The sequence below is a fragment of the Megalops cyprinoides genome, chromosome 15 (assembly GCF_013368585.1).
Source record: "Megalops cyprinoides isolate fMegCyp1 chromosome 15, fMegCyp1.pri, whole genome shotgun sequence".
NCBI classification, from domain to species: domain Eukaryota; kingdom Metazoa; phylum Chordata; class Actinopteri; order Elopiformes; family Megalopidae; genus Megalops; species Megalops cyprinoides.
Window position 1 is genome coordinate 7,143,721 of NC_050597.1, and position 120,029 is coordinate 7,263,749.

At 43.4% G+C, this 120,029-nt stretch overlaps 8 protein-coding genes and 1 long non-coding RNA gene across 9 annotated transcripts; 5 read left to right on the forward strand and 4 right to left on the reverse strand.

Annotated features, from left to right (window-relative positions):
* The first annotated feature begins 8,393 nt into the window (after positions 1-8,393).
* LOC118789764 lies at positions 8,394-9,562 on the forward strand. The gene is made up of 3 exons (XR_005005478.1): positions 8,394-8,433; positions 8,605-8,674; positions 9,489-9,562. It is a non-coding gene; the product is annotated as an uncharacterized LOC118789764 (long non-coding RNA).
* Positions 9,563-9,681: 119 nt separating this feature from the next.
* LOC118790284 (G-protein coupled receptor 4-like) lies at positions 9,682-10,470 on the forward strand (the record flags this gene model as incomplete). The annotated part of the gene is made up of 1 exon (XM_036547189.1): positions 9,682-10,470. A coding segment is annotated over one exon (789 nt), but the record flags the coding sequence as incomplete, so codon positions are not given.
* A 7,885-nt stretch (positions 10,471-18,355) lies between these two features.
* LOC118790446 (G-protein coupled receptor 4-like) lies at positions 18,356-21,305 on the forward strand. The gene is made up of 2 exons (XM_036547358.1): positions 18,356-18,473; positions 19,846-21,305. Exon 2 carries the CDS (start codon positions 19,913-19,915, stop codon positions 20,801-20,803), a length of 891 nt encoding a protein of 296 aa, XP_036403251.1. The 5' UTR covers positions 18,356-18,473; positions 19,846-19,912; the 3' UTR covers positions 20,804-21,305.
* A 9,555-nt stretch (positions 21,306-30,860) lies between these two features.
* lhb (luteinizing hormone subunit beta) lies at positions 30,861-32,147 on the reverse strand. The gene is made up of 2 exons (XM_036546486.1): positions 31,962-32,147; positions 30,861-31,100 (listed from the first exon to the last, which is right to left on the reverse strand). Exons 1-2 carry the CDS (start codon positions 32,145-32,147, stop codon positions 30,861-30,863), a joined length of 426 nt encoding a protein of 141 aa, XP_036402379.1.
* A 3,844-nt stretch (positions 32,148-35,991) lies between these two features.
* LOC118790433 (cytochrome c oxidase assembly protein COX20, mitochondrial) lies at positions 35,992-37,367 on the forward strand. Its single transcript, XM_036547344.1, has 4 exons — positions 35,992-36,130; positions 36,571-36,685; positions 36,858-36,921; positions 37,148-37,367. Exons 1-4 carry the CDS (start codon positions 36,098-36,100, stop codon positions 37,287-37,289), a joined length of 354 nt encoding a protein of 117 aa, XP_036403237.1. The 5' UTR covers positions 35,992-36,097; the 3' UTR covers positions 37,290-37,367.
* Positions 37,368-45,341: 7,974 nt separating this feature from the next.
* On the reverse strand, positions 45,342-46,250 carry LOC118790287 (ovarian cancer G-protein coupled receptor 1-like). Its single transcript, XM_036547191.1, has 2 exons — positions 46,001-46,250; positions 45,342-45,961 (listed from the first exon to the last, which is right to left on the reverse strand). The coding sequence occupies exons 1-2, from the start codon at positions 46,248-46,250 to the stop codon at positions 45,342-45,344; spliced, it is 870 nt and encodes a 289-aa protein (XP_036403084.1).
* Positions 46,251-49,366: 3,116 nt separating this feature from the next.
* Positions 49,367-52,445, reverse strand: LOC118790288 (psychosine receptor-like). Its single transcript, XM_036547192.1, has 3 exons — positions 52,389-52,445; positions 49,987-50,608; positions 49,367-49,374 (listed from the first exon to the last, which is right to left on the reverse strand). The coding sequence occupies exons 1-3, from the start codon at positions 52,443-52,445 to the stop codon at positions 49,367-49,369; spliced, it is 687 nt and encodes a 228-aa protein (XP_036403085.1).
* A 4,016-nt stretch (positions 52,446-56,461) lies between these two features.
* On the reverse strand, positions 56,462-98,228 carry arfgef3 (ARFGEF family member 3). The gene is made up of 34 exons (XM_036547195.1): positions 97,606-98,228; positions 94,549-94,600; positions 89,162-89,243; positions 88,575-88,706; positions 87,111-87,179; positions 84,217-84,339; positions 83,591-83,636; positions 83,210-83,294; positions 82,484-82,588; positions 81,960-82,287; positions 80,796-80,908; positions 78,976-79,898; positions 76,667-76,833; positions 75,476-75,641; positions 74,851-74,958; positions 74,160-74,375; positions 73,051-73,158; positions 72,407-72,557; positions 71,404-71,697; positions 69,933-70,066; positions 69,194-69,339; positions 68,359-68,538; positions 67,558-67,699; positions 67,007-67,129; positions 66,641-66,744; positions 66,303-66,447; positions 64,910-65,038; positions 63,905-64,081; positions 63,434-63,548; positions 61,522-61,624; positions 60,855-60,986; positions 60,266-60,396; positions 57,200-58,421; positions 56,462-56,802 (listed from the first exon to the last, which is right to left on the reverse strand). Exons 1-34 carry the CDS (start codon positions 97,688-97,690, stop codon positions 56,611-56,613), a joined length of 6,528 nt encoding a protein of 2,175 aa, XP_036403088.1. The 5' UTR covers positions 97,691-98,228; the 3' UTR covers positions 56,462-56,610.
* A 2,567-nt stretch (positions 98,229-100,795) lies between these two features.
* Positions 100,796-112,837, forward strand: LOC118789861 (p53 apoptosis effector related to pmp22). Its single transcript, XM_036546552.1, has 3 exons — positions 100,796-101,191; positions 109,286-109,426; positions 110,758-112,837. The coding sequence occupies exons 1-3, from the start codon at positions 100,987-100,989 to the stop codon at positions 110,967-110,969; spliced, it is 558 nt and encodes a 185-aa protein (XP_036402445.1). The 5' UTR covers positions 100,796-100,986; the 3' UTR covers positions 110,970-112,837.
* The last annotated feature ends 7,192 nt before the right edge of the window (positions 112,838-120,029 follow it).

Here is a 120,029-nt window from a genome sequence, read left to right on the forward strand (position 1 = left end):
GAGAATAGCTGCAGGGTGGAAATCCATGGCTTTGCTCCGAGTCAGGTGTTCCGGGCCATTTCTCTTCTGCTCCGTTTTGGTTCTGTTGTTACCTGCGATTTGAGAGGGCCCCTGCTGTGTACCCACAGCTCAATAAAACATTTTGCAGCCAGTTTCTCTCATACTTTATGTGTGACGTTTAGATGCACGTTACGCCGCCCAACTTGTCATGTGGATTGGAGTGAGTCGTGAATAATCAAAAACAGAAATATTCAAACACTACAAAACACTTGTTTTCTAAACACATTATTATAAACAAGGCATCTTTTTTTTAAAAAAAATCTGTCAATCTGCAGAGGTATTGATCTAGAATCTCTGCTATTTTGAGCCAAAAAAACTCGGTTTCTTACATGATTGGAATAAGTCTAAAATTCGTTCTGTGAAAATATAGGAAACTATGCCAGTTAACTTGAATACAGATTTTGAACACCCTGTTCAACACATGTTCTAAAATGATGTAAAAGTACACGAAAGATATGTAAAATGACAGTAGACACGTAGTTATTAAAATAAGCCATAACCAACAGCAAAACAAGAAATTATTTATTTTCAATCGTTTGTGTTTACATCGCACTATATCCATTGAGATGTTTCAGTTAAGAATTCCAGTTAAAAGTCGAGTCTACGCATGGATTTAATTTAACAGCAAAATATTAGAAAGCCTGTGCCGTCAGTTCGACGTTAATAGTTTTCTCGAAACAAAAACTAGAAATACTTGCAAAAATTAGTCTACATATTCGCTTTGGCATCGAGGGCACCTTCACAGTACTTTCCACTACACTCGATACAGCCACAAACTCACAACCATTAGCCGTCAAGACTGCAGCGCGAAACAACAGTGACGTCAGAAGTGACATCATAGTACATACTATTCCAAAGCTTCTCAAAATTGTATAAATGAAGAGAAACACGTCGGGAAAAACGACTGAAAATCTGAGAGCCTATTTTGTCTTCGGAATTCTTGGAAGGAGTTGGATATGGATATTCAAACAAAGTTCACTACGTCCATTCAGGCGAAAGTCTTAAAGGTATGTATGTATGTTTACATTAATTTATATACGAAAAGTAGCGCACTCCAAATTAAACCTATTTAAATAAATTGAATTTAACAACCACATTTTGGTGCCGCATTCCTAAAACCTACAGAAAATTTACAAAAACCACTTCTGAAAGAAAAAAATAAGTGGAGATATATTTAAACTTTAAGATCAGAAAATGTGAACATAATGTCATTTATTTACGTTTCATTAAGTGCTGTTCATTTTTGGATATTCTAATCTAATGTACCTCCGAGTTTAAATAATCTAAATTAATCTTAATGTAAACATCCATACTTTTTGCACTTAATAGCCTACTAATAACACATCATTCGCATTAGTTAAAACCTTAAGTATTTTGGTAGAGGATTTGTATGGTTCTTTAAGTAGTTTCTTAGTATATACGTAAGTATATATTTCTGAGTAGATACACAAAGATAATGATCTACAATATTTGCAACTTAAATTTTTGAAATTCTGTTCGCTCACAACGGTATTCTTACTATTCCTTTTTTCTTTTTACTAAAGGATTACAACGCATTGAACACGTGCGTGGAGTACATGTCTACCGTGGTACTGTGCTGGGGAAAACAGCAGTCTGGGGAACAAGTATGACCCTTTCCCTCGTCCGTTTCATCTGATCGTCTGTTTCATGACTGCATGTAATGTAATGTGCTTGGTTACTGACTTCACAGATAATTCTGTTTTGCAGAAAAAAACCCTGAAACACTTCCTGTGTCTCCGTAAGAAGGGGGAAGTTCCATCTTATGTGAGTGTGGAGGCCATGAAGGCCTGGATTATCGGCCAGGCAAGAAACAGATTCTGGGAGAGGTGTGTATAGTTACCAGCTGTCTGCGTTACTTACCATTAGCATTAGGGTGTCTATCAGAGAGCGATGGTTCTAAGCACTGCTTTACTTCTCAAAATCTTGGAATGAAGCAAGTCTGTGTAGATACGATATTAATCATTTTGCAATACATAAAGATGGATATGTATAGCTGCATGTGGGATGAAGATACTTGTTTGGTCCAATAAATGTCCCGATATATGTAACTATAGTGTAGGATACTGCATGACAGGTGATCTCGATGGTGTGGTCATTAGTGTCCAGTTAGCACAACTTTTTCATAACACATTGTCAGATGCACTTTGTACTCACACCTTGTAAGTCAGTCTGGTTGAGAGCATCTGCTAAGTGACAATGATGGAATGTTATCTTGGATTTCACGACTGCAGTGTTTGGGTGGAGCAGAGACGAGGGAGATGGAAGAATGGAAGATAATAACAATGTTCTGTTGTTTATGTGCAGATTGCAGAGAGAAAACGCAGCGGAAGACGACCTGATTAACATGGTAAGGAAGCAGTATGTAGTCCTATTAAAGGACAGCAGAGACAGTTAGCAGGCTCCCTTTTCAAAATTCAAAAACCATCAGCCTCAGTTTTCTGCTGCACAGAGGTGTCTGAGGTAAAATGAGGAATGTAGTTCTTGCCAGTAAATCTCTTACACTCTTTATCTTAAAGTGGCACGATCAGCGATTGGCCACCAGTCTTAGTGAATGAGTTCTCTTCTGCTGTCTCTGTTCTGGTGGCTGATCACGCTGCTGTTTTTTCCTATTCTCAGACGTGGGAGGTCAACATGAGGCTGAAGCTGCAGGACATGGAGCGCGAGGCCTGCAGGGAGCTGGGGCTGACGGTCAGCAGTCTGAATCCGCTGACCGGCGATGACCCTCGGCAGGCAGCGCTCTCAGACCCGTAAGCCCTGCTCTTTCAGTGCTTCCACACACATTACAGAGGAGCGAGGAGCAGTGTCTGTATCCAAAACACACTGCTGCTGTCTTCTCTCAGGGGTTGAATTTGACATACTTTTAGAAAAGCATGTGTTTATCTGAGGGATTTCAGAACCTGATGAAACCTTCTCTCTGTAGACGATCCTCAGCAGTGGCAGAGGTCTCAGCTCCTGGTATTTTTGCCCGGTACCAGTTTGATCCCGACTTTGTTGTCCGGAGAGCTGTGAAAGAGATCGTGGGTGACCTGTTGCACCTGGCTGTGCCTCGTCCACCCTGCCTTTCTGAGGTGGTGGTGGACGTGGTCACCGGCCTGCTCCAGGCCATAAAGTGTGACCAGGAGGACCGGAGCAGCGTGTCGGCATCCAGCAGGCAGCTGAGCGTGGTGGCGGTGGGCACGGTGATGAGTGTGCTGCAGGAGGTCTCCGCCCCACTGACGAGCGAAGTGCAGCCGCAGTACTGCCCTTCCACCAGGGCCGAGGTGGTGGCCGAGCTGCACAGGGAGCTGGTGGGACAGACGGGCTCCACTGAAGCTCTGAGGAGAGCCCTGAGGATGAACGATACAGGCCTGAGCAGCGTCATCACCGTGAACGTCACCACAGCGGTGAAGAAACTGTATGAGCCGATGGATGCTGCAGAACTGGCCTTAAATGTTCTGGAACCAGCGACAGCCATCATGGATGTTCCAGAACCTGCCGTGGATGATGCGGACGCTGTCCTTCAAGTTCCAGAACCAGGACTGGATGGTGCACAGCTGGACCAAAATATTCTGGAACCAGTGAAATCCACCATGGACGTTATGGAACCTGCACTGGATGATGTGGACGCTGTCCTTCATGTTCCAGAACCAGGACTGGATGTTGCACAGCTGAACCCAAATATTCTGGAACCAGTGAAATCCACTGTGGATGTTCTGGAACCTGCACTGGATGATGGGGACGCTGTCCTTCATGTTCCAGAACCAGGACTGGATGTGCAGGATGCTGTTCTCAGTGTTCCAAAATCAGTCCTGGATGTTGCACAGCTGGACCCAAATATTCTGGAACCAGTGAAATCCACCGTGGATGTTCTGGAACCTGCTGTGGATGTTCCAGAACCAGCTGTGGATGTTCCAGAGCCAGCGAAACCCACCGTGGATGAACATGGGCTGGATGCGCACGATCCCATCTTGGGTGTGCAGGATAGCGTGTTGGCTGAAGTGAAACCAGTCCTAAAGGACTTTCTGCCGTATGGCCCAGTGCCTCGTGGAACGCAGACTGGAGTAAGTTCTGTACAAAACACCCTTGACCTGGTAAAAACCCTGTGAAATGATCTTTGCAAAATCTAGCTCTTTCTGAGAGACATTAGACTGTACAAGTCCTGTGTAAGAGTCTGTAATTGTGGGAAATGCAGGAGACTTGTGGCCACTGGGGTACTGAGGACACTGTTTGCAGCGGTGCAGTAATTCTCACACCCTTATGCTACTGTGTGTCTGTTTGTAGTGCACTATGGACGGGCCCTACGCGCTCCCATCGGACAGAACAGAGGGAGGCAAAGAGCAGTCGAAGGGCGTCTCACAGAGTGAGTCTCACTGATAACACATGGAGGGTGCTGAGGGATCGGTGACGTGTTCTCAGCTCTTCCTTTTCTTTCTGTATTTACATTCCTTAAAGAGAAGATTAAGAATCAGATCGTAGCTCCCAGCACAAACATATCCACATGGTTAAAAGGCTGCTCTTCCCCATCTATTTCAGAGACGAAAAAACCCAAGAAGGGGATCCGCCGGCTGCTAAGCTACATGTGGAAAGCACTGAGACGCAACATTTTCTGCTGCTGCAGCTGTGTCTCTGCGGAGACAGATTAAGAGGCTGTCGCCGCGTCCGTCTGAGCCGTCTCCCACCATTCAGGTAAGCCACTGGCCATACATTTGCCACCAGTGCAGCAGACCTGATGGAGAATATGCATCATGTTCCCTCTTAATGATGTGAAGTGATACTCTGTTCAAACATATTCATCCTGGACAGCCAGACAAGTGTTACCGTGAAAGTTTCCATCGTCTACAGAGACTGAATCAGCTGCAGTGCAGCACCTTCCCCTTACAGCACAAACACACTTCATGAGACGACTACTGTAGCTCTGGGTCCCAGCTGGCAAAATGAACACACATAATGTAGCACATAGCTAGCTTGCTAGTGTAGAGGTGTCTCTCAAAATCATTAATTTTGGATATATTCTCAGATGACGGCAGCTGTCCATTTATATGTAGTGTTGTGTTCTCTGTTGTTCCACAGTCAGGGGACACAGCTGGGTTTCACACTGAGGAGCTGACTCATCTTCCGGAAACTTCTGCACCACTCAGAGTAAATCTGGACACAGTTTACAGAGGGCCAGAACTCTAAATTGTTACCCACAGGTAAGAATATTGTAGAGCCAACTCACTGTTTACTTATGCAGCTAGCAAGCTAATATTTATTGGTCATGAGGAAAAGTGGTTAGCTAGCTCTGTACAACAGCTGAATGATGCATGTATTGAACGTTGTATTCAGTTTTTATTTTCCAACATGTGGTGCAAGCTTTTGCAATCAACAATAATACTGCTGAGCATTCTTGGCAACACAGCAGTTCTGACCAACTTAGAGAGAAGTGCAGACATAATACTAGGAAAATTAAATGAACAAATTAAATAGGAAATAATGGTTCAGCATGAAATGAGTGGAAGTATTCCTGTTTCATAGGGACGTCCGTCTCATTACTAAATTTTACAAATTTCGGCTTGGAAACAACACCAACGGCAATATTGCAAAGAAAACCTGTCAAGTTCCATGGAGAGCAGCTGAAGGTAAAACAAAATGGACGTAAAGTGTCACATTAGTCAAAAGATGTCATCGTGCAGCACATTGATGACGTTTGGCTTTTCCTCCATTGAAGCAGATCAGTGGTGCTTGTGCTTCCATGGTTTCCTGTTGGAAGGGGCGTCTGCACCCTTTGCACCCTCTGGCTGTGGACGAGAGCCACCGTGTAACCCCTGGAACCCGGCGATCAGAGCCCGAGCTCCTCAGTGTGAAACCCACCTGTACAGAACGGCATCCTGACCACCTGCAGCTGGCAGAGGAGTCCGGCACTATCAGATGCTTCATATCGATCAAATTGGTTGTAATAATAATACTATGGTCCAGTATCCATTTATATGACATAAGATTAATAATATTTTCTTTATTCATTCTCTCAATTAACATCTACTAACATGAATTAATTAAAAAAGGCCACACACTTCCCACCAGCATGGAGGACCAACTCTTCCCAGCATCCTTCACAAGGCAAAGACCAGTGTCCAGCAGTTAATATTACAAACAGGATGCAATGCGCTCAGCTAAGATGACTGAGCCTAATGCTACTGTAACATCTACAAGGCGTGTAGATGCCAGTATATCACTGGGGTTATTAAGTGGGTACCTCCCTTCATTCGTGATTCATTGTGTTAGGCCCACAACACCTCGGGAAGGCTTAACCGTTAGTTCTGTTGTCCCAGAACCACCACCCTCCATACCAGCTCTCACCACCTATGCTACCCACGAACTCTACTAAACCGCTAACTATGTTATCAAAAACAACCGATTACCTAATTGGCTCGTCACGTACTCGTCTCTGATCAACACTGAAATACACACCGCTAATGGAACACTAAACTACGCTGACTTTGACAACCCGCTTACAGACCAAAACCAATATCCTCCTCTCTGTAGGACTAGGACTTATTCCACAGTGGTTTGCCTGTGCTAAGGCATAGACCCCCCTCTCCCTTGCTGCACCCTACCCACAATATCTATATGGCTCAGAGCTGCCGGTGCCTCTTGTACTGCCTGCTTCGAGTTCCACTTCCTCCCTGTAGCTACATTTGACACCAGATTACTAACTAAAGTATCTTTACTTCCTGACAATTGCAACTCTAACCTTACCTTCACACACTTAAACTCTTCCACTAGGCTAGATACAGGTAACTGAAGAATACTTCTCCCATACAAAGCCACATTACTCAAGCACCGAGGAACACCAAACCACTTAATACACAAGCTATCTACTCTCACAAGCTTTTCTACCATACAAGTTGGCACCTCATACACTGTTAATGGCCACATGCATCTAGGAATAGGTAAAATTGCAAACAGCACAACTTCAGCTTGCCTGGAAGCCCTGACTTCTCTATCCTTTCTAACCCTTCAATAACATCTGTTTTAAGTCCCTGAACCTGTTCAGTGTCATTTAATTCCCTGTTATACCATCCACCTACGCTTTTAACTGGCTTCTCCATCACAGACAGGATTTCTTCCTCATCTACAGTATGTAAAACCTTGTCTTTATAACCATCCCTCTAGCCAAAGAAATACTCTTGAGATTTACTTGTCTTAATCTTCATTCCACCCGACTTGAGATTATGATTCAGTTTCTCCAGTAACCTTCTTGTACAAGCTCCTGTCGTGGTCACCAAAGTCATATCATCCATATAAGATCTAACTGGAGGGAGGCGCAGCCCATCCTGCCACCTCTCTCTGCCCACAACCCAGCGCGATGCTCTAATTACTACCTCCATTGCCATTGTAAATGCTAATGAGGGAACAGTACACCCTGCCATAATCCCTCCCTCTAGTTCCTACCATGCTAGTGTGAAGTCTACTGCACTAAAACACATTCTAACATCCTGGAAATATGCTTTCACCAACACCACAGCCTTGCCAAACATGCTATTCCTGCTTTCTGCACTGTGGTATCTATTAACCTGTTCCTTTCTAAATAACCTGCCAACTTAACTGTGTCATTGTCTTCAGTATAGTGTCACTATACTGAAGACAATCTTGCCTTCTACATTTAGAAGACATATAGGCCTAAACTGACTTAAACATGATGATCCCCCCTGCTCTACGCCAAGCCCCTGGTATTACCTGCTTCTCCTACACTATTCTAAAGAGCCTCCACAAAAATCTAAGCACATCAGGTACACTTTTATACACCTGGTAGGGGCTGCCCTGGGGCTGAAAAAGCCTCTGCGTGCCTTACTACTACTACATTAACCCACTTTATCTATTTAGAGATGTGTGCAGCTGGATAACTCTCTGCATTGAGTTGCCTATCATCTGCTGGGCCAGAAGACTACATTTAAATTGACCGTCTGGCATAGCAACAGCACATAGCACACAACAACCTTAAATGGAATTGGTTGGGTTATATAGCTTTTAGTATATAGTCTATCTTAGTATTTAAGATTTTGTTTGATATCAGTGTAGTGTTGTGCAATATACTGCAGTGTTGTGTAATAAGAAGCAAACAAATATTTGATTGCAGTATGCATCATTAAACTGTGAGCATCTCTTGACAAAACAAGGTGTGGTATTTTCTTGCCTTCCAATAACCTGAGGCAGCACTTCCTCTAACCTGCAGAGTCATATACCATTCTGTATAATAACACCCACCTCCCAACAGCTGAGACTCACTCCAAGTCTAACCTAGAGAGTGGTAGATTATCAAGAGCGATGATACTGATCTCCAAACACCTGAGAGACTCACTCGGAAAAGGAGCTCTGTCCTAACACCTGCTCCAGGTAAGTCCAGAGCTGCTTGGTCTACAAGGGTTTGGGCTACAGCTGTGGGGTATATCAGTGTTACTGTTCAGTACTAGAGATCAAATATAGTAAAAGTTAACACTAAGGGTGCTATTCTTAGTAATAATTACATTGTGATTTCTTGTATTTTTTTGTTTGTTATCTTTTAAGTTATAAGAGCTCTATAGAAGCTCATCCGTCACCATTCTGGACGCGTTCTCCGGCTTTGGTAACATCCCAGGTTAGTTTTTCTGAGAAAGTGATCAGTGAAATGGTGGTGCAAACAGTAATGACAACAGCAAACTCCCTCCTTATTTTCACTCTGCTTCTACAGCCACAGAGCGAAAAACACACATTTCCAAGAGTCTCACTTAATATTAAAATAATTTATATACATTTGTATTTTTGAATATGGAATACAAAAAGTATTAAAACACTTTCACATGGCACTAAACATCCATTGAGGAAATAATACCAATGAAAAGCATGAACTATTTTGTGAGAGCAACAACTTACTTTCGTTTGCGAATCGTTACTCCCTGAATTCTCAGAACCTGTATTTTCATATAAGCCTGTTGAGTCATTTTAGACATGAATGGCGCCTGAAGGTACTACACAGGCACATGTCAGAATCATCATCGTCTCATCATTTGCTCTGTCAAACACAGCAAAAACCAGCCATAGTGAGATCTTTCCTGGCTTGACGTTATCCAGCTAGCACACACCATTCTCACAGCTTTGCTGAGGTAGAGTAGGAACACAACATTTGTGACCTCAGTTATATAAAATATCCAGACTCTGTGTTCCTCAGTAAAGATGAGGCTTAAAATATTTCAAAATGACATTATTTCAGTATACTGCCATCTTCAGTGAAAAGGTATATATAAACAGAAATTCATGAATGCCCTGTAATTTGATAGACACATTTGATGACAAAAGAAACAATCATCAGAACGCCACCATTTCACTGAAGAGGCAGTCTGCTTAAGTCTTCAAATTTTATTTTTTATATGTTTTTCATATATATAATTTTTAATATTTTGTTCTCATTTTAGAGTGGCCACCACAGAGCTGGAAAGATGTAAAGAATCACAAACATCAAACCCACCATCTGACCAGGACACCATGAATTACACAGACAACTTGACTTACCCGTCCTATGGTGAACTTGATGACTTTTTCAGAAATTCCACTGACGTTACCCCACCTGATCTATTTATATATGTGTTCGGCTGGATAACTCTCTGCATTGAGTTTCCTGTTATCTGCTGGGCCATTTTTGCCCTGTATCATCTGGTTAAGAATGACCGAGTTGCACCTGTTTATGTCATAAACCTCCTCATTTCAGATATTATCCAGCTCATTGGTAGACTAGGCCTTTTGATTGATCCAATAATAGTGATTTTTTCAGCTGTTATAATGTTTGGTATATTAACCAGTGTTGTGTTCATGGTGTGCATCGCTCTGGAGAGATACCTTGTGATCGTCCATCCTCTGTGGTACCGTTGTCGCCGCACTGTCAGAATCTCAGTCCTGATCTCTCTGGTTGCCTGGGTGTCTCCTTTCATACTGGCTCTGCTGGGTGGAATTGCCAGTTATTGTTCTGGACATACAGAAAACATATATTTGACATTATTTATCTTCCTTATCTCTCCATTCCCTCTTCTTGTGTTTTTCTTGGTGGCCACATGGAGAGCTCTCTCCCGCTCCACCTCAGTGCCCGTCACAGAGAGGAAAAGGATTCTGTGGATACTGTTACTCATCCTGGGCAACTATGCAGTGCTGTTCTTTCCCATCATACTATATACTTTGATTGAATCAGTGCTGAGTAATCATAAATTTAACCTGCTTCTCTTGAACAATATAGGTTCTGCATTACTGTTCATCAGCCCACTGATGGACCCTCTGCTCTACATCTTCATGAGGAAGGATGCCAATGATACTCTGAAGGTCCTACCCTGCTGTCAGAGACTGATTGGTCACCAGGAACCCAGAGTGGTCACCAGCACTGAAAGTGAAAATTTGACCAGTGTTTAGAACAGGCATTTATACATATTTGACATATTGATCTTAGCCAGTGAACTTCTGAACTTTCATGACATGCTCGTCTGTGACCCTTTAGTGTTAACAATTTTATTATGATGAATTTTTCTAACATTTTGTGCAGTGGGCAAGTACTGCTTTACAAAGCGCTGGTCTAAAAGCCCACATACAGTAGCACCAACAAATTGAGTGAATGGCCTAACCAGTGATTGCCTGGTTTTAGTCAAATCAGTCTGTCCTGTAGCAGCTGTCAGAGCACTCACTGACCGTAACCACGATACTGCATTCAACGGATTAATCTCTTCTGTGTTACCTTCTTTTATGCCGCATTGGAAAAGGAAGCCCTTACATGTCTCTGTATAGTTCCAGATGCTTCCACTGAATTTCCAATAAGGAGATTGTTAGTGTAGATTTGTTTAATCAGATTTTGCATTAATTATGACTTATTGGTGTGAATAAATATTACTGGGAAAATCCTCTGTTTGTAAAGTCAGATTGGCTTCTTACAAAACCAGCACAAATGAGATTTTGTTTACATCCTAAACTGAGGCCAGGTGCATCCATCACACTAATAGAAAAGCATAAACCCCAAAATAATAAAAGGAGTTTTATTTGCTTTAGAAACTTTCAAAGGCTTTTGAATCAGCCTGGAATCAGGGATTGCTCTACAAATCTATTAAAGGGTGATGTAGAGGATAAACTATACAATATAAATGAAATCAATGTAGACATTACATAAATCCAGCATTAATGTTGACAACAAAAGAACTGTTCTTCACATATGGGCATGGTGTGAGTCAGGGCTGTAGTTGGAGTGTTCAGCATTGAACTGAATTGCAGTCAGACTCCAAGGCACTGTGATCGACACTACAGAACAAAGTTCTCTGTACAGAGGACCTTCAGCATGAATTTGGGTCTACTGGAAAAAATACTGCCAGACTTGGGTCTCAGAGTAAATATGAAAACAAATGCTAATCTAAAAATTATTCAGGTGTCAGGAAAACAGGTGTAACAGCAGAGAAGAACAGATTGTTTTCTCACTATGCCAAGAGCACACAGAAGGACATACAAAGTCAAGCACATCAAAAAGCACATCAAAAAAGAATCCAAATTCTTCAAAAATTCAAAAAGATTCAAAAATCCCAGTGGTACAACACTTTTCCAGCACCCCACAACATTGCAATCCTTATACTAACATGCAAGGTTAACAAAAAACCCACCACACCACGCAAAAACACAAGTGCGCTAAAGCAAATTATGTGTTCACGCACATACAGTGAAACAATATAAACACCGCACAGAAATGCCGCTACTGCCAACACCACGGTCGAAAGACCTGCAACTCCGAGAATCCTTAAAAACGCAAATAAAAATACACCACATTAAAATACATCACCAATCGGCGCCGCGGGGAAGAGCACGAGCTGGGGGCAGCTATGCAGCCAGTTATAAGGAAAAAAAGACTGAGAACCACTACTTACATACAGCCACCTGTTGCACAGCGGCGAAAAGCAATAAAACCAGTTAAAATCAAGACGGCAGCACCGTGTCCCATTTCGCAGACTCCTTACAAATTTAAACCGCCGGTCGGCCAGCCAAAGCAAACACTTTCCCGCATCCATTTCAAAAGACGTGACGCAAGTCAAGTCGCCGTCCGATTGGTTTAACTGTCACGGCTACTTCCCCATCGTCTTGACAACGCCAGTCAATCATTCATGTCAGTTAGCGTTGGCCATGTCTACGAGAGAGCGAGAGCACAGAGCATCATGTCTAAGAAATATAAGCACCAATAAAAACCACGCAATCAAAAATAGTACAGCAGATTCACTAGGCTTCCCGTTATCGCTCGCATCACGTTCAAAACCTTGGTGCTGGCATACAGGACAAGATATGGGGCAGCCGCTCATACCTACAACCAGCCTTCAAACCGAAATCAAAACTATGTTCCGCAAGACAAGTGACTGTCCAATCCTGACGGGGTCGCTGCACAGTCCCTGTCTGCACTGGTCCCTTAGTGGTAGAATGAACCTCCCATGGAGGTCAGACAGTGGAATCAGTGGCCGTCTTAGACGTAGACTAAAGACCCACCTCCTCAGACTGCATCTTGGTTCCACCTGACTCACCACCCTTAACACCCGCTACTTGTATTATTTACTGGTTATTTTACGTGTTTGTGTATCGCAATGCGTTTTGGATTCTGTGATCTAGTAACTCATGTAGTATACTTGGCTTCAATTGTGTAGTCAGGTTGCATAAATTAACTTGTGGTAGGGCTTAAATAGTGCTACGCTTACGCTCTAGGAGTGTTGTTAGCCTGGTCTGGCACTGTTGCTCATTCAACTTGAATGGATACATTTCTGAAGTTCCCAAGCCATTTCCAGGTCAGACAGCACTAAGTCTCTGGCAACTGCCAAACCAGTTCCATAAGGATATTTCAAGGGATAATTACTAGGTCTCTCAATTTACCCGCAACAACCAACCTAAGATAAAGTTGTGAATTGTATTGAAGTCATCAAACAAATGTTCACAATTCCAGTGCTGGAAACCAGAAATGATGTTTTTTTTTTTTTTTTTTTTTTAATTGGTCTGCATTGCTAAACATTGGCATCAACATGCTTCCTTTTACAAAAAAAAAAAAAAAAAAACAATTTCAAATATGTGTAGTTCTTTATAAGAAAATGATTAAGATGTGCACTTTAAAAGGACATATGGAATTATTTTCCTCTGTATCTTGTAGGATCCTGTAGGATGTCAGCGTTTCTCCATAGTCTTGCACATATGCTCACCATATTCTTCAGGGTGTATGATTTTGGGAAGGGGGGAATGAACCCAATTGCAAGCGACAGCAAGTACTGACTTAGTTGAGCAGGTGGATAGACCAGCAAGAGTGCACATGCAGGAGAGTACAATAATCTTGGGCATGTTTTCATATTATGTTTCTAAATGTAAACACTCAAATAATTATTGAGTGAATTTACTTTATTAGAGCTGAAGAATTTTGTTCAGTGGTGCTGTGGCTCAGTGGGATTAAGCACTTCACTGAATCATTGTTACCTGTGATTCATGGAACCTTAAAAGAAAGCACATTGGAAGTGTAAAGATTTCTCATTATTCATCTTTTATTGAAAGTGTGAAGTTGGCTATTCAGTGATGTCATGTAACACAGCATTAAACAATGTAATGGTTTCCAGTCACCAAGGCAGTCAATACACACTTTGTGCACATACTTGCACGGGGAGGTTGATTCTCCAAATCCAGTGACAGTCAATGAAAGAGAACATTAGCGACAAAATCTGCTCGCAATGCAATGTGACATATCTGCGTTTTGTGTAATTACTGGGGTTTGAATAGCTGCTTCTGTGACACTTCTGATTTATTAAGACGTTAAACAAGGTGTCTGTGATTAATGCATCTACCTATCAACATTCAGTAGTATACAGTGACACTAAAAATGTAGAAGAAATTAACAGTAGGTTCTACACTACAGTATATTGAGGTTGACAGGCACTTTAAGCATTCTATCAAAAATTGGCAATTGTTTACCTTCCAGTAATCACTGCACATCTGATCTTTCCCTATATAGAGATTCAGAAGAAGACTGTGAGTATTCAAAAATCAATTAATTAATTAAATTTACCAGGGAAAGCGTTTAATTGCACTCTGTAGTAATGTCCCTTACCAGGCAGGTTTATAAATTTTGATCAGTTACTGCAGTGTGAGCTTTAACATGTGGAGAAGTACTCAGTGGGTATCACTGTAGCACATTCACTAGGAAACATTCTGGCTTTCCTGTGAAAGAAAGTATTCATTAGCGATTACTGGGAGTAGAAATAGAAGCTTCTTCAAACGTAACTGGGTAAAAATATTCCCTTAGTAATCTCTTCAGTTAATTGACTGAAATAACTCCCTCCTCTTAATAATACCCTCTCACAGGTCAACATTGCAAAAGAGAACTGGTTCTCAATTTACCATACTTGGTAAAATGAAGGTTAAATAAAAATTATATATTAAAGTATGAGGAAAATTGTAAATCTCAATAAACATCCACTTTTAGTGTCAATTATTGTAAAATCTATTTGTTGACAGAATGACAGAATCTTAATAGAATTAAAATGTAGTGAAAATACAGTTCTAAGTGTTATTTTTGTACAGGGTCACTCACATGATTGTGATTATCTTCACAGCCTCTGAATTTCCTCTTGGTATGTCCTTCCTTTGTGAGAGAAAATAAGTTTTACTTGAAGAAATTTTAAAACCAATGTGGATGACAATACAATTAGCTCTTTGTTATTAAGCTATGTTTCCATTCTTATATAAGACTGTCTGTAACTTTCTCTGACTTTCTTAGGGGAAAGTTTTGTTGACTTTTTATGAACAATCAACTTTACAGAAACAGCTTTTACATAATTTCTCAACAACATTCGTTGCAATATTTTTGTATTCTGTCATATGAGTGGTTTTGTGTTGTGGCTAATGACATCCTCTCACTCGGCTACAGGAGACACCAGTAGATGCAAAAGGCCTCATACATGACACTGGAGCCCCCCCCCCCCCCAACAAATTCAGAGATGCTTACCTCGGATCCAGTGTTCTGATTGTGTCATCACAGACAGCGTCATTACTGATGTCATCATCAATAAAGCCTCAAATAAGAATGAAACATTGATGAATGCATGAAACACAGTCATTATTACCACAAGTGCCAGACATTCCTACCACAGACCCTGTACATTAAAGCATGAATGACGGTCACTCCCATCACAAGCACTGTTCTATTGGCATCGGGCCATAGGTGGAAGGTACACTTAACCATAAAAAAATTACAAAGGTATGTATCCCTTAATGCTGCAATTTTGGTCCTCCAAACAGGCATGGTTTAAGATGGGTTAAGAAAAGACCAGTGTGATAACCACTGGGCAAGTATACGTGAGAAAGTTACTGGGTGACATGAGATGCTATCCTTTATGTGAACTCTGTATTGTTGTATATTCAAATGTTGTAAGCCCAACAGCTGAAGAGGAATTTCTATTTTATGATCTGGTTACTGGACCAATAGGGTTGTTCTATTTTATGTAGGGATCTTAAACCTCTGCCATTTTAAGAGAACTCTCTATGGGGAAATATAGCTAGGGTGACCTAGCAATTTGAGAAAGTTATTGAAGAAAGTGCTGAATATCGCTGCCCTTAAATCCTTATCAGCTCTGGGCTGTGTGGATAGCCTGTCATGCTGTCAGGCCCTAAATAAACCCAGTTTCGATGCAGTGAGTTTGGTTATGGAGACGGCTGAATGCTGGAACACATTACGGGCTTTGCTCTCTGTACACATCCCTCCCCACAGCCGTTCTGCTTCAGGTGTTCCATGGCTGTTGCATGGCTGTTACCCTGCGGTGCAGCCCGTCTTTGCTCGTATGAAGCTTGTGCAGTGACTTACTGCTGCAGTCCATGTTGCAGACATTGATGCTGGGGGTGGAGCCATCACTGCAGGTCACACGGTTGCTGAGCTGAAAGACGCCAAACAGCCCCCCTATGTCGATGCCTTTGCCGCTGCAGTCCGGCTGGGCCTGGTGGCTCCTGGGGACTGCGGACATTTGTCCTCTCGGAGACCTGAGATTCCCTCGTTTGCCTGAGTTGTCGAACTTGACAGGACCGGGGTGAGTGACAATGCTGGTGTTGAAGCCGGACGTCAGCTCCACCTTGCAGACGACTGGGATAGACAGGGAGGGGCGGGATGAAGGGGAGACCGTGGTCCTGCATTGCTTTACCCTGACAGCTGCTCCCTCTCAGAGAAGGAGGGCCTTTACTCTAAACATGTGCCTCATGTCAGTTGGCCATGGCTTTGTGCACTTCTTATATTAATGTTTTCAGATCCGTTTTGTTTCATTCCCCCAGTCCTTTTCAGTAGGCTATCATTCCCATGCTTTACATAGTGTGCACCACCCTTCACTTTGCATGCTACAGCAATGACCTGATATCCATGGTGGATTCTGTATGCTAGAGCAATCAACCGGCAATCACTGTGGGTTCTTCATTAAAGCTGTAGTTAGTACTCACTCTGTGCAACCAGCTCCTCGGCCGTGGGCCTCCCTTCCTCCAGGCTCAGAGACGCTGCTTCCAGAGTGTTCTTCACGTCACACCTGGTGAGCAGCAACCCCTCGGCATTGTGGGCCATGAGGACCACCACAGCCAGCAGGACCTGCATCTCTCCTGCCAAGACAGTCATCCTGTTACCTTCTTAATGCCTCCCTGTTGATCAACGCTGTGTCAAATGTCTGGCCCCTTAATATACTCTCTAACCCTCTGCTCTCCCCGCCCCTGCAACAGCCCACAATATTTCTCCCTTTTCACACCATTCAAATGGTAATTACAGTGGTAATTGGTACAATGGTGCTCACAGCTGTGTTTAACACAAGAAAAAGCAAAATGACACAGACAAAAGACAAGAAACAAAAAGTCATAGGTCTAAACTGCCTGCTTCACTGGGAAATATGATACGATCACAACAGAGTGCGTGTATGCTATTGGTCTTTTATACACTGCAAAGTAGGCAAGGTAATATTCCTTACATAAGCCTATTGAGCTCAAGAGATTGAAGTATCAAACTACCTATAGCGCATATATTCACAGTCGTCTTGTCAGGTTTCACTGTGTGGTATTAGTACAATTGCCCTTGCCAGCACAAGGTTTCACAGTACAAAACGTTCAATGGACTGCCGAATCTCCAGTGCTGAAGCTTTCAAATGGAGAGCATGAGACGTCGAAGCAGATGGACTCTGTGTTCCTGCAATGACGGGAAAACGGGAAGCATAAAATTCTTATGTCATGATAAAATCTCAGTGAGTTGGTAACAGTTCAATGCAGTTTAAGTCATATGAAGTGTACCAATATGGTTAGCACAAACTTCCATATTATTAAAATCAGTACTTATGTAAATTATATTATCATTATTATTTACCATCTTGTAATCTTGTGACAAGCACCCAAATAAAATGTTCTTCTTCCAATGATTTTTGAATGCAATCTATGGTTATCTAGGATATTATCATAAAACACTGCTGTCATAGAAACTTGGACTTTTCCAATGGTAGCTTATAGATGGAATGGAATGTTTTATGAAAAAAAAAAAACACTCAGTTTTATTGCCCAAAAAAAAAAAAAAAAAATTCAAGAAACCCAGCATTATAATTCAGGAGATTGCAGCACAATCTATAACTCCAGCAAAGGACAGCAGATAATACACATCACATACTCTGCAACATCGCAAAGCTTCCTTTTAAAAGTAATCCTTTTTAATATATTTGTCGATTTTCCAACAAGAGATATGACTGCAGTTAAATTAACTGTCTGGCATAGCAACAATAGCACATAACACTCTTAAATGGCATTTGTTGAACTATAGAGTCAGTATGTTTTTTATGATTTAAGATTTAATGATGATTTAACATTAGGATATCAACAAATTCGTAAAAAAAAAAACAACAAAAAAAAAACCTCAATTAAACTTGGTGCTATAATTCATGAAAAAAAAATGAACGACCTGTAACTCTAGCAAAGGACTGTAAACAAAATTTACCATGTTTTTTCAATGTGGCAGTTTTCATTCTCAAGTACCTCATACCAATGAATGTGTTATTTATCGGAAAAAAAAGATATGTCTGCAATTAAATTAACTGTCTGTTATAGCAACAGCATATTGCACATAAAAATCTTGAGCTGTCTTAGTTTGACTGTGTAGCCTTTAGCATATAGTCCATCTTAGCATGTAAGATTTTGCTCAATGTCAGTGTAGGGTTGTGTAATAGGAAGTCTACACGCTGGGATTAAAGTATGCTCCGTGAGCCTTTCTAGAAAAGAGGCATGTTATAGCTTGCATTCTAATAACCAGCATCAGTGCTTTCTCACAACTGCAGAGTGATACATTACTCTGAGGGATGGTAGTGATTTCCAGTCGGCAGTGAGACTCTCTCTGAAGAGGAGCTCTGTTCTAACACCTGCTCCAGGTAAGTCCAGAGCTACTCTGTCTACAATGGTTTGGGCTACAGCTGTGGGGTATATCAGTGTTACTGTTCAGTATTGTACATCAGACACAATCAAAGTTAAATGCTAGTAATTAAGTGTAGTCACAGTGTGGTTCCTTGTCCTTGAAAGTGTATAGTTCCAGTTTAACGTTTGACGCAGTGAGCCATAATACTTGGAGTTATCAAATCTGTATTTTTTGTATCATTCAACAACGATTTGGGAGCTTATACATCAAGTCTTCTAGAGATGGTGAAATAGTGACGTAAACAACAAAGATGGAAACAAATCTTCTCCCTGCTTACGCACTGTCTCTAGAACCATGGAGCAAAAACATTTTCAGGGGGCTCATTTAATATTACAACCTTAAAAACACTTACACGTTTCACTGAGTACACCTCGAACAAACAGTTGCTGTAAAAAAAAAAAAAGCACTATACGTTTCCAAAGAGCAACAACTTACATTCTTTAACAAATCATTCCTCCCTGAATTCATCTACCCTGTGCTCCAGCATAAGCCTGATGGGCTCTTTTAGGAGCTACTGCACAAGCACAGACATGCTAAAGAATGTTTGCGTATGTGTTACACCTTATATTGCGTGATTGCCTACATAGTACATATTGTGTTTCTGCAATACATGTGGAAGAATGGTTTCACAACCCTCCAATGCAGTTCCAGATGCTTGTAGAATCTATGTCAAGGTGTACTGAAGTTGTTCTGTTGGCTCGCGGTGGCCCAAGACACTTTATGTTTCCTTTATTATGTACATCATGGTTTTATTTCACACAGCTTAAAAAGAAATATGCAGATGACTGAATATGCGTGGATGAAATATTGAAAATTAAATTAAAGCACATTAAAAATAGGACATCATTCCGTGTCACAAACAGCAGAAATATGCCATAAAGACATCTCCCCTAAATTTAAAGTAACATTACATAAATCATTCTCACAGCCTTTGTGCTCTGGGTTATGAACAACAGAGTTGGTCACATTGTGGCAACATTATAAAAACACCCAGTCAGCAGGGTGGAACCCTACATATTAGCTTGGTATCTTTGCATACAGCTGTATGAAACAGACATGATGACTTTTAAAAACTAGACAGGGTCATAAAGAAGAAAATGGTACATATTTCTGGCCAGCCTGGATGAGCAGCTTTTCCCAGCATCCTTCACAGGGTGAAGAACAGCTCCCAAAATGCTTTGCTCAGTGCATCTAAGGCCTTTCATTGGCAGCCAGATATTAGCGTCTTTTACCTCACAAATCACTTTGCAATATTTTGATACACAGTATTTACAGTTTCAACAGTAAAAGGCAACTCAATGTTTCTTTAAATCTTGCTCTCATTTTAGAGTGGCCACCAAAGAGAGGGATGTGAAAAAACCACAAACATCTAACCCAGCATCTGACCAGGACACAATGGATGACAGGAATTCAACACATTATGGCAGAAACTCCACATGGCCTGTCAACAGCGGTGTAATTGTGTTCGGCTGGATAACTCTCTGCATTGAGTTTCCTGTCATCTGCTGGGCCATTTTTGCCCTGTATCATCTGGTTAAGAATGACCGAGTTGCCCCTGTTTATGTCATAAACCTCCTCATTTCAGATATTATCCAACTTATTGGTAGACTAGGCTTTTTGATTGATTTCAAAAAACAACCAATGTGTGAGATTTTTGCAGCAGTTTCTGCATTTGGTATATTAGCCAGTGTTGTGTTCATGGTGTGCATCGCTCTGGAGAGATACCTTGTGATCGTCCATCCTCTGTGGTACCGTTATCGCCGCACCGTCAGACACTCAGTTCTGATGTCTCTGATTGCCTGGGTGTCTCCTTTCATTCTGTATTTGCTGGCTGCAATTTCCATTCATTATTCTGGACATAAAGACAAGGCATATTTGCCATTGTTAATATTCTTCATCCTTCCATTCCCTCTTCTTGTGTTTTTCTTGGTGGCCACATGGAGAGCTCTCTCCCGCTCCACTTCAGTGCCCGTCACAGAGAGGAAAAGGATTTTGTGGATATTGTTCCTTGTCCTGGGCAACTATGCACTGTTGTTCTTCCCTGTCATAATATATGATTTGATTGTATTAATTCATGAAGGCCACGAATTTAATGTGAATCTCTTAATCAAAATAGGCATTACATTACTGTTCATGAGCCCACTGATGGACCCTCTGCTCTACATCTTCATGAGGAAGGATGCCAATGACACTCTGAAGGTCCTACCCTGCTGTCAGAGACTGATTGGTCGCCAGGAACCCAGACAGGTTGCCAGGGCTGAAAGTGAAAATTTGACCAGTGTTTAGAACAGGCATTTATACATATTTAGCATATTTATCTTAGCCAGTGAACATCTTAACTTTTGTAAGTTTCAGTTGTACAAAGTACTCTTTTGTGACCCTTTTGTGTTAATAATTTTATTATGATGAATTTTTCTAACAAGGTTGTACCAGGCAATATAATTATTATTTCATGCTTTTACAAAGCACTGTTCTAAAAGCCCACATAGCACCAACAGACAGTGAATGGCCAAGCCAGTGATTGCCTGGGTTTAGTCAAATCAGCCTGCCATCTTCTGTCCTGTACCAGCAGTCTTCAGAGTGCTCTCTGACTGTAACCATGACAACCATCCAACTGAATAATCTCTTCTGTGTTACCTTCTTTTATGCTGTATGGAAAAAGGAAGCCCTTAGATGTGTCTGTATAGTTCCAGAAGCTTCCACTGAATTTCTAGTAAGGAGATTGTTGGTGTAGATTTGTTTCATCTGATTTTGCTTTAAATATGACTGCATGGTGTGAATAAATGTTACTGGAAAAAAATCCTCTATTTGTCAACAATTTGACTTTAGTCTATGGAAGTCTATTAGTCTATTGAAATTAAAATATAACATTTAAAAGAAAACTTCTTTAGAAGTAAAAGTGATTTTTTTTTCTTTTCTAACAGGTTTTATTTCCTATGAAGTCAAGTGTATGAGTAAATATGTAGAGCACTGTACACAGAACATACATTGTATAAGATAGTTCGACTATGAGTATGCAATGCATGGAAATATATTAAGACATGTATGAGTATGAATATATCAAACTATTAAGAAGTCTTTGAAATCTCAGTATTTCAAATGTAATAAACATTGTTTATTTGTCAGTTTCTCATTATTGCTGCCACACAGAATCAATTCAAACAGCTGTCTCATGTTCAGTTTTCATATTTAATTGCTCTTGTGGAGGATTAGGAATCAAAGTCAAGGTAGTGTGCAGTGTAATATTCCTTCAATAAGCCTATCGTGCTAAGCAGATTTTATCATCATGCAACTTACGGGCTATGCTTACATGTAAAATATGATCCTGTGTCTGTGCCATGTCTGTAATGCTTCCAGGATGGCGGCGCTGGGAATCCTTACGCAGCAGAGCAGAGTGGTCTGGCAGGAGTGCAGGATGTGACAACAGATCGGAAGTACACTGTATGGGGTGCAGACCCAGAGCTTTGAGTTTTATCCTGAACACAGTCCATGAGCATTTGTATTTACTATTGGAACGGTTTGCAAAGGGAGAATACTTGTGCATTGGTGCAGGGGCAGGGAGAGGTCAGAGTTAGAGAGTATACTAAGGGTCCAGACTTTTGCCACTGAGTTTTTTTTAATAATCCATCTCTTTTGAAAAGACACAAAAATGTATTTTTTGCAGCAACATGCTGTATTATCCTTCTCTTTTTCATCAGTCCTGTCAAGGCTATCCAGTGAGTGGTCCTCCCATGACTTCCTGATGGCCTTTTTATGATTGAAAAACCAAATGTGATAAATAAGATTTATTCATATGTATTAATTTATATGTACATGATTGCTATTTGTACATTTATTCATTTGTAAATCAATCACCTGTAAGTCGCTTTGGACAAAAGCGTCTGCAAAACGAATAAGTGAATGTAGATTTCACTTTTTTCCCTGTTCATTCTGACTTTGGCATCAGCAGCTGTGCAGTAGGCTGGCCTCGCCACCCCATCCTCTACACTTGCACAAGCAAACTGAAACATGACACATGTAATCCTCTAATATACTTGCACGCCTTCTTGTCGTCTTTCCCATTGCTTGACGTTGTGATAAATGTCTGGGACCTGTAATGTATTCTCTAACTCTCAGCCTTCCCCACCCCTGCACAAACCCACAATATTTCTCCTTCTTCACACCATTCAAATGGTAATTGCAGATGCTCACAGGTCTGGGTTTGTCAGAAGAAACAGGAAAATGACACAGACAATAGGCAGGAAACATGAAGCCGTGGCTCTAAGATACCTGCTTCGCAGGGGAATATGATACAATCACAAACAGAGTGTTTGTAACAGGTATGGACAATCGTGCCAACACCACACTGTGGAACCTGACAACACCAAGCTTAGTGAGAGTATGCAGGCTGTAGGCAGCATGATACTGTTTAGTGCAATAAACTTATTAAAGAAAGATTACACAGCACAACACTGAATGGACTGCCTGGTATCACCGATAGAGCGAACCTCTTCAGCAGCCCATCCATTATGTTACATTATTTTCATTACACAGTCTGTCTGTTGTTTTGCTATAAACACCTCCTTTTTCAGGGCAAAAATATTCAGGGCTAGGCTTAAAATATTCGGGGCTATAGCCCCAAATGATTGGCCATAACGATACCACTGGTGACATCCATTTGTATAGTTGGATATTTGCTGAGGCAATTCTGGGTTAAGTATCTTGCCCAATGATACAGCGGCAGTGCACCAGTGGGGAATTGAACCAGCAACCTTTTGGTTGGTCCTCACCCCTATGCTGCACTACCGCCCCAAACCTCATACAAATGGAGTCCATTTTGCTGATGGGTTGTAAAGAGTGACAGGCAAACGCTCGACCCCGAAACTGGAGGAACTCGCTGGATTCTGTCGCAGCTATCTCACTGTGACTGCGTGGGTATATTCCAGGCAGCTGAGTAAATTGCAGGTGCATATACGTCAGAGAGGTTCCCGGCACTGACACCTGCTCCGCTAGCCTGGGCAAACGAAGTGGCAGGGTAGGAACTGACATCCCAGCTGCAGGTTTTTGGTTTCCATGATGTCCCTGAGACACCCACAGACGTCCTCAGAAGGAATTCCATTGTGACATTGCCTGAAATTTCTCATAAAGCTTTTTCTCTTGATTAATAGGAACCCCCCCCCCCCCCCCATGTTATTCTGGTTGCCAAATTCACCTGTGTTATTCAAGTTAACTGCTGTAGTTTCCAAGAAATGGCCCGGAACATCTGACTCGGAGCAAAGCCGCGTGATTTCACCGCGCATTGCCTCGAATACCCTCCAGCAGTCTTGCCTTGCATGAGCATGAAGTGATGTCATCAGTCAGCCCTTCTGGCTGTCAAGACCGTCGAAAATAAAGAAAATCGATAAAGAAAAGCCCCAGAGCATTTTACACCTTACTTACGAAATCGAGGGTGCAAATTACAAATTAGAAACTATGGGTACAGGCTGACAATTTTAGGGATTTTTTTTTTTTGACCATATCCTCTAACGGGATCCATACGTTTTTTGAGTTTTATCTTCTTGATTTTCACGATCTTGACAGTGAACAATAAATAATAAATAAAGGTTTAACAATGTGCTGTAGGATACATAGCCTATACAGTTTATTTAATGTTTATTATTCATGAAAATTCTTACATACCGCTTATGTATAGCACATAAGTTATAGCATCAGTAGTAATTTAGAAATGGTTAATTTGCTGTTAATACATGAGTAACCGTTGTATCGTTCCTAAATTCATGCATAATGTAGCCTACGTCTTTTAGGCGTGTAAGAGGACAGAGGACTCACTGTCTCACTGCTCCGTGTAATCACCACTGAATGACAGTAGACACATGCTTATCCAACTAAACCATAACCTATAATAGAACAAGAAAGTCTTAATTGTTTTAAATCGAGTTAAAGGGCCAGCGGGCTCGATTAACAGCGTCATCTAGCCAGTGAACTAATTCAACTTGCCCCGTTCAACTTAGGATTCCATTTTTATGTTTCCAATATCTGGTGCAGGCCTTTGCAATCAGCAACAATAATGCCGAGACTTCTTGGAAAAAGAGCAGTTCTGAAAAACTTAGAGAGAAGCATAGACATAATACTGGGAAAAGGAAGCAAATAAATTACACAGGATATAATGATTCAGCATGATTCAGTGTTCCTATTTTAATAGGGACGACTGTCTCATCACTAAATTTGACAAATGTCGGCTTGGAAACAATACCGTTGGCAACATTGCAAAGAAAACCTGTCAAGTTCCATGTACAGCAGCTGAAGGTAAAACACAATGGAGGTATAGTGTCAGGTTGGACATAAAATGCAGTAATGCAAATAAAATGTTGATGTTAGGGATACTTGCACCGATGGTGTTCCTTCCCACTGAAGCAGATCGGTGGTGCTTGTGCTTCCATGGTTTCCTGTTGGAAGGGGCGTCTGCACCCTCTGCGTTTGCACCCTCTGGCTGTGGACGAGAGCCACCGCGTAACCCCTGGAACCCGGCGATCAGAGCCCGAGCTCCTCAGTGTGAAACCCACCTGTACAGAACGGCATCCTGACCGCCTGCAGCTGGCAGGGGAGTCCGGCACTATCAGATGCTTCATATCGATCAAATTGGTTGTCATAATAATAATAATGGTAAAAGTAATAATAACAGTATCATAATAAAAATATAATTTTGGAAATTCTAAAGCTGTTCAAAGTTTTGTGCTGAATGGTGAAGGACTATACAGGCGTTTGTAACATAGTAATCTGGGGGAAATATCTGACCAGATGAGCCACCCGAGCCAAAGAAGAAAGGAAAAATTTTTTAGAGTGGCCACTGTGGAGCTCTAGGGATGAGAAGAACCATAAACATCAAACCCACCATCAGACCAGGACACCACGGATTACTTGAATTTTGTAGAATAGTATAAATATGGCAATTATGACAGCACTAATATTAAGTGCTATTTAGAGATGTGCACAGTTGGATATCTCTCTGCATTTTGTTGCCCATCATCTGCTGGGCCAAAAGGCAAGAGTTAAATTAAATGTCTGGTATGGCAGCAGCACACAGCAGATAACAACTTTAAGTGGTGTTAGTTGGACAGTATATAGCTTTTAGTGTATCGTCTATCTTAGTATTTAAGATTTTGTTCAATATGAGTGTAGTGTTGTGTAATGTAGTGTTGTGTAATCATTGATTACGGTATGCATGTGAGCGTTTCTTGATAAAAGAGGCGTGTTATTTCTGGCATTCCAATTACCAGTGTGAGTGCTTCATCTAACCTAGAGAGTGGTAGATTATCAAAAGCGATGATACTGATCTCCAAACACCTGAGAGACTCGCTTGGAAGAGGAGCTCTGTCCTAACACCTGCTCCAGGTAAGTCCAGACCTGCTCGGTCTACAAGTGTTTGGGCTACAGCTGTGGAGTATATCAATGTGACTGTTCGGTACTGTAGATCAGATAGTATATCATTTTAACTGTACATTGCTGTATACCAGATACAATCACAATTCCGCTCAAGACCACTTTAGAATTTCATGCATGAAATGGATGTGTTTTTTGGCTTTGGTAACCTCTCAGGGTAGTTTTTCTGCAAAAGTGATCAATGACATATGTTGTAAATGATATGTTTCCAGGGGTATCATTTAATATTATGAAATATTCTATATATATATCATTTTTAATTATCGAATACCAAACATATTTAAAACAGTGCCACATTTCACTCAGCATTCTCAGCATATATATATTTACAAATCTTTACTCCCTGATCTTTACTCTTTACCTAAATCTGATCTTTACTTTACTCTTTGCCTAAATCTTTACTCTCATCTAACCTGTATTTTTGGATAAGCCTGTTGAGTTCATTTAAATGCAAATGGTGCCTGAAGCTACTACACAGGCACAGTCATGTCATCATCATCGTTTCATTGTCTCATCAGAGCAACAAGAACCAGCCATAGTGAGATCTTTCTTTTGAAGTCATCCAGCTAACACATAGCATTCTCACAGTTTTGCTGCATTAGTGTAGGAACAACAACAACATTTGTTATCCCCGTTTACATTTAGAAGATATCCAGACTCGGTGTTCTTCAGTAAAGATGAGGCTTCAAAGAATTTCAAGATGGCGATATTTTGGTATATTGCCTTCTTCAGAGAAAAGGTAAATATAAACAGAGAAATTCGTGAATGGCCTGTTGTTTGATACATGTAATGGCAAAAGAAACAATGATCAGAGCGGCACCATTTCACTGAAGAAGGCAGTCTGCTTAAGGCTTCGAAACTTTAACCTCATCTTTACTGAGAAGCATTGGGTGGAGCTCTTTTATGAATGTACTTTATTTAATTCTGTAAACACAGAATTTAAAAAAATCTTTTAAAAAGAGGAAGGGCTTATTAAGAAGAAACGGGCACATACTTCCTGCCAACCTGGAGGAGCAGCTGTATCCAGCCTCCTTTACATGGCAAAGAACAGCTCCCAGCATGCAGTGCAAATGGCCTCTAAGGCCCTCTCATTGGAAGCCAGATATTGGCTTCTTTTACCTCACCAAACACTGCAATATTTTGAGACACAAACTTTACAGTTTCAACAGTAAAATGCAACTAAATGTGTCTTTAAATCTTGCTCTCATTTTAGAGTGGCCACCAAAGTCTTAGAGGGATTTGAAAAACCACAAACATCTAACCCAGCATTTGAACAGGACGCCATGGATGGCGGGAATTCAACACATTATGGCAGAAACTCCACAGGGACTATCAGCAGCGGTGTAATTGTGTTCGGCTGGATAACTCTCTGCATTGAGTTTCCTGTCATCTGCTGGGCCATTTTTTCCCTGTATCATCTGGTTAAGAATGACCGAGTTGCCCCTGTTTATGTCATAAACCTCCTCATTTCAGACATCCTCCAGCTCATTGGTAGACCAGTTTTTTTGATTAATTTTACAAGTGAATCAATGATATTGATTTTTGTAGCAGTAACACTGTTTGGTATATTAGCCAGTGTTGTGTTCATGGTGTGCATCGCTCTGGAGAGATACCTTGTGATCGTCCATCCTCTGTGGTACCGTTGTCGCCGCACTGTCAGAATCTCAGTCCTGATCTCTCTGGTTGCCTGGGTGTCTCCTTTCATACTGGCTCTGCTGGGTGGAATTGCAGGTTATTGTTCTGGACATATAGAAAACACATATTTGACATTATTTATCTTCCTTATTCTTCCATTCCCTCTTCTTGTGTTTTTCTTGATGGCCACATGGAGAGCTCTCTCCCGCTCCACCTCAGTGCCCGTCACAGAGAGGAAAAGGATTTTGTGGATATTGTTCCTTGTCCTGGGGAACTATGCAGTACTTTTTTTCCCCTCCATACTACATTCTTTCATTGTATCAGTGCATAAAGATCAAGAATTTAATATGTATTTCCTCGGCAATATAGATACTGCATTAGTGTTCATCAGCCCATTGATGGACCCTCTGCTCTACATCTTCATGAGGAAGCATGCCAATGACACTCTGAAGGTCCTACCCTGCTGTCAGAGACTGATTGGTCAACAAGATTACAGTGAGGCTGCTACTGTTGAAACAGAAATTTCTGAAAGTGTTTAGATCTGTCCGTGTTTCAGAGACTTCTTCCCACAACGACCAGCAGGCGTCCTCGTAACAGTCTGTCTGGTCCTTTTGCCTGCTGCTTCCTCAAACTTTCACTAGAGGTCCTGTCTCCCTGTTTGTGCCTTGCCTAATCTAGTTAATAGATTTCACCCGTGTGCAGTTACTCTGATCATGTGTTTTGTGCTCTATATAAACCCTGCCTGTGCCATGGTTCCTTGCTCAGTCCTGAGTGTTTTTGAGTATCCAGTGAAATTACTTTGTTTCTTTATAACCTGTCTGTGCTGCTATGTGGTCTTTGCTATTGGATTCCTCCTGCTCTCTTGATACAAGAACAGGATATTACACAGTATTGGCATATTGAATTTCAACTGTCATGCTATTCTGTCACCCTTTTGTGTTAATAATTGCTTTTATTACAATTTTTTTAACATGTTTGTAACTCCATGATATACTTAGATGTCTCTCTTGGACAATATTGGTTCTCCATTACTGTTCATCAGCCCAATGATGGAACTTCTGGTTCATAGCTTCATGAGGAAGAATGCTAATCACGGTCTAATCACGCTAATCAAGGTCCTACCCTGCTGTCAGAGACTAATTGGTCATTGGAAACTCCCAACTGTCAAACAGAAAATGAGACCAGGGTCTAGAATAGGAATCTACAGCAGGGAGATGCACTGACATGCTCATCTCTCTGCTGAGCTTTTTTGGGTTTCGACTGGAATGTTTTGCTGTCACCCTTGATGATGTTAATAATTACTTTCATTATGATGACTTTTAGTAACGGTTCCACAGGTCATGGGCAGGTACTGCTTTATAAAGCTGTACTCTGTAAGTCCGCACAACACTTGTGTGAATGGCTTAACTAACCACTGTCTGACTTGTTTCAGATCATTTAGTTTGTCACTTTTGTCAGTGCTTCACTTTATGTAGATCTGATTTTTGCTGTGAACAGATTTAACGTGAGTTTTGCCATGGTTGTACCAGACAGACTCCTGAAGCAGAGAATGCCATCATCATTACACATTCTCACTTTCAATGAGACCTTCTTAATATTACAGTGCGTCACAACCACAACTCAAACATGAATGTAACCGATACACGTGCTATATATGACACAAATTATGCAAGATGTCTTTATTGTGACTATTTTTATATGGGTGTGTAAACATCGACTATTAAAATATGTAAGAAAATATTATTCAACTGTTATCACATCATTGTATTACACAAGAAATGTGTTGTAATTTGAACATTTTTGTAGGCACACACAGTCCATAAATACAGTTCTCCCTTGTTCCTGATTTATTTCCATTTGATGATATAGTATTGCACAACTGTGATGCACATGGTAGAGACACAGTAGTTGAGCCTATTACCAACCCATCGTTCAATGGGTTCTAGAGACATGCTACTATTCTACAGGGCTGCACCATCATTGTAGAGTCCATTTGGTTTGACATCTCATGCCCTCCATTTGAATGCTTCAGTACTGGAGATTTGGCAGCCCCTTGAAAGTTTTGTACTGTGAAAGGTTGTCCTGGCAGGGGCAATTGTACTTATACCACACACTGAAACCTGACAGGTCTAAGCCTCAATGTGAATATATGTGCTATAGGTAGTTTGATACTTACTCTAGATCTGTTGAGCACAATAGGCTTATGTAAGGAATATTACCTTGCCTACTTTGCAGTGTAAAAAGAGACAAAGAACACACACTCTGTTGTGATAGTATCTTATTCCCAGTGAAGCAGGTAATTTAGACCCATGACTTTTTGTTTATTGTCTTTTGTCTGTGTCATTTTGCTTTTTCTTGTGTTAAACACAGAGCTGTGAGCACCATTGTACCGATTACCACTGTAATTACCATTTGAATGGTGTGAAAAGGGAGAAGTATTGTAGGTTATTGCAGGGGCGGGGAGAGCAGAGGGTTAGAGAGTATATTAAGGGTCCATATCTTTGCCACAGCATCCATCAACAGGAAGGTGTTAAGAAGGTAACAAGATGACTTCCATCTCGCTGAGAGGGAGCGACATAGGGGGGCTGTTTGGCGTCTTTCAGCTCAGCAACCGTGTGACCTGCAGTAATGGCTCCACCCCCAGCATCAATGTCTGCAACATGGACTGCAGCAGTAAGTCACTGCACAAGCTTCATACGAGCAAAGACGGGCTGCACCGCAGGGTAACAGCCATGCAACAGCCATGGAACAGCCATGGAACAGCCATGGAACAGCCATGGAACGCCTGAAGCAGAACGGCTGTGGGGAGGGATGTGTACAGAGAGAAAAGCCCATAATGTGTTCCAGCATTCAGCCGTCTCCATAACCAAACTCACTGCATGGAAACTGGGTTTATTTAGGGCATGACAGGCTATCCACACAGCCCAGAGCTGATACGGACTTAGGGGCAGCATTATTCAGCACTTTTATCAGTAACTGTCTCAAATTGCACCTGAATCACAATACAGACTACTTCTGACTTGCTGAAACAATTTTATTGACGTCACCAGCGTATGTATGAGTGTGTTCACATCCATTTAAAAAAAAAAAAAACATACATACAACAAACAACATTTCTGCATCCATCGGATGCTGGTAACTGAGCTCGTACGTGGCAGGCAGGCGTATGTGTGTGTGTGTGTGTATTGGGGGGAGGGGAGGGGGGATGGGGAGAATAGCTAATGTGTGTGCACGTGAGTCCGCGCTTTCCTTCGCCAGCCCTGGTCTCCCTCGGCAGCAGCAGCACGCCCTAGTAGGCAGGAAGAACAGCCCGCTGGGTCATGCAGAAGTCTGGCCTGAGGCTCTGGATGGTGCAGTCCGAGGTGTCCATGGTGCAGAGGCTGCAGTCACAGCTCAGGGCCACGGGGTAGGTCACGTGGGGGTCCACGCCGGGAGGGCAGTCCGGCAGGCGCACCGTGTCGTAGCGCACGTCCCGGTAGGTGCAGACGCGCTGGTACACAGTGGACAGCGGGCTTTTGTAGATGGGCTCCTGCCAAAGCAAGGAAGGTGGGTTCAGTGCCGTGTTACTTTTCCTCTGTGTGTGGCATTGCATTACGTTATTGGCGTTTAGTAGGTGCTCTTATCCAGAATGACTTACATCGGTTACAGTGTTTTTACAATGTTATATATTCATACAGCTGGATATTTACTGAGGCAATTGTGGGCTGAGTACCTTGCCCAAGGGTACAGCAGCAAGTGCTCCAGCAGGGAATTGAACGGCAACCTTTCGGTTACGAGTCTGGCTCCTTAGCCACTAAGCTACACTGCCGTCCGTGTGTGTGTGTGTTTGCTTTGTGTCATTTTAAATGTAAACTCAAAGCAGGAGCTGGATGTTTCATGTTTCACAGTCATTTCCGTGAGAAGTTTAATGTTCACATTGCTCAATGCCATTTGCATTGACAGTGGAGATGAAGTCTAGAAGCCTGAGATGGTCAGTTTACCTCCTTGTAGGAGAGGGAGGTTGTTATTAATTACTGAAAAGCTGTTGAGACTTCATCGCTTGCACAAAAAGATTGCATATAAGACTTACTCAGTGCATGTGAATGAGGTCAACTTTTTGTTGGAATCCAATGTGGCCTTGGTACCTAATATGTAGGTTTTTCATTATTTAGCAGATGCTCATTTCCAGTGTGACTTACATAGGTGTGACATGTTACCCGTTTATACAGCTGGATATTTACTGAGGCAGTTCTGGTTTAAGTACCTTGCCCAAGGGTACAGCAGCAATGCCCCAGCGGGGAATCAAACCAGCAACCTTTGAGTTAGGAGTCCTGCTCCTTACCACTATTCTACACTGCAGCTGTTTGAAGATGCACCACAGAAAAAAGGCAAAATTTACAAGATACGGTACCTTTGTAAAGCAGTGGCCACTGCAGATGGAGGTCTGAAACACCATACATTTCGGACACCCCTCCTTCTCCACAGAAATGGTTTCATTAATGGGCTCACAGGGCTGCAGCGGACTGCCCCCGGCCCAGGCCAGGAACTGACACAGGCACAGGAAGAGGAGAGAGGTGCATGCTGGGATGACTGACATCCTGTAAGGGAACAAAGAAACTATTTCATGAAAGTACAACATACAATCCAGCATGCATTCAACTTACCCACTAAAAAAAATCCTTATTAGGATTGAATAAAGGGTTTAAACTTGTTTACCTGTTTCCCAAATGTGGTATATCCATACCTGTCACACCATGTTGGAAAAATATACTTTACCACAGGGTGTTTTACATAGAGTGCAGCAGGCATACATAATGTTAATTTTGTATGTAATTATGAATCATGTTATAGTTTAATGCAGCGTTTGTGAAGTCACGGAAGAACGGTTCAGAAGACAATCTTGGATTTACTTGTAAGTGTTAGAAAAATTTCTGCAGTAGTGCTTGTACATTACTGCATGTGCTGATGAGCTACTAATGTAGATAGGTTGGTAAGTAAGTATTTGTTTGAACAAGCTGACAGATCAGAAGTGGGATAAAGCAATCATTACATGTGAACATTTAAACACTTAAAAGTGACAATATTGTTATTGATAAATAAGAATACCTATTCTATTTTCAAGAAACATCTGAAGACACAGCTCTTCCGTGCTCACCTGGTCACCTGAAACACTACCGCCTAAAGCAATTTTTATGTCTTAAACTTTGTTTTACTTTTACATAAAAAATTCAAATCTAATGGTTTAATGCACTTGTATCTCTACCAGCTTGCCTGTACCTTGTCTTGGCTACTATTGAAACTTGGTCTTGCAGCGCTTCTAATATTGTTGACTCCTTATGTGCCTTTTTTGCTTGTGTTGTACTCTGCCTCACTTGTAAGTCGCTTTGGATAAAAGCATCTGCCAAATGAATGAATGTGAATGTAAATAAACGTACCCTTGCTGGTCTCGAAGTATTAGACTTACCTGAGAGAATCTACTCCTGTGGCTCAGCGGGCGGCAGTGAAGTTCGGTCTCAAGCGGATGCGCGGTCCCTTTATACAGGGGAAGGGACTGATGCCATGGTTCTGAAACTCAACCCACACAGCAACCTTGCGCTGCAGCCCTGAGTTTAATGTTAAGGTCAGTGCGGATTATATGCACAAGCCCTCTCGCATGATGACCCCTTCCTGTTTTTTTGTGCTGTACAGCATGTCTACTCAAGGGAACGCTGCATATGCAGGAACAAATGAAAGGAGCCCACTGGCTGGCTGTGGGGTTAGAGTGAGTGCCAGTATTGCCATAAAAATATTCAGAGAATGTCTTATTCTCTATTCCATAATGGATTTTATTATGTACTCTGCCAGCCGCATTCATGACGGTTACGTTACATTACGCGCATTTAGCAGACACTCTTATCCAGAGCGACTTCCAGCACAACAGAATCCACGTGTCCATTCAAGTTAAAGTTGTCATTATTATTAGCAAAGAGTAGTTGGCGCTGTGAATTTTCAGCATGACCTGTTCATACGCGTTATTGCAGTCATTAATTAAAAAAAAAAAGAAAAAAAAAAAGCAGAGTAGAAATGGCTATTGGTGTGGTCACCTGTGTTAGTGTGTCATTGCAGTTCATCTAAACATAATATATTAGCCAACATAATAGATTTTCACCCTGTTTACCTCCTGCCTACTGGGACCCACTGTTCTGGAAGCTAAGGTGGCTTTGTGAAAAGATAAAAGTCAGGGGAAGGAATTGTTTAGACAAGGAGAGCGCTAACACTAACAAGTGAATGTCAGTGAATGTGCTCAATACATTTGCTTGAATGAATTTTCAATTATGTCATGACTTTTTACAGAAAACACAAATAGGCCTAAGTGTCAAGCTATACGTAAGTGTACATATTAAAATGTTGTTTTGAAGGTCTACTAGGGATGTGTTTTCAGAGACGAGATCCAAATGCTCTTTAAAACTCAAACAGTATGCTACACAATCACCAGGGCCCCTAGTGTTCCTCTGAAATGGTTTGTCAGCTGTTTCAGTGGCAATAAACAACCTTAAGCCATCTTGTTCCTCTCAGCTGATATTTGCTGTTGCTGTAGAACTGTCTTCAGCATGTCATATTAATATCATGACAGGAATGTCACATTTATATCCTGCCCAGCTGAGCTAGGTTAGCTGATTCATACCAAACCAAACACTTTCCCTGGGTTCATATTCTCATTGACCACCACAGATTCCTCTAAGAGTCCAATAGGAGGCTTATCAGTGTTTGAAAAGGATAGTATTTCACTGCAGGATGAAACCAGTTCAAAACATCCAAGGTGTTCATCCAGTAGCTGTTGGTGTTTGGTTTCTCATTCAAGGCTTTAGAGATAAATGGTGCACACTATAACATCTGGTCATCATTGAAGGGCTGCATTTTCAAGCGTATAATAATAACAAAATAAAAAAACATATCCTTGAAATGCACATACATTGGTACATTATTGTGACAGTGAAGATTAAAGCGCATGTCACAGCTGAAGAGGCTGTTTCCGTTCTATTTGTCTGTATTCACCTACAGAACAGCACGGCAGGAGAAAGTGCTGGAGCTAAGAGCTAAGTCAGCATAACAGATCAGGCAGTACTGTCTAAACTGCTGCTGGGCAGGAGTGATGATTGGGGCACCTGACAGGTGAAATAGATGAGCGCTGTAATGGTCTGCCTGTTGTTTTGTCCTGCCTCTTTAACAGCTCTTATAAAATTTGCTGTTCGTTTGTTCAGAGAGTGACGCTGAAAAAACTGTACTTCTTTTCCTTTTGGGAAGCAGCTTGATTTTTTTTATAATCCCTGCATGTACAAAATGACTGTGCCTGAACCACAAAGTGGGCTGTTATCTGTAATTCCAAAGATTCCTTTATTAAACGCTGAGATGTACCATCAGTGTATGGAAGTCTTGCCATTTTCTATTGTCTCAAAACCCACTTACAAGCTGGTGGGGTCACATGTTTTCCCAGTCGCCTCAACTCGCTGACATTAACATGGAGGTAGCGAGGGGCGTCTAGCTAACAAAGACTGTCACAGCATCATAGTGTAATGGAGGAGGGTGGGAAGTCCCCAGACTCAGACCATAGCTGCAAAACACAGGGCAAGGAGATGCTGCAGGTGAGCACTGTGGCTCTGATGCAGACATAGGCGTAGTTTCGTTGTGGGAGTCAGGAAGATGTGGTGTTCGGGAGGAAAGTAAAATGTAAAACCGGCATCCCTGTGGGCTTTAAAGTTGTTGTGAAAATTTCTGTGTGTGTAGAAGCCAACTGCCATGTGGAAAGTGGATCTGGTTGCTTTACTTTGATTTTCTGGGAGGCTTAAAACAGGGCTAACGTGTGTGAATGTGCTTGTCTGCTGTCTACTGCTGATTTGTTAATAAGGAACACAGGCCATCCTGTTCTATACATGAATAGAGTAATGGTAAGTTCTTTCAGGCCTGCAACTTGCACTGAAAAGTCTTGTGCTAGTCAACTGTATTCCTAATGGATAATTGTAGTGTGGAGTGGATCTTCGATGACTGTATGGGAAATGCAGTGAAAGTAGACATTCTTATGGTGAAAAAGGTCCATTTGGTGGCTTTTGTGGGTTACGCATTGAGGTGATTGCCTCAGTCAAGCAGCAGAACTCCTGACTGTTCTTCAGCATGGCGGCTGCCATCGTTGGGATGATTTATGTGCAGATGATTTCAGTATAAAAGGTGTAGTCATGAGACCCTGTAGTTTCACGATTTGTATGGCATACCCTTCTCACTGCTGAAAGGGATTGGTGGGGATGCTGTAAACACGTTGCAGACACATGAGCAACACCCCCACTGCAGTAGGTGGCGGTAAGGCTTTATCACCGTGAACCGTGCACGCGCGATAACTCGGAACTAAAGAATGAAAATGTATAGGAACCGAAAATCTCTGTTCGACGGCACAACCGGTAGTCGATTTCGGACGGACTATGAAGTTGTGTAAACGTGCCCCTTTACAAAACGTAAGACGTACCTAGCTAGAAAACCTGCTTCCCATTGAAGTTGTCCCGGGCATCTGCATCATCAATGGCGGGTGAAGGAGAAGAGGACAAGCAAAAGGTGAGTTATTTTCACTGTAATTACAAAAAGGTCCAGTAGGTTAGCTTTACTTTGTAGCTTGCTAGACATAACGATTCCAGCTGTTTTTAAACTAAACCTTTACATGTGTTTCTAGCTGGATAGCCTGTACCCAAGAGCGTGCTTGATAGTTAACCACCTAGGGAGCATTAAGCACCTTTTTCTGCAGCTAGATCAGGGACGTTAGCCAAATATAATTGAATAACAGTTCCCTTACGTGGAAACATTAGCTGCGGCATTAGAGAGTAATTCAAGTTTTTTTTTTTTTGAAGATGACTAACTAGAGCCATATCTAGCGTGCTGCTCAGACGTATGTCATCGTAACGTCTTTGTGTGTCTATCTTACGTTAGCTTGCAACCGCATTCACAGTTGAACTAGTTGCTAGTGATAAATAATGATTATATGGTTTCTTGACCCGCAGTCCTTCAAGCTGTTGGGGATCTTGGACATCCAGAACACCCCTTGTTCTCGGGATGCTATTCTGCATGGTGCAGGAGGCTCTCTTGTCGCGGGGCTGGGGCACTTTTTAGCAACAAGTAAGTTTGTGGTACAACACACTTACGTTACCGCGTTAAAATAACGCAAGATTGAGCCGTGTGTTCTGCTCTCCCATATACTAAAACATTTCTTTTTAAATTCATAATGGGTCAACTGTGAAGTTGAAGAGCTTAACATCTTCCACGTAACGTTTTATTTTTATTCTTGCAGGTCGGGTTAAGAGATCGTTTGACGTTGGTTTTGCAGGATTCTTTCTGACGACTCTCGGATCTTGGTAATCTTTTTCAGTAATGCCTGTAATAATTAAACAACTAACGTAATTTGTTAGAGTTTTCTTGACCAACCAACTTCGCTCTTTAACGTTTGCAATAAAATGTGGCCACATTCTCAGAAGGAAGAATGCAGTAGATTCTTAGGCACTTTTAGAGTACCAGTTTGGAGTATTCTCCAGGTTTTGACGTACTCGTGTGTGAATACCCTTTTTTCCTGGTCCGTTGAAGGTTCTACTGCAGGTATAACAATGCCAGACTCCGCGTACAGCAGAGATTTATCCAGGACGGAATTAAGAACAAAGTGATGTATGAAGGGACAAGTCTGGACCCCTCTCGGAAAACGAACAGTGGCTCCGCGGGAGGCTCTTGACGGATTGAAGCTGTGGCTTGTGCCTGACCCTGTACTGGAGACGGTTCCTGCTGCTGGATGAAGCACGCACGGAGCCCCTCTTACCGGCCTTGAAATCAACGTCTGATTTTATTTATTTAACTTAGGGGAAATAAGACTGAAATATGTGTATATTAAATGCTTGTTTTAGTTTGTTTTGGTGTTGATTCATCAGAATCAGACTTTATTGGCCAAGTGTGCTTGTACACATGCAAGGAATTTGCCTCCGGTTCATATAACTACTACTATAGATATTGTTGTGAGTGAAAATGGATTTGAAGACATATGTTGAAATACAGACAACTCTACTAGTAAAATAATTTGGTGTAATGCACTTTAAAACATTGTCTGGAACGCATATCGGACGATTTAACGCTGTCACGTCGGACGCTACTGAAATACAGACAGTTGCTAAAACACCAGACAGCCACCAGGTGTCGCTGTTTCGTAGCTTTCGATATGATAATTTGAATCTGCGTCAGTACTCTTGGGCAGTGAGTTGTACCAGAACATGTGCATTGCAAAGAATATAAAGAATAAACTATTCATAGGGGTTATGAATTGATATTTAATTGGAAAAAGTATTACAGGAGACATATGTATGCAGACTGCTCTGCTCAGGGCGTATGAAAACTATGTGTCTGTCTTTGGCATTTTGAGGGAGTTTTTCAGGAGGATAATACTCATTAGAATACTCATTAGAATCCTCTCTACGTCATGAATTTGAAAAATGTGTACTCCTGTTGGTGCACATACAAGTGCTTCATACAGTGTTTTAATAACCTTTTGTAAATCTTAAGTGCTTTTTTTTCCCTGAAGACCACCCTTGTGTATGATTTCATAAATGTATTTGATCCACTTAATGCAGCTGGTCAGGGTAGTTATCATTTGTTGCAACCCCCGCCCCCTACCACCACACACACACACACAATATGCAGTACTGATATGCAGTACTGAGTTGTAGGTGTTACACATTCAGATACTGGAAAACATGGTGACTGGGATTGATCATATGTACAGCTCAAATGAGAAACGCATGGCCCTTAATGTACTCTTAATAAAATCTCTTGATCTGTAAAGAGCCTTTAATAACAACCAATGCAATGGTAAAACTGTTTAATTCAGTACTGCTGTGGAAGGAGTTTTAATGGAAGGAGGATTATGCTTGTTCAGTGTCATCAGCCCAACAGAAGCAGCTGACACCAGAGCCCTGCATTCGTCCTCCAGCCACCCAACCAGCACTGGAATGCATTTGTAACAGGAAGAGCCAATTACGGTGAATAACCTGGCGCAGATCAACCAATAAAATCCCCCCGAAGCTGCGTCTTTGTGCCGTCTCCCAGCTGTTGCACCGCCTGTGACCCAGGTAAGCCAGGATTGTGATGAAGAGGAGGGAATTTATGGGAAGAAGGATGTGGGAGATGTCCCCTGACCCTGTCTCCTTACCTGGGGTCAGGTTATTCCAGTGGAGACCCTGGCAATCAACTTATACTTGTCTGTCTCTGAGTTTGTGCAGTTGTCACAGGAATAAGTAGTAGGCTTCAGATTCAAAAGGGTGTTTCCTGAAGGTAAAGTTACTGTTACTATGGTCATTGCTCTTCCACTATCTGTTTTAAATAGTAAATTGTGATTTTCAGTCTGCAGCACCTAAATGGTGATCTGTGTGTTTTTTTGCAACAACTTTGTAAAAAAAACTGATGTGTTTCTACAACAGTGTAGCAGAGCTCTTATAATGCTTGGTGTAAGCTGTACAGTTTCTGAGAGCTGTCATTGTTGCATATTTTCGCATTATGTCTTTGAATAAACCAATCAAATGCCAGTAAGGAACAATTCCTTGACCAAATCTACTGCCAGAAATGAAAACAGTATAAATATATCACCCTTATTGGTAGATGACTCGTTTATTTTGGTATTTTGCATGTTTCTTTTTAAATTATGTGTTCTAACATGCACTTCATTGAACACAATAATAAAAAAAAAACCTTTCAACATTTTTTATTCAACAGTGTTTTTAAATGTTATGAAAATAAGCCACAATATACAAGCAACTGAATAAATGAAAACTGAAAGTATCAATCAGATTCACCTACAACATGCATGTGCTCATGTTTTAGCTATGGTATGATCTGTGTGTCCATAATCAGTGTTGTGCGTGAACGCGTTAAAAGAGCTCGTTCATTGAACATGAACGTGAATACCCTGAAAAATGTCTTTTTCATCTCCTCAGCAACAACTCGTTGCTGTAAACACCTGTTCCACTGTTCTACACACTGGTAGCATTTTCTGTTTCAACACTGGCAGCCTCTCTGTATTCCTGGTGACCAATCAGTCTCTCACAGCAGGGTAGGAACTTCAGAATGTCATTGGCATCCTTCCTCATGAAGATGTAGAGTACAGCGTCCATCAATGGGTTAATGAACACTAGTGCAACAGCTACACTGTTCAAGAGAAAGAGGTCAAATTTATGTCTTGTTAGTACTGATTCAATGAAAAGATATAAAGTGAAGGGAAAATACAGCACTGCATAGTTGCCCAGGACAAGGAGCAATGTGCACAGAATCCTTTTCCTCTCTGTGACGGGCACTGAGGTGGAGCGGGAGAGAGCTCTCCATGTGGCCACCAAGAAAAACGAAAGAAGAGGGAATGGAAGGATAAGGACGATAAATAATGTCAAATATGCATTTTCTATATGTCCAGAAGAATAACTGGTAATCTCACACAGCAGAATCAATATGAAAGGAGACACCCAGGCAGCCAGAGACATCAGGACTGAGTGTCTGACAGTGCGGCGACAATGGTACCAGAGAGGATGGACGATCAAAAGGTATCTCTCCAGAGCGATGCACACCATGAACACAACACTGGTTAATACACCAAACAGTATAACATTTTCAACAATCATTGCCATTAGTTCATTTTTTAAATCAATCAAAAGGCCTAGTCTACCAATGAGCTGGAGGATATCTGAAATGAGGAGGTTTATGACATAAACAGGGGCGACATTGTCATTCTTAATCAGATGATACAGGGCAAAAATGGCCCAGCAGATGACAGGAATCTCAATGCAAAGAGTTATCCATTCAAACACATCTTGAAATTGATAAGATGATGGGATGTCAGTGTAATTGCTGTCATAATATTCATCAGAGTCCGTATAATCTGAGTAATCTGTGTAATTCATGGTATTCTGGTCAGTTGCTGGGTTTGATGTTTGTGATTCTTCACATCTTCAAGCTTTTTGGTGGCCACTCTAAAATAAGAACAAAATATAAAGAAGATTTTGTTGATACTTACTATTTAAACTGTAAAGTATGTATGTCCATACACTGCGCAATGTTTGGTGAGGTAAAAGAGACACATATAATATGGGCGGCAATGTAGCATAGTGGTTAAGGAGCAGGACTTGTAACCGAAAGGTTGCTGGTTCGATCCCCACTGGGTCACTGCTGCTGTACCCTTGGGCAAGGTACTTAACCCACAGTTGCCTCAGTAAATATCCAGCTGTATAAATGGATAACATTGTAAAGAACTGTAGCCTATGTAAGTCGCTTTGGATAAAAGCGTCTGCCAAATGAATAAATGTAAATGTAATATCTGGCTTCCAATGAGAGGCCTTAGAGGCCCCTCGCATGCCATGTGAAGGAGGCTGGATACAGCTGCTCCTCTAGGGTGACAGGAAGTATGTGCCTGTTTCATCTAAAAACGCTGATTTTAAAAGATTTTTTTGAAAATGTATATTTACAGGATTGTGTGTCAAAAGAATTAAACAGACCACAATCGTAAGAAGTGAAGAGACAAAAGATGAGGTTAAAGGTTTTGAGGACTTAAGCAGACTGCCTTCTTCAGTGAAATGGTGCGATTCTGATGATTATTTCTTTTCCCATCACATGTAACAAATAACAGAGCATTCACAAATTTCTCTGAAAAAGGTAATGTACCAAAACATTGGCATCATGAAATATTTGAAGCCTCATCTTTACTGGACAACATCGATTCTGGATATGGCAGTTATGCCATTATCCTCTGACAAACAGTTTTGTTTGTGTCCAATCTATCAAAAAAAAGCTCCTGCTAAAATTCTTAAGAAAGAGCCAGAATTCATGATATTGAGAGTCTGTTTTGATGACTTCCCCTTCAGTCTTCAGACCCAAAGGTAAAATCTGATGTTTTAGATAAAAAAATTGTATGAAGTTAGAAATATATAATGTATAGTTTTGACCTGATGAATACTGTCATTTATGTAATGTAATCATTTAAATGACATCATCCCAGTTTCATGTTTCATTATGAATTATAAACCCACTGTGCATTGTGTAAATATGTTGTTATAGGTTTAGGTTAGTGTGTGCTAGTGCTTGACAATATGTCAAACTTTCCTTAGCTGATCATGCAAAAACAGTCCCTGTGATTGGAAAAAGAGTAAAATATTAAAATCTTTACCTGAATGCCAGAAATATGAAAATACATTTCTGGAGTTGAAATACTCGGGATGCAAAAAGGGAGTTATGAGATAACTGGCGTTATTGAGACTTAAAGGCTAAATAAAGAGGATGGAGCAAGAGCAACACAATTAGCTGTGCAGAAACAGCCCCAAAAAGCTTGAGCAAGAGCTGCAGGGTGATGTACATGACTGTTATCGACGCATTTTGGTATCCTTCCTTGATGTGTTTACATTGTGTTGTGTAAGACAGGACTGCAAAATTCACAAGCAGTCACTGAAGGCAGGTTGAGTATTTTGTTGAAAATGGGAAAATACCATAGAATAGGCCAATTTCAACAAAATTTCTGCTTTGTTCATGCTGTGATCCATGGGCTAGGCCAGTATCCACATTCTCAGCACAAACTGAGGTGCACTTGATTGTTGTGTGTAGATATTAAACTTATTCTACTATATTCAGTGATGTAGGAGCCTTCTGGGTTTATGAGGGAAGCAGCTGAATCATTGTCAGCTGGACAGAGGATACAAAATTTCTGACTCCAAATCCAAAATGCTTTGGTGAGCCAACACGTTTAAAACATGATCCCACCCTGGCTGTCTACTTTGCTGTCGTATGTTAGCTAATTAGCTGGCTAGCCATGTCCTGTCTCCCATGGTTTTTTGTATCATTTTTTTGCTCATGACACTCAACTCTTCCTGTCGTTTCTGCAACCTGACAGGTTTCTGAATGAATCATCAGCTTACCTGAAAAATATTTTACAGTGGTTGGTGGACCACTGCCTAAAGTTTAACCTGGCGAAGACTGAGATGCTTTTCTTCTCATCCAAGTTCTCCCCATTTCAAGACATCTCCCTCAGAGTAGACTCTACAAGCCTTACCACAAATAGCACTGTCAAATGCCTTGGTGTAATGCTTGATAGCCAAATGTACTTCTTCTCTCAGGTGGCAGCGATGAGTCAGGCATGCACATTCTTCCTGTGCATGTCTGAAGGATCTGCCCCTATCTCAGTATATATTCAACACAGCTCCCAGTGCAGGCACTGGACCTCTTCTCTACCATAACTCCCTCTTGGCTTGCCTTCCCACTCGTCTCAGACACGATCCCTGTCTGTACTGGTCCCTCAGTGGTGGAATGAACTCTCCACAGAGATTAGGACAGCAAGTTTTTTGAAACTTTTTCACACTGCATCACGGATCCACTTCAATCTCCACCTCTAACACCTGATAACTCTAGTATCTAATACTTATTTTGCGTGTAGTATTGTGATGTATTTTAGATTCTGTGTTCTAGGGACTGTTGTATGGTAGTGTACTCTGCTTCTGTCAGATTGCACAAGTTAACTTGTGGGAGGGCTCGAATAGTGTTATGCTCACACTAAAATTGAATGGATACACTTATGTTCTGTTGTGCTTGAAGTCTCTCTGGTTGAGAGTTGTTGGTGGTCGTGGGCAGTTATATGCAAAATTTGCTACTGGTTAAGTGGACTGCAATCTGAAAAATTTTGGGAACCACTACTTTAGAGACTTTGTGAGTGTAAAAAAAAACTCCAGCTACTTGCTACACAAAAGAGTAGCCCTAAGCGTGGCATTGAAGGTGTGTTATACTACTACTACATGTGTAATAGTCATAGCAGACCTCATCAGTTTTCATAATAGCCAACTGTTTAGGAAGTAAATAAGCAGCCTTAAGTAGGTGAGAAATCAAGAGGGAACATGAAATGGACTTACCAGAGGAAGTGATGGATCCCCAATGTTTCCACAATGCTCCAAAGTCACGAACAACACCAAAAGCATAGCAGGAATCCGTAAATGTTAGCAGTCTTTCCTTCAGCTAGGATGCACGTTCTAGTGAGGGCAAACAGTTCTGCAACATGTGAAGCTGTGAGCGGCTGAGCATGAGCCTCTAGAATTTGCGGACTTTCATGGTGAGATGATTCAAAAGTAGGATGGCGTCAGTCTCACAGCTCTGCACTAAGGATGAAGCAACCAAGATATTATCTGCATATTGCAAAATCGTACTTCCACCCTCCAGCACGAGGTGCATATACAGAGGGGCTCTCTGTGTAGCCCTGGGGAAGCCTGGTCCCCGGTATATTGCAAGCCATTATAAGTAAAAGCAAAAAGATATTGACTATTGGGGTGGATTGGGGTAGAGTGGAATGGAGACGAATGCACAGCAGAGGTCAGTAACTGAATAACATTCAGAGGTAGCAGGGAGACTAGAAAGTTACATTTACATTTACATGTATTCATTTGCCAGACACTTGTATCCAAAGCAACTGCAAAGTATAATAGTAAACATAATGGTAAAGACATCAAATCTATGAAATAACACAAATGGAATTATGCAGTGACCAAAAAACATATCAAAACTATTTTATATTTTAGATTCTACAAAATAACCAAAAAAAAAAAAAAATTTTTTAAAGTAAATTTTTTTTTGGAAAGAAATTCATGCATAGACATCAACTTCACTATTTATACTTGTCTACGCATTTAAGCATAAGCCAACTTATTTCTTTAAAACGATACATACATTATATACATGTTCTGACTCTCGTAATAAAGGAAACTAACAGATAAAGGTGTACATGAGTAATAAAGGACCCACAAAATGTGCCATTGATACCTCTAGAAAAGGACATAAATAGATTAGCATTCAAGGAATCTGCAGTGAGGTTAGGCGGGGAGAGTTGAGATAAGAGAATTGAAGAGTCTATAGCTTTCTCAGCAGGAATATCCAACTACAACCTGTAAGGAGTACAATGTATTGCAGTGTAAAAATTTGCATATACAGGTGCTGGTGCTTGAAAAGAATTTAAAGGAGAGTGACAGTCTTTTGCTCCGTGTCCCCATGTCCCGCATCTGGTATTTATCCCATGGCCTCGGTGTCGTCTTCCACGATCTTCCCTGGCCATTGTTAGGGTAAGGGCAATTACCACGCAGGCCAAAAATTCGGTAATCGGCTCCACAGGTTTTTCCAGTGTATGAGTTACTTCTGCAAAATCACTATGGGTACGTGTCACCGCTGCGGAGCGCATAACTTGTTTGAGGGCTTCAAAGAACACGGTTTTCAGCTGGTTCGATGTTTCACCCTTCCCTTCCCTGTCACCTGTCCTTTCCGCATTTATCATTTGCTTTTGCGCTTTTTAGGGGGCTGATGTTTCTCAGTGACCTCTATCCATTTGTCAATACATTCTTTCATGGATTTGCGATCCAAATTTGGGTCTCTTCCCGTATTCAATTTCATCTTTTGTTTCTTTTGCTTTGTCCAAATCAAAATTACCCCCTATGAACCATTGACCATCTGTGCAGCCATAAATATCAGCTGTATAACATAGTGAGAATCAGCTTCACTCCACACTGTGTTAGCGGGGGATTCAGGAGGTACCAGCGGAACCCCCAGTCCACTTTTTTTTTTTTAATCAATCTCAAGTCCTCTTTCTTGTTACTTCAGCCCCCACTGTTTTTTTAATGTTAGTGAATGGTGAAAAGCTCATCATGGTCATTTTCTCCACTGTTTGCTTCCCTGAACCCCCCAGCCCCCCACAATAAAATATGTACACCCTCCTGCTGTAAACACCTCTTCCACTGTTCTACACACTGGTAGCATTTTCTGTTTCAGTGGCAGCCTCTCTGTGTTCCTGGTGACCAATCAGTCTCTGACAGCAGCTTAGGAACTTCAGAGTGTCATTGGCATCCTTCCTCATGAAGATGTAGAGTACAGCATCCATCAATGGACTAAGGAACAATAATGCAAAAGCTATAATGTTCAAAACATACAGATTAAATCCATGGTGTTTTTGCACTGATAAAATCAAAGTACATACTATGCAGGGAATGAACAGCACTGCATAGTTGCCCAGGACAATGAACAAAATCCACAGAATCCTTTTCCTCTCTGTGACGGGCACTGAGGTGGAGCGGGAGAGAGCTCTCCATGTGGCCACCAAGAAAAACGCAAGAAGAGGGAATGGAAGGATAAGGACGATGAAGTAGAACAGAAAGACAAACTGTGCTTGCCCAAGGAAATGAACAAACACCACACATATTGGTAGTGCTATTAAAGAAATCACCCAGAAAACCAGAGAGATCAGGACTGAGTGTCTGATAGTGCGGCGACAACGGTACCACAGAGGATGGGCAATCAAAAGGTATCTCTCCAGAGCGATGCACACCATGAACACAACACTGGTTACTATACCAAACCATGTACCTGCATCAAATGCCATTAGCATTGGTTTACTGGATGAACTAAGCAAAAAACCAACTCTACCAATGAGCTGGATAATATCTGAAATGAGGAGGTTTATGACATAAACAGGAGCAACTCGGTCATTCTTAACCAGATGACACAGGGCAAAAATGGCCCAGCAGATGACAGGAAACTCAATGCAGAGAGTTATCCAGTTGAACACAGTGAAATATTTTTTTAGTTGGAGATATCTGAAAAAATCATAAAGTTCATCATCGGACAGGAAAGTGGAGTTATGCGTGTAATTCATGGTTTCCTGGTCAGATGGTGAGTCTGACATTTGTGATTCTTCACTTCCTTCGAGCTCTGTGGTGTCCACTCTAAAATGAGAGCAAAACATAAAAAAACATTTTGTTGACACTTACTGTTTAAACTGTAAAGTGTGTATATCCATACATTGCCCAGTATATGGTGAAGAACAAGAAGCTCATATAATATCTAGCTTCCAATGAGAGGCCTTAGAGGCCCTTCGCACTGCATGCTGGGAGCTGTTTTTTGCAATGTGAAGGAGGCTGGCAGGAAGTACAGTATGTGCCTGTTTCTTCTTAATGAGAACTTCCTGTTTTTAAAACATTTTTTAAAAATCTGTATTTACAGGGTTGTGTGTTGACAGAATTAAAGAAAGTACATTCATAAAAACTCCACTCAACATTTCTCAGAAAACATGAGGTTAAAGCTTCAAAGATTTGACTTCTTCAGTGAAATGGTGCGATTCTGACGATTCTTTTGCCCTCATGTGTATCAAATAACAGAGCATTCATGAGTTTCTCTGTTAATACACTTTTTCATTGATGAAGGCAGTACACCAAAATATCTGCATCGCCATATGTGCCCTTTTCGTCTTAATAAGCCTTGTTGTTTTTAAAAGATTTTTAAAAATTGGTATTTACAGGGTTGTGTGTCGAAAGAATTAAACAAACTACATTCATAAAAGATCTCCACTCAATATTTCCCAGTAAAGATGAGGTTAAAGGTTTTGAAGACTTAAGCAGACTGCCTTCTTCAGTGAAATGGTGTCATTCTGATGACTTTCTTTTGCCATATTCTTTTGCCATATTTATCAAATAATCATGAATTTCTTCATTTATATTTACCTTTTCACTGAAGAAAGCAATATATCAAAATATTTTTATCTTGAAATCTTTGAAGCCTCATCTTTACTGAAGAGCACAAATTCTGGATATCTTGTAAATGTAACTGAAGTAACAAATGTTGTTGTCTTCCTACACTAATGCAGCAAAACTGTGAGCATGTTACGTGTTAGCTGGATAACTTCAAAAGAAAGATCTCACTATGGCTGGTTATTGTTGTGCTTGACAGCAATGATGAGACAATGAAATGATGATAATGATGATGATGATAATGATGATATGTCTGTGCCTGTGTGGTAGCTTCAGGTACCGTTTGTGTCTAAAATAACTCAACACGCTTATACAAAAAGATTAAGGTTAAGTGAATTCAAGGAGTAACTCTTGAGACGTAGATCGTGCTTTTTCACAACTATTATTTAATCAAGGCATGCACAGTGAAATGTGGAAGCATTTTTAATATTTTTGTTTGTATTTCATGTTTTAAAAAATAAAAACAAAAAACATTTTTTATAATATTAATAATATTTTATAATATTTTTATAATATTAAATGAGACCCCTGGAAATATGTGTGTTTTCACTCTGTGGTTGCACAAGTAGAGTGAAATTAAGAGAGAAGTTTGCCATTGTCATTATCATTTGCAACACATTTCACTGATTGCCTTTCCAGAAAAACTAACCTGGGATGTTGCCACAGCCAGAGAACACGTCCAGACTATTTCATGGATGAGATTCTTGAATGGTCTTGTATGGAACAACAGAAAATTGGATTATTTTCATTGTTATGACTCAGTGTATCCAATTCAATGGAATTATAGAACTTGTACACTAAAAGGTATAAAAAAAACAGACAAGACACCACATTTTGATTATTGGTTTGAATTGCACCTTTTGCGTTAACCTGGACTGTATCTGATGTACCGCAATGTAGAGTAATAGTGATACACTCTCTGATCTACAGTACTGAACAGTAACACTGATATACCCCACAGCTGTAGCCCAAACCCTTGTAGACAGAGCAGCTCTGGACTCACCTGGAGCAGATGTGAGGACAGAGCTCCTTTTCAGAGTGAGTCTCAGCTGTTTGGAGATGGGTGTTATTGCACAGAGTAAGTATATCACTCTGCAGGTTAGAGGAAGCACTGATGCTGATTACTTTAAATAAGGAAATGACACACCTCTTTCTATCAAGGAATGCTCAGAGTTTAATGCAGTGTAAAGAAAGATGTTCTTTTTACTTCTTATTACACAACACTGCAATATATTGCACAACAGTACACTGATACTGGGTTAACAAAAGGCAGATTGGTCTCACTTATAGCCTCATGCTGGAAATGACAATTGTCATGTTTGAGAACACTCACCATCTCTCTAAGACATTCATTTGACGTTCCACATGTACCGGTTGCCATTAGGATTTGTTCCAATTTTCAGCTTCCTTGTGTACTACAATACCACTATGAATATGTATGTACTAATACAGTGGTTATTACATTTATTCACTGATGGATAATATTTTTTAATTATTTGATTTGCAGATGCTCCTGTCCACAACAACAAAGTTTCATGTAAATATATCACCCATTTATATATATATATATATATATATATATATATATATATATATATATATATATATATACATACATGAAACAATTCAGGGTGGCTGTTAGGACAGTTCCTTCAGATTAAAACTCTGGTGTTTTGAGGTTGTATAATTTCTCAGAAAAATGACTACGCAGATTACAGGAGTTGATGTGGGTTAGTGGAATAGTAGAGTAACATGCCTTATATCTACAAAGGCTCACAGACAGAACAGTAGCAAACAAACTGATCATTGAAGGTTAGTCTCATAATGCAAAGTTTCTAATTCCAATTGTTCTCTAAATGTGAAATGGGACTATGATGAAAGTCTTTTCACTCATTTGCAGTTGCAATATTTTAGATCTTTGTAATCCAGACAATAATTTTTATCATATGCTCACAGACTATTTTGTGAGTACAGGAAATTGTGAGGCTACTTTCAGTTTTCAGAGATGTGAGCGGGGGGTGTTGATGTTCTCTTCAGGGCTTTGTTGGTATTGTAGTGTCTGCGTTAGCAAGACTTATTTCTCAAATTATAACACTCAACACAGTAAGTCCCCGTTGACTAATCTCTAATATTGTTTGCCGTGAACCGTGTGTTTGTGACCAACTCAAAAAAAGCTCCTGCTAAAACTCTTTAGAAAGAGCCAGAATTCATGAGATTGAAAGAGTCTATTTTGATGACTTTCCCTTCAGTCTTCTGACACAAAGGTAAAAATTAAAAAAATTTTAGATAAAAATCATCTCAAGTTAATAATTTATAGCTTTTATCTGATGTATATTGTGTCATTTAAGTTCATTTATCTGATATCAGTAGGAAACATCCCAGTTTTAAGTTTCATTATGAATTATAAACCCACTATGCATTCTGTAAATATGTTGTTATAGGTGTGTATGTGTATATTAGTGTGAAGTAGTGCTTGATAGTATGACAATGTTTCCTTAGCTGATCTGTCAGGGCTTCTAAGACTGTTTCCCACAGCAACCAGCAGGCGTCCTCGTAACCGCCTGTCTGATTTTTCTTTTTTGCCTGCTGCTTCCCCGGACTGCCACCAGAGGTCCTGTCTTCCTGTTTGTGCCTTGTGTTTTGTGTTCTAGATCAGTGTTTCTCAACCCTCTCCTGGCGTACCCCCTGCCCTGCATGTTTTAGATCTCTCCCTGCTCCAACACAGATGATTCAAATGATCAACTCGTTATGAACTCCTGAAGCTGCTTCATAACAAACTGATCATTTGAATCAGCTGTGTACTCCAGTACTCCAGTAATGCAGTACATATATTATCCAAGAGATCCAATTTAAATATATGTGTACTTGACACTGATCCAATCAAAGAAAACAGTATGGAGGGAAAGAACAGCACTGCATAGTTGCCCAGGACAAGGAGCAATGTGCACAGAATCCTTTTCCTCTCTGTGACGGGCACTGAGGTGGAGCGGGAGAGAGCTCTCCATGTGGCCACCAAGAAAAACACAAGAAGAGGGAATGGAAGAATAAGGAAGATACATAATGTCAAATATGTGTTTTTTATATGTCCAGAACAATAACTGGCAATTCCACCCAGCAGAGCCAGTATAAAAGGAGACACCCAGGCAATCAGAGACATCAGAACTGAGTGTCTGACGGTGCGGCGATAACGGTACCACAGAGGATGGACGATCGCAAGGTACCTCTCCAGAGCGATGCACACCATGAACACAACACTGGATAGTACACCAATCACGCAAATGAAATAGAATGTATTTTCGACCTGCGGGCTTAGGTCAGGAATCAGTATGCAAAATCTACCAATGTGCTGGAGGATGTCTGAAATGAGGAGGTTTATGACATAAACAGGGACAGCATTGTCATCCTTAACCAGATGATACAGGGCAAAAATGGCCCAGCAGATGACAGGAAACTCAATGCAGAGAGTTATCCAGTTGAGAAAAGTTTTCTGAGAAAATCATAAAGTTCACCATAGGACGGGAAAGTGGAGTTACGTGTGTAATTCATGGTTTCCTGGTCAGATGGTGAGTTTGACATTTGTGATTCTTCACGTCCTTCGAGCTCTGTGGTGGCCACTCTAAAATGAGAGCATTTTGTTGATGCTTACTATTTAAACTGTACAGTATTCATATCCATACATTGCCCAGTGTATGGTGAAGTACAAGAAGCCCATATAATATCTGGCTTCCAATGTGAGGCCTTAGAGGCCCTTAGCACTGCACACTGGGAACTGTTTTTTGCCATTTTAAGGAGGCTGGGTACAGCTGCTCCTCCAGGCTGGCAGGAAGTATGTGCCTGTTTCTTCTTAATAAGCCCTTCCTGATTTTAAAAGATTTTTAAAAATCTGTATTTACAGGGTTGTGTGTGGAAGAATTAAACAAAGTACATTCATAAAGCCTGTGAGAATGGTATGTGTTAGCTGGATAACTTCAAGGCAGAAAAGGTCTCACTATGGCTTGTTCTCGCAGTGTTTGACGGAGAAAATGATAAAACGATGAAACGATGATGATGATGATGATGATGATGATGACATGACTATACCTGTATACCATTCATGTATGAAATGCCTCAACAGGATTTTCCTTAAATACAGGTTCTGTGAATTCAGGGAGTAGTGATTTGTAAATGAAAGTAAGTTATTGCTCTTGCAAAATAATATCTGTGAAAAACAGGATCCATTTAATCAAAGGCTGTTCAGTGCAATGTGAAAGTTTTTTTTAATAATTTTGTGTTTGATATTTAAAAATACAAATGTATATAAAATATTTTTGTAATATTAAATGAGACCCCTGGAAATGTGTGAGTTTTCACTCTGTAGCTGTAGAAGTAGAGTGAAATTAAGGAGGACGTTTGCTAATGACATTATCATTTGCACCACCGTTTCACTTACCACTATGACATTATTCAGTAATGGACAATATTTTTAATTATTTGATTTGCAGATGCTCTTATCCACAACAACATGCAAACTTACATGTAAATATATCACCCATTTATATATCTGGATATTTACTATCATTTCTCAGCAATATGGCTAACTACACAAATTACAGGAAAGAGTCTATTTTGACGACTTTCCCTTCAGTCTTGTGTCTTGATGTTTGAGAAGAAAAGTTGTCTGAAGTTGGAAATATATAGTTTTGATGATAAATTTTATTATAAATATTGTGTCATTTATGTAATGTAATTTACTGGATATCTCCAGAAAACATCCCAGTTTCAAGTTTCATTTTTAATGTTGACTGTTATTGACACATTTTGACACATTTTGTTATCTTCCCTTAATGTGTTGACACTGTGTTGCCTAAAAACCCAAATTTTGAAATCTGGCTTCTGAAGAGGTGTAGAAGAACCACCAGGGTACGCCAACAAAACCTTGCTTGCGTTCAACGTGTTTTTGTGAAAACCTCACCAGAAAATATCTCAGTTTCAAGTTTCATTTCGAATTACAAACCCACTGTGCATTCTATAGATGTGTTATTATAGGTGTATATTAGTGTGCACTAGTGCTTGACAGTATGCCAATATGTCTGATCATCAAGATTGGAAAGAAGGCAAAATATTAAACTCTTAACCTGAATGCCAGAAATACCTGAAAGTACATTTCTGGAGTTGGAATTCTGGGAATGCAAAAAGGGAGTCATGAGATAACTACCATTATAGAGATAGCTAGAGATGTAAAGGCTAAATAAAGAGGATGGAGACAAGAGCAACACAACTATCTGTACAGAAACAGCCCCAAAAAGCTTGAGCAAGAGCTGCAGGGTGATGTACATGACTGCCATTTTGCTATCTTCCCTTAATGTGTTGACACTGTGTTGCCTAAGAACCCAAATTTTGAAATCTGGCTTCTGAAGAGGTGTAGAAGAACCACCAGGGTAAGGCAACAAAAACCTTGCTTGCGTTCAATGTGTTTTTGTCAAAACCTCCTTCTGTCACATTTGGGCATTTTAAAGAAACCCTTTTGGTTTTACAATGATTGCTCGTTGCTCATTCATTACAATGAATGATACGTTTCTTTGTGTGGGATGTGCAGCAGAGTAAACTGCATACAGTACACTCCACATTGTAGCAAAAACAAATGCAGCCAGTCAATTTCTCCTTTCTTTCTCTTTTAGATGTGTGAATGTTGTCATCGTTACGGAGTCACTGTAAACCATACTTGCATTCACCCATGCATGGTAAAAGTACACAGTGAAAATGTTTAAATAAACACAGATGCGTTGGTATGTTTGCATATTTATTCTACAACACATTCACATAAATTGCAGCCTGGGAAACACCAGAATATATAGATTATGTATACATATATATAGTCTGTTATTTTGAGACAATTACCTTAGCAAGTGAATCTAGCCAAAACAGAACAGTAAGATTAATGGTAATAAAGTCCTAAGATTTTACCAAAGGCAGAAAGCATTTAAAATCACTCCACAAGGTGCAGGCTTTCTTTGTGGCAAGGCATCTCTGTGTATGCCCTGTCACTGAACCGTTTCATCAACAAGCCCAAACGTCACACCATTGGCCACCGACATTCCTGTTTGGAAAATGTCTGCACGTAAACATACAGATTGGTGAAAACCAATCATACTTCACACAAACAGGTCAAATCAGAATTCAGTTCTCAACTGATGGAAAGAAAAAAAAATGTTTTGAAAGCTCTGTAACGTCACAGTAACACTGTCAGTGGATGATCAGAATGGCACAGTCAGCAATGTTTAGGAATTTGACTGATGATCGGATCGACATTACAGTAAGCTGCTTACAGCTAATTTAACCATTTATCACGTCCCAGCCATTCCACAAACACTTCCTCTCAGTCAACTGTTTTCTTAGATGTGTCCTCATAAAAATTTGAAATACAAAATTCCAGAAAAATGCTAAACAAATTCCAAATAAATCAAATTTCAATTTGTATTTATAATTCACTGTTGAATTATCATGTGCTTTTGTTGTTGGGCCCTTCTAAAGGAAGAAATAAATAAAATCCTCTTGGCCAGTACAGGCTTTGATATCGGAACTCCAGGACCAGTCATTATGACCTGTCTTACATGCATCTGCTGTATGCCTGGTGTGTGGGATTTAAATTTGCACGCATGGGTTTCCCTATGAAGCAATCAGCAGCGAGAGTGAAGCTTAAAGGGCAAGGGAGGACATGGCAGGTACACACCACACTAATGTGGAGCCATTGAGATCAGTGCGATGGCCGAGGATTCAGAGTCCTCTTCACTATTGATAACACAGCTGTACACAAGCGTGAAGCCACACCCCCCGACACACCTCACTGCAATGCTTGCATTATGACCTCATGCACCGCTTTGCGCTCTGAATAACTTCTTTAGCGAGAACCAGATAAATACACAAAAATAACACTGTCACATACAAATTTGGCTTGTCTTTGGTCCTTTCCCACCCAGATCTGACACTAAACACTCAGAACATCAAACATAAAAGACAAGAAATGAGAGCAACAGACCACAAAACTAGGACTGCTTTGAAGAACAACCATCGTCTGAGTATTTACACGTAGAATGTTACATTCAGGCCCTGAATTCACAGGTTGTGTTGAAGTCCAGTTTGGTTTGAGAAAACAAATCTGCATAGCATCTTGTCTCCATAAAGTTCCACTGCTAGCCTTCCGACAAATGCCAGGAGCAATTAACTTCCAAGTGTGACATTTTTGGGGAATATACAATATATGGTTCAATTAAGAACCAATGGGCTCTATAGTTTGTGAAATAGTTATGATGTATATAAAAGAGTATGAACAAAGTCATCAGTGGTGAGGCAATGCTTCAGCTGAAAATAAATCAATATAACTGAATGTTGTGTAGTATTACTGTGAATGTTGTACAGTATGCATGACTGTTGTACAGTGTAAGTGAATGTGTGACAGTTGCACAACCTTTTCAGCTCTGACTTTCACACCTAAGATGAAGCAAAGAATAAATTAAGTCATGAAATCAACATTCCCACTGGTCAGTTTTTACCCTGAATGTAAGTGAATTAGTATTCCTGAAAGACTCAAATGTCCCAAACCTAAAATCACTATACATCTTCTGCTACAAATTTTTTTTTAGAAAAAGCACTGTATTTTTCAAATGCCAATTAACTGTAAGGTCATTGGGCATGTTTTGGGCTTGTTTTACCATAACCATTAATAATCCTCTCACTGCTTAAGATAGCTCACATTTTCTGATGAGACTCTTGCACTGCCCCATTCTGCTGAAGTAATAATCTTACATTTTTGCTCTTATCTGCTGCAGTATTCTCAGAGATGCTTTGATTCATTTTTTTAGCAGCCAAGCCAAATATCAAGAAAATTAAAATACCAAATTTTTTCTCAGCTTTCCTTTGTAAAGGCAACAGTACTTTTATATCAAAACTACTTTTTAGACATCTACTGTCAGGGAATCTATTCCATTTTTGTAGCCTTTTGTTAATCCTTAACACTCCCCTGAAGCAGTAATTACACAAATTGATATTTTAAATATAATCACCCATTAAATTATATCCAATGCCACCAACTCATTTTAGCCGTTTAGCAAACCACTCCTTTTTGACCATATAAAGCAGGCCAACCATACACAGAGTTCCTCTATGACCTGGAAGTGATGGGGGGTGTATGAGGGTCATTTGGAGTCTTGTGTAATTACCACCATCATCTGCACATCTTGCATTAGCTAATGGACAGGACGAGGGAAGCATCAGCCAGGGATGACACAGGAAGCCTGTAGGGTTTATGGCTGGGACTAGAATCCCTACGGCAGGCTGCAGTGAATTTGGATTTTTTTTTAAGCAAAGCTCGGGTAGATCGGGACCACATCAGCTAGTCACTGTAGTTTGGTTGACCTGTTTTTTTCAGTGAAGGGGAAAATGGAGTCATAAATGTATGCCTGGGTCACTGTTACAGGGAAATGTGAATGAGGCGTAAATGTGGGGCAGTGAGGACAGGAGGCGGGGCCAGGGAATTTGAAGGAAATTTGGAGGCGGGGAAATGACCTTTTGAATGGAGAACAACATGACGTGTTCCATGGTTCCATGGATGTGTGAGGTCCTTGGTTTCTCTGAACAGAGCCTCGCTTCATATTTGCTGCTTACACTATGAGCATGTTTCACCTGTAAGCTTTACATCCAAGCCTCGTTTCTGACCCTGGCAATGATACCTGGTACTGGAGCTCACTCAGCTTCCCTCACTGTGACTTTTTCATGTGCGATCCATTGACTGTTCCTTTCAACTTCAAGCAACAAGCCAGGCCCTGCACTTACAGCCACTGGCTTACATGGTAGCCTTCATCCTGAAAATCTCTGTAGCCTTCCATAGTCAGAGAACTCACTGTATCGTTAAACAAGCATTATGAGACTGAACTGAAATTCAAGACATCTGAACTGAGGCCATATACTGCAGGGTTTAAGATGTCCCTACACCTTCTTCCATACCAGTTGTTTTCATATATAAATTTAAACCTTAAATTTAAGCCCATCTTACCCATAGGGAAAAAGAAAAAAGATGAATAGAAAATATAGAATTTGTACTATAAATCTTTCATAATGTTATATGGCACAGTATGTCTGATTTATGCATGTATATGTTACATCAAACGCAAAATAAATAAATTTAAATTAATAAATTTACTTTTTTCATATAATATGGTGAATTTTTAGATGAATCAAAAGGACAAACATAATAAATACTGAACAAATATGATCAGGCAAAACAATAAATATGTTTAAATACATGATTATTCCATATGTGTACAAAAAAAACAATGTATTGTACAGTAATAACATAAATGGCGTGTATGATGGCTATCAGTAAGACTAAAAAACATATCAAAGCATGACAAAATAAACAATCAACCGTGACGCAGCCAAACACCCCAAACGTAGGTTCATGGGGTTCTAACAACCCCCCCACCCCCAAAATAACGCCTCATGACAGTGGGCACCTCATACGATGATGTCATAAACTCTGCCCACGCGCCCCAGCCATTCGCGCACCGCCTGCCGCACCCTGATGTCGGTCACATGACACGTCAGCTGACTGATGCAGGGGAAAACAGCCGGCTGCAGCGCTGTGAAGGTGGGGTCTGGCAGGAGCTGTACCTGGTTCAGAATGGTCAAAACCATGTTGGTCCAGGCCTAACCCGGGTCAGACAGAGAGAGAGAGAGCGAAAAACAGAGAGAGACACAGAGACAGAGGGAGAGAGAGAGAGAGAGAAAGAGATGGTGGGAGAGAGGGGGTAGCTGGTTAAAAAGTAAGTAAAAAGTAAGCACTCAGAAAATAAAGGGCACTCCTGCCTGGTTCACCAGTTCAAACACTGGTTACAGTAGGTCATGTGTGGTGGCAGTTTGGGTGCAGATGGATGCACTCACGAGTGGCTGTTAAGTTGAGTCCCCCTCATTTGCAAAACGGCCACGAGATTAAAGGCGCCATAAAAATGCAATTCATTTTAACAACAACAATAACGACCACATTATCATCATTTTGTGCCTCAAGTGGCATGACTGTGTGCCCCATTTTGCGCCGGTCGCCTACCTGTATCTGTGCCTCCGAGTCTCTGAGGGAGATGTTGTGGGAGCTGGCCGTGGAGCCCGAGCGCGGCCTCTTCTCCTGCCTCAGCACCTCAGGTCCGGCGCTGAACGAGTGCCGCATGGGGCCCTGGTCCACCAGCTGCTGGGGCCGCTGGGGAACGGGCGAGTCGGGGCCCCTGAGGGTCACCGGCTCCGCCCTCTTCTCGCCCGCCTTGGCCTCTTTCATGAAGGTGGAGAGGTTGTGCTGCTGCTTCCTCTTCTTGTACTCGATCATCAGCTTGGTGATGGTCTTGTCGGTGGCGATGGTGTACAGCTTGTTGCCCGCGCTCTCCCACCACTCCTTCTTCCTGCCCCCCACCGCCTCCCGCCGCTCGCCCTTTGGGTGGGGCCCGTGGGGCCCGGGGCTGTGGGCATCCTCCGAGGGGGTCTCCGCCAGGTGGCAGCGGAAGCCGTCCTCCGATGGCGTCCCCCGGCCCGACAGCCCCCCCGTGGAGGGCGTGGACGTCTCGGAGGGGAAGAGGGGGAGGAAGAACAGGGGGTCTCCCCTGAGGACGGGCAGCTCCTCCACGCTGCTCTCCAGGTCCAGGTGCATCTGGATGTAGTTGTTGCAGAGGTCCATGCAGAGCTTGTGCAGCCGCTTCACCAGCCAGGCCCAGTCCAGGCTGCTGACGGGCTGGATGCTGAGGGAGGGGATCCGGGCCCTCCACTGCCGCTTCTCCTTGCCCCTCGGCGGGCTCACCTGCGCCGTCTCCTCGAATATGTCCTCGTCCTCCGAGGAGCACTGCTGGGAGGAGTCCGAGCTGCCCTCCTCATCCTCGTACAGGATCTTCTTAACCTGCTCCGCCGTGATGTTCTCCTGGTTGGTCAAGGTGGCGCACAGCAGCGCCTGGAAGTAGATGTTGAAGCTCATGGCGGACTGGCGGTAGAGGTTGGCGGCGCCACAGACGCCGGACACCTTCATCAGCAGGTACTTGAGCCCCGGCCTGGTGTCGAAGTCCCGGGCCGTGCGGTACGAGTCCAGCAGCAGGTCGAAGATGATGGCCAGGTTCTGCATGGAGATGTAGCGCAGGAAACCGCCCGGCTTGGGCTCCGACACGGGCGTGGTCTTCTCCAGTGTGTCCGGCTGGCTGGAGCTCTTCACAAACTCCTCCAGCAGGATGTCATACAAGTTCTGGAGCAACACCTGGTGGGAGAGTAAGCTCACCACGATGGTCCTGAACGGAATCCTGTGGATCAGGGGACACAACCAGTCAGCTCCAGGCAAAGGAGAATAGTACACTGTACACTGCACAGTTCAAAATAATGTCTTCACATGCAGACAGAATGCCATCTCTAATAACCAAACAGTGTCATGCTCACACTCACTGGTCTGGGAGTGTTGTTAGCCTGGTCTGACACTGTTGCTCATTCAACTTGAATGGATACATTTCTGTTCTTTTGTGCTGGAAGCTGCTCTGGTGTCCTGCTAAATTAATGTAATGTAGTGTAATGTAATAGCAGTGCACCAGGGAGTGCAGGTAAGCATGACAGTTTCATAGCAATTCCAGGAGGGGGGGGGGTTCTCTACTTTCATTACTACAAAGAGGAACCAGGGACTGAAATATTCAGGTTCTGCCTGCTCCTCTACTACTATACTCTGAACTGGAACCAAGTGAAACTGTGATACTTCGGCCCCATGGCAAAGATGCTGCTAGCTGTCAGCAAATGGGAATAGTGGGCAAGGTTGTTGTGAAGAACCTTGAACTGCCAACTGAATAAAAGTGAGAGCCGAAGTAAATTGAAATAAATATATTTTCTTAGGTTGACCGAAGTGCTGAACACTTTCCTTGCTTTTTTACCTCTGATAAGCCAGCGGAAAGTTGTGCTACCGTTTGAGCAGAATCTTAAAATAGCCATTATCTCAAAAGGTCATCGCAAACTATAGCCATTTCACTGCTGAGACAGTTATAGTCAAGCGAAAACCACAGAAGCGCTTATCTTATGGTACTCAGGCTTCAGCAAGCAACTTGACCACTGGGTATTTAAATTTTCACGTGAACTGCTTTTTCATATTGAATTCATGTGAATTGTAGCAAGTTATGAACACGTATTTTGGCAGGCCATTCACACGGACAGATGAAAAATAAAAAATATAAAAAATTTCAACTATTATCAGCCCAAGAACAGTTTCTAGCTCTTATTATTACGTTTCAGTGTCCAGTCCCAGACATACAAACACAGAAAGACTGACAGAACCACTGCATAAAGTTCAGGCCCTTAGATGGGCTTTGTTTTTGGGTTTCATTTTACTCTGATGTAGCTGATTGCTCACAAACCATAGCCATACTCCTTATTCCACTCAATGTTATGGTAGTGAATACCTGTGAAACAGGCATTTTCTCCTTTCACGGCTTTGCCTGGATTTCATGTGATGGAGAAAAAGACTCACCTCTTCCTTTCTTTCTTTTGAAAAGTCTACTCTGACCCCCTTACAGAAATCGGCACAAGACGTCAGTGTTTACATTCCATGAAACTGAAGTATCACGTACTGCAGCATACTGTGATCCCGGAGAAATAATTTGAAATGCACCGTCACAGTTCATTTCAAAAGCAGAGCGAGTGACCGTGTGGGGACGGCAAACACAGAAGCTTTATATTAAATAGAGCCTTACCCAACTTTCCTGTTTCCAGTCCAGCATGATTGAAAAGAGAAATCAACACTGAACTTCAAAGCGGAAGACAGTCATTCTACAGTGAGCAAGATTTTCCAAAAGAAAGAGCTCTTGCAACACCGCACAACAGCTTACACAGCAGTACACACTACCATTATTATCTAAACGTGTCAGAAGAAAAATAACAAAACATTATAATATTGCAGGTAAATTTATATGCGCAATTACAAGTTAACAAAGACTGGTTATTGTCAGAAGCATACATGATGTAACCTGTGGATGGGACAGGCCCAAAACATACCAAAGAGAGATGAAAAGTAACATTTTGATTTTTGCTGGAATATTCATACATGTTATTAATGGAATACACATTCAGCCAACAGGTAACGGTGTCACACATTGAGCAGATGCTGACCCACCTCTTCTGTGTGTGCCCATTCGACTGCTGGTCCGGAGGCAGCTCTATGATCAGCACACACGACTGAGCATGCTCAAAACCCTCCTTATTGTTGGGGGTCTTTGGGGAACACTGGGTGTCCAGCATGAACACCTGGAGGAGGAGTTGGAGAAACGAAAAAGCCGTGAGGCACGTCATTCCACCTTAAGCTGTGAACCTTCTCATTCTACCTCAAGTCAGTAACATACTGTACATTTTTGGATTAATGGTAGGCGTTGGTAACATCAAGCCAAACACACAAATGGAGATGAGCATGAGAAATTCTGCGGCGCCTCAGCCTTGGTCCTGGCAGCCTGCAGTCTTTCAAGCTCTCTAAAGTACTAACTCTCTGATCTGGAGGGGTGCTGTACGGCACACTGAAAATGGTTAAACAAAGACAATGATTCAGTAAATTTTATGGTAGCATGGTAACATGGGAACTGCAATTACTCCCGGGTCAGGGAAGAGTGGTTGATAATGAGCACACACGGAAATATGGACGACATGGCTGAGGATACTTGATATGACACCTCCAGCCCACCAGGGGCACCATGCGATTCTGTCTGCTGCACCTGCTGGGCCATGGCGCGGATCCTCCAGTACTCCGCCTCTGCAGATGGTGAGTGGGAGGGCGCGGCCACCTTCACTTCACAGGCATCGCCTGTAAAGCTGTCGGAACCGCTGTGGAAACAGGCCAGCAGGTTCTGCCCAGAGAGAGAGAGAGTCCTTCTGGATCACTTTCACATACACTGGACCATCTTAGTATCAGTCTGGGTGCAGGGGATAATATGCCACGGGTTCTTCAATCAAATGAAGGATCAGTATGTGAAGCGTGGATGTGGATGTGGATGTGGATGTGCCTCAGTAAGATGTGGTTGCTCCTTCTCCTTTGCTGTTCCTCGATGGTGGAATGAACTTCCACACTCCATCTGATCTTCTGAGTCCCTCACTATCTAGAAGAAACATCTGAACGCACAGCTCTTTCACACTCACCTGTAACGCTACCACCTAAAGCACTCCAATGTGTCGTAACCTTTGTTTTCCCTTATGAAAAATTCAAATCTCTGTATCTCTGCTAGCCGGTTTGTACCTTGTCTGGCCAACTACTGAAACGTGGTCATGCAGCGCTTCTAATATGGCTTTTTGCTTGTGTTGTACTCTACCTCACTTCTAAGTTGCTTTGGATAAAAGCATCTGCCAAATGAATAAATGTAAATGTAAACGGTTGCTGCTCGTTACCTTGACGGGCTCCAGCGTGGCAGAAAAGGCATCCTGAAGGGCACAGCAGGCCAGCCTCCACATCTCCTCAGTGAAGACTGGGCCAGCCGTCACCAGGACATACCTGCCCCAGGGGAACAAGCCGGGTCACACACACCACAAACACGCCCATGCTGAAGGGCAGCCCAGGACAGGGCAGTCACCAGGACGTGCGCTGTTACATTCACTAAAAAGACGTGCCAGCTTGAAGTCGATTATGGCTTCCAACAATCACCAATAATCATCGTGAGCCATTTTGACTTAAAAATCTTAACGCGATTTATGGGGAACGCCATCTCTGTTGTTCTACCCCTTAACATTTTTGGTATTCATCCTCTATTCAAGTTTACCCTTTTGTTTATTATGTCAAAACAACCATTTACAGTGGCAGAGCATTTGCTGCAAGGCATGGCATAAAGTCCAGCTAAAATCAAAGATTATGCATCTACAGTTAACATTGTATATCATCACTACAAGAACTCTGCAACATGAACCAACCACCAACCATGCAACATCGCACCACCCTGTCGTGGTTTATTTCTACAGAACTGCACCACCAATCGTGGTGTATTCCTTCCTTAGAAGGTGTCTGGCTATAGCTCCATGGTGTGAATAGTGTCAAAGAACGTTAGCTGGCATAGTTCGCTAGAGATTATCGGCTAATTTTAGCTTTCTGAGCTAGTCTGCTTGCACAGTTGTCAGCTAGGGAGCTAACTGATGCACTTTATTATTTTAGTTAAAGTAGTCACAATGTTTCTTATTCTGATAGAATTGGGCTTTATGGCATATTTACAGTTCATTTATTGACAGTAAATTGAAGCACTGGAACAAACCCTGACTCTGTATATCCATCTATGGAAAAACAGACAGACAATTTTTTTAAAGACTTAAACCTGTTTAAATAAAGCCATTTGAACCTGTAATTGTTTGTCCCATCTCTAACAGACAAGTTCTCAAAATCTAATGTTAGACGGCTAAAAATGATTTCAGAAAATAATAATAATAATAATTTATCATTACTATTATTATTATTATTATTTAGGGGTGCTGAGATGAAATTTAGGTGTGCTTGAGCACCCCTAAAAAGAGTCTAAAATCGCCAATACTATAGAGACAGATGATCACTAAGCTGATGACGAGAAATCTCAGTTTTTTCAGTTTCCCACAGGAGACCGCATGTAATACAGGAAGTGAGTCTATGCCGAGCACAGAGGGCTATCCGCGCTAAAAAGCAGAAGTAGAGAATGACACTGCCTGGCTGACGCCACAACCGGTGGTGGCTGGCACTGCAACACAAAATGGAAGAAATCAAAGTTCAACTTTGACTATTCTACCATTTTTAGAGTAGTTTTAATCAGCAATGTTTATGTATTTTACTGATGTATTTATTCTTCACATTATTCAAAATATTTGTTTTCTGTAATTTTTCTGTAAGATTTTATACCACAAATTTCACCAATTTCATTTTTTTTTCTAAAATTGTTCTATACTGTATTCATTCTTTGTATTCATTTTTTTTTCATTTTGTTCAATCTACTCATGTGCTATGTTGCCAATGTTATGCCTGTGAAGGTCAATGGAACTTCCTCTGAGGAATACTTCAGCTGGAACTGAGCTGAAGTGTAGAGCAGCGCAAAAACTAACTAAAACTGAAGTGCAGTACACTGCCGTGCTCAAACTGAGGGGCAGTGTACTGCAGATACTACTAAAGTGTAGTGCAGCTCTAAAACTGAAGTGCAGTGCAGTGCTGACACTGACAAGCAGTACAGCGCAGTGCAGCTCTAAAACTGAAGTGTGGCACAGTGCAGTACAGTACTGAAACTGACAAGCAGTACAGCGCAGTGCAGCTCTAAAACTGAAGCTCAGCGCAGAGTGGAACCTCGGTAGGCCTGACCTGATGCAGGAGCAGCCCACTCTGGAGATGGTCTCTGCTGGCTCCGACACACACGCCACCAGCAGCTTGAACAGGTCCTTCAGCATCAGGTTGATCAAGCTCTCGTACCCAATGTCTGGGGTAAAGGCAGGCACAGTCAGGGCAGACACGGGAAAACCTGGCAATCACGGCACCAGTGTGTCACTAGACCACACGATGGCACGGGTTTACAGCACAATTTACATTTACACATAACCACCGTCAAGACGTTGTTATCCAGAATGGCTTGCAGAGCAAAAAGGTGCGTAAGTGCACATAATAAATTCACATGAACATCGCTACACACACATTCTGATCCAGTGTCAGTAATTCACACATTGCTACAGTAACAGTCCCATGTCTATCACAGAACGAAGCCTACAATTATCAAAAATTCAACAAATATGTCTTTGAGTGGCCTATTCACGGGCGGGGACTCAGAATGTCCGCTACCTGAGTGGATGAAGCTGTGGATGTGCTCCACAACCAGCTCACAGGACAGGCCAATGGCGTGCTTGAAATTGGCAGCCGCGATGTCCCAGTAGGAGTGGTCGCCATGGCTACGCTGCAGCCACAGTGACATCACAGGCAGCAGCAGCTGGATCACAGAGAAGATGGCGAAGCCAGGCCCTAGGAACAGAGAGAACACAACGGACACCCGATGCTGAGAAATCACGGGCAGAGTCGCGGGCTTTGAAAAATCAATATTAGGCCCTTTTTCAGCGAGGTACATCGTCAAATGCGGGGCCTGAAAACAAGGAGCCTTAAGTTTATAAAAAACAATAGATGACTGGAATTTTGATAAGTAGAAATGTCAATGGCAAATGTATTTTGATTCTTTCCAACTCTCTGACTGGGAACAACATCTTTGGTCCATATTCTCCAGCTTTCACTCAAGAAAGTGCATTCTGTTGTTCAGTGGCCACGGATGAAAGAAGTCTTATTTTTCATGGGACAGAGGCAGGATCACACCTGTCCAGCAGGACTAATGGGTTCTGTGCAGCAGAGCTTTGGGACTGTTGCATGTGTGTGCACCTTGCCTAGACCTGTGTCTGTCAGGGTTCTGGTGTGTGTGTGTGGGCCTTGCCTGGCCCTGTGTCTGTGTGGGTTCTGGTGTGTATGTGTGTGTGTGTGTGTGTGTGTGTGTGTGTGTATGTGGGCCTGTGTTTGCATAGGATTTGGTCTGTGTGTGTGGGCCTTGCCTGGCCCTATGTCTGTGTGGGTTCTGGTGTGTGCGTGTGGACCTGTGTCTGTGTGGGTTCTGGTGTGTGTGTGTGTGTGTATGTGGGCCTGTGTTTGCATAGGTTTTGGTCTGTGTGTGTGGGCCTTGCCTGGCTCTGTGTCTGTGTGGGTTCTGGTCTGTGTGTGTCAGGGTTCTGGTGTGCGTGTGTGGGCCTGTGTCTGTGTGGGTTCTGGTCTGTGTGTGTCAGGGTTCTGGTGTGTGCGTGTGGGCCTTGCCTGGGATCTTGGTGACCTCCCTGAGCAGCTCAAACAGCAGCTCCAGTGTCGGGGGCTGGTGCTGCCGAGGGCAGGTAGACACGGCCGCAGTCAGCTGCTCCAGCAGGAGAATCCACACCTGGATCAGCCCTACAGAGACGCAAACAGGTGAGAGTCAGAGAGAGCTGGCATCTGACTTCAGCATCAATCACACAGGCCACCTCCAGCGGCTACTGAGTGAGTGGTCATATTAAATGAGTGATTGCATTGAGTGATTGTATTGAATGAATGAGTGAGTTATTGTAAGTGATTTGCGAGACAGGAATCACATCCTAACTGTTCCAGGAAGTGAATTGAGCAGATATCAAGAGGGAAAGTTCACACCAAAACTCACACCCAGCAATGGTATCGAGAAGAGGAAATGTGAAGTATATTTATCATAACAATGAACAGCAAGTAAAGGCCACATGCACCAGGGACCCTGCTCAATTCATGGTTTCACTAATTTCAGTAAAACCTCAAAAAACTTAATACTACCTACACAAAATTACATATAATAACATATCATAAATGCATTAGTAAAAAACACCAAATATGTCAGCATCTGAGCCTCTGAACTGCAGTTAATGTCTGGTTTTCAGAAACCAATCCAAAAGAACATGAACTACATTTTAAATACTACTAGCAATTCTTCCCCTGAAACCACAGGGTTAAAGTGACAGTTGCCATGGTAAACAATAGTCTACAGCACATTCTGAGAAAACAGTGGGAGGTGTGTAGGTGGGTCCAAGGTACTGCCTGGTCCTCTGGGCCACGTTCACGTATTTGATGGGAGAATCTGAGATATGCAGAATCCAAAATGATGCAGAAATTTTGTACCATCTAACACATTCCTTAACGGTGAACAGCCAAGCACTTTTCAACTAAACGACAAGTATAACACAGGAAACCATACTGCAATCTTGGCCAGGAAATCAAGGGTTATACTCATAATCTTAGCAATATGTACTTTTAATGGTCATAGATACCATGATAGACAGTCAAAATCTCCCTTGAATAATGACTCCTACAGTACAGTGTCCCCATTGCTGTGCTGAGTGTCTGATTATTTAGTGTACTGTTTGGGAGGTCTTACTGCTCACAAAACATTTCAGGGAGCAAATGGATTTTTTCCACTATAAGATTTGGCTTTGTTATGGTTTTGCAGGAAGTTGGCACCAGGTGGCATTGCTCCTTGCCAATCTGTGAGTTTCACTGGCTGGTGCCTTTTGCATAAGTATTTTCAATAGATTTCAAGCACCATTTTTATACTTCGGTTTAAATGCCACACCATCCTTGCACCTACTGTTGTTGTCAGCTTGCATCTCAAGTGTGCATAAACACAGAGTCACCTGGTCGTAGCTCTGTAGCTCACCTGTGTCATCATCAAACTCTGCCAAGATGGAGTCCATGCCATCCTCACTGCTGACAGACCTCTCCTGGGCCCTCATGGGAAGGCTGGCCAGCCGGGCACCCAGGAACACTGGCTTTGAGGGCATCTTATAGATTTTGGTGAGCAGCTGTGGACAGAGTGGCGTTAAAGCATTGACTTCAACAGGCACACATGGCAAGACCTCCACCTTTCCTTTCCTTTCAGATCTTCCGTCTCCCATGCAGAGGACAGAATGGATGCCCGTGCCCAATATTACACCCTACGGTGGCCCCTTCAGCACCCCACTGACCACGCCCTCCATGGCCCACCTCCTTCCTCACCTGTGAGCACTTCCTCAGGTAGTCCAGGGCAGGTAGGCACAGGTCTGTAGAGCTCATTCCAGTTCCATGCACACAATCTCCAATCTCTTTATAGTCCACTTCTCCTGGGGACAAGAAAAATAAAGCCTTACTCCAACAGAGTACAATCAGCACAGCACAGCATCAAAAACACCACTCTCCACAACAGGCATAAGATGCAGATCAATACTCTCATGTGTATCAGAAATGCCCCAGCGACACAATCAGGTGAGTGTCACGATCCTTTGATCATCCAACATCTGACTCCCATTAACAGGTAAACAAAACACATGTGGCGGACAGGCTGCGTCAGGACCTTCACCTGGAAACATCTGCACAGTGACTTACCTAAACCTTTGACGAACTTCATAAGGCACATGATGTAATCAGTGGCTGCGTTGGCGAACACCTGAATGTTGTCTGTGTTGATGAATGCTTCGAAGACGTCAAACACAGGCGCCTGAGACTTCCCTATAACCACAGCAGGGTGGAACACACAACTTATTCAGCTATCAGACACAGCTGCAAAATGCAGATACATTTCATATATCTACATACAATTGGGACTTCATCCTGCGATAAGACAAGCTGAGCAAATAGAAGAAAAGTGAAGCAAACATTAATCAGAAGCTCAAGGTCAGAGAGTGATTAAGCCTGACAGGGTGGTGCAAAAAAGATAGAATAACTGAAATGGTTCAACAGAAGTAATGTTCACATTGCATACTTTGTGCACTGTGTCAGCACATTGGCTAGGGCAGTGAAATGAAATACCCCTTGTTACAGAGAGGGAATGACTCAAAACCCAGTCTTGCCTTACCCAAAGAGTACTCGATGAAAGTGTCCTACTCATAGAGTATTCTAAGGAACAATCCAAGTAGTCCATAATGTTAGTGTATTACCCATTGAGTACTCCCCGACCAGGTAGTCCTTAATGTCGGTCTTGTTCCCATGGACGGTCCTCAGGGCGCTGAAGAGAGGTCTCCACCCTGACTGGATCTGAGGGGAGCACATCTCCACCAGCTCACCAATGGAGGTGATCACCTGTGGGGAGGAAGTGTTAGCTTCAGGTGGAGGTGAGGACCTGGGATCATTCACCTGGAATCTAAAGACAACAGTAGTATACTCGTCCCTTAATGAGGTGATCACCTGAGAAACCTGTAGCGGTCACATGGTTTCCCACAACAACAGGCCACTTCTGCGGCAGTGCACTTACAAACAGTACCGACAAACTGAGGTTATGACCTGTTGCCAGATCAGTTATTCTTCTGTGGTTGTCTTCAGCTCTAAAAGCAACCCTGGCCCTTGCTGGCATTGCAAATCCTTTCAATACGTGAATCACTAAACATAAGTCATTATCAACGGCAATAACACCGGCAGGCAATAATGCCAGCCTTTTTAAATACGTTAAGTGGGGCCTGAATCAACATTGCAGACAAACAGCGCGTGAAGCTTTTCTTAATATGGACCATCCATAACCTATTACTTTGGAAATGCACTGACTTAAAACCCATTTGAAACTGATGATATAGTGAATATTTTCATGTGTGAACGAACACAATGTGTGAAAGTGTACCCACTCAGCGAGGTCTGAGGGTGTGGTGTGGTGTGGTGGGGCGAGGGGGGGAGGGTGTGGCAGACCAGGCCGGGTGGGTACAGGGCAGAGCAGGGAGGCTTGGGGAGGATTTCGGGACGGGCATTACCTGGTCCTGAACGTCTTCGTCACACAGTTCCAGCTGCATGATGTGCTCGAAGGGGCGGAAGAGGGCCTCGTTGAAGTGGAAGTGCGGCAGCTCCGCCCAGCTGGTCAGCACCTCCGTCAGGACGTCGTGGATGAAGGACACGGCCTTCTGGGATACATGGCGCTCTTTGTGGCATGCAGCCTTGGGTGTGTATGAGACAGAGGCAGAACCGTGGCGTCACTCCCAATGCCATTGGAGAAAAGAGCGCTCTGGCTTCATGGCTTGCTGTTAATAGGAGACTGCAGGGGCAAAGTGTTCTTCCTCTGCCTCAGTTTAGCCATTACTGGGACATGAAGTCATCTCTCCTTGTTGAAACTTATCAAAATTGCAGTACCAGGTGTACCTAGTGCACCATGTATACATCTTTTTCCTGACTGAGAGGTACCTCTGAAAACTACCTCTCACTGCTTAAGACAGATGCTTCATGCCTTTGGGCCCTGGCACAGTAGTGCTAGAATGACAGTGTGTTAACATTGTTTCTGACACAGGGAAAGCGTGAGAGAGAGTAGATTGCATAAGAAAGTGGGAGGTCTTTGTGCCTTTAAAAGGAATTAAATGATCTGAGCGGCGCTACATTAAATGATTGCAAGGGAAATGTCTTTTCTTTGACACTGCATTAGATGGTCCCAACAGAAATGTATTTTCCTTTGCACTGCATTAAATGGTCCCAGCAGAAATATCTCTGCTTTGGCACTGGAATAATGGTTCCAGTAGAGATGCCTCTGCTTTGGGACTACATTAAATGATCCCCTAGCTTCCTGGTGGGTTTCGGTGTGACGCCGGCATGCCCTCCTACCTCCACCAGGTGGGGCGCCACCACGCTCCACGCCCGCATCATGTGCAGCAGGGGGCGGGTCTTGTTCCTGACGATGCGCAGCATGGCCTCCCCAAGCCGAAACAGGTGCAGGGCGCTACGCCGGTCCTGCGTCGATTTGGCCTCCCCTTTAAAGAGGCGAGCATGGTTGCTTTGGTAACCGCGCCTTCTCAAACTCACTTCTGGCACATTACATAAGAGCTAGCTGATATCCCAATATTCATAGTCAGAGCTAAAGCAAACCTGTAAGTTAAAGTATACTGTCGGTTTAAACACATTATAGAGCATTTACCAGATATTAGTTAACATGAATTTTAGTTTTAAGTAATAATGTAAAAAACTACCCACACTCAAACTCAATAATTCTGCTGGGGGCTAATATCTGGGCAAAATAGTTTTTAAAAGCTTCTTTTCAGTAGGCAGTTTATAACTACAACTCAAGTCAGAGTAGAGTCACTTGTCTATGGTGGAGTGCCTGGCATGGCTACTGAATAATAACCTGGCAGTTTACTCAGCAGGGCTATGGAGTAATCCCCTGTTTAAGGTAATAGACCTGGCACAGTTGGGGAATAATCCCATGTTTAAGGAAGTATTCCTGGCATGGCTAAGGAGTAATCCCCTGTTTCAGGTAATATACCTGGCATGGCTAAGTAGTAATCCCCTGTTTCAGGTAGTATACCTGACATAACTAAGAAATAACCACATGTTTAAGGTAGTATACCTGGCATAGCTAAGGAGTAATCCCCCGTCTCGGTGACAGAGTCAAAGAGCTGAGACTGAGAGGCCTTTCTCAGCTGGTGCAGGAACCCCACCAGCCCGACCAGGTTCAGCTTGCCGGCCGCATCTTCAAACAGCCTAAAGGGAGAGAGCAGCTGTATGTGTCAATGCAATCAACAGCAACAGGTTTCTATGAGGCCTACGCAAGACTGTCATTAGAAGAGTTATTTCATCATAGGTCATGATCACTCATGAACATTTGAAGATTTGAAAAACTGTACTAAACTGGCACAGCAAAACAAATCCCAAACCTGGGAGAGGTCATCAGTCATTAATGTTCAGCCTGGTTTTTCAGCATACAAACTCTGTTTTAAAGTGATTCTGTACAAGGATGTCACACAGGCTTCGAAGACATAATGTAAGTAAATCAATGCCCAATCAGTACCCAATAACCTAATCAGCACCCACTCTTTGGAAGAACAATTACTGATTTTTTTTGTTTGACTCACTAAAAGGATTTATTGCCTGACAATTCTGTAAATCGTTACATAAATGTACTGGCGAAGTTACGTCAACTCTTTTTTTCTAATTATAAGGCTTTGCGAAAGTGGCCATCACCACAAGGTAGTTTTTAATCTTTCAAATGCATGCATGTTAATCCACAGAAGATAGAGCTTCTCACATGGGTGTTATCAAGGCCTAGGTTAGCAAGGTTAGCATGGGCACTCTGCAGTAAACTCAAAGGGTCACTGAGGCAGGCCACAGCCCCTCGCTTGGCAGCAGACAGTTTAATACACTACAGCCGTGTGATGCATTATGGGCCATCAGGCCATAAAATGAGTTATCCTGCCCGGAACGGCCTCACGGGAAGGCCGTAAAATGCAGGCCTTTAAATAATTAACATGTTTTGAGCCCTGTATTCTGTCAGACAGGGGAGACTCTGCAGACATGTCTGCTGTGAGGGCAGCATCATAACGTGCAGGAGCACTGAGATAATCTGAGCACAAGCAATGACGCAGAGCTGAAAGGTAATAAAGCAAGCAACATCGAATGCACGCACCCCTGCTAATCTGGGATTATAAATCTGTCAATGTAGAGCAAACCGCAGTTTCGGTGGTGGTAAGATTAAGATATTAATGACTAGTTTTGGAAAGCAACGCATTTTTACACAGGCAGTCATTAACAGGATCTCTGCACCAACCACAAAACTGACAACAAACTCATCACCAACCCAGTGCAAGTTTTTAATGGTGCCTTCCCTCCAGTGCATAAATTTCATATTGTTTATATAATGTTTTATTACATGTGAGGTTTTTCCATTGGACATCCAATGAATTGGCCATACGAAATTCTATCTGAGACGTGTTATGTCTCAACGCTAATTAACAGCATTATATCAAACAGAATTGACACGATTAACTGAAAGCCCCTGCAGATTTGGGGGGGGGGCGGGGGGGTGGAGTTCCGCTCTGTACCTGTCCGCCTGGGTGGAGAGGGCGCAGACGGCTTTGGCGGCCCCAGCCCCGCTCAGCAGGCTGCCCCCCCGCAGGTCGAAGGCCTTGCCGCGCCCGCTCTCCTTCAGCAGCTCCTGGACGGAGAGCGGCTGGATAACGGGGTGGCTCAGGGGAAGCTCCCTCTCCGGGCTGCAGTCGGCGCTCAGCTCCAGGCCCAGATCCACCGCCTGCTGCGCCTGGGTGATGGGCAGGGGCGGCTGGGAGCTGCCGTCGCTGAAGTGGGTGTGCTCCAGCGAGCTGACGTACTCGCTCACCCTGCCCGGATTAACCACACAGTGACATGAGGAAGATTCCCTATTAGTGCCATCTAGTGGTAGGTGGAAGGTACTGTATTGACCTTGGGGGAGCTGCTCACTCACAGTGAGTTGATACATAAGTTAGTGGGTGAGTGAGTGAGTGAGTGAGTGACTATATGTGACTGAGTGAGTGTATGACTAAACAAGTGTATGGATGAGTGAGTGCGAGAGTGAATGGCCACGTGAGTGAGTGAGTCAGTGTGTGACTGAGTGAGTGATGGACATTACTATTTCTAGGGCTGCTAAGTCAGAGCCAAAAGCATTGCCTTGAGTTACACCTATAAACTACTGCCACACTCAGGTTAGTAACATTATTCTTAAGCAAGAATAAACCTTTATAGATTTATAATTTATTTAAAATTATATATTTATAGCTTATAAGTCTTATAGCTATAGCTTATAAAGCTTTTATATAAAGCTTTGCAGTAAACACTACAGAAAATAGCCACAAATCTCATAAACACGCCCAGTGTTACGCCCAGTGACAACTACAAGGGCATTACATTTCTATGGCCATAGCTTTTTTATGTGACTTACTTACGTCCTGGCTTCTTTATGAAGATATTAAGATATTTCCAGGTGGAGGTTTAACAGTCTAAGCATACATATGTGAGATTGTGAGGTGAAGACAGCGGCCTGCAGACGTGGCGGTGTGAGGTGCTGCATACCGGAACACGTGTGGCCAGCAGTCCTGGTTGTGGCTGCCCATCTCCAGCCCCACGCTGAGGATGGCATCCATGCATAGCACATGCGCCGTGTGCAGGCGTACCCCCTGAGGGCGCCCCATCTGTTCCAGCTTCTGCTCCACCCGCTGCTTGACTGTGTAAACACACACACATAAACTGCAGTTCAGCCTCTCGCCTGAGGGGGGCGCTGCAGGCACCAGTACGTCACAGCACCACCGGCCCTGTCTGTGCATCTCATCCCAGTGTGTATCTAGCGATGAGTACGGCCTCAATACAGCCAGTGCCGTCCCCTGGCTTAGAAACAGCACTGCATAGGAAACAATTGGAAAGCTTGCGGCTACTACTAGAGGCAAACATCTAAGAGCGGTAGGTTCAGTTTATGCAGCCACTACGTAGATTACAACATACCCCATCTAATTCCTTACAAGTGAAGTGAAGCGAAAAGCTGTAGCATGAATGGCCCACTCAGCAGTCAATCACATGCCATGTTGTGTAACACTCTGCCTATTGGACACATTTCCTGTCCCTTCCTGGGTGCAGGGAGAGGGTCCGCCCATCCAGGCTCAGGTAGAATATTACCCACCGAGCAGAGTCAGACACATATGTCCTCGGTTGTTCAGGAGTACCTTGTGCAATGGCGTCCCCAGTCTCAGCCTCTTTCTCCTCCTTCTCCTCCTGCACGCAGGAAGCGGCTGCCATCTGGGCCAGAGCGGAGGCGCAGTTTGCTGCCACACCTGGAGGTCAAAAGGTCACACGGGGTCATTGGAGGTCAAAGAGAGGTCAAGTGCACTTTATCACTATGAATCCAGGCAGTCATAATGAACAGAATAAACTATCATGGATAAAAACCTAAAACATTTGCACTGTGGAAGGAGGGTCTGAAAGTAATGCTTAGGACTTATGAATTCATGTCTTAATTTTCATTTTAGATGGAGCTCTGATTATATGTATCAGTACGGAACATGAATCTAAAGGGACCCACAGTATAAATCCCACATCCAGTGAACTGCAAAGGAAAGGCTTCAGCAGTCAGAACATATGTCTGGGGAAGAGACATATTGTTTGAGAGTCTTGATCACTGTAACATAACAGCATTTCTTGCAGCGAAGTTGGTGGAGTCAAGTGGGCTGGAGGCTGGAGAAAATGCTTCAGACAGATCAAGGAAGAAACAGTGCCATCTACTGCTGGAGAGAATTGTAGAAGGTTTTTACACTGAAATTACACTTAGCAATTTCAATTGAGTCAATATTACACCTTTCTCAGGTACATGGTTACCTAGCCTGCAGTTGAATAGCCGGGTGAGTCAGGCTACCTTCCTCAGGTAGATGGTTACCTAGCGCAGGGGAGTCAGGCTACCATCCTCAGGTAGATGGTTACCTAGCGCAGGTGAGTCAGGCTACCTTCCTCAGGTAGATGGTTACCTAGCGCAGGTGAGTCAGGCTACCTTCCTCAGGTAGATGGTTACCTAGCGCAGGGGAGTCAGGCTACCTTCCTCAGGTAGATGGTTACCTAGCGCAGGGGAGTCAGGCTACCTTCCTCAGGTAGATGGTTACCTAGTGCAGGTGAGTCAGGCTACCTTCCTCAGTTAGATGGTTACCTAGTACACAGGTGAGTCAGGCTACCTTCCTCAGGTAGATGGTTACCTAGTACACAGGTGAGTCAGGCTACCTTCCTCAGGTAGATGGTTACCTAGTACACAGGTGAGTCAGGCTACCTTCCTCAGGTAGATGGTTACCTAGCGCGCAGCTGAGGCGTGCGGCCTTCCTCAGGCCATCCAGGCTCAGGCAGATGGTGTCACGCTCCCGTTGGTTCTGCTCCTTCACACCCTCCGCCCCAAGGATGAAGGCCAGGCCCTTCGAGCTACCCGCCATCCGCCCCGTCAGAGGCGTGGACAGGGTGTCGATCAGGTTCTTCCAGCAGCCAGTCAGAATGTAGCGTGCAAACACCTTGCCTGCCACAGGACCAATCAGAAGTCAGGAGAGTATCACAAAGAATGATGTTGGCATGCATCGGATTTCCACTGACAGGCCTCATAAGCAATCAGTTTGACCCTCTTTGGTCAACCAGAGAACCGATGGAGAGTTTGGTTGGTGAAACATCCTGGCCACAGCAGTGAACAGCAGGACACTACTACAGCAAAAAAAGCATCAGAAATGACTTGGAAATGTTCTCTTTTGGATCTATTTATTTTCTATTACCTATTGTCTATTGTATATTCTTATCCGTTTACCATCCTTCCATCCCTCTGCGTGAACGTAAGCCCTTGTCAAATACTCATCATCAAAAGGCCGGGGAGGAGCACATCCACGCGGGGAGCGTTAAGGGGGCGGTTACCGTGGCAACGCGGGGGAAGGGTACACGTGCCGGTGCCTGAGCAGCGCGAGGGGAGCCGCGGTGACTCACTCCGTCTGGGAGGCGGGACGCACCTGCCATGACGGTGTCGCTGGCGCTCTTGTCGCAGCAGAAGGGGGACTGCGCCGAGGCCTGGCGGATCAGCTGGCCCCCGATGGCGCTGCTGCCAAGCCCGTCTATGTCTGGGGGGTGGGAAAAGGAGAGACGGGCTAGTGTTACAACCTCTGCAGGACCACAACGGGGCCTGGCTGAGGACACAGGAAAGGAGGCCCCGGCCGTAACAGCGGTGTATCGTGTGGAATGATATCAGTAACAAGGGGCAGGCAGTATTCAGGTTTAATAAGAGACCATTTATCATGAGGGAGGCCGTGTCCTCTGTGTTCCTCCTTGGGCTGACTCATGGGTTATGGCTGCTGATTAAACTGTTGAGCTAAGCAGCTGCAGTGATAGAAATTTCTATTAAAAAATAAAGGCACAAAGCATGCCAGGTACAGAACACCCAGAAAGCACTTCTATTTTTGGTTGCATCTCTGGGTTAAGTACGTGGAGCTTCTGCTGAATATAGAACTCAAAAAGAGACCTCAAAAAGCTGGCAGCCCCTATTTCCTGTCCAACCTATTACATCCTGAAGCAGGGAACCTGTGTTTCCTGCCTTACCTATGACATCACAAAGCAGGGAGCCCCTGTTTCCTGCCTCACCTGTGAGCATGGTGATGAGAGGCAGAGAGTGCTCCTCGGGGGTCCCCCAGTAGCCCGCCTCTCCCAGCAGGTTCCTCTCCAGCACCTGGTGGTAGAGCTCCTCGATCCAGGCCTGAGAGAGCACCACCAGCACACCACTGCTCTGGATCTGTCGCACAAACTCCTTCTGCAGCGGAGAGAAGCACCGTCACATCCTGGGCCTTACGGACACAGGGGACACCAGCAGAGGGTGTGTGTGTGTGAGTGTGTGCGTGTGCATGTGTTCATCTGTGCATATGTGTGCGTGTGTGTGTATGTGTGTGAGTATTTGTGTGTGTGTGTGCCAGTGTGCATGCGTGTGTATGTGTGTGTGCATGTGCCTCTGGGCATTTGTGCATGTAAATACAAAGGCACAGGTCATGCCAGGAAGCATTGCTGTTTGAGATGCATTGCAGAAAGATTCAGCCTTAATGATGAAGGCCTGCTCACTGTGCTTGCAGACCTCTAATTCTGTTCTGACACGGTCCCTTCCAGGCCCTTTAAGCTTTTACTCGTAATTTTCTGCTTCCGTTTCAGTGTTAGTTCCTGTGGGAATTAAAGACTCAAGGCTCCTGCAAGCTCGTCTGAGGGGAGGCTGGTGGAGATAACCCTCAGAGACGGCATCAAGGTGGCTGCAACGTTGTTCCTGTCGCTGACACTCGATCCAAAAGGACAAACGGCCAACAACAGCTCGGCCAATTAATCCAGCAGGGCGAACACGAGGATAGAAGACCAAAGACACCCTCTGACAGAGTGACAAGCCGTGTAAGGACACAGATTGTGATGTTCCCCGGTACAGAAAAGCTTAGCGCTAGCCTGCCAAATCCGATAACTGCATGGGCTGTGACATGCATTCAGCGCTGCTTTGCTTCCAACGGCGAGGCAAGCCAAGAAAACCTCAGATGCTGCTGTGATGAGGGGAAAAAACCTTCAGCATCTGCATTTTACTGACATTTATATTGTTTATTACAGTTATTAAGATAGACGTTTTGGCCACGCTCAGACTCTGGTATAGAAAGCCTTTTATGGATTTTTTTTTTTTTTTTTTTTTTTGTGAACAGAAATAATTCCCCCCCCCCCCTCACTGAGTGAATTCATAATCGCCCGGATAATGACTCCATTGAGCCTTCGAGCGCACGGGGGGGTGCGGGTGTGAGGATGCTCGGAGCGTACCAGGCTGACCAGCACGGGAGAGGGCTTCCTGCGGTAGTAGTCGCAGCAGCAGAGCTTGAGGTTGAGCAGAAGGGCGTAGTAGGAGACCAGGTACAGGCCGTCGGCGTTCATCAGGGCCTGGCAGCTCAGGCCTCCGCCGCCCTCCAGCCCTGGAGAATGGATGCCACCTGCACAGGTAAAGAAACGCCACAGGTGCACACTGTGCCGACCGCTACTACACGAGAGGTGTAAAACCTCCCCTCCCAGTATACCGTCCTCACATAAAAAGTGCATTTCACAGCTCATTAGAGACAACAGCAAACCCCACGAGACAATGCAATTTCACACAATTTAAGATATATGGCAGCTGGTATGAAGCTTTGCCTGACTCTGACCTTTTTCTACACATGGTTAGGGTTAGGGTTAGGGTTAGGGATACTGCCATTTGGACAACAATTTTACAAAACAGTATGGTAAGCAATGATTGACATCAGCAACAACAAGACTTCCCTTCTGCCAAATGGTATGATTTCTAAGTTTTGAAATATCAGTACTTGAGACACCAGTAATTTTAGCCAGGTATCTTTCAAATTGTGACTTCACAGAGTAGGAGGAATAAAGCAAGCATTCTACAGCGTGCCCAAAGGCTACAGCTTCTCAGTATCCCACAACACAGGAAAAGAAACAGACTAAATAATGATGCTAGCTAATAGGACTGCCCAGCTCCTGCTTTCTCTCAGTTGTAATTATTCATGAGTACAACTGGCCACAATGTTTAATCAAAAAATCTCCCATTTTGAGTCCATTGTGAGTCAGTGAGTCCTGACTGTCCAGACAAAAAATAACTCTATTTCATAACAGTGAGTTTAAATATGATTCTTGCCATTCTCTTTCTACATCTCCTGAAAGGTGTTCTAGGTTTTGGGAGTGTGTTTCCACCTTGTGCCCTCTACACCTGTTGGCTTAATGTGGATTCAGCCTTCAGGTCTCAGGCTGAAGTTGCTGATATGAATGTTACAGCCTTTCTGCTGTGACCCCTGTATCACCATGCATGTCTCATTGAATGACCATGCTTCCCCCACTGCTAAGCTCCAGACCAGCATTCAGCTCAGGGATAATAGTCGCCACTCTTTCTCTTGTCTCCTGATTTCAAGGCCCTGCCTTGGACTGACACACCTGTTCCACATCTGTCCCTGACGTTAAGCACTCTCCCTCCTGATGCATTTCCGCTGATTATCACTGACCCGGAGATGTGGGGCCTGACAGATGGGCCTTGAGAAGGCTGTGTTCTCACTGACAGAACACTGCAACCTGGCACTCCGCTGGGGCTGTGAGAGACGGTCCTGAGCAGTGCCCAGAGTCACAGATGACATGCAAGGCCAAGGCCAGACTATAGCCATTTGTCTGACACCGAACAACTTTCCATCAACAACTGTGAGGCGAGAATTTTTTCTTTTTTTCCCTTTTCACGCAACCTTTTCTGTTTGTCAACTAAACTACCTTTTTGAGGAGAGGAATGACCCTACAGAGGAGAAGGTTTCCAATATGCTGTGATGTTATCAACGGCATTCACGAGTTCCTACTGCTGCCAGTGCCCAGCAACCTTAACGTAAAAATGCCCGCAGGGCAAGGTTAAAGGACATCCAGAAAGCATCTCATTAACCACCTGTAAAAAGGCCTAAGCTGTTGTTTCTTATTTTTGAAAATCAAGGATTCTGTGACAGTTCTATGCTGCAGTACTGTCTTTACAGTGCAGAGAAGCAATGGATCCTTTAACAGTTCCCACTAAGTGGATACGCCAATTCGGTCAAACAGTATCCAACACTGTGACTTACTGCTTGTAATTTATAGCAATACACACAGACACGGAATCAATGGAAACGATTTTGAACCTGAGACAAGTCAATAATGTGCACATATATCACACACCTGAAATACTTTATGAAATGGCTATGGAACAAGGATATTATGAGACGTTTATGGAAATCCTCAATCAACGTTTTTAAACAGGGAATTAAAGTGTCAATCCAGCAAGACTAACTGAAAAAGACCATGACCATTAAGGTACTCATTCGAAGCATGCAGACATTTCTATCCTTCCACACGAACCAATCCATAGTCATACTTTTTTATATAAACTTAATTTGATCACTTAAAAAGCAGGCAAATAAACAATTTGTGGTTTAATTTACTCACGTCTTTAACTGCTATTCAATATTTAAATTCAGAATTCCAGAACCAGTTAATCAGCAATTCATTATAACTGACTTTAGATGCGATTATTGTCATGGAACTGTGAGTTAGAATTAGAAGGGGTGTGAAGGTCCTACCTGCCTGTAGTCCAGAGCAGAAGGTGGAGGAGAAGTTCTGCAGGGAGATGTCCACCTCCGCGCAGGTGGCCAGGCCCAGGAGGCGTGGCAGAAGGCCGGCCAGCGATTGGACGAACAGCCGGGCGCTCTGCTGGTCCGCTTCCTGGTTCTTCAGCAGCTTGAGCGACAGAGCGGCCGTCCGCAGGGAGCGGTGACCGGGGCAGTCCCGGGGCGTCTGCTCCTCGTCGGCCAGCGAGCAGTTGTCCGAGCCCATGTCTGAGACGTCTGAGCGGCCGGAGTCCTTCTCGGCGGCCATGGAGTACTGGTCGCAGGAGTCGAACTCGGTGCGGGACAGGTCCTGCTCATCCACGCTGAAGTTGCTTTCGCTGTAGCGGGAGCCGTGGGAGCGGGCCCGCGACTCCACCGACAGGAAATTGGTGATGTCCGGGTACACCAGGGCGTGGCTGCGCTGCACCACGTCCGGCTGGCCGCAGGGCTCTGCCCCCGCGTCCCTCCCCGGCAGGGGCGGGTCGGGGTCGCAGGAGGACGGGGACGGGAGGCGGGGCTCCCCCCCGCAGTCCTCGGGGGTGGTGGTGCCCAGCTCCCCCTCCAGCGTGGTCCGGCCGGTGTCCGTGGTGACGCTGATGCTGATGTCAGGGCTGCGCTCGGTACCCGCCGGCTCCCAGGGCGCCTGCTCGGAGGACAGCACCCGCCGCTGCCAGCGGAAGTCGGCCTCGTTCACCTCCATGGACTCGCGGGCTGACTCGGGCCCGTCCTTCAGCTCGTCCAGCCGCCGCAGCAGCAGCCGCGCCTGCTCCGCCTGCAGGCCCCGCCCCTGGCTCAGCTCGTCCAGAGACCCCAGCAGGGCGCACACGCACGACACCGACGAGAAGCAGGCCTCGATCCCGCCCTTCACGCAGGCCTCTGTCATGCCGTCCATCACCCTGCGGCACACGCACGGACCACGCCCACAGCGCTTATTAGCCAATCTGATCCTGCTGATAGGCGTTACATTACATTATTGTCATTTAGCAGATGCTCTTATCCACAGCGACTTACATAGGTTAAATTTTATCCATTTACACAGCTGGATATTTACTGAGGCGATTTTGGCTCAAGTACCTTGCCCAAGAGTACAGCAGCAGTGCCCCAGCAGCGAATCGAACCGGCAACCTTTCGGTTACGAGTCCTGCTCCTTACCACTATGCTACACTGCCATCCTGAAGGGTGCTGGATGGCACCAAAGATCTTTTAATCCAACCCATGGGGATCAGGACAGGAAAATCACTGCCCATCTTCCGATAGGGTGAAGACCCACCTCTTCAGACTGCATCTCGGTTCCACCTCAGTCCCTGCCCCCTAACACCTGCTACTTGTGTTACTTGCTGTTTACTTTATGTGTAGTATTGCAAGGTGTTTTGGATTCTGTGAACTAGTGACTGGAATGTATGGTAGTACATTTGGCTTCCTCTGTCCAGTCAGGTTGCACAAGTTAACTTGCGGTAGGGCTTGAATAGTGTTATGCTCACACTCACTGGTCTGGGAGTGTTGTTAGCTTGGTCTGACATTCAACTTGTTCATTCCACTTGAATGGATAAACTTCTGTTCTTTTGTGCTGGAAGTCACTCTGGATAAGAGCGTCTGCTAAATGAATGTAATGCAATTTAATGTAACCCTTAAGGGGTTGTGTGAGCCCCCATTACACCACCACAGACAGCCCTAATCATTGTATAGGCTGCAACCTCGTGTCTTATGACCCTATTTCAGGATAAGAAGTGTAGCCTGATTTTACCAGATCTTACAAGTTGAACTGTTAAGAACTGTTTGATTAGCTTGCTTACAGTTTGAGCAGATCTAGGTGGGACTTCCTCTTGGAGAAGGACCGTTTCCTGGACTCGGGTTCGGTGACGCAAGGCCCTGCCAGGTCAAACAGGCGCTCTGGACTTCCCAGGATCTGTGTACAAGACAAGTGATTTAGGTTACCCTCCCAGGGGACATACTCAGGGACACAGGTGAACATCACTTTCAGAGGAGGGGCTGGTTGGTCTGGGCAGTATTTGCAGACCTTCTATAGACCACTTCCAGTACCACCACTAAGATAATAAAGTACCACCCTACCTTATCTTAATTCAAAAAGGAAATTGCTTTTCCAACAGTCAAGGATGTGGGATAACAGAAGCAGACAACTTAAAACAATAGAACAATTAAAAATGCAGGTACCAGGTATTCATACATGTAAGATTAAACTAAAGTAGTGCAACAATAAAATAACATACTGAAACTGCACTAAATGAGCTTATTGTACTTATACAGTTATTACACGTAAGAGGTTCCACAATTAACTGCACTTATGAAGTTCTTGCACTACAAAGGATTATATGGTGATCTTCCCACGAGAGAAGGGGAAGGAGTTAAACAGTTTTATTGCTACAATGCCGTGAGCAGAATACTTGAAACCCTTGCCACTTATTGCAGTTAGACGCAACAAAGTTGTATGCAAAACGTGAAAGCAGAGGTTAAAGCAGAGATCACAGCAACACTCATGCTGTACAGAGACTGAGGTGCGTGGGTAGTGTGTTTACTCAGCCGTGTTATGCCCAATTCACACCAGCTTTGCAAGAAAATGTGTTCTTCATGTGATATCCAATTTGCCTTATGAAAATTATTCACATCAGAATGGACTGTATACTATTTAATACATTTTAGTATCTCAGTGAGTGTACTGTGCTATTACAGCTCTGAAGACACACCGTTGCAGTGTTTGAATGGACTATTGCAATGTGATTTTGGACAGGAGTAATGCAGAGCGTGATTAGACAGGAGCATTGCAGTGTGTAATTGGAGAGGACTGCTGCAGTGTGTGATTGAACAGGAACATTGAAGTGTGTGATTGGACAGGAGCATTGCAGGGTATGATTGGACAGTAGCATTCCAGTATATGATTGGACAGAAGCATTGCAGCGTGTGATTGGAGAGGACCATTGCAGTACGTGACTGGCTCTCACCTCCTTCATGGTCTTGATGGCCTCCAGCCGATGCTGGGGAGGAGGGTACAGCAGGATGCGGTGATATAGGGACTGCAGCACCGGCTTCATGGACTCCACCCGGCCCACCAGACGCACCAGCTCCGCCGCCACGTAGCAGATGGTGCGAGCCACCGGCCCGATCAGGGTGGGGGCGCTGGAGGAGCACCCCGACCCCCGACCCTGGTCCGACACCCCCACCGAGGGGGGGTCCGTCTCCTGGGAGGACCCCCCTCCGTGAGCAGAGGTGATAGTTTTGTCGTTCATGGGGTTACCCATGATCACCACCAGCGATGGACACAGCTGCTTCCTGAGGGAACAAGCCGGATGGGGGGTCGGGAGGGGGGTCTCATATTTGACTGCAGTACAAACCCTTTAACATTTGGAGCTGTACGTTTTCAACACAATTCGAGGCCACTACCAGAAACCACAGCCGGATCCACCGCTGTTAACATTTGATTTAAAGTGAGCTTCACGGGAAGGTAAAGCGCAGAGAGGAGTCTTACCATATAAGGTCTGTGAAGCCTCTGTGCAGGTGCATTGTGGGAGGACAGCTACTGAGCATGGAGAGAATGCATTCCAGGTAGAGCAGCTGCAGTAACTGGTTCTCACTGTGGGAAGAACACAGACAGACTCAACGCCTGCCTCAGCACTGGGCTCTTTAAAGCTGGAAAATACCAGGGAGCAGCTGTTTTAATAGCAAAAACTGCCATATAATAATCCCACAACATTCTTCTGAAGCTGCGCTTTAGGCCCATCTGTAAATGGATAATGGATTCGAAATATATCAGCCCCTTCTAACATTAACCCTGAATTTCCAAACTTTGCTGACAGACCAATTAAAAAACGTCTCCAACTCAATTCACTTGAGGATAATGTTCTGGCATACAATGGCTGCTGCTCATCACCTAGACAAAAACATAGCCAAAATGTTTTTTTATAAAATCAGTAAAAAGCATGATTTCTATATAAGTCTCACATAAATAGCCTTACATTAGTTGTAAAAGGTTAGTGTAAAATGCCACATCCCCCACCGACACAGTAACCTCAGACAAACTAAGACAGACATGACAGATTTTGACAGGTTCAAATTGCCCCGCAGAGTATGTATGCTTTCTGCAAGAACACAGGGCGTTTTGATCTGTGATTGATTGGTTCTGCCTTCCCAGTGGAGCATCGGTTTTGGTCCGGAGTACATTATCCGGCCCTCCTCTGTGGGAGGAGCTGCTTACCTGGCCACGCCCTCCAGCTTCTCACAGAAGACTGTGAGCACTGTCACGATGTCCTCGCTCAGAGACTCGCTGGTCGGGGAGACGTCTGAAAAGAGAGCAAGCAATGTCATTTGCGTGAGATCACAGACGGGCAAAGATAATTCAACACCAAGACTAACACCCCCCCACCCCTTCCTGTTTCCTCATGGGGGCAGTGACTGGCAGGCCCAGAGGCTGTGTTGGGGGTTGGGGGTTGGGGGAGTTGCATGCATCCCCCAGCCTTCCAGGAAGTGCCGCCTGCTTTTCCACCCGAGATTACTGCTCCATAAAGACAGCCATTACTCTCAGAGGAAGGGCATTTTCCCCATGAGGGATGGCCCTGACTCAAATGACAGGAAGTACCTCTGCGGTGGGGTGTGGGCACCGACCCCTCCTCTCCATCCATTGCCTGCAGGAACAGACACAGAGAACATTTAGCTCTCTCTCTCTCTCTCTCTCTCCTCTCTCTCCTCTCTCTCCTCTCTCTCTCTCTCTCTCGCAGGGTTTCACCACCCTGCATCTCCCACGGTCACAATAAAGACACTCAGATGGACTGCTGTTAAATGGCATCAGACAAAAAGACATTTAATCAGCATAGCCCACACACAAAATGAACCTGGCTGGTCTGCAATCAATCATACAGCTTTGGGCATTTCAGCAAATAAATGCACTGCTCACACTTCTCGGGGATACAGGCTTTAACAGATGGACTGCTCTGGTCCTACAATTCTATATATTCCTCTATAATTCTGTTGAATGTCATGAGACAAAATGCATTTAACCAGCAGAGTCCACACTCAGAAAGCAACTGGCTGGTCTGCAATCAGTCACGCAGCTTTGGGTATTTCTGTAACTGGGTTCAATGCTCACACTTCTCTGGGATACAGGCTTTAACAGATGGCTAACACGCTCCGCACACACAGTGCATTCATTGTGAATAAGCTGTGCCTGTGGGGGCGCAGTTTCACTGCGCTGCTTGTGGCACTCACCGCGCCTTCCTGCCGGTGACGCAGCTGCAGGGACAGGTCTCCCAGCATCTGGCTCAGAGTGGCGCGCACCGCCGTGTTGATGCTGCGCTGGTGGCAGCTGCACACGTACGTCTCAATACACACCTGCAGCGGGGAACACGCACACACACACGCACACACACACACACACACGCACACACACACGCACACACACACGCACACACACACGCACACACACACAAACACAAACACACACACAAACACACACACAAACACAAACACAAACACACACACACACATCAGGGTTACTGCACTGCACTCCTGAAGGTAGTAAAATCATTATTAGTCTATTGGTAGAGCAGCGTGACATCACTTCATTGTTGGATCATACCGCTACTGTATTCATAACACTGTTTCCTGATGCTTTTTTGCTAACAGTGATGTACTTTCATTGTGGCTGAAACCGGCATCGATTCCGTACTCGTGTCTGCTGTGATGCATCTCATGTACACACACAGACACACTGGGATGCGAGTAATGAGTTAGAAATGTACGCACATTCATACACGCAGAGGGGCTGATGTACGGAGCACGAAGAGCGCAGAGAGCACGCCCAGGTAAAACGCTGGCAGACGCCCAGCGAGAGAGCCAAGAGGCTTAAATCACCACAATCCTGCCCCCAGGGGAGCCATGACGAATGCCGCTGTCGCCCGCGGCCGTTAATCTGGAGCCTCACACGGGCGGGTCGGAACGGCTCTCCTTTGCGTTATCTTTCTCCGTATTCAGCACCGCACCGGGCGAATTTCACTCCCCGCAGCCTGAAATCACACTCCCTTTTCCCCCCGTCTAATTAACGGGCTGATTAAGGAGAGCTGTCAGGGGGTCTCGGCGTTCAGTCTCTCAGCTGCCCTATCATTCGCTTGACTGTTTCTGGGTAAAAATCGCCTGCTAAATCCACTGCAACCTGGCCCTGGTGGGCTTTGCTGAGCACAGCCCTCTTAAAAAGACTCCCAAATCACGTCGGTTGATCCGATTCTGGGTCCCAATGCCCGTTTTCACTCCACTAATGCAAGCCCATTTCATTGGGTGATTTGCGAGGCACCCTGGTTTCTTTTTTGTTTGTGTTATGCTCACACTCACCGGTATGAGAGTGTTGCTAACCTGGTCTGACACTATTGCTCATTCCACTTGAATGCATGCACTCCTGTTCTCTTGCGCTGGAAGTCGCTCTGGACAAGAGCATCTGCAAAATGAATGTAATGTTATATAATGTAATGCATTTAGGGTCCTAAATGCTGTTTCACCGAGAGAGGACCCCTGGCAGTAACCTGCAGAACATTATCGATATGTACGATAACCCTCACCCTCGCAATAAAAAAGAAAGATTACATTGCATTACATTCTTCAGTCCTCTCTTGGTAAAACAGCATTTAGGACCCCACCCCCCACAATCATCCTCCCTTCCTGCTCTTCACTGGCCCTACCAGTCCTCTTTGATGGAGATAAAAAAAACGACAACAATAAAGGAATCAAAACCTCCTGCGATCACTGACCTTCCTGCCTGAATACCAGCCATCAAATTCCCCTGAAATAAGGCTGTATAAGAGTACTGTGCCTGTCTGTGCCAGCGATGCTCAGCAAGGGAAGCATTCACACATGAAATCCCCTGCCGGCTAATGTAGCACGTCACAGTCTGGCCTTTATCACTGCATGGGAGGAAGTCACCGTGCTTCAGACTCGGGCTAAAACGATGACCAGCATTTTCCACTGCGTCTCTATCCAGTCATGTAACATGCCCCCCCCTTAGTCCCCCCCCCCCCCCCCCAGTGATACGTGGCAGACAGACAAAATTCAGACATGGCATTGGTTGGTGTTTCTGTTGCCACGGCGACAGAATCAAAGCCATTGGAGGAGCGGGGCGACACCTTGTAGCGTAGGGTGTCTTGGTGATGGGTGAGAGGGAGCAGGCAGGGAGTCTGCGCACGTCGCCACCTGACTCCTGCACCGCCACAGAGACGAGGAGGTAAACACTGTCTACCAGCGTATGATTCAGCACACAGACACACACGCTGACACAGTATGCACACAAAAACAGAAAATGTGCGCACAGTATGCACGTATACACACACACACTTTGTACCATACACACATAGACACAGATTACACATACATTGCGCGCACACACACATACACACACACACACACACACACACACACACACACACACACACACACAGTGTGCACGTACACACACGCAAAAGGTTTTATTATCTATTGCCTATTTTTCTTTCTTTCTTTCACTCCAGTGTGTGTCTATCCCTCTGTCCGTGAGTCATACAAATGGTGTGTGTTTTAGGCTGAGTGTAAAACCTGGGCTGTTCTTTATGAGGTACTGCTGACAGCTCAGCTCCAAGCGAGCTTTCTGTGACAGACGGAGGGCCCTGATGGGACCAGATCCATTAGCCCAACAGCTTTATGAGATGCTAATTTACAACCAAATTACAGAGACCAGGTACTCAGAGGCATGGGGGGGAGGGGGGCATTACAGAGCTCCGCCACTTCTGAAAACACTGATACTGAACAAAGCGAATGCTTATTCAGCACACCGCAACAGGAGCCACGCACTTTCAGATCCTGTTTTCTGCTGAAGTGTGACGGTAACACAGGCAAAGTGATCAGTCACCATCACGAGATTCCTCTAATTACAGTGGCATCTTGGGAAGGGCGGACGCTGAGGACGGGGGCTTAGAAATCAGGGATGATTCAGCGGGTGCTGACGTCATGTCCCCCAGGGGTGGCGATAATCCCGCTCCCACCCTGCTCTTCCCAGCAGCGCTCTGCCGGGGAAATGAACTGGCAACCTCTGGGTTACGAGCCTTGCCTCTGTACCGCGGCGCCACGCTGTAGCTCCTTACCTCTGCGATTCTCAGGATGGAGTCTCCGTTGATCTGGAAGGTGGGCGAGTAGGTGATGCAGAGCAGCACCTGTGGATACAGGGAGGGGGAGGCGGTGAGAGTGACAGTGAGTAAACGGAGGAACGGAGAGGCCAGCTGCTCCGATCATCATAACACACAGGGCTTAAATCATGCACACGATGCAGGAGTGGTCCTACAGAGAATAAATCCAGTACATGTTCTACACGATGTCTGTCAGGGAGATAAACGAACAGGGCATCGACGGAGATGTGCGCAGAGCTGCTACGCCCCACAACACCAGGCTGAATGTTGCTACTGCCATCATCACCAAGAAGTAAACTGGCCCTTTGTGACATGCTGAACACAGAATCACAAAGGGCTGTTGGAAGAGCAACTACCGCACTAATCACACATGGTGAACATTTTTAAACTTGAAGTAGAAGTAGAAAACACCACAGTGTCACACACAGACAGTGGGAGTCACCTGCACTGTGTTCAGCCACAGGTGACAGTCACCTGCACTCAGTTAAGCAGCAGGTGAGAGTCACCAGCACTCTATTCAGCCACAGGTGAGAGTCACCTGCACTGCGTTAAGCAGCAGGTGAGAGAACCCTGCACTGTGTTCAGCCACAGGTGAGAGAACCCTGCACTGTGTTCAGCCACAGGTGAGAGTCACCTGCACTGCGTTAAGCAGCAGGTGAGAGAACCCTGCACTGTGTTCAGCCACAGGTGAGAGTCACCTGCACTGTGCTCAGCCACAGGTGAGAGTCACCTGCACTCAGTTAAGCAGCAGGTGAGAGAACCCTGCACTGTGTTCAGCACCAGACTCCGTGATTTGGAGGGTCGTGGCCCAGAGGAATGCTTCCTCCGGCCGGCTGGCTGGCCCCTCTGTGCAGTACTGCTCTGTGCAGTGCGGCTCTGTGGCACCATGCCCAGTGCTCTGGGGCCGGGGGACGGCACAGCTGTTGCCCGATTTGTGGCACAGCGAGAGAGGGCATAAACAGGCACGGGCTGGCACCACGCCCACAGCCAATCTGGAGCACACCCAGAGCTCGCAGCGAAGGAACTGTGGGATACTAAAAGCCTGCTTAATGCACGGGCTGCTGACAGCAATTCCATGAGCCTTTCCACACCAGCTGCAACGCTGCACAGAGGAGCACCCGGAAAGGTTAAACAACCCCTTTAACTCCACGCCTCAGTCGTGTGGAATTAGGACGTGCAAATAATTCAACAGCACAAAAAAGGTCAATGAAATCAGTCCACTGCAGCTGATGTGAGGCTCAACTGATCTGTGAAGTACCTACAAGCTGTTAAACTGTCAGGTCCATATGCTGCACAGTTCTGCTCATTTTTCAATGATGGGCCATCTTTGCATCCTGCTGGTCCACCCTCCAGACCATGGCCTTACACAGAAGTAGGCTGCATGGTGCTGGTACCGGCTCTGTTTCGGGTCCAATTGCTCACCTTCATCACCTCCACCTGCAGGTCCTCGTGGAGAGTGGGCGTTACTCGGACTGCATCCAGCACCTGGCTCAACAGCTGCTTCTCCGGCGCCTCCGTCTCCTCAGTGACAAACCTATCCTCGCACAGAATCTTCTGTGTGTGCCCAAAAAAAAACAAAACAGTTTCAGAAACAATGGGAGAATGGTGACCAGAAAATAACTACACAAGAAACAATTCATCTAGAAGAGAGGAACACAAACAGCTGGAAAATTCACTTGGTTGATGTTAAAGTGTCTGTGACTTAAGCTATAAGGCGTCTCACAATTTGACATTTAAGTGACATCATTAGGGTTTTGGATGAGACAAAAAAAAGAGAAAAAGGATACCCTGAACCAGGGTTTCCTGGCTCAAACAACATCCCACAATGCACATGGGCCAGTAAATCTCACAATGCACTGAAATTGGTGTATCCCACAATTTGCCTAAACTGGTATATCCCATAGTGCATTTGATCAAGGTTTCCCCCAATGCATTTGAACAGATGTGTCCCATAATGCATCTGAACTGGTGTATCTCCGGTGCATGTGACGTGGTGTTGGTGAGTGCACCTGCATCCCTGCGAGAGCAGTCTGGGCCAGCTTGGTATTCTTGGACTCCAGTGCCAGTCTAAGAGGAAGCAAACACCTCTCTCTGGAAAGACACAAATGGGAACAAGTCAAGTCAGAGTGCTTTATTTTTCCCGCAAGGAAAGTTCTTGTGCCACGACAGGCATATAAAGTGTAAACACAAAGTGACTCCATAAGATATGGAGCAAATGGATTGCCAACTCTCGCATTTCCAGATACATTTACAAATTCAAACACAAGATGTGTAGAGCAGACCAAAACCCCGATTCAGAATTAAATCTGAATTTGAACAGAACAGAGTAAAATGGAGTAATATGGCTTATGCAACGCTAAAAAACAGCTGATATTACATACATAATACATACAGTTAGAAGGCCGCTGGGATGTTGAGGCTGTTGACTGCTAGGAACTAAGCATTTGCTACCAAAAAAAAACTACATTTATTGTTGTCTGAGTAAAACCACTGTCAACCATGATCTGAACTCTGTAAACCCAATTTCCCTAAGGGCCCTGGTTCCTCACACTGACAGCTGGATCTGACTTGCCTGCTGATAGACAAATTCAGGGCAGATTTTTGTGACAATATGATAGTACCGTCCCAAAAATAAACAACGCACGACGGCAAAAGGTGCTCCATTTAGACACGTATACAGAAACAATACAGCACAACTAAACACACAAACAGCAGCCAGGGTGTGATCCATTGCTAAGCGGAGGGAAAGGTGAAACTGTGTGGACTCATCTACAGTCCAGCCACAGCAGGGAATGCCACACAGATGTGTCCAAGTGAGCCTCCTGGGGTTTTAATTAGCTGGCTGAATCAATATTGCACCTGCACTCAATCCACACTCCGTCCCTGACACAGCCTTCAGCTCCTGCGCAGACTCACTGACACAACTTCTGGCTCATACACAGACACAGCCTTCAGCTCATGTAGACACAGTGACACACTGATGCAACCTTTAGCTTGTACACAGAGGCTGTCCGGAAACGCAGTTTCCCCATGTACGGCGTTTTCATTACATTACTACTTTGCATTACATTTACATTAGAGTTTTCCCTCATGGCTGGCTTGAGGCAAACAGTTGCATGCTTGTCCAATTCAGGCTTCCCTCCCTCTAATCAAGGTTCAGAGACAGAAGAGCTATGCACTGGGACTTCATATTAAATGGCTGATAGAGGAAATCAAGAAGGAAGCGGCCTCCCAGAGTAATCAAAGAGATCACAACCCACAGAGGGACTCTGGTAGCGAGCCAACCCAAAGGAACGAAGACTTCGGCCTTATCCCCTCTAATCGCGTGGAATTAATTTTCAGGATCAAGCGACAGTGTGAGATTAACACCAGGACTTCAATCAATCAAATTCTATTTGTTACAGCACATTTTCACAACCGAGATCGATTTGTTATGATTCATAAGAGGACATTAAAAATCACAAGACACATTTAGTGTTCTGGTAGTCTGACACGGCTTCACGACTGAATGCATTTCAGAGTGAAATGGGAAAAACTACAACTTGCAGTGAAAAATGGCACGCTGTTTATGACACACAGAGAAGATGGAAAATTGTAATATATGTTGACTACAATGGAATATTTCGGACATTCATTCCCAGTCAAGCCCTGTCAGGAGTGGCATTATGAACAATGTGAAGATCAATGAAAAACAAGTTGTTCACTTATCATCTGCCCAGTGCAGCAGGCAAAGCCCAGAACTCCATTGAGATAGATGGGCAAGCTTGCTCATTCCATGCTCATTACAGAAGTCAGAAGTCACACATCACACTACAACTTAAAGAAATTAACATGGCACTTGCAGATTTTTTTTTGCATGAAACTGTGTGTGCTTAAAGCTGCAATAAGCAAGTGGGAAATCCACATTCACGATCTTAAAAAGAAAAAAAGTAAATGGCTCCAGCACTTATTGAGCAATGAGAGATCAATTCCAATATCCACGGATTTCTCCAGAGACCCAAACTCCACTACGGTAGTCGAATCAACCCTAACAAATTCAAGAGACAGAGAGAATGCTCTGATCAATTATTCAGGCGCGTTTTGGGGAAACTGCCCACTGGTGCCATGATGTAAGAGCAGACAGTGGTACTGCACAGAGGAGAGAGGGCAGAATGCTTCCGGAGGGACAGAGCACAGGAACTGCGTGCCTTTGCTTTAGCATGCACCTATCTCAGGAGACTTTCCCATCATGCCTCAGGCCTGCCCTGCCCTTCAGAGTCTAAAGCTGCCACTCAGGAGAGGCTGTTCGTATGGGAGAGAAAATAACCAAATATTGACTCAGCATGTTCACCACAAAAGATACGTACACGCCTCAGGAAAGAGTTTTAACAGTACAGAGTACAACAGTACATTTTAAAGGTACATAGAAAAAAAAAACGCAGGGAAAACAGAATAAAAAAATTGCCCATTATTACAATTCTTCATAATCTGAAAAAATAGCTTTTGTTAAAGGATTTATGGACACGTTGGGAACATTCCAGGGAGATTTTTGTTAGACTGTCATGTTGCTTGTCATTGTCCTCCACACCTTCACTAAGCCATATTCAGCCATATTTTTCCAGTTCACTTTTTTTTTTTTTCCCCCCACTGTTGTCATACACTGAGAGGCCTCTGTCTGGAGCCTGAAATAGTGTGCACGGAATCTTGCTCTGCTTCAAATTCACAGCTTTTGAATCTTATTAGAGTCCTTGCTACAGCCAGACGTTTCCAGATGAAAAGCATGTAATGAACGGCTGGCGCCCAGCACCTGCGAGATAGAGTCTCTCCATAGAGACTGGATTAGAATGAGATGCTAAATGCATTGTGTACTGCCATTTAATGGAGCATGACTCAAACATTCACCTGCTGAGACACTGAATGTGTCACAGTGATGATCGACACGCTGGCCACGTGTACAGTGTGCACCTGCGGCACGTGTTAGTCACTGCACACCCCTAACGAGCTGCTCGTTAAGACAAAGGGCCACCGAGCACGCCTCCTGAGGAGGCGCATGTTAACACGGAGGGACAGGGAAGAGCAAACGTTAAACCCCTGTCGTGACTTTCCAAACAAAACAGTCCTTTAGGAATGTTTGTCTTCTCTGCCAGTGACACGCAACACCAGCAGTCACCTGTCTTAGAACAGCAGGCCCATTCACTACCTTATCTCCACCAATCATGAAACCTGTTTATTTTTTTTTTTTTTTGAGTTTCACTTCCGGGTTGCTCTGAGGATGCTGGTGTAGCACAACAGACGCAGGGCAGAATATGAATGGTATATGGATGCTATTGGGGTGGCAGTGTAGCATAGTGGTAAGGAGCAGGACTCATAACCAAAAGGTTGCTAGTTTGATTCCCCACTGGGGCGCTGCTGTTGTACCCTTGGGCAAGGTACTTAACCCAGAGTTGCCACAGTAACTGTATAAACAGATAGCGTCTGCTAAATGCCAATAATTTAATGTAATGGACAGTGATGTCATCTGGGCCTGGTGGCAGATCTTGAGTCAGTGCTAAATAGTCTCCGCTGATTAAGGACTGTTGTATCAGCAATATGATTGATTTCACTTCAGTGCCTCCCCACACTCTTGTCTTTGGTCGAGCCCGTTCATCTCAGCTGCAGAAAAGCATCATCGCATTAGCGGTGACAGCGGCGCAGGAGCAGGGAGGGATGAACGCGGCGGGGTGGATCTGCGCGTCTGCTGAAGCGGCACAAAGCAAACGCGGCCGTCAGCAGCCTGCACCTTTCAGAGCACCACTACCTGCGCTTAACAGGGAAGAAAAACTCTAGCAGGGAAACTGTGTACGTCGCAGACAACCTCTTTCAGAACATAAGCCCGAGCTTAAAACACTCATCTTTTCATGCCTCTATTCTCATTCCATCTCATTCCCTTCATCATCACCCCCATCATTAAAGATATGGTGTGCTTTGTGTCACAAGGAAAGCCAGATTAACTTTTTTTTTTTTTTTCAGAAAAGCATGTATGTGTAAATTGTATCCTGTAACAGACACAGTATAGACTTTCATTCTGCAGAACCACATTAGGAAGAATCACTAGTGTCTGTACATGCATAGATAATATGTCAATACATCACTGAAAAAAACATTGCAGTTGAAATATTTTACATATAAATATAGAAAACCTATGAACATATACTTTAAGGTACAGAAAATTTTTTGTTTTTTTTGTTTTTAGAGTAGTGACTTTTCTTTTGGCAACTGTTTTAATGCATTTCTCCATAACAGCTCTTCCTGAAGTGCACAGCAGGGAGTGTATGTGTGTGTGCATCACTGAGGGGGCGATATTGTCCAAGCGTGACTCTGTGGGTGGAAGTCTCTAAAAACCCTGAGACCACTCCAGCACTTCAACCTCCAAGGGAATTTCCAAGGAAGGAACCAGACCACCAGGCTGTCTGCCCTGAGGCAGGGTCACAGAAATGTGTGACACAGTAAATGACTAGCTCTCTATCATTAAAATGCAGCCAAATACATGGAGGTAGATAGATGGTAAAAGGCCACACGAATATTCAGACTCATACAGGTGGGTATCCCTCTTTACCTGCCAGGTTTTGCCACATGTTCCCTTCTACAAATGGACTGTACACCTTTCAACACTTCCGCTTACACAGGCAGGACACACCTGTTTTATGAGCAGGTGCGCAGCATACAGACGCACCATGGCCTTGCTGACTGTGCTGTGAATGCTGGCGTTACTGGCCCTGAGCAGCAGCAGAGGCTGCCAGGAGATTTACTGCAGTGTGGAGTAAATACGAGGATTCAGACAGAGTGCCGTAAATCGAGAGGAAAAGAACACAAGCTGCAGGAAACACAGTCTATCAATCGCACACTCCCACACAGACGTACACTTGGACACACACACTCACACTCCCGCACGCCCGCACACGCACACACGCCCCGGCACACGCACACACACTCTAACTCTAGTGTCTGTATTCTTACCTGAGAAAAGAACACAAGCTTCACAAAACACAGTCTATCAATCACACACTCGCACACAGACGTACACTTGGACACACACACTCACACTCCCGCACGCCCGCACACGCACACACGCCCCGGCACACGCACACACACTCTAACTCTAGTGTCTGTATTCTTACCTGAGAAAAGAACACAAGCTTCACAAAACACAGTCTATCAATCACACACTCGCACACAGACGTACACTTGGACACACACACTCACACTCCCGCACACGCACACTCTAACTCTAGTGTCTGTATTCTTACCTGAGAAAAGAACACAAGCTTCACAAAACACAGTCTATCAATCACACACTCGCACACAGACGTACACTTGGACACACACACTCACACCCCCGCACGCACACACGCTCTAACCACGGTGTCTGTTTCCTTACCTGAGCTGAGACGGCAGTATCTTGACAGATCCATTCTGAGCCTCCAGGGTTTCTGTGGAAATTCAGGCAGACTGTGAGTGCACAGAAAAAGGCAGGCAGGTGATGCAGCAGAGTGACACTCAGCTGCCTGTGAGAGATCTCCTTGCCTTGTCATCACAGCAGTGTCATCACAGGTATAATCTGTCTGCATTACATTGCAACCAATCAACCAATCAACTAAAATTAAAAAAAAATGAACAATGCAGTTAGAATGACTCACAGTATTAATCATTTTAGCTTTCACTGACGATTTTTAAATTGCCATTCTTTTTTCGGGAGACAAATAGAGACAAATATTTTACATTTCTAATGTCTAGCTTTAATGGCTGTGTCACAGAATCTTAAATATGGGAGTTTGGTTTAGCTTTGTGCATTCATGAAACAGCTGCTACATTGGTGTTCCCATTTACTTTGGAATGACATATCTCTCCAAAAGAGCTCAAAGTAAAGGAGGAATAAAGAGAAAGAAAAAGACGGCTCATTATTCAGCTAAATTTATTCAGATAACTTACTTCAGCCCCATCCCTGTGAAAGTCAGAGAAACAGAGTCGTTGGAATATTAGGGGTAGGGAATCTTTTTATCATCCAGTGAGATTTCTCTAATGGATCAGGCCTACATCCTAATGCCAAAAGGTGCCCTGCCAGCCTCCAGCATTACTGATCCTCACAGGCTCCCGCGGCCCCACCCATTGGCTGCAGTCTGTCACCTCGGCACTCTGACTGGAAGCAGAAAGCATTCGTCCAGTATCAGCATACCTGCTGGCCTATTAATATTCAGCTGCAGGGAATGAGGCAAGTTGTTTACCAGCACTGTGTGAAGGGAGGGGGGGGGGGGGGGCTGAAGACTGAGTATTCCATTATAATTACAGGGACAAAAATCACTAGGGGCCTCAATCAATTCATAAAGTAAAAAAATGGATGGCCACCCACTCTGTCTCTACCATACCATGGGTGATATCACTTTGTAACAATCGCTATTGGCATTTTATGCAGACGCATCACCAATAAACAGAGGGTTTCATCAGGATGTGGTATCAGGATGAAAAACTCAATTTACTGGATACCCAATAGTAAAATGAAAGATATTTCTGGCCATAAGCACCATGGCCGAATCAAAAAAGAGCTGATATAAAAACACCCCTACTGCCATTCTTGAATTATCAGATAAATCAACGTTAGTGGAAAAATAATGCAAACAGTGCCACACTCACGTGCACAATGACTGTACTCTGTCTAAGATTACCTTGCTTCATAATTGACTGCATAAGATAAGGTTCAACTTGGCAACTCTGCTCTGCAAGATACTCTGGATAAAGAGCACATGCCAAGTGAATAGATGTAAATGTGACCGTAAACTCCTATTACATTCTAAATTAGAAGAGCCTCCAATGGCAATTGTAATGCAAGGCATCACTTTGTTCTTGTCTGAGTGGTGCGTAGCTGCACGGTATGCTAATTCTGTAGGCAGACGCACAATGCACGCTCAGTCACAGCGCTGTGTCTCAGCTTTACAAAGGCGAGAGAGGGGCAGTCGTCACAGTGCGGGATAAACAAGAGCGAACCAAAGCAAAGGCGCAGAGAATGAGTGCTTTACAGACCTACTTCACGGAAAGAAAATATTTAGGCAAAACGTGCTGGAAGAATTAGTGGTATGTGGTCCTGGGGCCGAGATGGAGCTACTCTTAAGGTCTGTAAGGAATGGGCACACTAATGAAGGAACTAAAGGACACAGTAACAGAGTATGCTGGGTAACTGTGATATTACAAATGCACACAGCCATAAAATATGAAACAGCAAGGATGACATCATCATCCTCCAAATATCCTGCTTTCTCAGTAACACGGAAAATGAGACAGGGAACAAGTCAGAACGGTTTGTACAAGGCTGTCAGTGTCAATAATATAATAATATAGTGTCAGTGTTAATTACCACTATACACATTCAGAAACATGACATGCATTTACAGTCTATGACAGAATATGAACAGATAAAACAGAACAACAAAAAAATCGCCCCCACTGAATTTGGAGAACCTTATTGGAAAAAAAGGCTTTAAAAATCATATTTAAAACTGCCTAGAAGTCCAGGTTTCTGGCCCCAAATTACGATGAACAAACACTGACAAAAAAAGAACGCAAAAGGCAAAAACACGAAAACTTAAATTACAACAATCACAGCTATGTCTGCTTAACCTGGCCAAACGGCTGATCGAGGAACCTGAGTACAAATGACTTTTATCCATCGACAATGGAAACCAGGGCCAGCCTCGTTCAGTGCTGCGAGGGTTTGATGAACACCCAGAACCCTGGAAGAGTACAGGACGCACTGGACACCTACGTCCACGCGACAATCATCAGTTCAAATCAGCGAAACCGCAATTCGAATAGTGTTACAGATATAAAGGTCGTGCAACTGGAGGGACCACTGCCTCTTTATTCACTGGCCTGCACAAAGAAAACCTGTAATTGCGATAAGACATAGGGTACAGTGCGTGATACAGTAGATGATACAGTAATATTTCAGTTTACTTGCAGTATACGTTCCCACATTTAAAAATAAAACTAAGGTGATAAAAATATTATGGTCAGAGACATGTTTATTTTTTCCCAACTTGATTCCGTTTTTAATTAAAAATAAGACTGCATTCTTTCCTGTAATATGTAAGTATTTTTCCAACGGAAGACACTATTCAAACACACTATTTGCACTATGATGTGTGTCTAGCCATCGCACCTGTCACGATACATCCTCTGTCAAAGATGATGCTGAAAGCCTAATGTTATTCTTCCTGAAAGGTAATCGCCCAATCCCGCGACAGACCGAGTGTGCGCGCGCATGAAGATGTAGCGCTAAGGCCCTCCAATAAAATGTGTGACCACTACACTGCTGAAACCTAGATTCTGTAATACGTGGCTGTCAACATCAAACGATGTGAAATAGTAAATATTTACGATGTTGCCTATACCTGCACGACATGCTGTAGTGTGATACTCACATACTGGCGACATCAGCACTTACCGCAAGCTATAGCGCAGACGTCCCTTATAGCTTTGTGCTTATTTCCAGACGCGTCTTTCTGAAGCTTTCGCAATATTTCCTCCATCGTGGGAAATCAATGTTAGAAACCTGGTGTTTTCCCAAAAAAAAGTGCGATGGCACTGCTAATCGCGCAGCATCCGTGTTCTAACGATGATTCATTCCAATCCCAGTGATGTAAGCGAACGCGTCAATTCCGTAAACAAGGGAAGAAGGGTCAATGAACGATATTTACAAAAATCAAGCCCGTGGCATGTAAATGCACGCATACGGTGCGAGATTATTTCTTAGAAATACTTGTCATTGGGGCCGAATCTTCTGTCCTCCATCTGGGATAATTCTTGTCTGTGCGTGGGCCATTTCCCTGGTTTAGCCTGGGAAAATGAAACCTGCAAACCGCGGGCGTGGAATTCCTGTTTAGGTGGAACGGATGAGATTTACGGACGCGATTAAAGAGCCGCGCGCAAAACAGTGGGGCAGCAGGTGTACCTGCGAACACGGCTATAGGGAAGTGTTTTCTAATGCATCTTTTCGGATCGCCGTGCCGCCGTTGTTTGTCGTCGAAATCAATATCTTTTAAAGAAAACGTTCATATCAAAACATTAACACGGATGTTCTCTTGGATACAGTCTTACATACAGTAGTCCACGCCAATTACCGCACAGCTTTATTCCATCCGGGGTATTCGGTTTCACCTCCCCGGCGACAGAAGCCTGTAGCTATATCGTAGCGCGAGGGAGCCGTCAGGTTGTGTCGGATGGTGTAAAAGCGAGCGGGACGGACAGACCTGCTATAGGCCTACAGAATTATCAATAATTAATTCTGAACCTAAAGCCTGTCACTTACAGCTGTGATCTGTAGGAAACCAGAAACGAAAGACCCATCAATACGTTTTTCTTCCAGAAGAAAACTCAATATCACAAACTCGCAACTTGAGCTGCAAACACCTGTCAGATGTTCCACGCAAACTACAACTTTGCAAAAGCAAAGACTACTGGCTAGCGAAACACCGATCATAACTGTAATAATTTGTTTAATGACATCTACATATAAACATCTACATTTAATAGTATACTCAACAGTATACTCAACAAAAAAAATAGACTGAATAACAAAATCCTTTCCACCTGAAACTGGATGAAAGGCGGAAATTGTGTAATACTGGCAAGATTGCGTCCTATTCTCGCCTTAATTACGCGCTAATCAGATGCAGGTGAGTGTCTGCGCTTTGTATAAAAGGAGAGACCAAGCGATAACCTGACAGACTTCTGCACGCCTTTTCTCACGGTTAAAACGCGTGTTGTTTGTTATTCTTGTTTTAATATTTATTATTATTTGTTTGCCGGAATAGTAATGGGCTTTCCGTTTTTTTAGTTGATGTTTTAGGTTTGGTTAGGCAGGTGGGGGAACTCTGGGTCCGCCTTCCCATCTTGGGGAGGCCTGGATTCTCCAATTCTTTTACTTGGATCTTGCTGTCGTGTCCGTTTTTGTTTTTTTTTTTTTTGTTCATTCTGCCATACCTCACTGCTGTGGGTCCCATCGATTACTTTGTAGCATTAAATTCCTGCCTCTGGTAATGGCAGCCCAGAGGGGATTGGGCGTTAGCGATGGGAACAAAACCTATATAAGCAAGTCCTACGTATAATAGGCTAGTTGATTACTTTATACATGCAGAGGTCACTCATACGTGTTGCCAGTTATGTGTCAACGACCTGTTGGACTTCTGTAATTAGCCTACTCTACACTTGCAGTACACTACTTGAACATACAGTATAACCGTAGCGATACCTTAACCCAGTCGTCATCGCTCTGAAATCGGATAGTTGCATAGTGATTTTTGTCCCTTTACAGAACGTGTGCATATATATTATGGATGCGGTGATTTTAAGAGGAGCATTTGAAGAGTACTCCGAGCTGTCCAGGTTCGGAAAATCTCCTCGGTTGAAGACGCTATAAATTGGTTATCTTAATTCTTGTGAGATCATGGATGCGTTTTTGACTGTTGACCACAACCAAACCGTGGAACGTCTGCAATTATCTCATCACTGCCATGAAGCAGTGCTGTTGTCTCGCATCCTATGTGTGATTCAAAGGCTATAATTAATCATTACCACATAGGGTTACAATACTCAAATATTCTGATCATATATTTTGATTCCTATTACATAAAACTTTTGCTTGTCTGTCACAAATTGATGGTTTATAGACTACGCAATTAAGTTCTTTTTTACCTTTATTTGCAAATTTTTTTTGTTTTTTTTGCAGGCTGAATTAATTCATATCTCTTTAGGCATCCTCGATCAAGTCCATTTGTTCTTTTATAAGTAAACTGGAATCGAAGTACAGTGTAACATATTTCTTGCAAAAGTGTGATTATGGGGACCTCTGCTGGGAATTGGTATCACACGCAAAAATGATAGAGCGCCATTTTTTAAGTGGTCTCCATTTCTACGACCTGTATGATCATATTGACGCTAGGTGCCGTTATTTCGCTACGTAAAAAATAACGCCAAATATAAAGCCACACGACATGGACAGCTTCAGATTTTAGGTAAATGTTTAAATTACGCTCCTTATTGACGTCTTTAAAACGCACTTGACACATATGGGAGAATTCATTCAATTAAATCAATAGCTACTGTATGAGAGAGCTGGATGAGGCAGAGCTGGAATGTGTTTGGAAGACTGAACCTGCTGTATTTTAGTTCATTTGTCTGAGAGTCTGGGAGTAATGTTATGTAGACCAGTAACGATTGATGGTATCTGGAAATAAAGAACTACGTTACTGTTATCCTGGTGTGAGCTCCTGGTTATGGAATGCGACTGTATATTGGGTCACATGAAGAAGCCCTACATATTATGTAATGTTCCTAAGATGTTCTTTCCAGTATAAGAGGGATTGTAATAAAGTAATCGTTGCCATTATCGTATATTTCCACTAAAACTACGGCTGCTGTTAACACAGTAGTACAGCTACTGCTGCTACCACCTATTCTATCGGGTCCTTTTTCTACTTTAACAGATGCAGAAGTGTCACTACTGCGCTGTACTGAGTAAGTAACAGGTTGCGTGGTTGCGTCACGACAGTATCGTATTTTCTGGCGTTCTGTTTCACCTGTACACGCTGGCATATAAATGGTTAATCTAGACTGTAACCTGAGCTTGGCTCTAGTCGAAAGACGGCCGGCCCAAAACTCTGAAGCCCCAGGCAGTCCTGCAGGTTCTTAGGAGAACAGGTTGGTTTAAATAAACTCGGGCGGGGCGCTGTAGCGCAGTTCTGTCTGGTTGTTACCGTGGTCAACGGACTATCCTCGCTCTGCTCTCCCGGGCTGTAGTTACCCACGACTTGTCTGTGTGCCGAAAATGTTTCGCTGCGGCATTGCGTACCCCCGGTGCAGGTGGATCGCACCCCTTCTTCTGTTGTTCGCCATCATATTTGACATTATCGCTATCGCCGCAACCTCTGGATGGGTGGAGAACGAAGACGCCAAGTCTGACTACGCGAGTATGTGGAAGCGATGCCGCGGCCGAAATGACCAGTGGGAATGTTCATCTCTTATGGAATATCGTAAGTATAAATACGACAGCGACAAACGAACTAATACCAATGGCAGAGTTTCAGAGAAACGTTATTATCCTGTCAGGCGAACGCAATGTGACGGGCATGCTTTAGCCGTGGAATTTTCTTGTCCACTAAGAGCAAATTCAGGTGCGGAAAAGTAATGTGATGACTTGACGTCATACAGTACTTTCTTCTCCGAATTCGTCCGGTGTAAAATGTTTTGACAAACTGTAAATGTATCATACACAATTTTGTACATATTCTACAGTGTTTACGTAATGCAGTAATTTGTTGTAAATTTGTTGGGTGTAACATTTGTGTAAAACTAAATAGCCTATATCCTATACAGTTTCGTGGCAACATGTCGGACTATATGCCAAAAACTTATGAAAATTTTCTCTTTCTGCTTCTGTTAGAGGTTAGGGCTTTTACCTGGACTAACAGTTTAAACACATATACTGATTTCACCTAAGTTGTTTAGATTTGTGGTTTTGTAAAGATGATTAAAATTGTTATGAAGAAAGGAAAACTGCTGCTCCTTTCCGGACTTTGAACTTAGTTTACGGGGCTGCTTTCGTTGTGACAGCTGCGTAACACTTGATATGCGAGGTGAAAGTGTTTCTGTCCAAAAACGATTTTATTCAGAGCGCAGGCTACACTACTTTTATTAAAATCACGCTTTTTGCTGTTTTGCCATCACCAAAGCCCTTTTGGCCTTCGGCCCAGATTATTTCCGTGAACCCACGTTCCACCCTTCGCCCTGTCTTTTACGGTTATTTTTTATTTTACATATTGTAGTTTTGTTTTATTTGTGATATGCGTATTGTGTTATATGTTTTATGTATATCCATTGATCACTTTTCTTGCTTATGTTTTATTTTATGTCTTTTTTTAATTGCCACCTATTATTTTCTATTATCTGGAAGGCGCATTGAACTGTTTGATGGTTTAGTGTTAATCTCAGACTTTAAAATGGTTTTAGGTTTGGTTAGGCAGGTGGGGGAACTCTGGGTCCGCCTTCCCATCTTGGGGAGGCCTGGATTCTCCAATTCTTTTACTTGGATCTTGCTGTCGTGTCCGTTTTTGTTTTTTTTTTTTTTTTTGTTCATTCTGCCATACCTCACTGCTGTGGGTCCCATCGATTACTTTGTAGCATTAAATTCCTGCCTCTGGTAATGGCAGCCCAGAGGGGATTGGGCGTTAGCGATGGGAACAAAACCTATATAAGCAAGTCCTACGTATAATAGGCTAGTTGATTACTTTATACATGCAGAGGTCACTCATACGTGTTGCCAGTTATGTGTCAACGACCTGTTGGACTTCTGTAATTAGCCTACTCTACACTTGCAGTACACTACTTGAACATACAGTATAACCGTAGCGATACCTTAACCCAGTCGTCATCACTCTGAAATCGGATAGTTGCATAGTGATTTTTGTCCCTTTACAGAACGTGTGCATATATATTATGGATGCGGTGATTTTAAGAGGAGCATTTGAAGAGTACTCCGAGCTGTCCAGGTTCGGAAAATCTCCTCGGTTGAAGACGCTATAAATTGGTTATCTTAATTCTTGTGAGATCATGGATGCGTTTTTGACTGTTGACCACAACCAAACCGTGGAACGCATTGAACTGTTTGATGGTTTAGTGTTAATCTCAGACTTTAAAATGGTCCAACAAAATTGTGAAATTTTTCTATTTCATACTATCATTGAATTTTTTTCATAGCTCTAGGTCTGTTTTGGTTGAATAGAAACAGTTAGAAGACCTGAGCCAAGTATGGAGTTCCATTATCTGTTTGACTGCAGATAAAGGCCAATAATATTGTATTACCTTACATTTTGATCTGTTATAAGACTGTCATTTACTGTAGTATTGGCTAAGGATCTTTGACCTTGGAACACTTTCAGTGGAGAGTACTAGCACCAGATATGCCTTAACAGACTGACTGAACTCTAAGACCAAAGGGGAACATTTCGTAAGTCAGTGAAGAAGCAGAGGATATGAGATGTAGGCAACAGATGTTGAAATGAGACATTAGGCCCCACCCATTATATATTGGAATTGCTTGAATAGTCTTCCATGTTTTTTCAAACTTACTTCAATTACTTAACAAATTTCGATGATTCTGCTTTCTGGAGATAAATGATCTGATGTCATAATAATGTTGCCTTTAATACAATACGATGCAAAAGTAGTTTTGGGGTTTTGGTTTGTGGTTTTGGGGGGGTTTGGCTTGTGGTTTTGTTCTGTAGAGACAACATTCAGCCAGACCTACTTAAATGGTGAAACGAGGGAGCAGGAAGAAGCAAGAATCACTGGAGAGACCAAATAAGTTATCAATCGATGAAAAGCCATTGCCAAATGTAGATGTTTTTCATAATTTATAAAACAATAGAGTATGACAGGGCAAGGCTTCTTTGAAACATTCTGTCATGTTTTATGATTTATGTGCTTAGCAGGTGCCCAGAGTGACTGTTGACTAGATTGTCTTTAATTTGAATACAAGTGTAGATTTTTTAAAATTGTTATATATTGATGTCAGAAAACGCCAAGATAATAAGTTTCTGGAAATGACCCTTGCTTAAAATTGCCCTGAAATGTAAAGGGGCCCTAAACCATCCTATTTTCAAGATTTTACTTGGTTTACTCATTATTTGTAATGCAAATTAACTCTGCTAAGTTATCTCAGGAGCAGACCCTCCCACACTGGTGTCTTTATTTTGGCTGGAAAAGCCTCAGAACTATCTAGACCTTCAGCTCTCCTCCAGGAAGTGAGAGGCAGGTGGACATGCAAATTCAGACTCCTTCCAGAAAGCAGCACTTTTCTGAAATTTCAGTATGAATCCACAAAGTGTGTTAAGGTGAATGTAAAATTATTTTTAATCATTAGTGACTTTCCCCCGGAATTAAAAGTGCCAATTTATCTAAAGGGAAAGTACTGCCTAATGCATAAAGCCTAGCCATATTCTATCATCTCAACCTTATAGACATACGGGACATCCTTCTGCACAGAAAGGCTAAGCAAACTACAAGCCATGTAGCTGCTATGTATATTTGCCTTTATTTACATACAACGTTCTTGACTGGACTCCCATCAGAGTGTCCTCCAGTATGCTGGTATTTCTTGGAGGCAAAAAAAATGTATTTTACAGTTTTGAAGAGTGTGTAATAATATTGCAGTTACAACTGAATGTCATTATAGCAAGAGAACAGCAGCTCTTCTCTGGTGGGTGTATGGATGGATGGTTTAGTATTTGACACTTAAAAATCAATATATTGTCATGAAAACATTTAAACATGTTTTTGCAAACCAATAGCAGGAGAAAAAGCTATCCACGCATTATTCTGTTTTTCTGTTATTGGTAGATGGTACTGTTTTGAGACTTTCTGTTCCAAACTGCTGTAATACAGGTCTACTGCGTAAAAAGACAGAAGCGTAAAAAGACAGAAGTAAAAAGCGACAAACTCAAGTCCAACAGATGGGATGATTGCAGCAGACAGTGTTTCGTGAAAAATGGCACGTAGCTGAATGATTTCAGTGAGGGTTGACTTGCTAACAGAAGGTTGGGCATGAATTACAGGTGAAGGCATGTAAGGTGGCACCAAATGCAGGTAGGTTGCCCATGGATTCTGTCAGGTGTTTTGGTGATATCCATGCAAACTTAAGCTTGCTAAGGGACTGGGGAACGGGTTTTTATTTAATTGATGCTGCATAGATGCACTGATTTTTATAGCATGTGGATCAGCTTGTGTTGGCGTTCTGTGCTCCATGAAGGGATAATAGGCTTAAATGAGTGGTTTGCTGTAATTTTCTTTTTTTTTTTTTTTAAATCACACACACTCAGTTGACAATACCGCAATAATTTTTCAAAGAACAGTGGGAGTGCTCTTTAGAAGTGAAGTTAATACATAGTCACAGACACTCCACTGTTCCAATGTACTGTTCCAAGTGAATGGTGACTCATTTGGGATGATTTCATAGGACTCATCTCTCCCTCCCAGAACACCAGGGTGATTTTCTAGCAGTAGGTGTCCTGGATCACCAGGTGTGGTTTTCTAAGGTGTTGCTGTTGGTCTCCCGGCACATTTTGTCATCTGAACTCTTCTGGCATAAGGGTGTGGCACTCCCAACAAGACAATGATTCAGGACCAGTGTCACCCTTACTAATTGTCTTAATTACAGGGTGCTGTCAGTTTGTCAAAGCCAGCTCTTGCGAAATATGTCAAGAATATTAAGATCGGAATTAAACTGGTTTCTCCTGGAGCTTCTAGAAATGGTAGGACCAGCATTTAGACATGTCTTCTCAAACCCTTCTCTCACGATATTGTAGACAGCAACACTGCATTCATTTGGAAAACTAAACCATACAGGCTCATTTTAGAGTGTGCACAGCAATAGCAGGATGTAAAAAAAAAACACATCTTAGTCAGCTACACTTTATTTTCAGTGTTTCTCTTCTCTGACCTTCCCTGGGTCACCTCCCTTCTACCATTCTGGCCAGTCAATGAGAGTAAAGGAGTATATCTGTGGGGTTTGGGAGGAGGGTAGTGAAGGAAGAGCATGCAGAAAATGCCGGAACAAAACAGCAGGTTCTGGTCACGGGTGTGAAGTGGTTTATTAAAAGCCTGGTCCAACTCCAGATATTATATCGAATAACACCTTCTGTATCCCTCATTGATACGGAAGGTAATGGCTATGAGCAACTTTAATCATTGCACACCCAGCAAATGAGGATGGAAGCATGTCTTTTGGTGGGGGGGTCAGTGGAGCTGATTGCCTTCACCAGCAGGCTTCTTGGTGTGTGGCACTTCTGTGACTGAGTTGGCTGAAATGATGTTCATAATCAGGCAGCATGTGCCACACCTCCCCTAATCCTGATTCCTCGTGTGGCTGAGAATGGACTTGCTGCTATATTTAGTCTCCAAGTGCCCCTTGCAAGTTTTGACAGAGATCTGGCAATAAATAAGCCAGATGGCAAACTATATGAGAAAATGCATGGGTACAGAGCTGTTCTTTCTTTGTTTCTGTCATGCTTCTTTGGACAGTCAACATGTGTCTTACATGTAAAAACAAATCTTAAAATGGTCTTGTGTTCTGTGGGATAGTCTATATCAGTGTTTCTCAATCCTACTCCTGGAGCCCCCCTGTCCTGCATATCTTCTATCTATCCCTGCTCCAGACACACCTGATTGAAATTACTGCTCTTGCTCTTGATTAAATCAGGTGTGCTCAGCTAATCAAGTGGTCTAAATAGAAATAAATACAGAGACTCCTTATAAACCTGTAAGGCTCTGAAGTTTCCCGCTTGCAGGTCTGACTGCTGTGTCCTTTGCTCTGTTCTAATTCTTGCCGAAGAGCCTCAGCCTATAAGAGCAATGCAGTGATTGTCGCAGTTACCAAAAAGCCACAAGTCTTCCTGAAACTGTCACAGTTCAGATGAGTCACCGAACAAACTGGTGCTGCTTTTCACGTGTCTGTGTTAGTCTGCGCCGTGGTGCACATAAACTCCTCAGTCAGAACAGACTCCCTCACCTCCACCTCCACACTATGGGAAAAGTGACAAAAGATTGATCACTGACCAGCTCATGCACTAACTTTAAGAGACATTGTCCTCAAAGCAAACGCAGACCACCAGTGTCATCTTAAATCTGGTGAAAATGTTGGTGTTGGTATTAGTTTTGATTCGTGGATGATTGAGAGAGACAGATGTTCACATAGTCAGGGGGTGGCTTTGTGGGTATGACAGCTGGTTCAGCCTAAGCTCCCTCTTCCTGTTCTTCTGGAAACTGTAACATCAGGCACACTTCCATGTAGAGAAGCAGCACTCTTCCTGGCCCTGGAGGTCCAGGCCATTCAAGGTTTTGGAGATTTACATTTAGTCATTTGGCAGACGCTCTTATCCAGAGCGTCTTAGAAAAGCGCATTCAGGAAAGTCAGGCTGAGAGCAGAGATGATATTGAATCAAGTGCCACAATCCAGAAGCGGGAGTCATTACATAACATGGTGGTCTGTTAAGTGACACGTAGGTGCGAGAGGAACTTTGAGGATATAGCAAATGTGTTTCAGAATAAATATGTTTAGAGGTCAGTGTTATCTGTACTAAGATGAAGTTTGAATAGAGGGGTTTTCTGTTCGGAGAGACATGCCTTGACACCAATAGCTGTTTCACACCTGAAACAACCTGTTCCCACACAGACAATGCCTATTGTGAAGACCCTGCTGGAGGGACCCTCCAGCGGGCTTGCAGTGGTCTGCACTTCAGAGTAGACCCCTATGAAAACTGCGAGTTTCAGCTTTTAACATTACAGTTAAACACAAGCGCAGAGCTGCATGCCTCTGTTGGAGGTAGAGCAGAAGCACTGTGGGCAGAATTCCTGGCAGCGGTTGCTATGTTTTTTGTTCGTGTTTGACTGGGGTGTTATCTGGGTTACACTCCCACTCTGCGTTCCATAGTGAGCAGATCGTTTTGCCCGAGGGCTGTGAGACAGACCGGGGCTTGTGCTGACGTGACTTGGCGCCTCGGGGTGGGGTGTGGGTGCGGCGGGCGGATCTGTGTGTGTGGGGGGTGGGGCGGCCCCAAATCCATGTCAGTGGGTGGGGCGGGAGTAGTTGGCAATATGATCCTGCCAGAAAGACTGAATAATTTAAGGCATTTGCTGAAGAGGCAGCACAGAGGTTTTATGTGTGTTCAGCTCTCTGCGATAGCCGGTGATAACCTCTTCCGCTTCCTCTGGCACCAAACGGGACTGTTGATCAGCACTTTATGATATAAGAGAGCAGTTAAAATTTGATTAATAAAGATTAAAAAAATTAAAACAAAGTTACCCTTAAGTGCTTCATTACCAGCCTTTTACCTGCCATTTTCAGTTACAACTCCTCACTGTCAAAATATCAAGAAGAATCAGGACCTGGTTTTCCAGCTATGTGAGAATAACATGGTTACTGTGGTTACTGTGTAAAGGGGAAACAATAGTGAACAAATTCAGAGAGAGAGAGTAAGGTGATCAAACTCATTATACCCCTTTTCCACTGTAGAGCTGTAGCCAGGCTGGGCCTCACATCTTTTTTAGAAGATCCAGGGTTGGCGTGGTGAGAGGTCACATTGGTCACCCTAAGCAATACATGATATATGAGGTTTTAGTCAGTATCCTCTGTTGTCTAAATTATCCATCTAAATGCGTCAAAATCCCCATTTAACATGTTTGTGTTGAGTGTTGATTACTCTCCTTTATAGCAATTTAGAAATGTGGTAGCTATAGCTGTTGATGGCTACACTAACACGTATCCTAGAAAGTACAGATAGCTGTGTACTTTGCACCACTCAAACAAGGATTAATACAAAGCGTTAGTAGCTGTCCTCATGTTAAGAAAGTGAAAGCTTAAGGACTCTGTAAACATACTCTGTATGGTTCCCCAGCCCTTTCCTCAGTCTGTACATTCCTTCTCCTAGTAAAACTCCTGTACCAGAGCCTCGTAACCCAGCCTAGCACCGGGCCCAGGTCATTTGGGTGTGGTACGGCATTTCTTGGAAAAGGTGACGGTGTATTGCGTCCCTGCCGGCTCTTTTAGGGACCTAAGAGTCTGCTCAGGGTGAAGGCATTCTCCCTAGTCTCATCTTTCTGACACTTCCTGCTCACACTCTAATCAGATGGCGGGGAAAGTTGTTGTTCCAGTGATTTCATCACTAATACCCTCCAGCCAGTGCAGTCATGTGTGAGTCCGGTCCTGTTGTGCTGGTGGGGTGGGGCGGGGTTAGCTAAAGCAATGCCTCCCTCCCTGTGCTGTCGGGAACAATTTATCATTTAAACACCCTTAGATTTTAAACACCATGGAGGGGGCATGGTAAACGCTCAAGCTTTTCTGTGAATGTGTGCACTCAGTAGTGTTAGCTACTGAAGTGTTTATTCTGGTAAGATCTGGGTTTGTGAAAGATGTTCAGTGACAGACAGGAAAGGCTTGTTCTGTGGAATGTGTTGTTGGTCTGGGGCATGTCAGTGACTCTTCATGTGCCTATGTGTGTGTGTGTGTGTGTGTGTGTGTGTGTGTGTGTGTGTGTGTGTGTGTGTGTGTATGTGTGTGTGTGTGTGTCTTCCAGCTTGGGCCCAGGCTGTTGCGGCTTTGATGATCCTGGGTCTCCTCATCCTCATCGTGGCCTTCATCATCTCGTGTGTCGCACTCTGCCCGACGGTGAACATCTCCCTGCTGCCCGTCATTGCGGTCCTGCTCGTCATTGCCGGTAAGACCATCCTCATCATCCTCATCATCATGCTCAACCTCCAACTGCCAATGCCCCATAAGCTTGGAAAAATCCTTTCCTTTGCTGTGGGAGTTCCTCTAGACAGAGTGCGTGCCACTGTAACACCAACAGACCAAGCCCTTCTGTCAGGCCTCTGCTGAAATGGCCTCCTCTGGAATCCTCAGAGCAGTGCTGCCCCCCCCCCCCCCCCCCATAGCTTAAACAGTGTTGCATGGCAACAGCCCTGCCAGGTGGCCAGTGTGAAGTTGGCCCTCTGCCGTACGGGAGGGGGGGGGGGGCCTTCTGTTTGCCTCTCTGGGAACAGGAGTGCGCCTTATGGCTTTGGTATGCTGTTGCCGTAGCAACTGAGAGACCGGCGCTGCTCTCAGCTGAGTCACCTTGATGCTATGCGCAGAGCCAGCCTGTGTAAGATAGCGGGGTCAAGGGTCATCTCGCCGCCAACCCCCCCGGCTCCCACACCCCGGGCCGACAGCATGAGGGTGAAACCTGAGAGTATCACACCCAGCTGTGGGGTAAACGCAGAGAAGCCACATGCTCACTCCCTTTCACTCGCTCTGCCTCGCGTGCACGCCCAGACTGCGGGCGAAACTGTGAGTAATGGCTTCCCGTCAAGGATTTCACACGCGGTGAAAATGCACTGCGAGCACCGAAAACGAAGACGCACAAGTGAGACAGCCGTATGTGTCACACGTGCACAAATCTTGAAATTTGGCAGGGAGAATTGAAGGCAGAGTATTACTACGCTGAGCACTGTAGACACCTAAAATGCATATGCAGTGATTTCCCCCGATTAGATATCTGTACTCTGGGCTGATAGTCCTACACTCACCTGTGTCAACACTGGAACTTCCTGACCCTGTTGGTTTTGAGTAATCCCCCCCCTCTTCCCCACAGGTTCACAGAGCTGTGGACCCAGCTGTAGTTTGCGGGTCATACAGTTTGCTGGTTGTGTACGCACATGACAGTATGTCTACAGAGTTGTACTGTATATAAATATATATAAAAATATAAATATAAAAACACAGATGTTCTGAGAGAGAGAGAGAGAGAGAGAGAGGGAGAGAGGCAGGGAGGGTGTTCTTGCAGTCCTCGATTTCCCATCTCAAGCAGTGAGCAGCCAGGCTCAAACACTTTCCAGGCAGCAATGCATTTTGAAAGTTAAAGTCCTGTTAAAAACCTGTTAAGTTGAACTCTAGCCATGCAAACAGCCATTCCCAATGGCCACAGCACCTCTCCCACAAACCCAGGAAGTTCCTCATTGCCTCCACTCATGGTGACTGATATCATCTCTCCTTCCCCTGCCTCTACAGTGATCCTGCAAGTCATCGCCCTGATCATCTACCCGGTCAAGTTCAACGAGCTCATCTTTGAGGGTCACTACGACTACACGTGGGCCTACGGCTTCGGCTGGGGCGCCACAGTGCTGATGATTGGCTGCAGTTTCCTCTTCTGCTGCCTGCCACGCTACGAGGATGAGCTTACTGGGCTGGCCAAGACCAAGTACATCTACAGCTCCGCCTAGAGGCTGGAGGCCCACATAGCAGCCAATGCAATCAGCCCTCTCCCACCACCAAGGACAGAGGACCCTTATAATCTCAAACTGGACCCCATGATTAAATGAAAAAGGAGAGTCCTCTCAGAGCTGTGAGTGTGAACATGCCCCATTATTCCCCATCATCTCATCTCCCCTCCTCCGGTTCCCTGCACATGAGACCAGACCTGCTTTGATTCACCTCTGGGATGGATTCTGTGTCATTACGATTGACTGCCTGTTTGCATAGCTGACTCTTGAATGTGGTCTTGAACACAGCAGGGGCTTCCTTTTCTCCTAGGAGACAGAAGTTAAAAGAGAAGATCATTTGTTGTTTTATTCCAGCATTTCCCTTTCTGAAATGTAGATTTGTTTCCTTATTATCTTCTTGGACGTTGCATTACAATTGGCTGCAGGGAATCTCTTTCTCCAAAGTGCTCTTAGTGTCTGATCCCACTGTACTGTCAGGCTTGCCTGTAATCCTGTCTCTTAATCTCCTAGCGACCAGCTATAAAATGGAAAACGACTTTACCAGCTTACTGTTTCCAGCTAATGTGGAGATTTTCATGATTCTTCAAGTGTGGGATTATTTTTTAACACACGGTGCAGAAGGAGCGTGGATGAAACTAGGAGTGTGTCTGAATCCTGTTCGTTCTTCTTACTGCGAGCTTTAAGGGTGTACATTTTAAGCCTGACCACGAAATGCTCAACACTAAACTTAATGGATCTCTAAGATGATTATTATGGTCTGCTCTGAAAGAGCCCTGCTGTGTGGTGCATTATATTCCAGATTCTGAGAGTGTATGGTGGCTCCTTTCCACTGGCTGTGTTCAGCCACAACTTTGTGGTCACAGCACGAGTCCCTGTAAATAAATAGATTCTGTTTGCATTATATTATCTTGAGCTTCAGTTAGCTCTGGAAGGACCCACTGCCCATATGTTCACAAGCACAGTGAGCACCCCCTTCTCCCACGCAGTGAACGCTGTCCCCATCTGGCTGGACATGTTCAGTGTGTACTTGGATGATCTGTTCAGACCTTCGTACCAAAATTAATTCCTGTGTACGAGAAATCGCACATTTTAAATGGTGGTGTGTTGTTTGTTATATGACAAGTGTCTATTAATACACCTACTTTCCCCAAATATGATGTAACCGTGTCCTGGCCGCATGGGGTGCCAGGCAGCCAGCTGTACGTGGAGTTACCCACTTTTAGTCCCATCTGGTCTACACCTGGCCACAGGTGGAGACACGTGGTCACATCCAGAGGCATCTGGACATGTGTTAGTGGAAAGGAGTCATTGGAGAACACAAACTGCAATTCATTCAGAAGATGAATGATGAATGTACACCAAGACTGTATGTAACACTAAAATATTTTGTTTGATATGAATGATTCTCTGTGATATTACATCAATTAATAAATGTACTACAAGGGGTGAAAGTACAGATTTATCAAAATTGAAATTTATTAAAATCAGTAGTTCACTGGATATTGTAAATGTAGTTAGGACATAGGCTTATGATTCTGGCAGCAGGAAAAATACATGTAAAGGTAACGTGTCAAATCTGAATATTTAGTCAAAACTTAAATAAAGAAAAATCTCAGGATATGTGATTTTATTTTTGGACCTGGTGTTTGGAAATGTGCCTTGATATACATAAAAAAAGCCATGTAAAAATTCAAAAGACCAAATTTCATATTTGACACCTCTTTCCATGAGCTCCTGCTGTGCTGCATAAAATGCGTATATTTACAATAACTTACCTGTAACGTTGGTGTTATTGCTATGCCGTATTGAGATCTTATTTGAAATGTTTTGTGTATTTTTATCAATAAAGTGTGTTTTTATGAGGGAAATATTCAGATTTTGTTGTAATCTGGCTTGTTTTTACTTCAGTGAGACTCTCTCAAAAAGCAGTAGCCATAATGTTACGTTCCAAATTTAGCACTGAAATTTCCATCAGCGTGTCATACACAAAATATTAATGTCTGCTGTTTTCTCGCAAGCTTTTCCAAGCTGAGCTGCTGGGAACTTTGGTCTTTGGGCTCAGCTTTTGAGCTCAGTCAAAACTTCCCTGTCCAAGTCACATTTCGTTTGAGCCTGCTAAGGTGAAAATTTGTCATAACTAAACGTACAGTGTACAGTAAAGCTTTACAGAATGTTTTAATCAGTAATGCTTTCATACATGCAATACTGAATGACTCTAGAAATTACGAATTTTTTCTCCCAGAAAGTCCCTGGCAGTGACTGTTCCCCTCTAAAAGAGTACAGAAATAAAACATGAATCATAAAAGATGTGTATTGAGAACTCCGTCACCAGCTTACTATCAGCAGATGTGTGAAGTCTTAAAACGATCGTAAAACTACGGACTCAGATTTTCGGTGCCAGACTGCCAACGCGAGCTCTCTGGTAACTGACTACGCCTTCTATTAATATCTCACTACTGCCATGATGGTTCCAAGGGCTGTTTTCTCAAAATCACAGAGCTCGGTTCACACCTGCCCACACACGCACATGCGACAAGCCTTCGCTTGCGTTAGAACGCAACGCTCAGATTTCACCGCCTGAATGTCCAGCAAAGAAGCCAAACAACAGGGGTGTTTGTTTTGGCTCATTTGGCTTCGGGAGTGTCTCGAAACCACCCCCATCGTCAGCCGCCGTTAAACAGACATGAAATCTCATAATAATACATTTCTCCAGTTTTAGGCTGGCAAGACAGGCGTCTCTGCATGATAGGGTAGGGCTTGAAGGTGTACGCCAGGACCGGGGAGTTGCCTCAAACTGGCTGTACCGTGGTGTGCCAAGTAAATAGGGAACACAATACGCTACTGATACTGTAGGAATATTGTTCTGCTGACTGAACAATCTTCCTGTGTTTGCTACTGATTTTTTTTTTTGCAAAATTTTGCCTCATGCCCTGAACATGTTTTAGGATTCAGTATTTTTGCTAACTGAGCACACACAGCACACATTAAACACAGACAAAACATTTTACTCTCAGACAGACATGTTACACACAGACACACTTGTTCTATTAGATTACATTATTGGCATTTAGCAGATGCTCTTATCCAGAGCAACGTACATAGGTTACAATTTTTTTTACATGTTGCACATTTAAACTGCTGGATATTTACTGTAACAATTCTGGGTTAAGTACCTTGCCTAAGGGTACAAAAACATTGCCCGAGTGGGGAACCGAACCTTTCGGTTACAAGTCCTGCTCCTTACCACTATGCTACACTGCCTCTCACAGAGACAGACGTGTTACACTCGGGTACACATGTTGCATGGTGATTTTTCTGTTCTGTCATGATGGTTCTGTACTCATGAGGGTGGTGTACGCACATAAAAATACAATCGAAAAGGACAGATTGTGTCTGGAGTCGTGAGAGTGAATTCAGGCCGTAAATTCAGATTGCTTTGAGCAAAACAATGTCTCACAAACAGCATACATACGTTTGAATGAATACGTTTCTTGTAACTTCACAGATTCATTCTGTTCCTGGAAAAAAAAAAAAAAACATCTACTGTGTTGTAAGAACTGAGTGTGTGAAATTGCACTGTGTGCATTTTGTGACAAACTCCAAAGGCCACAATGGCAAATACGCATTATCATAGTTATTACTATTACATTGCTGTCACATTAAAGTTTATCAGTCATTATTGGGGGACGGTGTCCATTATCATCTAACAGTGCAGGTAGTGAAGGTGGTTTGGTTTCACTGTGTCAAAGTCATCAGTTTCTCAAGCTACCTGTGGGGGGGCTACTCTTTGCACATTTGCTATTAACAAAAACCGAAGGGAATGGACTTTGTTTATGGCATGCGCAAGAGACCGTGAGCTGGGGTTTGTATTTCATTAGCCGAAGTGGTGGTTTGTACCTTTATAAATTTTCTGTTTTTGGAAAGTGATGACATCATCTAGATAATTCGCATGTAAGATTTTTGTAAAAATATTATATGCCAGACAAGGGCTTGGATTCTCACCTTTACTTCATCTTAGTGTGATGACCTGCCTTTTCTGCATCAGACTAGGTTTACATGGAATGTAAAATTGTAATGGATGTAATGGATTCCTACTACTGAAAACAGCCTCTGCTTCCTACAGCAGCTTATTCCAGGGCACAAATTTGAGGCAAACATATTTACAGTTATTGCAAAATGTGCAAAAAAATGGAAGGAAATATGTTTATCATTATCACAAAGCTTACATAAACCGGAGGGAAATACATTTTTACTTAATTACATGAGCTTTTTTGCTTTAGCTGGAAATATGATGTTTTGACTGGAATTCTTGTATGACCACTAGGTGTCAGGCTTCCCGCAGAAAAAAAAAACAAAGTGCCAGTGAGCCAACGTTTCAAGACGTTAAAAAACTTATTTCTTTATTATTACATTTACAGAAGCACTGTAGTATCTTCCCATAGCTTGTGTGTTTGAATAGAAATACTAAACAGTAACCTTTCCTGTTGAATCAGCTACACTAGTGTCCATTGCAAATTGACCAAACTACACATCACGTCCAGTAACTCCAGATACAATAATAAGTCTGCTTTGATTCCAAAAAGTTCTATTTGAAAGTTGATGCATTTGTACATTTATACTGTGGCTAGAAGGTGTCTTTAAGGTTTACTCTTGTAGGAGAGTCTTGTTCACACATCGTAGATAGTTAGACAAACCAGTGTCTACCTCCTGTACTGTAGATGTACAATCAAACAGAGTAACTTTCCATGATTGTGTTATTGTGATTTCTCTAAATACAAAAACAACAAAAGCATCACGATTTCTTTCTCTATCTTAAGCTAGCAAGCCAACACGCAAATCTGTCAAGCAGACATTCTAATTTATCCACAAACAAATGTAACATACACTATATGGACAAAAGTATTTGGCCACACCTGTTTTTCAGGGTTTGGGCTAGGCCCCTTACCTCCAGTGAAGGGCAAGCTTAATGCTTCAGCATACGAAGACATTTTGGACAACGCTATGCTTCCAACTTTGTGGCAACAGTTTGGGGAAGGCCCTTTTCTATTCCAACATGACTGTGCCCCAGTGCAAAAAGCAAGGATTATAAACACATGGTTTGATGTGTTCGGTGTGGAAGAACTTGACTGGCCCGCACAGAGCCCTGACCTTAGCCCCATCGAGCACCTTTGAGATGAACTGGAACGGAGATTGCAAGCCAGGCCTTCTCATCCAAACATCAGTGCCTGACCTCATAAATGCCCTACAGAACGAACGGGCACAGATTCACGCAGAAACACTCCAAAACCTTGTGGAAAGCCTTCCAAGAAGAGTGGAAGCTGTTATAGCTGCAAAAGGGGGACCAACTCCATATTAAAGTATATGTATTTGAACACGATGTCATTACAGTCCCTGTTGGAGTAATGGTCAGGCGTCTGAATACTTTTGTCCATATAGTGTAGCTTGGTGTAAGCGGTGCCAGACAATGCATAAGCTTCATAACTGGTTGTAGTGGAAGGGGAGGTACACAGCACTTGGTGGGACAGCGGAAATAGAGCTCAACACGTTCTTCCCTTATGTGGTGCACTAGCCAGACACAGCCCAGTCCTGTAGGACCAGAGCGTGCAGGGAGACCATAATCTTTGGCTCCAGGGTAAAAAAACAACGACACTTTCTTTCAAGGAACAGGCCCTGCGGTGCATGTGTACATCATCAGCACTTGTTACACCCTCCACCCGAGCCTTCCCCAAGACCTCCGGCTGACCTAACCCCTATGACTGCGTTTGCTGTGTCGTTTCTTTGCGATTGACAAAAACGCAACTCTTGGTTTCATTGTGTCGCCTCAAAAAAAAAAAAAAAAAAAATTATAAGGGGCAACCCCCTAAAGTCAAAATGTACAGAGCATGTTCCAACAAGAAAGAGGGTCTGGTTTACGGGATCTATCCAGCAGATTATGTTCCATGAATGAGTCAAAGCCAGGTCTTTGACCGCCAACTGCCTCGAATTTGAATACCAACATGCAAATCGTACCTGTGTCTTTTCTATTTCGTTTTTTTTTTTTTTTCACATCAGATATACATAAGATGGGCTTTCAGTTTTGGTCTTTGAAAACACCGCTTCTGATAAGAGTGAGTGGGTAGGGACAGAGAGGGCGGCTCACTCATAGCGATATGCCTTCTTTACTTCTACCTTGGCTGAGCAAGGGCCTTCCTGTCAAGTGTTATGAAGGTGTTAAAGTCTTCATGCTGTGGATGTTGTTCTTTTCAGATTGGAGCAGACCGCTGCAGTAGGGGGTGCTTTCCAGCAGACTGCAGTTTCAAACCCCTTTGGAATATTGAGACACTTCCCTGTGTGTCTACTGACCGCTCGTCAGCTGTTTTTTTTCAACAAGTCTCTGGGGAGTAGTTGCTTTGAGTGCTTCAGTGACAGATATATAAATGTACAGATACATTTTTACAGAGTCTGAAAATGGAAAGCAAGACTGGGGACAGAATGCCACCCAAATAAGGCAAAGAATCCTATTAAAAATTGCAAGCCTGGGTATTTGAACCTATTCCATCAAGTACTACATTCATAGTCACAGAGAGTCTTAAATGTGTCAGTAAGTGTTACAAGTGACTGTACTACAGAGGCTGGGAAATGCTGTGTTTTGCAGGCAAAATGAACAATGGTCTTCTCTGATGTTGCAGTGGCTTAAGAAAAACTGGCATAAAGAACATTATAGCTTCTCTGATCTGCCAATGTCATGCTTTCAGATGTTAATCACATCCCTCTTTCAAAAGCTGTTTTTTTAACTTTTTGACAAAAAAATCAACCTTTGTTGTGTGCATTCCAGTAAAAAGCAGTGAAGTTGACAATTAATTACTATTATTGTTTACAGTTTATGAATATGAACATTAGACAGACAAAAAGAAAAGAAGATAGGAATTCTCAAAAAATTCAAATTACAAGATGATCAATCTTAAAAATACAATTATTAAGATAATATATTGTTATTGCAAATAAAAAAGATTATGACTTTTACATATCGAATATTATAAGGCATAAAATGATAAATGTGTGTCCTGTATTTTTTCCTCAAGATGGGAAGGAATATATAATTCATATGTGATTCATATATTTTACAGGCTTTTTGTGAGTTAAATAATCATGTTGTCTCCAACATGAGAGGTTGTTTTTAACAGTTTTTGCTAGCAGTGTAGGTCAAGCTGATTCTGCGTTTTTGCACCTTAATCTCGGATGCGGCCAAAGGATGATGAGTAATCTGATTTTAACACTTCCCTTTTGTGAAGGCAGAGATGTGGTGATACCGCGGACATGGTAACTTCACTCTTTATCACTGATGATCATTCGCAGAGAAGGGATTTTCCTCCCTTCCGTCCCATTTCAGGTTTTTTATCAAGCATTTTGCTTGATTTAAAAAAAAAAGAATAAATACATCGTTAGCATACTATTTGATTTCATTTTTCTGATGACCAGATGAGGTCGTGCCTGTTCTCTTTTATGCATTAGTGCCATCTTCTATGCATATGCCCCTGCACAAATATTCATCTACTGCAGAAACACAGTCATATTTCAGAAAGGCCTGCAAGTAGCCTGTGCTCCATGCTGTTCTGCTGGCCGGCGTAAAGGAAAACATGGAATGGAGTAAGGAGAATGAAATGGCCCTGGAGTGCAGAGCATCGCTCTAGATTCATGTGAAAAGTAGCTATCGACACATATGGTTTTTCATGGAAGTCCTCTGCCGAAGAGAGGATGTTTCAAATGTTGATGCGTTAATCTCACAGATAAACACAGCTGTGTGAAAGGGGGAATAACCCATTGATAAGGCCGGGTGAGAAGACGACTACCATCTCTAAATCTTCTTGCGCCTTCTGTGATGGCCTTCTTCGCAGAATGGTGAGGTGCATGAAAACCAGACAATGTTTTTGGGTGTGAAGATCCCTAGCCATGATTTCAGCTGTCTAACACAAACAACAGGTGAGTCATTTCACCGTCTTTAGCCGCTTCTCTGAGTCATGTCGCACCTGTTTTTTTGCATATACTCCTGGTCCGTCTAGAATTTTTCTGTAATGCATTGAAGTGCAATATTGGTCCCCAGGGAACACAGGCCTGCAGGATTTCAGCATGTCCCTCAGTCATCTGATATTACCTCATGGAAGAATCAAATTCACGTCCAAATGTTCACTTACACAAACCCACAGGCCACAGCTGCTGATTATAAGGCAGTTCTGTTAAACATCTGTCTTTTAATATCCGGGGCAGCAACTCCCCATGAAGTCAATGGCTCAGTCAGACACATTAGGTGCACACTCATACAAACATGTCTGCCTGTCTGCCTGGCCTGTGACCGGGAGGTGAATCAGAGATTATGAACAATTGTAGGGATTGGTGGGAGTTTCTGGTGTGGAAGAGGGAAGGAAGAGATAGAGTCTGACCAAGGATGCAGATGGAGTCATCACCTTTTATGGAGAGAGAGGTGGACACATGAAAAGGTACAGTCTGTCGATGTTCTGTTCTGTTTTCAGGTTTTTGTGCCCATAGGAATCTGAGAATAGAAGTCTGAATTCACAGCAGATTCAAAAACAACAAGGAAACTCAGAGGCTTTAAAAAGTCCTCATCAAAGATCTGAAATATGAGTCAATAAAGCATGTGGTGGATTTGACAGTACTTTAACAGGCCGATATCAAGATTGGTAATTATACCTTCAATGTTTAATTTCCTTTTGGACCACACGGATATAATCATATAGGGCAGTGTTTCTCAATCTTACTCCTAGAGGCTTCTATCTATCCTTCTATCTATCCTTGCTGCCAGACACACCTGATTGAAATTAGTGTGCATGCTCTTGATTAAATCAGGTATGCTCAGCTAATCAAAAGTACCACTGACGAGTTCAGTCAGGTAGGTAGAGCAGGGAAAGATGGAAAACATTCAGAGCAAGGGGCTTCCAGGAGCAGGATTGAGAATCGGTGATATAGGGCTACTTTTTCACAGTATGAGTACAACAAACACATATGGAAAATATGTGTGATAATATTTTCTGATAACTACATAGTATTGATATGTCACAGATGTTA

What these genes read in the sequence shown, in the direction of transcription:
- LOC118790446 (XM_036547358.1), top strand. Translation starts at nt 19,913, where the DNA reads ATGGATGACAGGAATTCAACACATTATGGCAGAAACTCCACATGGCCT.
- lhb (XM_036546486.1), bottom strand. Translation starts at nt 32,147, where the DNA reads ATGTCAGTCATCCCAGCATGCACCTCTCTCCTCTTCCTGTGCCTGTGT. An exon ending in GTGGCCACTGCTTTACAAAG is followed by an intron (nt 31,101 to 31,961) that starts GTACCGTATCTT and finishes TTGCTTTGGCAG; the next exon opens with GAGCCCATCTACAAAAGCCC.
- LOC118790433 (XM_036547344.1), top strand. Translation starts at nt 36,098, where the DNA reads ATGGCGGGTGAAGGAGAAGAGGACAAGCAAAAG. An exon ending in GAGAAGAGGACAAGCAAAAG is followed by an intron (nt 36,131 to 36,570) that starts GTGAGTTATTTT and finishes CTTGACCCGCAG; the next exon opens with TCCTTCAAGCTGTTGGGGAT. An exon ending in CTGACGACTCTCGGATCTTG is followed by an intron (nt 36,922 to 37,147) that starts GTAATCTTTTTC and finishes GGTCCGTTGAAG; the next exon opens with GTTCTACTGCAGGTATAACA.
- LOC118790287 (XM_036547191.1), bottom strand. Translation starts at nt 46,250, where the DNA reads ATGAATTACACGCATAACTCCACTTTCCTGTCCGATGATGAACTTTAT. An exon ending in TAGAGTTGGTTTTTTGCTTA is followed by an intron (nt 45,962 to 46,000) that starts GTTCATCCAGTA and finishes CATTTGATGCAG; the next exon opens with GTACATGGTTTGGTATAGTA.
- LOC118790288 (XM_036547192.1), bottom strand. Translation starts at nt 52,445, where the DNA reads ATGGCAGTCATGTACATCACCCTGCAGCTCTTGCTCAAGCTTTTTGGG. An exon ending in AGCTTTTTGGGGCTGTTTCT is followed by an intron (nt 50,609 to 52,388) that starts GTACAGATAGTT and finishes TGATTTTCTCAG; the next exon opens with AAAACTTTTCTCAACTGGAT.
- arfgef3 (XM_036547195.1), bottom strand. Translation starts at nt 97,690, where the DNA reads ATGGAGGAAATATTGCGAAAGCTTCAGAAAGACGCGTCTGGAAATAAG. An exon ending in GGCTTCACAGACCTTATATG is followed by an intron (nt 82,288 to 82,483) that starts GTAAGACTCCTC and finishes TTGTTCCCTCAG; the next exon opens with GAAGCAGCTGTGTCCATCGC. An exon ending in CCACGCTGGAGCCCGTCAAG is followed by an intron (nt 60,987 to 61,521) that starts GTAACGAGCAGC and finishes CTCTCTGGGCAG; the next exon opens with AACCTGCTGGCCTGTTTCCA.
- LOC118789861 (XM_036546552.1), top strand. Translation starts at nt 100,987, where the DNA reads ATGTTTCGCTGCGGCATTGCGTACCCCCGGTGCAGGTGGATCGCACCC. An exon ending in TTCATCTCTTATGGAATATC is followed by an intron (nt 101,192 to 109,285) that starts GTAAGTATAAAT and finishes TGTGTCTTCCAG; the next exon opens with CTTGGGCCCAGGCTGTTGCG. An exon ending in GGTCCTGCTCGTCATTGCCG is followed by an intron (nt 109,427 to 110,757) that starts GTAAGACCATCC and finishes CTGCCTCTACAG; the next exon opens with TGATCCTGCAAGTCATCGCC.